This window comes from Ursus americanus, chromosome 17 (assembly GCF_024610735.1).
Source record: "Ursus americanus isolate L20-20 chromosome 17, mUrsAme1.1.p, whole genome shotgun sequence".
In the NCBI taxonomy this organism is placed as follows: Eukaryota; Metazoa; Chordata; class Mammalia; order Carnivora; family Ursidae; genus Ursus; species Ursus americanus.
The window spans coordinates 19,106,980-19,224,258 of record NC_142143.1 but is presented as its reverse complement, the minus strand read 5'-3'; the positions used below and the strand labels follow the sequence as shown (position 1 = coordinate 19,224,258).

General features: G+C 37.5%; 1 protein-coding gene and 1 long non-coding RNA gene across 6 annotated transcripts; both read right to left on the bottom strand.

Annotated features, from left to right (window-relative positions):
* Positions 1-16,877: 16,877 nt before the first annotated feature.
* LOC123780950 (uncharacterized) lies at positions 16,878-58,487 on the bottom strand. The gene is made up of 3 exons (XR_006776550.2): positions 30,181-58,487; positions 21,406-21,600; positions 16,878-20,211 (listed from the first exon to the last, which is right to left on the bottom strand). It is a non-coding gene; the product is annotated as an uncharacterized LOC123780950 (long non-coding RNA).
* A 2,147-nt stretch (positions 58,488-60,634) lies between these two features.
* On the bottom strand, positions 60,635-116,932 carry WASHC3 (WASH complex subunit 3). Of its 5 annotated transcripts, XM_045780193.2 has the most exons (8): positions 116,781-116,932; positions 116,039-116,137; positions 107,518-107,583; positions 105,701-105,808; positions 101,885-101,995; positions 85,424-85,488; positions 71,896-72,012; positions 60,635-70,127 (listed from the first exon to the last, which is right to left on the bottom strand). In XM_045780193.2, exons 1-7 carry the CDS (start codon positions 116,829-116,831, stop codon positions 71,928-71,930), a joined length of 585 nt encoding a protein of 194 aa, XP_045636149.1. In that variant the 5' UTR covers positions 116,832-116,932; the 3' UTR covers positions 60,635-70,127; positions 71,896-71,927. The 5 variants fall into 5 exon arrangements, with proteins under 5 accessions (XP_045636149.1, XP_045636148.1, XP_045636150.1 ...); XM_045780192.2 differs by lacking the exon at positions 60,635-70,127 and having other exon boundaries at positions 71,758-72,012; XM_045780194.2 differs by lacking the exon at positions 60,635-70,127 and having other exon boundaries at positions 71,758-72,012; positions 101,885-101,992.
* Positions 116,933-117,279: the final 347 nt, after the last annotated feature.

Sequence of the window (117,279 nt, the reverse complement as noted above, 5' to 3'; positions counted from 1 at the left end):
AGAATTCCACAGAAATTGCATTTCATAAACCAAATTAAGTACATCAGTGTTGTGCTGTGTTTGGGTTTCCTAACATCCCTTGCATGTGGCATTGTCCCATGTTCCCATTTTTTACTCAGTTGGAGACACACTGGTCTGCTGTTTGGGTCCTGGAATGAGGAAGGAGGAGTGGGAGGGAGATAAGTGGTATCCCATTCTCTCCCACTCCCTGACTCTGGCCAGCCGGTAAGCCCAGCCGTCTCCCCACACACATATTCTTGGTCTGGCTCTGAATGCCCCGCATTCTCAAGGCCAGAATGTCATGCATTTGCGTCCTGTCTGTTGCATAAGAGAGCAACCACAGCCTCAGGCCCTGGAGGAGAAGCTTCTGACTCTCCTTGGTCACCCCCAGGAGACTCATCTTCTAAAACGAAGGGCAGCGGCATGCCAGACTCATATCAGGGGTGGCGGTGACTTCCAAAACCAATGCTTAGAAAATGCTAAACGAGGTACCAACAATCTGTTTTGTGGTTTGAGCCAGGGTGCCACGATATGCCTAGTGAGCCCCAGCTTTGGCAGTCCCTCAGCAAAGCGCAGGGCTCTGTGCCCCACTGTCCCCAAAGCCGGCTCCACCTCTGGACTCCTTGGTTACATGAGTTGACGGTGTGTCTTTTTAACTTGGGTAAACTTGATGAGGCTGATGCGTATCCCTGTCTGAGCCCCGACCGATCTGATCACCCAAGAGTTCCTCTGATACGCAAATACAGTAACTGCTGTTACCCCTCTCAGCACGCTGGGGTGGAAAGATAATTTCTAGATAAGTGGGGATTCAGCTGCTCCTGCTTATAGCCCTTACTTTCTGAACCATTTGTTCTCATTTTAAAACTTTTGAATCAGTAATGGTATTCATGGGATTAAAAAATCAAAACAATATAAAAAGGAACTCTGTGAAAAGCCTTTGTACTCTTCCTTTATCCACATTTACTCAATACACACCTCTTTTTGCAGATATCCACTTTTTATGAAAATACAAGCAGAAACACATTTACAAATATTTCCCTTTTAACTTCTACGCCAAACGTCACATACCGCACTGACAGCTTTGAGCCTTCCTTTGACGAAGCGACATGTTTTGGAGATGCTTCCTTATCAATAGAGAGAGCGCTTCCTCATTTTTTTAGTTTGTTCTGTTAGGTATGTGTAGTGTCCATTGTGCGCCTGTGCCATGGTTTATTTAACAAGTCCCCTGTCTGAGGAACCATCGTGTGGTTCCCAAACTGCTGCACTGGCACATGAATGACCTTGTACGTACATCACTTCACACACGTGCGAGGAAATCTGTGGCAGAGATTCCCGTAAGCAGGGATGCTGGCGCGGATGGGGACTGCATCTCTAATTTGACAGATACTGTCATCTAGCCTTCGGAACCTTTTTACTTGATCATTTTTTGTTTGAAAACCTTTCCAACTATTTTACCCTTTTTTCTAAACTGAGGATGCTGACTATAAATTCACCTTTTCTGGGACACCTGGGTGCCTCAGTTGGTTAAGTGTCTGCCTTCGGCTCAGGTCATGATCCCAGGGTCCTGGGGCGGGGCGGCGGGGGGGTGGGGGGGTCCTTGCTCAGCAGGGAGCCTGCTTCTCCCTCTGCCTGCCCTCCTCCTGCTTGTGCTCTCTCTCTCTCTCTCCCTCTCTCTGACAAATAAATAAAATATTTTTTAAAAATTAAAAAAATAAATTCACCTTTTCTTGGTGAGTCAATAATATCGATGAATGGATATTCATCGATAGGCACAGATGTGCATTCTCTGGTAGATGGTGTGGGACAGAGGCAGGCTGACAGTGTCACTGTTCTATGAACACTTTCCCTCTTTGTCCCTCCACCTTTTAAAAAAGATTTTATTTATTTATTTGAGAGAGAGACAGAGAGTGACAGAGAGAGCGCAGGAGCAGGGGGGAAAGGTAGAGGGAGAAGCAGAATCCCCGCTGAGCGGGGAGCCTGATGTAAGACTCATCCCAGGACCCTGGGATCATGACCTGAGCTGAAGGCAGACACTCAACTGACTGAGCCACCCAGACACCCCTTTGTTTCCCCTTTTTATTTAAGCACCAAGGGCAGGGAGGGCAAGGCTCTTTGCTCCCCTCTCTGTGGATAGCAGAACTCCACTGTCTTCTCTCTCCTCCTCTCTGGTTCCTACTCTTCTCCTTTTAATGGTCAAAAGTGTCTCCATCTCACTTGGGTTTTTCATTGTGATCTTGCGCTTTTGTCACTGTCTTTTCTAATCTCGTTCCTTTCCTAGCCACTTTCTCTTTTTGGTGTCTCTTGGAAGGGCTAGTACTTCACTTACACTTTCTTCTGAGAACATTTTGCTTTTATAGACCTCAATTATCGGTCTCAATATCCCCTTGCCCCTTTCTGGCCAGCTGACCCATGACAGAACACCAGCGGGAATTCACAGATCCTTTGGCCCTCCCTGACCTTGTAGCTTGGTGGTCACTGTGGAATGACCCAGTGAGTGGGGGACACCAGCAATGCAGGAGCCAGAGAGAGAGAGAGAGAGAGAGAGAGAGGAAAGTCCAGATTTGAGAAACTTAAAAAAAACTTATTTAGAAATAATAGGCTTTAATTTTGCTTAAATGTACGTTTTATGGCATTTTTAAAATTTATAAACTTTACTTTCTAGAGCAGTTTAGGTTCACAGCAAAATTGAGCAGGAAGTGCAGAGCTCCCCTCAACGAGCACAGTGTCCCCCACTGCCCCCCCCCCAGAGTGATGCTTCTGTTACAATCGATGGACCCACACTGAGACATCATTATCACCCATAGTGCATGGATTATATTAGGGTTCACTCTTGGGGATGTGTATTAAATGAGTTTGGACAAATGTATAATGGCACGTGTCTACTATTGTAGTATCATACAGAATGGTTTCACTGTCCGAATGGTCCATTTGTCATTTTGAAAAAGAAAATCTTATTTGGAATTACCTACAGAGACGCAGCATGATTGTCTTCAGTACCAGGTACTAGGGACTTTGGCTTAACCACTAACCACCAAGGACATTTCTCTACCGCTTAAATTATCGCTCAGATTCTGTTAACATTGGTTGAGCATCTAACCATATCAAAGGCACTGAGAGAAGGGAATTTCACCACAGTTAGTCCCATTTTACCACTGACGAACTTATTGCAGTCAAGTTGTCACCAGGTGGCAAGTGATGGGCTTAGGACCCACCCCAGGGCTGTACCTCTTGCAGTCAACCTTTTCCATCAGGGACAATGGGATTATCAACCATTATGTGTGATTATGAATGAATTTGTCAGCTTTTCCAGTCATATAATACAATGCCCTAAGGAGTCAAGGCCCCAAACTGGCAAGTTTAGAAGAATGTGTGAAATGTCTGTGTTGCTTCGAAAGGGTGGATCCTAGTTGAACTCTGCATTAAAGACTTGGGATGGAAGGGGTAGGTCATGGGAATCAGAAGTAGAAACATAATAGAGGGGGAACTTGTATGCCACCCCTGATTTTTGGTGGGTGTATGAAATGAACTTTTCTGCACCCATCCACAATCCCTGAGGAGGAACACAGAAATGGCCAAGGATTCCTTTGGAAAGTGGGGCTTGGAGAAAGGTCTTTCAGTGTGATTAAGGCTCTGGTGGCTCTGAGGTGTGTTTTCTTAGGACTTTCAACTCTTATCTTTTGCTTCTGGTTGGTGCAGTAATGCAGACTTGGGGTTGTCTTCCGTTTGGAAATATCTGCTCTCTACTTCCCAAGGGGGAAGTCATGGTGGGGTCCAGAGGCTGTCCCCAGGCTGGGAAAACACCAGGGGGATTCATTGGGTTTGGTGTCAGACTCCAGCATGTGATAGGGTTCTCTGAGTCTCCAACAGTAGTAGGAAGCAGTAACGGTCTCAGGACTTGGGGTCCTGGGTTCCAGGTCTCTTGCCCATCAGGCTGACATTAGCACCAGTGATAGGGATGCCTGGAAGACAAATTTCACCTCCTGGAACAATCCTTTTGCTCAGGGTCAGCCCAGAGTAGCAAGTTCCAGGTACTACCCAAGACATCTGATTTAAAGTGAAGAGTGATGTATTTAGAGCTGGCCAGCGATGTGACAGCTGCTAACACAACCTTTAACACGTGTATTAAAATGAATACTGAGCTTAGTTCAGTCTGTCATTTCCTCTTAATACTTGAAAAGCCACAGTTTTGTTTGAAAATTCCCTCAAAAGGCTCTAGTGGGTGAATTTATTCTTCTGCTTGACTGCACTTGGAACCCTCAAATAAGAGCCACCTTGAAATTGAAACTGGGAAAATCCCAGGTTTCTCTGGCCAAAAGAAGTAGCAAAGGTATGTTCTGAGGTTTATTAAATAATTACCTAGTTGTTGACATGTTGGCGGGGGGGGAAGCTGAGGTGCTGGCGAGTGTGAACAGAGGTTAGTCAGGATGTTGGGTCATGCGGTTTGTAAGTGAGGTTGAACATTTTCGTGCTCACTGACCTTTGGCTCAGGCCTGACCAGGGAATGTGTTCTTCCTTCTTCCTCAGTTAGTTAGGGCTTCACATGGTATATCCTTGTTTTGACTGTCTAAATGACCACGGTCGAATGTGATCCAGCGAATCCTAAAAATTCATTGGCTGATGGGAACAGACACAGCAATGACTTGAAGGGAAGAAAATGGAGAAAAACAAAACCCAGAATTAATTGATCATTTTGACTTCCCATCTGCAGTTGGTTTGCAGGACAGATTGGGGAGCTTTCCTAATCTGAGACTAACAATTCAGAGCTTTGGGAAGGAAGGATGTTCTCAATTTAGTGATACCTTTGATCAGTATCCCCAAAATTTCAGCCATTTGTGGGTCTCCTTTGTAATTTTTGTCATGCTATTACTGCAATTTACTTAATAACACTTTTCAAAGACTTGTATATGACTTAATTATTTTTATTTTAAGGAGAAACTTCTCCCACTGCTTCTCCTCCCGGACTGCCTAGTGTGGTAAATGGTGTTAGCATCCACTGGCTCACCAAGGGCAGAAACTTGAGAACCATATCCTGGACTGCTCACTCTGCTCCCCACCCCACCTCATGTTCTATTAACTTTATCTCCTATGTACAGGGTGAACAGATAGTTCATCCAAACCAGGGTATTTTGGGAAAAGAAAGGGACATTATTGGTAATTGTACCTAGAATAAACTGGGTCTGTCTGAAGCGAATGGGAATGTGTGGTCAACCCATTTTTATGGTCTTGAATCCTCTTTGTCCTCTCCATTTCCACCATCACTACCTTAGTGCAGGCCTTCATAATCATTTGCTTGGACTAGTGCAGTCGCTCACTATTTCCTTGATTTCAGTCTTGGTCCTTTGTAACACATTGCACATACACATTTGATATATCACCCTCTTAAAATCCTTCAGTGGCTCCCCATAACTTCAGGATAAATTTCAAATTCCTTAGTATGGTCTATGAGGCTCTTTACAGATCTGGTTCCTTTTTATTTTTCCAGCCTGTAAACTCATTTATTTATTCATATGTCAACATTTATTGAGAGTTACTCTGGGTTGGCACAATGCTAGCCTCTGGAATATAACAATAAATAAAATGGGTTTCTGTCCTCAAGGTATTTACAGTGGAATGGTGAAACAGCCAAGGGAATACTACAGTAAAACATGCTATGGTAAAGCACTGCACTCTCTGATCTCATTACTCTAAGTGCGGTTTGGGGACCAGTAGCATGAGCATTACCCAAAAGCTTGACAGAAATGCAGAATCTTAGGGCCCTGTCCCAAACCCGCTAAATCCAAATCTGCATTTTAACAAAATGCCAAAGTGATTGGAATGCATGCCAGTTTGCAAAGTCTGGTCTGTGGGACCAGTTGAAGCACCTGATTCAGATTCCCAGGGACAGTCATGCCTGGAGGGGGACTTGGAGGAGGAGACAGCTTGCTAAGTGAAGGCAAGGTGTGAAAAGGCACACTGTGGAGGGATTCACCTGTGCTGTGGCACAGAGGCAAGAGAAAATATGCTGTTTGGTGGGATTTACAAGTTGTTCTAAATTTTGGGAACACAGGTTGCAGGTGGGAGCCTTAGCTAACCCAGAGATACCCTTATTCAAGGAAACAAAATGATCAATTTCGGCACCTCCATTTCTTTTTTCAGCCCATCTAGAAACAGTGCTTTAGAAGAAATACTTTGATTCATAGAGACAGCAGAATAGAGGTTACCAGGGGGCTGGAGGGGGGAGGAGAATGGGGAGTTACTCTTTAATAGGTATAGAGTTTCTATTTGAAATGACGAAAAAGTTCTGGAAATGGATAGTGGTGGTAAGTGGTACGACATTGTGAATATACTTAATGCCACTGAACTGTACACTTACAAATGGTTAAAGTGACAATTTTTATGTCATGTATATTTTACCACTATTTTAAAAGAAGTGAGTACTTTGGAGTCAAAGAAGACTTAATTTTCAAGTTCCAGCTTTACCATATTCTTGCCATGACACCCCAGGTAAATCAGGTAACTTCTTGGGAACTCAGTGTCTTCATTTATAAGATGGGACTAATGATGGTACCTGCATGAGGATTCACTACAGCAATGCCTGTGAAGCACTGGGGGCTTGTTGGATTACCTTTATGCCCATTCAAGCTTGAAAAGCACTTCTTAGTAAAATTCCTGGGATAGCCAGAGCTCTGCATTGCAGCTAGAATTACTCCTTCCCTTTCCTCTTTGATGATGGCAGTGGTTTCCAAATCTGGATGCACATTAGAATCACCTGGAGAGTGTTATCAAACCCCATTGCCTGGAAATGGGGCAGAAGCATCATTATTCCAGGTGATTCCAATGTGCAGCCAAGGCTGAGAAACTCTGCGATAGCAGTTACAAACTTGAGTGTGTATCAGGATCCCTTGGAGGGTTTGTTAAAATAATTCCTATATTGTCTGTATTGTTCTACCCACTCACTAACCTCTTTCAGGTCCATTACTCTACTGAAGTTTTTCTTGAAAACATTTGCCAATAACCTTTTTCATTCCAATGGTCTCAATATTCACCAACCCATTTTGGCTTTAGACATAATTCACCATGACTCAAAATTCTCCTCCTTTGAATTCAGAGCCATATTCTTTGTGTTTTCTTCTTTCCTTCTCCTTCCCCAACTTAGAAGTAGGGATTCCCATTTGAGACTCCCATCACCATATGTTTGGGTCCCTATACTTATCTCTTAAAAAGAACACAGTCTTTGAAATGAGACAGACATGGGTTCATACCTTGTACTTGGGCAAGTCACTTGAACTCTGAGCCTCATTTTTCTTTCTGGTGAGTCATGGGTAATGATAACAGTGTCTCTCTAATGATACATCCCTGGCACATAACACCCAACTATTAGTTATTACAGTGTTTCACCTTTAAGAACATGGTAAAATATTGAAGAGAACTCCAGGAGCGGTGGGACTAACCCATGGGATACAGAGGGCAGAGCCAGGGATTTACCAAATCAGGATTTACCAAAAGGTAAGGAATGGTCCCAACCAAGGACTTTTCAGGGGGCCTGGGAAGACAGGGAGGGGACAGATGGGATTTGACAAAAGGAATGACCAAGAGATTCCCTATGACAACGTTAAAATGTGAGCCTATGGTCTTGTCCATGCACAGGAAGGGTATTATTAATGGTGCTAGGATGGGTTATGGAATGGTCCCAGAGGAAATCCACAAGGGAATTTCAACCCCATCAATGTGGAATTCAGTCCCTTTGGCAAGAAACAAGATGATAAAGAACCTGTTACAATTTGCACCATTTATTATAATTGTGTGCAAAACAAGACCGCGGGGTGCTACACAGAGCTCTTGTTACAAGATGAGGTCTCTGAGTGCTGTTTCCCGTCGATGATGTTATTCAGCACGATGGCTCACATGTTGAAATCTGAAACTCCTTGGGTGAAGAATCCCTCTGCAGGCTCTACCAGATGTTGCTTGTGTAGCTCCCCAAGCACAGAGAGATGAGTTAATCCTTGAATTATTCTGAACTTGCATCAAACTCAGAGGCTTTGATCCAATGAGCCATGGCAATAAAAAACAAGACTATCAGAAGAGCTGTGGGTGGTAGTCCTGTCTCTGAGAGAGGAACAGGGCCACTGGCTGACGGCTGCATTCCAGAAGGCCTCCAGATGCAGAGAGCCATGAGCAGAGGGCCTCACTTAGTGTGATGTTGTGAAAATCCTGCACTTGAAACACATGTGGTCATAAACAAAAACTTCCTCACCCTTTAAAGACTCTGCCGAAGTATCACCCTCTCCAAGTTGTTTCCCCTGAATGTTCCAGGCCTCACTGACCCCACTTACCTTCTTTTAACTTCATCATCCATAGCACACAGCTTGACACTTGGTTATTCTCCAAACACACAGCCTTCTCTCCCCAGTTATATGGTAAATTCCTAGAGGTCCTAACCCAAGTATATTTTATGTTTCTTTGTATTTCTGAATGCTTCTGAATGCTAAGAGGCCTCATGGTTATCTTTTCATCTCTAAAATCTAGCACAGTATAGAGTATGTAGCAAACACTCAGTAAACGAGTAAATACGTGCTTATTCAATGAGTGGAATTGATAGCTAAGTGGAGTTGGCATGAAAAATAAGGGAAGATGTCACAGGCACTTCTTGTTTTGTTTGCCCAGCACCTCACCCCACCCTCTTTCTTCCAGAAGATTCCTTTCCTTATCCCCATCTGTGTGGTTCCTACAGGATCTGCCATATTGTTTCATGACTCTCTGGAGTTTACCTGACTCCAACTGCTTCAGTGAGTCCTTCCCTGAGATTTTTCAACTTGGAATCAGAAAGAATGTTAAGTTTTTGGTTTTTGTGTTTTGTTTTTTTTCCCCTAGTGACCAAAGCTATTAAATATACTGTTAAGTTAGGGAGCTATTGGCCCCCATGTTTTTCACCACTTGAAGAAAGCTGATCACTAGCTAGAACGAAGAATGAAACTAATGAAGAGAGTGAATGGAAGCACAGAGACAAAAAGAATAAAGAACAACCCTGATGTTTTTGAGCTTCTGGTTTCAGTTGTTCCCCTGCCCTGGGCACATTCCTGTCTTTGGGTTTCACAGACATCACATTATCCCTTATAACAACCCTCTCCTTAGCTTAAATGAGTTTGAGTTAGGTCTCTCTGTCACTTGTAACCACATAAGTCCTAACACAGAAGTCCCTGCTTAGTGGTAGACATTCCATAAAAAGGAATGAATGAATAAAATCACACTATGCCAAATTGTGAAGTTTTACAAACAGGAATTTTTCAAAACTTCCCATTCTTATTTGTGCTTTTGATAAATATCTCTTTGATACCTGCCTTCCCTCCACTGCCCCCGGGGTAGCGCAGTTCTGAGTATAGAGCGGGCACACGGTATACATGGCTGCTACAATTTCTGTTGATTCTTCACTTTTCATTTTTTTAAGGATTTTATTTATTTGACAGAGAGAGAGACAGTGAGAGAGGGAACACAAGTAGGGAGAGTCAGAGGGAGAGAAGCAGGCTTCCTTCCCACTGAACAGGGAGCCCGATGTGGGGCTTGATCCCAGGACCCTGGGATCATGACCTGAGCCGAAGGCAGCCGCTTAATAACTGAGCCCCCCAGGTGCCCTTTTTCATTTTCAATGACTTTTTAATCTGTGTGTGCATTGGTTGAGAATCTCAGATGCTTGGGGCCGCAATGCCAGCTGTGACTGATGGAAGACATTTGTAACAACTTTGTAAAATGCACAGAGACTGATGGGTTTTGAACAGAAGCCATGAACTGAACACAAAAGGATGGTCCTCATGAGCAAAGGGAAGGAGTCGTTGAATAGCTCTATGGTAGATGAGATGGTACGAGAGGCTTACTGGCGTCCACATTTTCTGAATTTCAAATTTAGGCACATGTGCCAGTGCATATGAGGGAAATTTCTGGGAACAATGGGACAGCTCAGAATCTCTGGTTACCATACTTGTAGCGCTAGCCTGTAGCATCAAACCTTTCTTTAGACAGGCTGGTCTACTTACTGCCACCCAAATGGCCATGTGCATTTTATCCTTAGCACATTTTCTCAGAAAACTCCTGGTGGGGGCACCTGGGTGGCTCAGTCGTTAAGCGTCTGCCTTCAGATCGGGTCATGATACCAGGGTCCCGGGTTCGAGCCCCGCATCAGGCTCCCTGCTTGGTGAGGAGCCTGCTTCTCCCTCTCCCACTCCCCCTGCTTGCGTTCTTTCTCTCACTGTCTCTCTCTCTCTCTCTGCCAAATAAATGAATAAAATCTTTAAAAAGAAAAATAAAGATTGAAAAAAAGAAAAAAAGAAAACTCCTGGTGCCAGATACCTCTTCCTTCCTTACGTCATTTCCTTTCATTCATATCAAACCCATCCCCCAAGTCCAGCTATCCTATCTCCTCCAGAAATGACTGTTCTATCTAACCTGCTACACATGACATTTTATCATTCATTCTAAGAATGGCAAGTATAACCTCCTATCCACACTCCCTTTCCAATGAAAAACATCACTAATTGATACTGGCGCTCCTTCTCCTCAAGGCTGGCAAGAACTTCAGAATTCTTCTCAACACAGAATCTGAGGCAGTCAATGAAGGCCCTGGGGTTGGCAAGTGGCGTGAAACCTAGTTGCTATCTCTGATCCATTCCCTTATATTTATTTGAAGCTTTTGGATGTGCTGTTTCCTTTCTCCAGCTGAGCTATTAAGTCCTTGGGGACAGGGATAACAACAACAACAACAACAATATCAATAATCATAATGGCAACAACAATAATAGCAAATATTCCTTGAAAACTTATATGTGCTGGCACTGTACTAGCCATTTTAATACTCATTTTAATACTCAACAATGTCCCATTGTTCCCAAAAATTTCCCTCATATGCACTGGCACATGTGCCTAAATTTGAAATTCAGAAAATGTGGACGCCAGTAAGCCTCTCGTACCATCTCATCTACCATAGAGCTATTCAACGAGTCCTTCCCTTTGCTCATGAGTAGATTATTAGTATAATCTACATTTTATAGATGGGGAGTCTAAGTCTTATATTTATTTATTAAATTGATTTTTAAATAAAAATTATATATATTTACAGTGTATAACATGATTATTTGATACATATATATAGTGAAATGATTACTGCCTTCAAGCTAATTAACATATCTTCTCCTCTCATAGTTACCATTTTTGTTATTGCTGTGATGAAAGCACCTAAAATCTACCTTCTTAGCAAATCTCTAGAGTATTCATTACAGTATTATGAAATAGAGTCACCATGCTGTACATTAGATCTTTTCTATTATTCATCTTATATAACTGCAAATTTGTGCCATTTGACCAACATCGCCCCATTTCTTTCACCTCCCGTCCCTGGTAACCACCATTCTACTCTTTATTTCTATGCATTCAATATTTTTATATTTTTAAAAGTGACATCATTCAGTTTTTTTCTTTCTGTGTGTTAGTAGAATTTCTTCTGGGTTCATCCATGTTGTTGTAAATGTCAACATCTTCTTTTGAAAGGCTGGAATATATATATACGTACGCATGTACACACACACACATGTACGCATGTACACACATGTACGCATGCACACACACATGTACGCATGTACACACACATGTACGCATGTACACACACACATAACAGTTTCTTAGTCCATTCATCTGTTGATGGACACTTAGATTGTTTCCATGTCTTGAGTCTTAAAGATAATAAGTAACTTGTTCAAATACACAGAGCCAGAATGTGGCAGAACCAGAACTTGATGTCCAAACCTTTGCTCGTAATCAGTGTGGTGTATTATGTTGCCCTTCTTTGTGCTGTCCAACTAGCACAAAGCTGTGTGCATAAGTATTTGTTGAATATAGGGTTTTTATAAAACAATGGAGTTCTTCACAAGAGACAGAGAGAAATTGAATTGAAAATACCAGAAGCAAATTCTCTACAAAGAGTTGGAGCTAACTTGATAGGAGCCTACTTCACTTTCCCAGTACCCTTGGCTAAAGGCAGTGCCATTCCCCATTCCACAAATAAACATGCTTTATGCAAACAGAAATGCTAAAGATCAACTCTGAGGAGAGGGCCACTCCGGTGAATTAGCAGCTCTGGGAGCTTGAGAGCCTCCAATAGATCCTCACGGTGGCTCTGCTACCACACAGTCACTAGCTCCTCTCTGGGACTGTTTCCAAATTCGTAGAATAATTCATTTAGACTCGTTTATATCTACCCAAGTGTGTTTCCTGAATATTGGCCCTACAAGAAATTCGTATAAAAAGTAGTTTTCTGTCAAGTGCTAATGGGAAATTGCATTTCCCCTTGGGTGACACATAATCCACGTTAAAGGATCTTAGTAGGCCAGCAGGAAAGAACCTGCTTATTTAATGTTTACTTAGTGTTTATTTAACTCAGCATTTCCTGGCCCTCTTTGGTTTCACACAATAGCTGCTAATATCTCAGAGCTAATATACTTAGGTAAAAAACAATTGGCTAAATATTTTCTAAAGATCCTTTCTAACATCCTATAAATCTCTAAAATAATAATGTTACTTGATTATAAATGAATATAAATGAATTAAAGATGGAACCACAGTTTCAAGTTTCTGAGATTTCTTTGTCAGGGAAGTTGAAAGGCTGTTAAGATGACCTATCCAGGTTTAGAAGTTCAGGCCGCCCTGTGATTTTCCTGAAGTGGACAATAGGGGGCACTAGTGGACTGCACTAACGGCCACCCCTCCACAAATGCTACAAGAAAGGGCCAACTGAAGTTGTAGCAACCAGCCCCAATTCCTTTTCCAGCTGAGTGGAAAGCTACTGAGAGCCAATTCCTCTCCCTTTTGGGTCTTTCTCTCTCTGTGTCTCTGTCTCTGTCTCCCCTTTGGAGGATATATTGGGATTGAATCAGGATAGATAACACTGTATGTGTGCCCTTTACCTTTAGAGACAAATCATATAAGGCAAATCTTTTCAACAGCTTGTCATTGATTGTGTTCATTTTGGGGCAGTTACACTTGACAGTGGAAGTTATTGGACAAACATAGGGCCTCTGAGTTGAAAAGGAATTCTTTATCAGCTCTCTCATTTTAAAATAAAAAATTATATAGGTGAAGAAAAGAATAAACTTTGTGAGGATGTAAATTCTTTTTAATTTATATTTTCTCTCTAAACTTTGGGTGTAAGACTTATGCAATAGGACTTTTTAATGATGTGGCAGACTATAAAAGGCTTGGGGGCAAAATGGAGATACTTAACTTTTTCCCACTCATTTTTGTCATTTTCCTGTGAAGTAGAACAAGGCAGGCAGGCCTCCCTAACCCAGGCAAACACAAGAGATTGGAGTGACCCGTTCTAAGATGATATTGTCACATTCCCACCTCCCCCCTAACTGTTAACTCCCCGCTTCTCCCCATGCTGCCCCTACCAGGAGCCCCGCCCCCCATAGACTTAAAAAATGTTTTCTTCAAGAGACACGATTCAAGAATATAGCCTACAGAAAGGAACAGAGGACCGAGATATCACTATTCACCTATAGAAATTCTCTACATCCCGGCTTGGAGGAATGGTGAGCTTAGAGAGAGTCTTCAGCATTCACCCCATCTCATCCTTACCTTGTATACTTGAGGGGCCCCGAGGCTCCAGGCCATACAGGGATGTGTACCAGCCAGCTGATGTCTGCTCTTCCCACGGCCTCTTGTTGGACCCCAGTCCCAACACTTTAGGAGATTTCAGGCCCTCATAGATGACTCTGCAGGCAGCAAGGTGCACAAGCAATGGCCACAGGCCACACTGATTCCATATGCTGCGTGGAGCGTCTTGTGGAGAGTCCCTTGTTTGTTACAATCCCATTCTTGCCCCATGAGAACAGGGGGAAAATGGCATGTGAGGGGGTGCTGCTGGGCCAGCAAGCAAAGCCCAGTTTGTCTGATTTCTGATCCATCTCTACCACTCACCTCTCTCAGAAAGATGCTGGAAGAGCTCAGAAGCTAATTAAGCAGTTTAAGCTCTCTGGAAAACTTCTAGTGCCTGAGAATTCCAGGAAGTACTGAATCATAAAGTCAAGAAGAGGAAAAGATTCATGAGAAAAGGATGAAATGAATATGTATTGAACAACTCCCATAATGTTGGACATACGTTTTTTCAACCTCACAGTCACTCTCAGAGGTAGAGATCCTCTTTTTATAGAGAGGGGAGGAAGAGGATCCAAGTGGTGGAGGAGGTGGACCCAGATCACTGAACGTATAAGCTAGGATTTGAACTTAGGTCTGTGTTCGCTGATCAGAACCATTATACCTTTACTGTTTGCGCTCACCTCCTGTTTTCTACTAGGGTGGGGCTCAGTCCCTATCCTCTATGTGTGAAAGATTTTTTTCCTATACCTTTTTAAAATCTGCACAAGTCACAATATTCTGCATCCACATTTGTGTCTGCCTTTCACAATCATTAGAGTGAACAAGTTCTCCTAGCATCTAACTTAAATACCCCCAAATGGAATGAGAGCTACTGGCCTTGCCCTCAGGGAACATGGAAAATGGCAGCAATGTTCCAGTTAGCAGCAGCTTCCAGTCCTGCTTCCAAATTGCTTCTGTTAAAAGAATCTCCAATTCAAAACACATGCACTGTCATGGAGCCTCATCCCTGCCCCAGATGCTCGACTCTTCTTTGGCCCCTTTTAGGGTGAGCCTGAAATATCAATCAGGCCCTGTTAACCGGATTGCAATCAAGGTGGATCAAGGCTTTCCTCTACTCCCATTGCTGAGCTGAGCTCTGGTCGGATCCCTTTTTTCAAAGTATGTTCTAGGGCTTTTTTTTTTTTTTTTTTTTTGTGATCACATAAAAGGGCCCATAGCTGTCAGGGACCAGAAAACAAAGTTTCTTACACAGGGAATTTGGGCATTTGTTTTGATTCTTTACAAATAGAAAAATTTAGCCTGGGAGTCCCTTCGCAAAAATTACACGTTCAGGGCATGTTAGGAATGCATAGCAGTACAACAACTTGCACTTAAGCTTTGTGGAAAATGAAGGGAATACGCAGGTTAGAGACCTGGGTGTGAATCCTATCACAGCCCCTTAGTAGCTATGTGGTCTTTGCATGTTAGTAAACTTCTCTAGCCTTCCATTTTCTTCTCTGTGGAATGCAAATAATAATATGTAACTCACAGAGATGTTGAAAAGATTCCTGCAAAGTGCTCTATAAACATTTTAAAGATATTATTATTACCACTATTCCCATTGCTGCAGCACTAAAAAAGCCTACACCTGATTCAAGAGACAAATAACCTTCAATCTTGCTACTTTGGGGCATACTTTTATTCTAGACATTTGCTATGTGCCAGGCCTTACATACGTCAAGCTTCATGTGTATTAGCTCCTTCTTACCTAGAAGGTAGATGCTATCTTAACATTCTCATTTTATAGCTGGGGCAAGGAAGTGAAGCAAATGACCTGTGTCTATGAGCTCATAAGGGCTAGAACCTAGGCAGTTTAATTCTAGAATCCAGCTCCTGAGCAGTTTATCAGTCAGGACGCATTTGGATGTGAGTAGCAGAAACCCAATATAACAGTGGCTTAAAACAGATAGAAGTTTGTTTTTCTCTTATGTAAGAGTCCAGAGGTTGATAATTCAAGACCAGATTAGAGGCTTGGCTCCACACAGTGCTCAGGGCTCCAGGCTCCTTCTCGATTCCAGTTCTCCTGATGGGTAGTCTTGTTCCCAACATCCAAAATAGATGCTAGAGCTTTAGCCATTACATATACATTCCAAGCAGCAGGATGGAGGACAGGATGGGATAGAAAAGGGATAAAATACATGCCAGTTATTTATGGAGGACTGTTCCCAGTTGCAGCCATTTGACATTTATGCTGACTTTCCATTAATCACAGTAGCAAGGGGGCTGGAAAATGTAGTCATTATTCTAGATGGCTTTGTGGCCAGTTCAAAACTGGAGGATTTTATTACTGAAAGAAGGGAAGAGGTAGTCAGAGGTTAGATGGATGTTTGGAGGAGGAGGAAATGAAGGAGGAAGAGGAGGAGATAAAGCTGGGGAGATGGACAGAGGCTGGATGAGGAGAACTTACTAAGACCCTACTGTTCACCACTCTAATCTTTGGGTTAATCTCCAATTTCAGCAGGTGACAAGGGAAGGCAGGGCTGTCCCCTGAAAACCACCAGTTACGGCCACTGAATGGCCCTCTGAAGCTTTATAATAGGCACTCCTAGAATGAATACAGGTGTCCACCTTGGTGGTAGACTTGAGGCTGGTTTCAGTCTGAGATCCATTAGCTCGTTAGGTTAAAATGGGGGTGGGTAGCTTCCGACACATGTCTCCAGAGAGCGCAGAGAGAGGAGGTGGGGTGAGAGGACACTGAGATAGAACAGGCTGAGTGGCCCTTGGCTGGCTTCTTTGAACCTCCAGAGACAGCCTGGATGCCACACACTGGAAAGTGACTTCATGGTTTCCAAAGCCCTTTCCCATATGCTCTTTCTCTTGGAATGCACAATGAGATTGTGGTAGGGGTTGCTTTGCTCCCTATTTTGCCAGTGAGGAAAAGGAAGTCAGAATCTTCCTAGGATATTCAGCAGGATGAGGCCTTAGAATCTGTGTTTTCACAAGAATGCCAGGTAATTCTTATGTTTAAATTACTTTGAGAAACACTATACTTAGGGTGCTGAGTGACATGGAAGGGTCACATCGAGGGTGGCAGATGAAGCAGGAAACCATAAACTCCACGATGGCATTGAGTTACATTTTTCATCATCACTGCTCTATTTCTACCAGCACATTTTAGGGACTCGGTAAATATTTGATGAAAGAATGAATGAAGACAAGTTTAGGTATCCAGGCTTCCTGGATTCTACTTCTTCTGGTGCCATGGAATAATCCTAGAATGAGATAACATTTTTCATGCTTAGTGCTGACAGGGTAGGAGATACATGCTATTAAAACCTCCATTTTGAGATAGAAACTGAAGTTAAACGACTTGCACAAGGTTACATAGATAGTAAACAATAGAACCAGGATTCAAACTCAGGCTCTCAAGTATCATACTCTCTTGTTTCTCTGGTAGAGGATAACTATTCCATGTCGGTAGATTGATCATAGCTCAAATGATTCCCCATGAAACAGAAAAGGTCTATTGCATAGATATTTAATGTAACAGTTAACCTAATACACAGACGTGAGTCCTGTGGCTTGACAGCAATGTTACAGAAAAGTTCCACTCCGCTTCATAGACTATTGCTCTTATCCAAGTGCCAAACTAGATTCACAGAGAGGAACATATATTGACCTTGAATGTTTACTTTGCTCATGAGCACACATCTGTTTTTGTTAATGGGAAAGAGGGCAATCAGAGCTAGCTCTCAGAAGCAGACATGGAATTCTCTCCCAGTCCGTAAAGTTTGATCATCCCTCAGGCTGCAGAGCAGGTTGTCAGTTTAGACAGTGGCTAGTTGAACCCAGAAGCTTCTGGACTCTTCAGTTCTTTCAAAGGAGGCATTGTTTCCTTAGGGCCTTTAGCTGAAGTTGAATCTTAGGGAGATATGAAATTTTATGGTGGAATAACTTCATCAAAAAACTCCCGGTAGACTTAGAGCAATAAAACAGCTCTGTGGGGGGCCCATCTAAAAGCTCTTCTGTTTTCTAGCAACAAATTCTAAGTAGGAGAGCTGACCCCTTTTCCAGTCTGCCTTCTCAGTCGCCCTCCAATTTGTATCCACTATCCCAGCTCTAACATATGTGAGCAAGGAGAGGTTGCCCACATTGGGGAATGGTTTCCATTTCCTTCCTTTGCTGACATTCTTTTATAGAAGACACAACACACAGATTGCACTGGCAAACGTTGCCTCATAACGTGTTTGGCATTAGCAGACTTTGTGTGTTTTCTTGTAAGTTCTTCGTTTGTCTTAGATGCAGGCAATGCCCTTGCACCGACTGACCACCATAATATAGGCACGCATAGCCCAATGGGTGGTCAGTTAGTGGGTCTCATGAGGACTTTGCTTTGTCACTCAGCTGCTTTACCTGAAAAGGTGTTGTAGATAGGACTATATGCTCCTTGGAGGCAAACGAATGTGACTGGGTTTGGGGATCCACCCCACTACCCCAAATGGTGAGAACAGTTGTCAATTCATTGACTGACGGAAGCTATGTCCCATGACATCTGGTGGGGGAATCAAGCTTTTTCAAAGAGCAGGGTATGAAAAAATAGTGGGAATGGGAGGCGTGGATATAGAGAGCCTTGATAGTAAGTCCATCCATGAAGTTCATAGTCTGTTCATAGTCTGACTTTGCATTTCTTTTCTAACTCACTAAAATTATTGTGATTTTTTTCTTAATTACAGAAGAAATATGATGACTTAAGGTTCAATACTTCTATATGTAATTTCTTAGACTTTTGACATTTATATTAGACTCCTAACAGTTACATCGTTTGTCTTCTGAGATACCTGCTCATTCCTTTGGGAAAAGCATTATGTAATATGTACATGTAACCTCTTGTCATCCCAGCCACCTTCATCACCTCCCCACCCCCACATGCCACACAAGTTTTCTCAAATTATAACTCTGCCAAATAAAGGGAACTGGAGTTCTGTATCCTGCCTTCCTATGGTGCTGACAGAATATGATATTGGGCAAGCAACAGGTGCTTAAATATTTGAGCAGGAGGGGACTTGCACCCACTCTAATGCCTCTGAGGTAGATGGACCTGAATAAGGTATGTCTAAATGTAAAAACTGAACATCACCTTCAAGGCTATGGGAACCCAGATGGTCTCACCCCTTCATGAAGTTTCCCCTGCAACTAGCTTGGAGGGAGATGGGGCACCAGCACAGAGCCCCACCACCTTTATAATGTCCATTCAGGGCTTCAGGTTCGTCACCTTCTGAGAGACAGAAAAGAAACTGGAAAAAAACCTGGTGTTGAGCTTTCTGCCAATTTTGTCCTGTGGGACACTGAAGCTGTATTTAATTTAAAGTATAGAAAAATAAGGAAATGTTATCATATACACTGAGTGTTATGTAAGAATTATTGACTGTAAGCAATATATGTAAGACAAAGTGATCCTCGGTTTGCAAAGAAATTAAAATTTAAATGAGACTTTTCTCTCGTTAGATTAGCAAATAGGCTTTTAAAAGCTCACACTTAGATGCTGAATGAGAGTGAAGAGAAATGGGTATGCTTATGTACTTTCATTGGATTTATAAATTAATATCATCCTTTTGGCTCATAATTTGGTCATTATTAAGAGGCTTAAATTTCTTCTTTTCTAAATATTTTTTAATTAACATATAATGCATCATTTGTTTCAGGGGTACAGGTCTGTGATTCATCAGTCTTACACAGTACACAGTGCTCACCAAGCACAAACCCTCCCCAATGTCCATCACCCAGTCACCCCATCCCTCCAATCCCCCTCCACTCCAGCAACCCTGTTTGTTTCCTGAGATTAAGAGTCTCCTATGGTTTGTCTCCCTCACTGGTTTCATCTTGTTTCATTTTTTCAATAGGCTTAAATTTTTTTAAAAAGATTTTATTTTATTTATTTGAGAAAGAGTGAGCGGGAGAGAGAGAGAGAGTGCGTGCACGAGCTGGGGGAGGGGCAGAGGGACAGAGAGAGAGAGAAGCATGCTCCCCGCTGAGCAGGGAGCCTGATGAGGGGCTTGATCCCAGCACCCTTAGAATCATGACCTGAGCTGAAGGCAGACGCCCAACTGACTGAGCCACCCAGGGGCCCCACAAGAGGCTTAAATTTTGACAGCAATCTTCTTCTACCAATCTGTTATGATGAAATAATCAGAAACTTTGGTAAAAACTTATACACAAAGATGTTCATGGTAGGCTTATTTATAGTTATAATGAATGTGATACAATGAATTAGGTAACAATGTGATTCTAATGATAGGAAAACGGTTAAATCAGATTTCATATTGAGGTGGTCAATAAGACTTTTTCAAAATATCATGGCTCTCTCCCAGATGAAATTAGATATAGATATGTATAAGTCAGCTCTTATGGCATAACACACCACCTCAAAATTTAGTGGCTTAAAAAGTTCTCAAAATCTGTGAATTGGCTGGATGGTTCTTCTGGTCTAGGCTGGCTAGAACTTGACGGTTGAGAATGACCTCACTTACCTATGTGGAATAGCTGGAACAGCTGGAACAGCATGGCCTCTCTCTCTAGGTGTTCTGTCATCCTCTATGTCAACCTTGGGTGGTTCTAAAAGCATTAAGAGAAACGAGCCTCAATGTTTTAAGCCTCTACTTACATTACATTTGCTACTGTCCCATTAGCCAAAGTAAGTCTGGCCAAATTTAGTCGGGGATAGAGAACTAGATTCAACCTCTTGATTGGAGGATCTGCAAAATATTGTGTCCATTAAAAAAAAAAAAGTCACACCACATGACTTGATTTGGCTAATAAAATGTGAAAACCGTGGGGGCAGAAGCTTTAACAGCCAATGCATGCTTTCCTATTTTCTCCTTTCCTTCTTACACAATAGCCAGATACATTTGAGATGGTAGCTGATCTATCCTGCTTGGTTCCAGAATGATCAAGATAAGCCAAATCACACTTGACATGTGGCTTGAACAAGAAATAAACCTTTGTGGTTGTGATGAGCACTGGGTGTTATACACAACTGATGAATCGCTGAACACTACATCAAAAACTAATGATGTACTATATGTTGGCTAATTGAAAATAAAAAAAGAAAGAAAAAATAAGCCTTTGTGGCTTGAAGCCATGCAACAAAGTTGAATTTTTTGTTTTTTGTTTTTTTTTGGTTATTGTTACAAAACCTGGTCTATCCAAACTAATACAAAAATTGTGCAGGAATTAAAGCGATATTTTAAAAGAATGATTTTTTTCAGGGTGCCTGGGTGGCTCAGTCTATTAAGCATCTGCCTTCAGCTCAGGTCATGATCTCAGGGTCCTGGGATCAAGTGCCATATAGAGCTCCCTGCTCAGTGGGAAGCCTGCCTCTCCCTCTCCCTCTGCCTGCTGCTTCCCCTGCTTATGCTCGCTCGCTCTCTCTGTCAAATAAACAAACAAAAATAAATAAATAAATAAATAAATAAATAAATAAATAAATAAATAAAATCTTTTAAAAAATGATTTATCATGTGGGAAAGTGTTCATTATATAATTCTATAGCAACCAGCAGCTTATAAAGCAGGTATATACTTGTATATGTTATATAATCCTAAATTTGTTGAAACAAGCAAATACACAGACACATAGCCTGGAAGGAAATACATCTGAGTGTTAACAATGGAATTACAGGTAATTTTAATTTTCTTCTTTCCCATGTTTTCCATTTTATTTATAATCAGTGTATATTATCATGCTAGATAATATTTTTTTCAGTCACTGGTCACTCCTTCCTGCTCATTGTCAGGTGATTTACTGTACCTGCGAAAATGGAAAGATTTTATGTCCTTCAGTCATTGGGTTTGGCTATGTGACGTGCTTTGGCCAATGAAATGTGAATAAATATGGCATTCATCATGTTGGAGCAGAAGGAATAAGACTCATCTTGAGGTTTGGCCGGTTCTCTGCTCTTTTCCAGGTATGTCCCATGTAGGGACTGCTCTTTCAGCCTGGGTCCTGAAATGAAAAGACAGAGCAGAGCTCAGGGTATGAGATAATTAAAAAAATGTATACTGATCTCTGCCCCTAGTTCCTGGCAAAGAACACCTAAAACTCTTATAATACCCTAAGTGATCAAAGCAGTAGCAGCATCTTTTGTTCCAACATTTATTCTTTGACCCCCATTCCTGACACGGAGCTCCTAAATCCCTTGGGATTTCCTGGGTGGCAGTAGTGTCTTTGTTCTATGAGGTGACTCTTAGTTGCAGGCTGGTCACCAGAAAGAGCAAGCCATGATTAGGAACTTGGAAGAAGGGAGAGGGACTAGAAATGGAGTTAATGATTGATAATGCCTAGATGATGAGGCTTCCATAAAAATCTCAAAAGTATGGGGTTTCAGAGAGCTTCTGGATTGGTGAACACTTGGAGGTACTGAGAGTAGCATGACCAGAGACAGCATGGAAGCTTCATGCTCCTTCCCTGTACCTTGCTCTATGTGTGTCTTCTGAGTGTTCACCTGTATCCTCTATCATATTTTTTTATAATAAACCAGTAAACAGTAAGGAAACTGTTTTCCTGAGTTCTGTGAGCCACTCTAGCAAATTAATCAAACCTGAGGAGGGTGTGGTGGGAATCTCTGACCTATAGCTAGTTGGTCAGGAGCACAGGTGACAACCTGGACTTGTGTTGGTGTCTACAGTGGTGGTGGTGGAGGTTGTCTTGTGGGACTGAGCCATTAACCTGTGGGATCTGATGCTGTCTCCAGGTAGATAGTGTCAGAATTGAGTTGAATTGTAGGACACCCAGCTGGTGTCACAGAATTTCTTGGTACAGGAAGACCCTCACACATCTGGTATCAGAAGTGTTGTGAGTGTGGTGGTGGTGGTATGAGGATAAAGGGAGACATGTAGCAGGAAGGGTAAGTTTCTATTCACAGTGCCTGGTAAAAACCAGAGCCCATCTCAGCCTCCAGACAGCATCAAGAAGAAATAAACCATATTGTTTTAAGTTGCTGAGATTTGTTTTGTAAACACAGCAAACCTAGGAAGATTCTTTTTTTACTTTAAAAAAACATACCTAAAAATATGGCCATCAGTGACTCATAAGCCACCAAATTCCAAGTTCTATCTACACACAATACTGCTTTCTTCTTTATCTTTCGCTTTCCCTTTCAGTTACAGGGTGGAATACTACAAATCAGGTTGTTATGAAAGAAAGCAGTTCACAGATCCAAAACTGCCCCAGTCCTCTTACAAAGTCCACATCCCCATTTCTGGGGATGTACCAGGATTGCCACGTTTTTGGAGGCAAGGACAAGTGAGAAAGTAGCTCATCTCTTCTTCAGTAAGAGAACATTTTAGTACTGGCAGAGAGTATGGCATGATTCAGAAGTCACCAACTAGCACAGAATCCTCATCATTCCACATTAAAATAGAATGGTTTCATCCACAACCCTACCTGGGGTATTCATAAACCATATATAGAGGGGTTGATCATTACACACAATATACTCATTCATTCAAAGAAAATGTGACTTTCTTATTTTTCTATAAACAACCTAATCTTCCTTAGGAGCCCCTTCCTGCTGAGTAATAAGGAAACTTACATTTACGTATCTCAGTATGCCTTCCCTGTCTTCTCCTCCAGAATGTCTGTAAATACACGCATTTGCTTATCATGTGACTGTGGAGGTGAGCAGGTAGGAACTCAGATCCCATGCTACTCCTTGAATTTCCACTGTCTTTGAGGAAATTATTTCCCTGTGTACCTGGTTACTCCTTGCTCTACTGGCACCTTCTGTGGACCTCTGTGGCTAGAATACTCCAGGTCAGCTGTTTCTCAGCTCAGTCAGGGCCTGGAGTCCTGGTTAACTTGCTTCATCTCAGCTTTCTGGGGTTGTCTATTTCTTTGGAGTATGGATGGGATTCCCCTTTGATTCCCAGCTCAGGTGGTCTGTCCTATAGACCACTTTGGTTACTCTCCACTGAGTTTGCCAGCAACATCATCAACTAACTTCTGTGTCCTTCACTGATCCCTTACAGGACTTCTGGATAAATTTCATGCCAGATGGGAGCTTAGGGTGCTTTGCCCCATGTGGTAGCCCAGATTGGTAGAGGGGAGGCACTCTGTTTTATTCCAATTGCCACTCTTGTGCAGAAGAGGAAAGATATGAGCTAGACTTCCTGCTCTTAACCTTGGGTGAAGGGCACAGAAGGAAGTGCGCCATAATCCAAAAATTGGAAATGAAGGCTCTGTGGGCTCCTCAAACCGGAACAAGACTCTCTCCTGCTTCCCTGAGAGCCATGCTTGGGCCATGTTTGGGAGCATATTTCCCATCTGTTTTTCATTTCCCCAGCATAGAATGTGGGAGGCCAGGATCACACAACATTCCCTTCTCATTCCCCAGATGCCTCTGAACTCTCTTCCTTGAATTTTTTGTTCCAATCCATGCTGAATTACTTGAATGGCTCCCAGCACACACCATGTTATTTCATACTTCTGAGCCTTTGCCTGTGCTGTTTTCTCTGCCCAGATTGCCCCATCCAACACCCATTTCTCTTGAAAAACTTCTACTCATCCCCTAAGGCACTGCCCAGGACTCTTCTTCCAACATGCTCACTTCCCTCTTGGCAGTCTGCACAATGAACTTCATTAAAGAGATATTTTGTGTCTGTCTTCATCATGAGAACTTAAAGGAACAGAAGCCCAGGGATCCCACTGGGCATCTTTGTTGTCCTGATGGCTGGCACAGAAAAAGTGTTCAACATATGTTGGTTTAAATAATTAAATCTTGGTAAAGTTGTAAATAGTATGTCTCTCTGTATTTTTTACAACTGCATGTGAATCTACAATTATCTCAGAAAGATTCAGTTTAAAAAAACCCAGCTTGATAAGCAGGACCAATTATTCTCTAAAGCTCCCTGGTTACCTACGGGGAGAAGACCAGAGTCCAAAAATCCAAGGTCTTTATGAAGTTGTCATTTCCTAATGGGGATGGATGGTTCAAGCTATTAGTAGTCAGGTGCCCTGTACCCCACTTGCCCTTAGAACTATCAAGTCCTGAAAGGCTTTGAGGAAAGGTGAGACACCTGCTAGCACATACAAATTATACCAATTATAAAAAGGAGCCCTTTTAAGTAGATGAATGAGGAAAAGTGGACTCCTTTAGGCTTTGTGGGTGGATAGTGTCTGTGTGTGGAAGAAAAGTATGGCACCCCTAACTCTGGGTGCTTACACCCACACAAGAGTGTATAAGAGGTGTATATGCCCCAGTTCAGCATGCCCTCCCCACTCCAGCCCTGCACTCATGTGTAGGGCCTAATCTGAACACATCAGTCCCAGCCTGAGTATTTACCTAGGTTTGCCATCTCACTTTAAATGGCCAATGGCCGTGTTTCCATGCACTTGAAATGGTTGCTCATGTTGAAACATTACTTGTGGGTATAAATATATTGTGGGTAATATAGATATATATTTTCTGTTAACTTTCTTAAATGAATCAATGTGAATAAAGAGTGGTGGTTTATTCTCCACAAAAATTAGTAAATTAGTTCCCCTTATTTGTGAATTTTACTATTTTTATTATATATTATTATTAGTGAATATCTCTTCATTTTGGGTTCGTTCCTAGAGCAAGTTCTTGTCAGATATAGTCATCTGTGGGGCTTCTTTTTTCCCTGAAGAGTGAAAGTGAGGGTCCAGGAACCAGTGTGGGCCCCCTTTATAAGTGGCCCTCCAGGACTTTGCTAATCTAGGCAGAAGTATGCATTTTAGTTAAGATTATAATCTGTTGCCTAGAGTGGGGGTTCAGTGACAGCCTATTAAAGTCCCTTCACCTCAAGTGTCTATAAATGTACTGCATTTATTATCGTCTTTGAGTTCTTTTCCACGAAACTGTTAACTACTTGTGTACAGAGACCTTGAGTTCTTCATACCTTCACGATGGCTAATTTCCTGGGTTCTGACGCTGTCATGCCAAGGCAGCAGAGAAACACGCCTTACTAGTGATATGCAGAAAGTGAAGTACAGTTTACTGGGGAAGCTTCCACATAAGAGGCCACAGAACCCATAGCTACCCTGGGCTGCCATCATCTGACAGATGTGTGCTTGACTGGCCACAGCTGGATGCCCCCGGGGAAATGGCTCCAGGGAAAGGACCCCGCCCTCTACGTGGATTTATAAGAAAAGGACGGCAGAGAACATATGATATACTATGTGATACAGGAAATTTCCTGGTTGAGGAAATAGTCTTGTTTGAAGACAGAGCCTCTAGAGATTAGCCTCTGGCATCAGCTTGTTCTTCCCTCAAGCTAGCACAGACCTGCTAAGCCAGCATCTTGCTAAACTACCAAGAGGGTGGCTGGGATTTGTCTCTCCTCTGGCACCATGTAGTTAATTGGGCACTCACTAAGTGTTGGATTAATAGCACTATTATTATTAGGAGGACGTTCATGTTTATTTCATTTAAATTTGTTCTCCTCTCACATATTAGCTATGGTAAGGCCCCTTAGAGGTAGATGAGCTGGGCAGGATCTGGGGAAATTTTCTGTGCCTGCCCTCTTCATGGGGAAGGGAGTGGGCACATTGGCTACAGTGGGTTCTTTTGGCACCTAGGTTCTTTTGGCACCTAGATTCCTAGGATGGACACCAAGCAAACTTCTCTCTCCTGCTGGGTAGAAGACATGGCTTCTGAAGAGGCATACAGCAGAGGAACAGGTGGACACAGCTTTCTTCCCTGCATTCCCATTGTGTCCAGGAGAACCTTGTGACTATTCTGGGAGAGACCTGGTTAGGTATGGTAACCACGTTGTCTCAGTCAAAACATCAGGGCACATGGCAGCCATACGATAACTGTTGAGTGCTCTTTTGGAGATAAGTGTTTGAAATCAGGGATGTCCCAAAGGGAAAGACAATCCAGGATCCATCAGAAAGATGGGTTTCTTGTGACTCCTGAAGGTCCCAGCAACGTTGGAAGTTCTAGATCTGCTGTTTTAAGCTCAATATGGAGCAAGATGGGGATCCTGCTGAAACAGAAGGGGCAGAGTGAGTGGGAAAAGTCTATACCATAGCATGGTGGGCTTCCACTGGCACAATCACCGGTGGCAGGTCTCAGGGATGATGAGGGGGTTGCCCCTTATGGGGTCTGAAATGTCAGGGCTCAGGTAGTGTGAAGAATCCTCACCACAGAGGAGCTGGCAACTACCCTCCTGGGGAGGAAGGAGCTGCATTTCCTTCCATGAGCAGTAGGAGGAACTGTAGATTTAGAAGCAAAGGATGTGGTTCTGAGCATTGGGCAACACTTTCTTTTTCTCTCCCTCAAATTGAAGAGACTCCACGGTGGGTTGGATCTGTGACTTGCCAGTGATGGTTGGTCCCATGAACTTGCTGCGTCAAGAATGAGGAAACTTACCCTTCTTTGCTGAAGGCCAGGGTGGCTCATCTACTACTACTACTACTTCTACTACTACTGGTTATTAACCAAGCACTTTGCTAAAAGCTGTACAAAGATTTTTTTCACTTAACCCTCAACAATAACCCTATGATGTAAGTTCTATTGGAATTTAGAATCTGAAGTGAGGTCACATAAATTGTTCAAGATAAAACAGCTTGGAGTGGTATAGCCTGGATCAGAACACAGTTCAGTAGGACTCAAGCTTCACTATTACTTTGTTATGCATGTGCCTCAAATGTCCTAACAGCAAGTAATCTATGAAGCCAAGATATCTTCCTTCAGAAAGTGCCATGTGGCAGGAATTGTGTTTACCCTGTTCACCACTGCAGTCCCAATGCCTTGGCCAGTGCTTGGCCCATAATCAGTACTAGGTATGTATTTGTGGAATGAAAACAGGGATGTGTATGTAGCAGCAAATCAGCACTTTGTGTGGAGCCTCAAACCTGAAGTACGCTATGAATCATATTCCTATACCAAGTCAAGGGAAGGAAGTCATGGACCATCAGGCTATTTGTGCCTTTAGTATTTCAACTCAAAACAAGCATTGTTTTATGATCAAAATGAATTATCCTGACATTCTTTCACATCTTATCAGACTCTTCTTTATTCAAAATGTTGTTGGTACTATTACCTAATACTGGAGCAAGCAATAAATTCCACTGCTCTACAGAGACTGTGGTTGGGTTCCCAGTACCAAAATGATTTTGATTATTGAGTTGGCATATACCCCTAAACATTCCTAAATCAGTGGTTGGCAGCAGCCAGATTCTGAGAGAAAAAGAAAAAAACAGTGTGCGTGTGCGCGCACACACACACACACATACACACACACATCTAGCAGCTTCAAAGCCTCTTACACATTAATGGATTCCTTATGGATTACATGGCTATAATTGTGAAACAGGACAAAGAACTAGAAACATTTCTTTAAACAAAAATAATTTTTAAAATATTCCTTTGAAAAGTCAATTTTTTCTGAAGAGAGTAGGAAAAAAACCCTAACATAATGGAACCCTTAAAAATGTGTGTCAGCAACACAATAGGAAACCAGAATAAATGTCAGAATAAATGTAGGCAAGGCAACCACATGAAGCCAAATGCAGAGTTCATCTGCACTCCCAACAGCAGGCGTAGATGGAGAAAACAACCAGCAGAGTAGAGTAGTAAGAGGGAGAATGCCAAGTCATAGTAAGAGGGGGTGGGAGTGGGGGCACAGTAGGGGGAGGAACATTCTAGAATTCAAAACAACAGACTATTCATATCATATTCCTAAAATCTGTATAATGAAACCTGTTTATATTATCCTCAAATTAATTGTTCAATGTTCAAATTTCAGTGTCCCAGCCAGTGACCCACCAACAATTTCCTTGTTCATAACATTTTCTTTTCTTGGTCCCTTGAAAAAATAACAAATGAGTTTCTCCGTTTATAAAGCTGCTCTGAAATGTCTTCTTACGTCATGGAGACTGGAGGTCATCTTGGGACATGGGATGGTAATGGGGGCCCCTGGGCCCGGGAACAGGAGGTTTTGTGATTGTGAAGCAACTTCTGATCCCATTAGCTGATGGTTGACTGACATTTTGGAACAAGATTTTGCAAGGAACTGGGGAAAGGAAAAGAAGCAGCATGGGAAGGAGGCACTTAAAAGATTGAGAAGGCAGAAATGAGCTGAACGCTCCCAGATTCGAGGAGGATTTTATTATTGGACCCAGATCTGTGGTGAGCTTTCAGCCAGAATCTCAGAGGCCCAGTTTGAGGGGCCTAGTATAGGTTTTCTTATCAGTATTGTGCTGATCTTACCAAGCAAACTGGCTCTGTGAGGAAAGATACCTTAACTTCTCATTTACAAATTAAGCACTAATGTATATAGACTTAATGGGGAAACACTTCTTAGAGGGCTAAAGGTGGTATTTTAGGAAAAAATAAAAGGCAGTACAGCTTTACATGTCTGAAGTTGTTTCTCTGAGAAGTGACATAAGCTAAAAATAACTAGTTTCATGAAAGATTTTACTAGATTCCCTGGTGCTAGATTTGTAATAATTTATTACTGGAAGTGAAGGACTTTGGAAGATATTCTTAAGTTTTCCTCAGTGTTCCTATAAGAGGCAGAATATTGATGGAGTTGATTAGAATCTGGCTGGATATGTAATTTCTCATTGAAAGCAGAAATTACACTTTGAAAGATCTCAGGAAGCCCCTCAGTCCAAAATGTGTGGGAAAAAAAAGTTACACAGCCCACTTTGAAGCCCACTTACATCTCTGTGCCTTCACTCTATGATAAGGATAATAACATACCCCTAACAAGTTTTCTGTCAAGAACAAGGGAGATCATATATGCGAACACCTAGCATGGGGCCTGGAACCTAGTAGGCTCCCAATAAATAGTAATTCATTTATTTCCTACACCTTCCTTTTCTCCCTTGCCCTCCCCCACTTCCTGCACTCTGATTCTTGAACTATTTTAACCAGCGACAGAGCCTTCCTTGCATGATTAAACATAATAATAATGATAACATCACTAAGCAGTTACCATACATTTAATCTCATTTGATCCTCAAAATAATACCATGAAATAGGTACCATTATTGACTCCATTTTACAGAGGAAGAAACCAAATCTAAGTAGGGTTAAATACTGTTTCAGTCATCTATTTCTATATAACAAACCACTTCAAAACTTAGTGTCTTGAAGTAACACCATCTTATTATGTCTGATGATTCAGAGTTGGCCAGGCTCAGCTGGGCAGTTCTGTTCCACATGAGGTCATCTGGGGCTACACTTATCTGGAGGCTCGACAGAGCTAGACCATCCAAGATGGCTTGCTCACATGGCTAGCAACTGGTGTTGGATATCAGCTGGGGCACAGTTGAGACTGCCCACCAGAGGACATCTATACTCCTCCATTATCTCTCCTGGGATGGAAGCTAGAGTCTTAAGAAGAACCCTCCAAGAGGGAAGAAATGGAAACTCCCAGTTCTCTTAAGGCCCAGTCTCTGAAATCTTAGAACATCACTTCTCCCACGATCTATTGGTCAAACCTGTAACCGGCCCAGCAAAATTTAAGAGAAGGGAAAACAAGTTCTACCTCTCAATGCAGGAGTGGCAGGGAGAAGGAGTTATGACAGCTATGACTGGAGATTACCTACCACAAATACTTTGCCCAAGGTCCCACAGCTAGTTAGTGTCAGAGTCAAGATTTCAACACATCAGTCTGACTTCAGAATCCACGTGGTCAGCCACCAGGTCATACACGTGACAATATACAGTTAAATGCCAATGTCTACGGAAAACACAATGAGCACAATGTAATTTCAGAGGAAAGATCAATATAAAATTAAGAACTCTAAAGACCCTAAACTGAAAAATGTAATCCTTTGTGCCCCTCCCTACATAATGAAGAACAAATGTTATTTCTTGAAATGTCACAAAGGTTACATATGCTAAAGTTAAAATAAAATCTTCTTAGATTCTCCCATTTGAAAATTCTGTATATGTTCATTAAAGCTGAGGTTTCTGTGTGTGTGTGTGTGTGTGTGTGTGTGTGTGTGTGTGTGTGTGGTGAGGTGTGGGTAGGGGTGGGATGGCTAAGACCCCTGACTTACAAGTGCCCTAAGCACATACTCAGCCTGCCTAGTGGGTAAATCACACCTGTGTGGAGGAGGTGCAGAGGCCTAGAGTTGGCAGGGGAAGCTCCAGGGAGAGGCAGAATTTAGCCCGCTCTGAACTCTGATTAGGATTTGAGAAAGAGAAAGAGAAAGGAAGAGAAAGAGAAAGAGAAAGGAAGAGAAAGAGAAAGAGAAAGAGAAAGAGAAAGAAAGAAAGAAAGAAAGAAAGAAAGAAAGAAAGAAAGAAAGAAAGAAAGAGAGAAAGAGAGAAAGAGAGAAAGAGAGAAAGTGAAGTTAGGGAAAATATGAGCAAGAAGACACCGAGTGGGGAATGAGCAGCGTGTAGTAGCTAGGGGGACAGAGGAAGGGACCAGGCTGAAGTAAAAAGGTCTGGATTTGGAAGTGGGAGGGCTGACTAGTAACTTACTTGATGATTGGAGCTAAACTGGCTTCCCATCTTCAGAGATATCCCTAAGTAGCACTGAGAATCAGACTGCAAAGAATGAAGATCCTCATGAAACTAAGGCCCAGCTGTGTAAACTCTGCTTTAGCCTTGGCTTTGCTAAAGGCAGATGCCTGGAGAGCCCTGTTGGGGGCTGGGTGGGAAGGATACTGCTTGAGGATCTCCCCAGTGGCTGATTGAGGAACATCCAGGCTCATACCACTGTCTCATTAGTTGCATCCGGTAAGGGACTGAGGAGTGTAAAGCAAACCTAGTCATCATAACCCATCTGACAGCACTCTCCAGAGAGTTTATCAACCTTTATCTCTCTTATATTACCTATCTACCAGGATGTCCTGGTGAAGGCAAGGACTTGGGGACTTCTTTGAGCCATTATGAGCAAACACCATCTTCAAATTATTTTCCTACTAAGGTGGTTTCTATCATTTTCATTTGCAAAGCCTCCTTTCTTCCTTCACATTTGAAAGAAACCCAGTATGACCGTTGTAATTTTTTTTCATGTAAATTATAAAGATTTAGAATCTCTGTCAAAAAAAAAAAAAAAAAGAAAGAAAAGCAGATGTTTTCCCTTATTCTGGTCCCAAGTAATACCACATTAAAAAACAGTATTTTCAAGTCTCATTAAAAAATATCTCAAGAAAATAAACATTTGTTGAATGCAAACAAGAACAGAATATGGCATTTTAAATATTAATATAGAATTCAGAGCAAAGGAGTCTGAAGCCCAGAGAGACGAGGTGACCTGTATAGAGTCACAGAGTGAATACGCAGCCAAGTCAGAATCTGAACTTAGTTCTCTCAAGTCCTAGCCTGATGTGCTTCCTATACCTGATGCAGTAAACTGACTGCAAAAGGAACCAATTCTAGCTGCATGCAGACTCAGTTTGCAAGCCTCAGAATTGGGATCCCAACCCTAACTGCAATAGAGTTCAGAGAAGCCTGGAGAGATTTTAAATCCAAATCCAGCAACCTCTGCTTACTTCTTATTCTATCTCCATAGAATTTGGTGCTTCTGACTGCTCCCTTCTTGAATGCTCTCCTGCTCTGGCTCCCATAATGCCTTGAGCTCATTCCTTTCATCTCTGGTCTATCAGCAGGAGCTCCCTATTCAGAGTTTTTCTTCCTGTTACATTTCATTTCTGAGCTACTTTTTCTTTCTGTTCTGTACCAGTGGGTCTTAGTCAGGGATATGTATCAGAATTTCTTGTACAACCTATTTAAAACTTGGAAGTAGGGTCACCTGGCTGGCTTAGATCACCATCTAAGCATGCAACTCTTGATCTCAGGGTTATGAGTTTGAGCCCCATGTTGGATGTAGAGATTCTTAAAAATAAAATAAAAAAACAAAAAATTAAAAAAACTTGGAAGCATAGTCGCCATAATTTGAAAAATCCCTGCACGTGACTTTGATGGACACCCCTGTAGCAAACAGTATTTTTGAAAGATGGCCCCAAAATATTTCCCATCCCACATACCCTTCTGCAATGTGACCATGCCATTTTCCCCATGCAGAGGTGGAATCTATCCTCAAGTTCTTGAATGTGGTTAGGCCCTGTGACCAATAAAATGTAACAGAAGAAACACTGTGCCAGTTCTAGGCATGGCCCTTTACTGATCTGGTAGCTTGAACTCCTGCCTCTTATAGGAAGTGTGATCAGATATCCTGAGACCACCATGGCATGAGAAACCCAAGCCATAGGGAGTACCTCAAATGATAAGACCTCATGTGTGGGACATGGAGGCACCATGTATGAATAAAGAACCATCCTAAAAGTGGATCCTCCAGGCCCAGCCACTATAGTTAAGACCACATAGAACAAAACTACCTAGCCTATCTAGTCTGTCCTCAAATACTGACACACAAAATCATGAGCAAGATAAGTGGCTGTGTTAAGCTTTCTGTGGTAGTTTATTTCATACTCAGTGATAGGTAAGCCAGACCAATCTCCCCCTCCCCATACACACACAACCTGTTAAGAACCATTGCTCTGTACTCTCTGCATGGCCGCCATGAGCTGATAGTTCAGAAATCATCTCCCCTCTTTCTGGGTATTTATATAGATATCCTGCTGACACCTCAAATGCAACACATACCAAATGCATCATTTTCCTTTTTAAAACTCCTGTTCTCTTTCTGCAATGAATTGTCCACACTATCTTCCACATCACCTTGGAGAATTTTTTCACTCCTCTCTGTCACCTGGGGCAGCCAAAAAGTCACAAAGTCCTTTTGTCTTCTTCTTCCTTTCCACTCTCCCATCGTCCTAGTTAGGTCTTTATCACTGCTCAGCTGCAGTGAGGTAGTGGTCTCCCACATGATCTCCTCACCTATCATTTCTTCATCTTCTACATGATAGAGTCATCTTCCTCAAACATGAGTGGGCACACATTATTTCTGTCCTCCAAAAACAACAACAACTCCAGAATGTTTACCAAAAAAACTTCACGCTTCTCAGTGTGTAATCAACACCCTTCACTATTGAGCAACAAAGTAACTTCACCTTTTATCCATTACTTTCCATCAGCATAACTCTCAGCTACCTGATCTATCAGCTGTCTTTCTAGAACTCTGGGCTTCTGGATGGGCTTCTTTCCTCAGTCTGGAGCACCTTTCCTCTCCTCTCCTTTTTTCATATGTAGAAATTCTTTGTATATCTCAAAGCCCAGTTCAATTTTAATGTTCTCCTGGATGCATTTTTGGGTTGCTCTTTTCCCCAGGGCTGTCACATATAGATGAGCAAATTGTATGCAATACAACTCTAAGGAGAGCCATTCACAATGACCACAAGGTGAATTGTACCTCCTAGAGTTGTATAGTGCAGAACTTACAACAACACATAATTATTTCATTCTCTGCACTCCTTCAACATAGTTCTTTGTTTTGTTCTCTTAAAAAACACTTCTAAAATACCTGCTATATGCTAGACACTGAATAAAGACCACAAAGATATGTTATGAGGTCTTGGTCTTGAGAGGCTTAAAGTTAGGGCAGACAGGCATATAATCAAATATATGCAAAAAACACTTTGACCTCTATTTAATTCTTATTCTTCTCCATTTTAGAGTTGGTTGAGAGCTCTATTTTAGTGCAAAATTCTTAGGGGCAAAGTCGTGTCTTATTTATCACAGCCCACAATTAACACTTGGCTGTGCACTACATAGTGTCTCAGATAATGGTTACTAGATTATATCAGATGTACCAATTGTAACAAGAGCAACCATTTATTGGCTCTGTACATGGAACACAGCTAAATCCTTAAGGCTGGATGGGAAGTATACATTTAGAGCTGGGACAGAAACTGCTGTGTGCTCCCTACACCTCATTTCCTTTTCCTATTGGGCATTCAGCTAGACTGCTTTTCCTAGCCTTCCTTGCAGTTAGGTGTGGCCATATGGTTGAATTCTGGCCAATGATATGTATGGAGGCCTGGCCTATAAGAACTTTCTGTTTAATCTTCCACATTCTTTTTTCATCTTGAAGCTTAATGGAGGGGACTCTGAAGATCTAGAGCAGGTGGCACTATAAGAAGGAAGGAGCTTGGACCCTTGAGATATTATTTGGGGGATCACTGGCTGACCAAGAATACTTACATTATATTATTGCATGAATAAGAATAAAACTTTATTGTGTAAAGCTTCAAGTTTGGGACTGCTTGTTACAGTTGTCAGTTTAACTTGCCTAATGTAAGAGCTAAGTTAATGTAACATTCTTAAATTGCTCATGACTACCTACTTTTCAAAAGAGTATCCAGTAAAGAAGATTCCAAAACTGCATTTATCACCACCACGTAAGTATGAACTCTCTCAACTCCATGATCAGAAATAATGGCCTCATTCAACCTCTGACTTTTCATCTTCAAAATATACACAAGTGTTAATAATACCAAAGACCTTCTCTTAAAATATACTTCCATAAGCCCAGAGAAAATTCTTTGGTGTAGAATTTGAAAGGGTCTAGAGATCCCTACCCCTGTTTAGGACAGTGCTTGTGCCCTCCACAGCATGCTGCTGTCTACTGAGGCTGTCATGAGATGGGAATCCTGACATTCAGGCTCACTGAGTGCTGGGAAAGAAATAGAGGGGACTAAGCTTTGACTTCCTTGATGCCTTAGAGCCAGTTTGGCACTTGTCATAACTCCAAGATTTGTATTCATGTGACAATCTTACCACTTCCTGTTTTGATCCATAAATAAATAAATAAATAAATAAATAAATAAATAAGAAGAGGAAGAAGAAGAAAGAGGAGACCTCTAAGAGAGAAATGAGGTCACAAAACTGAGGAAGGCCCAATGTGCCCCCCCTTTTTTTTCATTTACTCAACATACATTTTCTAGCACCTATTGTGTTCACAATGCTGTGTGTGTATGGGGGGGATAGTTCAAACAAATATAATAAGCAGATCTGCTCCCAGGAACATCTTTAGACTGTGGGTATTTGACAGGGTAAGCAGCTATGTGAAAGACAGTATAGAGTAGAAGCAGCATTGACTTTGATGAGACAGACCCAGTTTCAAATTCTGGCGCCATCAATGACTGTGGTTTGAACTTGGGACCACTTAAGTACTTACCAGTTTCCTTATCTCTAATTTTTGAGGATTGTTGAAAGAATTAGAGAATTCCCTAGCAGGGTGCCTGGCAAATAGTAGGTCATAGCTCTTCTTACATAGGGAGACAAAGCATATACACATGCCTAACCAGTTGAATATTTAAGAAATAGCAAATAATGGTACAAACAAAAGTTGAATGAGTGTGGAAGGAGGAAATCACATTGGGATGGAATGGATAAAATAAGTCATTAGTTTTTCTTAATCAAGCCTTTCTTTTAGAACATTTCTCACTTAGTAATCTAATGTGGCTAGATTTAAATGTAAAACTCTCATGCAGGAATTGCCAAAAATATAAATGGAGAGAGGAATTTTTTTTTTATTTCAGAAGAAAAGTGCCTGTATTGGATAAAGAAATTCACAACAAGTACTGCTGACTTACATACACGTGTGTGTGTGTGTGTGTGTGTGTGTGTGTGTATAATAGGCATGCTATATACATGAGGGATAAGCCATAAAAATTGTTCATATGTTCAGGAACAAAGAGTTATGACATAATTTGTAAAATTATAGAGAGCCAATGTTACAAGAGTATCTTTCAATCCAAACCATTCAAATTACAATAGAAGAAATAGACTCAAAGAGATAAAATGACTTGTCTAAGATCAAACAAGTAGGAAATTGTGAAGCTAGAACTTGAATCTTAATCTCCTAGATTTCCGGCACAATGCTCTTACCACTAATTCCCTTCTAGTCAAGGCCAAAGGATTAATTCCATAATGCTACTGGACAGAGCTTCTTGGAGTTCTTAGTACCAGGAAGTGAAGACTTCCCAGTAAAGACTTCCCAGTACTATGGACAGAGGTCAGGCTTGAACAAAAGCTCTATTATGGATTCCACAAAATAGTTAAAAATACTTAAACTAGCCCTCGTTTATTGAACACACTGTGCCAAATGCTTTATATACATAATTTATTTATTCATTCACTTAAATTGTTCTTAAATTTTTATTCATACTTATTATATGTCAGTAATCTATACTATGTGCTAGGATACAATAGTGAAAAGACATACATAGTTCTTGACCTCATAGAACCTCTAGCCTTCCCCATAACAGAAATTCCATAAGATTTGTTTGTTTATTGCATCCATTTTACAGGTGATGGAACAGGCCCAGAGAATAACAATGATGGCATCCATATATTGACCACTCTACTCCATACCAGGTACTTTTCTGAGGACTCTCTGAGTAAATCTGCTCAACAGCTCTATGAAATAAAAAATGGAGGCACAAGCAGCTACAGTGACTGGTTCAAGGCCACATAGGTAGTAAGCAATAGATCGAGGACCGGACTCAAGACTCTTTGATACCAGTTTCCATGATGTTAACCTCTACAATATACTGACCATTTGGATTCCTGATCTTACTTTTTTTTTGCTAAAAGAGAATACATATGATGTCAAAACTCTGCTAGTGAGGGCTAGGATCCAGGAAGCATAAATTACTTTGTCTACAGACAAATTCTGTATTCTTTGGTAGATGTACGCGGGTAACAATATTTGCTCAAGAGGTTATCATATGTCAGAGTACTGCACCTGTACACATGATTCCAGGTAAAGCAATAGCATAAGGCTGGCCCTTAGTAGGTCCTCAACAGAGTAGGCAAATGGTAAGCAGTAGAAATAAATAAGTAAGTCTAGAAAGAACCTAGAAATTATTAAGAAGTAGGAGCTGCTGGTACAATATTGCTGGACCTACATTTAGACAAAACTATGTTTGTATTTTTCTGAGGCTAGGCTTGCTTTATTTAAATATAGAGACAGCAAGTATCTACATAAACTTTCACACGCCTGTTAGAAAGAGGGCAATTTCTGCAGAATTAGATGCTAGCCATAAAGTTTACTGGGTAATATAATTTCTTAAATTAGATTTCTTTAAGCCATCCTGTCGCAAGGTATAGACATATACCTTGAGACAAAAAGCAGACTTGAACAATTTTCGGTTTTGTATAAATTCTATTAAAGAAGAATAAAACAGTGAAATTGCAAAGTTTCTCCATTCACTTCCACCATATGGATTTCTTTGAGGTTTAGTAATATTATAAATAAAGCAGCTTCAAGATGAAATACAAAACAGTGAACAACAATTTAAAAACATTTTGAAGAAGCAAGTATTATATCCCAGTGTTGCCAGGCTTTCAACATAAGTAAGATAGAAAACAGAGAATTCTCATTTGTTCTATCAAGAAAGCATAAATATTGGCTCTATATTAAGCCAACCTTTTGCAGCTGTACACCAGCTCTCAACTATTAAAAAGATTCTTAAATTCCCAGGGAAACAAAAATCAATTTCAGCCATATAAGTCTGTATATAAATCTATTGTGCTTTATTCCAAATATTTTCTCATCAAGGAGTTTGGAACAAAATTTTTTTGAAAGAGAAAGTCTCCAGTTCACCCATTACACCATTATAAATATTTGAATGACTTCCAGTAACTTTGCTTAGAAAATCTCAATGTTTGTGTAATGTGCCAATGACAGCTCAGCACCAATGTCAATACATTTCATTATTTGGCAAGACAACTACTCATAGCAATAGATTGGAATTCTGATTGCCATTTTCATATATTATATTTCACTTTTGTCACAGCACACAGGATGGTTACTCTTGCCCTCTTGGCAAGATATTCCTTTCTGAGCTTATATTAAAAATCTATTTTATCTGTTAAGGCTTAGAATGAGCTAAGTGATTACTGTTTTAATCCCAAATCAATATGTGTAGTCAGGTCTTGAAAGAATTCCAATCACTGTAGCCCTTGTTCATACTTTAGATGGATAATGCTATTGGGTTGTTTTCCTTGGGGCTCATTTTATATATTTTATTTGTAGGAATTACGGTCACTGGTATAGTGACTATTGTTCACATAGCTCAAAGAAAAGGATGTGATAATTTTCCGGGTTTTGTAAGAATTTGCACTGGCACAAATGAAATATACGTATTTGCTAAAGTTTGGAGAAACAGAGTAAGATGGAGATGTGCTTCTCAAGCTTTGGCATGCTTTAGAACCTCCTGGAGAGCTGGCTAATAACAGATTTCCTAGGTCCCACAATCAGTGAATCTGATTCAGTAAGTCTGGATGGGGTTTGAGATTTTGATTTCTAACAAATTCTGAGGTGATGCTGATGTTGTCATTTCAAGGGCTATCTTTTGGGGAGCAGTGGAATAGAATGGAATGGCCCATAGTGAAGGCAAAAATCTTGCTTTGCCCTTTATAGACTTGTTGATTTGGAGAAATTTACTTAACCTATTTTTAAGTCTTAGTTTCCTCATCTGCTCAATGGTGGGTTTATAAGGATTAGATAAGTCTGTATGGCACTTGACATAGTGCTGGACAGATACTTGGTATGTGCTCAATAAATGATAGCCATGGTTTTTAGCAATGAAGTAGTCTCCTTTTCTGGGACCCATCTGGTTGAATATCCAGTGCTTCTGCTTCATATCCTAGTATATTTGGCAAATTATTTGTTAAGTGTGTCTAGATTAGGAGTTAACTGATCAGTGAGTTAGCAACTATTCAGAACTTGAATTGCTCAGGTGGGCCCTAAAACACTTAAATATTTTGCCCCATGGCCTTCCAACTACTTAACATACTTAAACTTTGCTTCTTAGGCCTTTGGATTATTTTTTGTTTAAATTACTTTATAGTCCACAGCTCCACAATTATGTCTTCTTGTGAATGACTTTTTTAAGAACATCCGTTTATTTTCGAAATCAAATTCAAGTCTTTGGAGACTAATATCCTTTCTCTCCATATTTTGCTATTAAGAGGCCTGGTGTTCTGCCAAGACAACATATTAATAAATTTAAGCTTGAGATTTTCATTGTCATGTGAACGTTGAAATTGGCTCTCAATTACACAAAGCAGCCAATTCAACAGGATAAGTGTGTTGGATTTACAACAAACATGTCTGTGAAAAAATTACTTTAAAATCCCTGATTGTGTGGTTTGCTTTTAATTTGTTAAAAAGTCACGATCCACCAGTCACAAGAATCTCAGCCAGTTCAGCTAAGTTAATTTTGAGAAATACATGACTTTAACCTTGGTCAAATGTTAATAAATGTATCTGTCTTGCACTCAATCATTTATTCAGCTGTTAATTTAGCAGTAAGTCCCATTTCTGTGGTGGATGATGGTCTAGAATCTGGGGAACACACTTACCCCACCAGAGTTTACAGTCTAGTGAGAAAGGTAAAACCACAGTTATTAGAGCCTCATTTTAAGAGGCTGATAAACCTCCAGTCTTGACCAGATAACAAGCTGTACAAAGTAAGCTCATTGTTTGTATTCATCCTCAATTACTCGTAGGATCTGTTAACCATCACCTAAGGCTTTAGACATATCCACAGCACTAGATGATGTCTTCTAGAAGTAAGATCCTCTAGAGCTTCTAACCAAAGGAGAACCTACATTTCCTGTAATTTCATTTGTAAAATGAACTTAAAGAAAATCAAGACAGCTTTATAGTTTGCAACTAGCTGTTACATAAACTCTCTAGCAAAATGACACAATTGAAGAGAGTACCAATCTATACATCAAACTTGATTTTTTTTTTTTTTTGGCTTTTCAAAGAGGGATTTCCAGTCATATGACCTATTACAGACTGAATATTTTTGTCCTTACCCCCAGCTTCCCTACTCTTGTCAAATCATATGTTTAAGGGCTACCCCCCAATGTGATGGTACATGGAGATGGGGACTTTGGGAGGTAATTAGGGTTAGAGGAAGTCATGAGGGTGGGGCTTTCACAATGAGATTAGTGTCATATAAGAAGAGACACCAGAAACCTTGCTTTTTCCTACTCCTCTATGTGAGGACACAGAAAAAAGGTGGTTGTCTGCAAGCGAGGAACCTGGATCCTCACCAGAAACCAAGGTACTCAGCTATTACCCTGATCTTGGCTTCCCAGTCCTCAGAACTGTGAGAATAAATGTCTTTCATTTAAGCCATCCAGTCTATGGTATTTTGTTATGGCAGCCCAAGACGGGACTTTAGAAAGATGACAGGGTTTTGTACAAACCTGTGGAAATGCCTCAAACTTATTTCATTTTCCCCAAGCAGGGCCCTCGGTTCGTCTGTCAGGCCAGCTCTTTACCACTGCCTACACAGAGTTTGCTCTTCTTTTCCTAGAGTTGTTACTCCTCTTTGTGCTGTTTTCTTTACCAAAATGCCCTTCCCAAATCTTCCACTTTTCGTTCAGAGGCTCTAAAAATCTTCCCTGATTAGCCCTAATCCTTTCCCAGACAATCTTTCATTGCAAAGTTTGTTTCACTATTCACTTATTTACATCTCACTCTATTGTGTCCTGATGTGGGTTCAAGGATGTAGGTCTTATCTCCTAAACTAGACCCTGAGCATCTCTGAGACAAGACTAGGTTCTAGACTTTTCAAATCTTTTGTGTCCTCCATTGGCCCTTTTAGAGTGTTGTGCAAATAAAATGGGAATGAAACTTACTGAATGAAAATTGAACTAAATGCTGAGAGCCAACGAATGTTCTGAGGCAAATGAATCAAGAAATGCAAGTGAGTACCATAAAACCCTGGCTCCAGAGCCTGCGGGTGGGGGTGGGAGAGAGTCGTTCTGGATAAGTGAGTTTAATAGAGGGCTGAGGATTCATTCTTTTAAACACCAAGAGTTTTAATTATCTTGGATGGAAACATTTCCAATATATTACTCTTCCCTGCCTTCTAAAATAGTGCTATATAAACATAATCCAGCTTGATGACTTGTCATTAAAAGTAGTAGTATGCTATAACACTGAGAAGTCCTCAGGCCCTTCAGAAGTATGCAGAACTGTTTGTCCCTAGTTTAAATGGCTGCAGATTGCTTTTTTAAAAAATTATTATTATTGTTGTTTTGTTTTTTAGCTCTTCTGGGTCCTCCCTTGCTGTTGGACTGTCCATTTCACTGAAGCCCATGTGACTGATTGTACCATTTCTATTCCCTGCTCCCAATTTGCTGCTTCTCATCTGACATGAGTTTGGAAATCATATGTCCAAGCTCACTGTGGTTGTTGTCATGATTATTATTGTCGGAGATGTGTGTAACTGACAGCAAAGGGCTCTGTGTGAAAGCATGCTGGGGTCTCTATGGCTAAAGTGACAAGAGACTAACTTCAAGCTGATGTGAACTCCTAATTCAGCTGCTCTGAAGCCTTTTAAATTTACTTCTTATTCTTACTTTTCTAGTCTGTAAATATGTTTTTCAGATATGTATTCAAGTTATGTATTCAAGTAAGTGCTTACAAGATACCTGGTAGGTGCCCTAGGATGGCCCTCTAAAATAAATACTCTGTCTGGATTAATCACTATTTTCTGTATTGCACTAGCACCTAGTAGGCACTCAACACATATTTGTTGAATCAATGAAATGAATTTTATAATCTGAGCAGAGATAAGCTATTGATATAAGCACACACAAAATAAGCTTACAATATAAACTGTAGTAAGAATCGTAACAGATAAAGTATGCACAAGGACCAAAAGATTTCCTGCTGGAAAATCCAGAGGGACTTCATAGAAAAGGTAGTAGTTTTGACTAGGCCTTGAAAGATGGGGTCATATTTTGATCAGCAAGAAGTTAGGAAAGTAAGAAGAGAAGAGCAGCACAGACAAAGCTAAGATGCTAGAATGGGAAAGGTATATACGGGATATGAATAGTACATTTTGGCTGGAGTACATGTAAGGGAGTAGGAGGAAATCACATTATAATGTTATATTGGGGTAAGAGTGTGGGTGGGCCTTGAACATTAGGCTAAAGAATTTGGATTTTGTTTGTTAGGTGGTGGGGAGAAACGGGGGGTTTTTGAGCTGGGAGGTGACATCCTTAGAGCTGGGCTTTAGAAGTTTTGATAAGTGTTGGAATTTAGGAGTTGAAGGGAAACAGGGCTGGAGGTGATTTCAAGGGTATAGGTGGGAGGCAACATGTGCCTGAACTGGGAATAGCTGAAAAGGATTGACTGGCAGAGAGGCTGCAGAGGTAGAATAAGAGGACTTGGCAATTTATTTGTTGCCTGGAGTGACAGAGAAGGATATCTTGGGTACAACTTTAAGTGATGTCCTTTCCAGAACACAAAGCGTCCAGAACAGGTTTAAATAGATGGTGTGGGTTTGACTTGGGACATCCCAAGGCATGAGAGTGAATTGTTGATAGCTTTGCTATAAGAAAGCATGAATGGAAAACTGCCCTGAAAAGCACTAAAGGGATAAAAAATACTTACAAAATAAGCGCTTATGTGTACTCAGCCCCCCAAAAGGAGTTAAGAGGTCCACATCTTATTTTAAGTCCCTTATTGACAAGACTATATTAAAAATAGATCATTTTTACTTTCAAACAGCTTTCAAGAGCACCTTAAAAAAACAAACTTCTACTTATTTTTTCTGAGAGATTACTCTTTAAAAATTTATTTATTTATTTATTTATTTTAGATAGAGCACACAGTGAGGGGGGCAGAAGGAGAGGAGAGAGAGAGAATCTCAAACAGACTCCCCACTGAGTGCAGAGCACCACGTGGGGTTTGATCTCACGACCCTGAGATCCTGACCTGAGCCGAAACCAAGAGTCGGATGCTTAACCGACTGAGCCACCCAGATGCACCGAGAGAGATTACTCTTGATAAGACTAGGGCATTAATGCCCTATGATGTTTGAATATTAGTCACTCATGGATTAGTAGTAGCTCCTCTTTGAAACAAGACAGGTAGCAAGAAAACAAACTAAGAAAATTTCCCCCAAACAGAAAATAGATCTTGACTTCTACTATCAGAAACAAAGACGCTTTCAAATTAGCAGGCAGTTCCCCTAAGTAGGAAAGCTAGGACATTAACTTGGGTTTTCTAGAATGGATGACTACAATTTGACATCTAAGCAAGAGGGAAAAGTGCATTCCAGGCAAAGGAAACGATATACAAACACGGCATGAAAGAATGATAAGGCATGGTCAAGGGATGGCAAGAAGCCATTTGGCTGGAGCACATGTGGAGAGAGTATGGGGGAGAGGCCATACAATTAAGGAACTAGATGAAGATGTAGTTTGAGAGAGGGATTGGGGCCAGGTGGGATGGGCGTGATAGGCAACACCAAAGAGTTTGTAATCTATTAGCAGTTGGAGCCATCTCAGAGGTCCATTAGGGAAGCAAGACAACCAGATATGTTTAAGCAAACTCTCTGGTGGATCTGTGGAGGATGACTTGATAATTGGGGCAGAGAGGCAGAGATGAGGATGCTAGTGAAGTGATGCTGAAAGCAGATGAGGACCTGAGCAAATGAGCTTATGAACTAAGCCAGTACTCGCCTGTAACAGGCACTGATATGTGCTAGTTGATAAGCAGTTCAAGTAGGCAATAGCCTTTAGTCTATCATAACTGGATGAGTCTTCTCTTAGATTCAAATCAGCTTTAGCAGATTGCCGGGTCAGAGGCTCTGAAGTGTCTAGGGCTCGAAAAGATTAATACTACAGCCAGAGGCCAAGACTCATTTTGGTTTGGCACACAGCGTTAATACAGAAGACAAAGAACCAGAATCTGGTGGACCTGCTTCCGTAGGATGCAGTGTACCCTAAGGCATAATCATTCTGGACAGGAACATGTCAAGTCTTTAGAGGGCCAATGCAGTTTCTAACAAGTCCAAGGAAAAAAACTGCAAGAGCTCTCCATTGTAGAGACCATTTCTTTTTTAAATACAGAGAATATTTACTACTCTATAGGGCTGCTGTGTCCAACATGGTAGGCAACTAGCCATGTGTGGCTATTGACCATTTGAACTGTGAATGGTCTGGGATGCTTGGGTGGCTCAGTTGGTTAAATGCCCCATTCTTTTTTATTTTTTTTTAAGATTTATTTATTTTAGAGAGAGAAAGTGCAGGGGGTAGGGGCAAAGGGAGAGAGAGAAAGAGAGAATCTCAAGTACATTCCCCGCTAAGAGCAGACCCTGATGCAGGGCCCAATTCCATGACCCTGAGATCATGACCTGAGCTGAAATCAAGAGTTGGACACTTAGCCAACTTAAAAAAAAAAGAAAAAGTAAATAGTCCAAATTCAGATTTGCTGTGGGTATAAAATACATGCCAGATTTCAAGACTTAGTATGAGAAAAATAATGTAAAATATCTCATTAATAATTTTTGTATTGGTTATATGCTGAATGATAATATTTTATTTAGATTTATTGCATTAAATGAAATGTATTATTAAAATAAATTCATTTCTTAAATTGTGGCTACTAGAAAATTTAAAGTAATTTATGTAGCTTATTGGACAGAACTACTATAGAAAGTTCCATGTTATTTATTATTACAAAAATAAAATAGTTCCTCTCCTCTGATTTTTCTGACCTTTTCCCTTGTAGGGAAGTTGTCAACATGTACACTAGGAAGAAATTCAAAATGTAATATACAGGTTAATGCATCCTCATCTATAGTCCAGAATTGTTTATCTGCCTTTCAGTTTTTCCATGAAGATAGTGCAACTGCTGGCTTGTTTTAATGGCTAGGGTTTTCTGTACAATTTGCAAACTATAAAAATTATTTAGACAAAAAATTTGAAATAATTTTTTATTTGGGGCCATTAAAAGGCAGAAAGAAGGGAAGAGGGAAAAGGCCTCATATTAATAACTTTCCTATCAGGGCAAGTTGTACTCTGATGTGTTTAAATAGACTTAACCTTTCTAAAGAAGAGATTATTGCAAAATACTCCTCTCCCACAAAGAACTTGGAGCCAATATCTCTATTAGAACATCAAATAACAACTGCAAATTCCCCAAAACCAGAATATTTGATCACTTTGCTTTCATATTGGTGAACAGCAAGCAACTTCAGAAAAGGTATTCTTGGATTCAACTTCCAGGCTTCCAGTGCCTACTGCCACCACCCCACATCCCCCACCGCCGCCAGCTCCCGCCTCATTTTTTTTCTTGTGGGTTAGTGGAAATTGTAATGTTTTATCATAATACTGACCGTTAGCTTAATTTGCTTTAATTTTGCAGATCCTTCTTCTTCATACCAACAGCCCCCCCCCGATTCTACAAATTTGGTGTATATTAACATTTAACAGAATGTGAAATAGTCTCAAGGATTCTCCACCAAATAGAACTGATTATACAAGGAAAACAAACCTAACTGAGCATCTGAGACATCATGGAAAGTATGTTTTGCAAGGCTCTTTGCATTCAGGAAGTTTTCTTTAAAATAAAAGTGGTCCTTTTAAAGAAAGCAAAACCTTATTCACTGTTTTTGGAATGTGAGGAAAAAAAAATTCAAAAGTTAAATGCTGACTATGAAATCCAAAAGAAAGAATTACAACCTGAGGTGTGTCTGCCACAAAGAGGGTCTGCTCTGCTTCAAAGAAGTTGGGAGCAGTTTAACTACGTATATAGACAGTCTGATAGTACTTGGTAGACAGATACAACTTTTTGGACAGAACAGGCAGTTCTTAAATACCTGTCACCAGCGTTATATAGCAGACCAAGATGGAACTGAAAGATTCTCACGTCAAGCCTTTAACACAACAAAAATGACTTCATCTGTGCAATTAGTGAACAAACTGTTCCTGCTTGCCTAATAGCTCCAGGAGGAGAAACTTATTTTGACTTTGATTTGTCCCGGTTTTCTTGTGTACTAAGTGTTGCAACCTTATGTCAACTAAAATCTCTTGGCCTGATAATTACAGCCAACATTGAAAAACTACTTCAAATTATCAGAAAATAAAATGAGGGAAATGAAATTAAACTCAGCCCTTCCATCCCCATGTTACATCCCCTTCTGCACCTCAGAAGTTCTGTGGTCAAAATGTTCCAGCCCTTCATAAAATGAAACTAAATTTCTGATTAATAAATTAACTTTACAGAGTTATGCTTTGCTACTACTATCATTGCTTTATTGGCTTATTTGGACCAGTGTATTCCATGAAGTTTAAAATAATTATATTCTTTTACTTAAAGAAGCTCTAAGAAATCCCTTTCTTTCCCATTCAGTTTCAACTGTCTAAAGGAAGGTATGAGACCAATGTATATGAGAAATACATTGTGACCTGAATATCTCAGAAGAAAATTTTCAAATGGATTTTGCGATTTAACTTTGACTCATCAGTGAGCCTAAATAAGCAGACACATTGTTCTTTCTCATCAAAACCTGAAAAGAAATATCCAAAACCCTTCACAAACGTATCATTCTTCCAGGCCTAATCTATCTTGCTAATGATAAACTCTAGGAGTCTAGGGACTGTCAGCAAAGTGGTACCAACTTCTTCTGGTACTTAAGGATCCAGATTCATTATTCCAAAGTGAAAAATGGGTATAGAACAAGGGCAGCAAGTTGGGAAATGCTCCCATTAAAAGCAGCAATAAGAAGTCACTTATACTGTGGCTTGTCAGTGGGTGTTCTTACTCTACACTACACTGAATTTTAATCTGGGGAGAAAAATTATTTTCATTTAAAAAGATGTTTCCATTTAATTCCACATGTGATTTGTAAAAAAAAAAAATGGGAAAAAAGTTTTTTTTTCCTCTTAGTGTTGGAATAATATATGTAGTTCCACTCTTGTCACATGATTCTACTTTTCAAAAGGTCAAAAGTGCTAATAGGAATGAAAGAAGCCCAGGTATAGGGATAATGAAGGAAGCCCAAGTGCCTACTATGTGTTAATACAGTTATTAGCTTTGAACTGAATTTACTTTATTCTTCTAAAAGAGAATCTGACTTAGGAGATGATTTTATTCCAGACATTTTTAGCACTTAGCCTGGTATCTTGAAATGGACAGACTCAACACCAATACTAGCCATTTCTGAGCATTTTCTATTCTTCAGGTCATAAAATATAGAGCTAGACCAGGGCTAGGCTAAATTATTTTGGCAGAGGAGGCATATGAAGCACGTTCTCTAGGGAAAATTTAGGCCACAGGGTTGGATCACTAGCTGATGGTTACACAACTGATGAGAGATTCTGCTCAAGAGATTGTCAGTAGATTAAGTCAACCAGAGGCAACTACAGTCCTGTAGGTCCTCTCCTAGGGTCTTTTTTTTTTCCTTTCCCTCAACATTTTAGGAAAAATACAGACATATGTTAACCACAGCAAGATGGATATAGTCAATATTTCAGAGGAGAGAGTTAATAATGTTCTTGGTATTTTAGAGAAGTGGTTAAAATTTAAATTTTGGAAAGAATTTCATTGAGGACAATGTTGGGAGGAAACAGGGCTTCACATATTTAAAAATATATATTTATTAAGTGTGTACTATGTGCCAGGCTCTGTTCTTGCTGAATTTTAAGGAGCTCATGTTCTAATTAGATTTAAGGATCTAAAGGTGAAGCAATGAATTTCCACCTATACTCATGATGGAATATTGAAGACCACATTTATCCTTCCCCCTTAAACAACCAAAAAAACCTGGTCAAAATCTATGAAACTTGTTTTCAGGCATTGGAAAACAAAAAGTACAGGACAGAGATCTCTGAAAAAGGCAGGGCGGAGGGGAAGTGGGGGACTAAGATAAGCCTGATGAATGCCTCAGCTGGTGTTTCCTGCCTGGTGAGGTTCCAGGCCACCGCACAGAGAAGTTTGGACTCAGCAGAGTTTGCTGATTTCCTTGAGTTGAGGAGACAGAGTTCAGAGTACAGAGTTGCCAAAGCAGCTAGACTTCATGGGACAGAGGATACTACAGAGAAGAAAGCTGCAATGAGGGAGAGCTCCAGATATCTGCAAATGCCCCCTTGAATCTTTAGCTGAATAACATTTGCTACATGAATTTGAAGAAACTACTTGAGAAGAAATCACTGGAAAGGAGCCAGCGGAGCAAACTTTGGGGCACACACAAGGCTGGGAACAGTTTAAGTTCCCACTAGCCAGAGTAGAAAGACTTCCTAACACTTAAGGAACTGAGTAGAGTCTTCAGAAGGATTTTGCCTCAATGGAAGGGTCAAATTAGCCCTATCTAGGCTTAGAAGCTATTCTGTACCCACCAGAGCTCAAGAGCAAGCCTTGAAAACACCACAGTGTTTCTGAGTAAGTTAACTGCATCCTATTGCAAAGCCCAAAAATATTTAAAGAATTACAAACATATTCAGTATCCCCAAAATGTTAAACTTACAATGTCTGACATTACATTAAAAATTACCAGGCATGCAAAGAAGCAGGAACATAAGATCTAAAAGGAGGAAAAAATCAATACAAAGAAACTCAGTAATGACATAGATGATGGAATTAGTAGATAAAAGCATTAAAACAGCTATTATAAATACATTCCATATGTTCAAGGAGTTAGAAGAAAGCATGAGCATGACAAGGAGAGAAATGGAAGATATCTAAGAAGACCCACGCCAAATTTCTACAGTTGAAAAGTGAACTAGATGGGGCTAGAATTAATGGCAGATTAGACACGGCAAAAAGAAAAGATCAGTGAATTTGAAGACTCCAATGGAAACTAACCAAAACGAAACACGAAGACTGGAAAAAATGAACAGACCATCAGTGAGCTATGGGACAACATCCAGCAGCCTAACATATGTGTAAGTGGAGTTCCAGAAAGTGAGAGAGGCAAGCGGAGACAGAAAAAAAAAAAAAAATTTAAACAAATACACTTGATAAATTTCAAGCATGGCTTGAAAAAGATCCAGGGGCTCTTTTTAAATTATTACAAAGCACTGCCTCTGTAGTCCCTTCATAGAATGCCCTCCCCATGCTTCTCTATCTTTTCCACCTAACATACACTTTAAGCTCAGATCTCACAGTCTCCAAAAAACATTCCCAGTCTCATCCAAGTAATTTCATCCTTTCCTGAACACTGATCCCTTTGTGACCACCAGCTGTTTAACAATTAATCATGAAATGACTGAAGGGAGTTTTTGCATAGCTGTTTCTGTTCTTGGCTTTTTAGTTTAATTCAATTATTTACATATTTATGTCTTTCCTCCAAACAACCTCTGGATTCTGTCTCTTCCCTTATCAGAGTATCCTTTCTCTATCAATTCTCCTCTTTCCCTATTCAGGCATTTACCATCTTTAAAAAAACAAAAAGTTTAACAACTAAAACCCTTCCATGACCTTTCTACCCTACTTGATTCCTAGATGTTCTTTTATCTTTTCCTCTTAACAACCAAGTCTCTGAAAAGATTATTCTATTTTTCTCACATCCCATTTATACCTGAACCCACTGCTATATGACTTCACCATCATCATCCCTGAAATTGTTCTTGTCAAGGCCTACAGTTACCTATTGGCTACAAAATCCACTGGATTGTTTTAGTTTTAATCTTAATTTATTCAACAAAATACTTAAGTATCTGTTGCGTACCCAGAGCTGGGAATATGATGGTAAGAAGTACAAATGCCCTCTCAGAGTTCAAGTCTGGCAGGAAAGTCAAACAGTTAAGTAACAAGGTACAGTAAGTGCTACCTGGCATTTGTTGATGATGGCTGCTCCCTCCCACTTGAACCATTCTTTGATATTGGCTTCTGTGACACCATCTTTTCTGGGTCCTCCTCTAATTCTGACCATGTGTTTGTAGACTTTTTACTAGGCTGCTCTTTCTCTACCTGTCCCATGTTCTTTCTGTGGTTCCTTCCTTGGCCTTCTTCCCAATCTATATCTTGTTTCCTTCATGATCTCTTCCATGTCCATGATTTCATTTACCTACTATAGGTTGATACTGCTAAATCTATATTTTCAGCCAAGATTTTTCTCCAAAGTTCCAGACTTTCTCTACCAACTGAATAGCTTCATTTGGATGCCCACAACTGCTCCAGAGTAAACAGTCTAAATGGAATTATTATTTACCCTAAGCCTGTTCTCTGCATTCCTTAATTTAGTAAATGGCAACTAGTCATCATTCATAGACTTAAACCTTGGCATCATCTTTGATTTCCCTCTCCTTCGAACCTCACACCATATTGGTTGTCAAATCTTATCGATTTGTTTCTAGGCATTTCTCAAAGGGTTTTCTCTCTATCCCCATAGCCAGTGCCTTAATTCAATGTTACTTCTCTTTTGGATCCAATAGTCATACCTCCCTGCTTCTGGTCTTGGTTTCTTTCAATCAGATCCATACAGCAAAAAGTGATCTTTCTGAAGGAGAATCCAATTATGTCACTTCCATGTTTAATATCTTTTGATAGTTCTCCATAGACTTCCAGGTAAAAGTCAAGCTCTACATCATGGGTCACAATGCCTCAACCTGCCAGCGTCATCTCTCACCTCATACTGAATTAATCAGTTCTCTGGATGCCCCATAGTGTCTCATACATCCTGGTATTTGCACATGTTGCTCCTTCTGCTGGTTCTTGCCAACTTCTACTAATGTCTCTTCATGGCCTTCTCTAAAATTCAGTTCAGACACTGCTACATCTCTACAGCTTCTCTGACATTCTCCTTCTCCAAGCTGAGATTAGATGCCCTTCCTCAGTATATCCATAAAATATTCTACATATATTCTTTGTGGAGTATTCATTTGGATTTTTAAAAAAAGATTTTTTTTTATTTATTTGAGAGAGACAGAGAGAGAGAGAGCATGAGCAGGGTGGGGGCAGAAGGAGAGGGAGAAGCAGACTCCCCGTTGAGCAAGGAGCCCGACTGGGGCTTGATCCTAGGACCCTGGGATCATGACCTGAGCAGAAGGCAGATGCTTAACTGACTGAGCTACCCAGGCACCCCTTCATTTGGATTTTTAAAAAATATCTGTTTATGTCTTTCCCATTACTAGATTGTGAATCCCTCCCTGCCCTCTCTATCTTCCTAACCTGCTTAATTTTTCATTAAGCACTTATCATCTGGTACATAATACATCTTACTTCTTTGTCCTTCTCCCCCAACATGAATGCAAGCTACTGAAGGTGGGTACCTTTATCTGTTTTATTCACTGTAATATCCTTTACACCTAGAATACCTGGCACATAGTAACAACTCAGTAGTTATTTGTTATACAAACAAATAAATCTTTGTCCTGAGCATTTAGAACAATATCTACAACATGGTATTGGTTGTTACACTCTACTGCAACCTTATTTACTCATCTGGCACCCTACAATGGGTAGTGGATTCCTCACAAAGGTCTCAAAGAACAATATATTCTAGTTAGGTTCATATGTTCTTGCATGATTTTGACAGTTTTTTTTTTATTGTGGTGAAATATACATAACAAAATTTAACATTTAATAATTTTTAAAGTGTACAGTTTAGTGGCATTAGGTACATTCACATTGTTGTGCAAGCATCACCATTATCCATCTCTAGAACTTTTTCTTCTTCCTCAATTAAAATTCTGCATATTAAATAATAACTCCTCATTCTTCCCCACTACCTCCCATAGCCAGTGGTAACTACCATTCTATTTTCTGCTCTTTAAATTTAACTACTCTAGTTACTTTATACAAGTGGAACCATATCATATTTGTCCTTTTGTATCTGGCTTACTTAATTTATCATAATATCTTCAGCGCTCATCCATATTGTAGCATGTATCCCAATTTGCTTCCTTTTAAAGGCTGAATAATATTCTATTGTATGCATATGCTACATTTTGTTTATCTGTTCATCTGTGGGTGGGCATTTGAGTTGATTCTACCTTTGGACTATTGTGAATAATGCTGTTGAGTCTCTGCTTTCACTTCATTTGGGTATATACCCAGAAGTGGAACTGCTGGATCACATGGTAATTCTGTTTATTTTTTTTCCCACAGCAGCTGCACAATTTTACATTCCCACCAGGAATGTACAAGAGCTCTAATTTCCCCACATCCTCACTACACTTGTTATTTTCTCTTGTTCTATTATGTTTTATAATAGCCATCCTAATGGGTGTGAATCATATCTCATTGTGGTTTTGTTTTGTATTTCCCTAAAGATTAGTGATGTTGGGCATCTTTTCATGTGCTTATTGGCCATTTGTGTATCTTCTCTGGAGAAATACCTATTCAAGTCTTATGCCCACTTTTTAATGGGTTGCTGCTTGTTTTGTTGAGTTCTAGGATTAACAGTATGACTGTATGTCTATATTTGAAGTTCAGTTTGGCTGTATAAAATATTTAGCTCACATTTTCTTTCTTTGGGTATCTTAAATATGTTATCTCATTGTCTTTCAGGATAAACTATTACTATCAAAAATTTGTTGACATTCTAATGTTATTTCATTTAGAAGTAATTTGGTCTTTTTTTTTTTATCTAGAAAGGGTATTTTATTATTGTCCATTACATTTGGTAAAATATGTCTTGATGTTAGCCCTGCTCCTACATTCTCCTGTGGACCCACTACCACCAACATGCCCATCCAAAGTGGTGCCACAAGTGTGGCAGTGTGCAAGCAGTGCTAACAGGGGCAGCACCACTCCAAAGTGTTTCCTGCCCCATGGAGAGGAGAAGATAATCACACACACAAGTCTGACTGCAGCTACAGGAATGGGGGCAGGCATCTGGTGTGACTGCAGGCCCCACCCATCAATGAAAGCTTCTCAGGGGAGAACACAGGGACAGGGTCCTGTAGTTCTGTGCTATCACAGCTCTGATAAATGCCTGGTTTGACTCAACTCAAGCTCAAGGTGGCCCCAGACTGGCATACTAATAACACAGGTACCAAACTCCGCCCATAACAGTCAAAGAGAGTCATTGTAGATGACTGGGTTGAAGACAAACGTGGCTCAGCCACAACAGTAGGGTGCACATAACACACATAGAAGAAACTCCTGAAGCACCACGTTCTGGTGAATATGGGACATTGCACTGCAGGGCACTACAGGGCCTCTTCTTCATAAGGGCACTACTTTCAAGAGCAGGAGACACAGCCAACTTTTCTAATACATAGAAACAGACATAGAGAGTTAGACAAAATGAGGCGACAGAAGAATATGTCCCAAATGAAAGAACAGGATAAAATCACAGCAAAAGTAAATGAAATGGAGATAAGTACATGCCTGATAGAGAATTTAAAGTAATAGTAATAAAGATACTCACTGAACTGGAGAAAAAAGTGGAGGAAGTCAGTAAGACGCTCAGCAAAGAGAGAAAACATGAAAAAGAACCAATCAGAGATGAAGAACCTGATAACAACTTAAAAATACACTAGAGGGAATAAATAGTAGACTATAGGAAGCAGAAGAATGGATCAGTGACCTGGAGGACACAGTAATGGAAAGCAATCAAGCTGAACAGGAGAGAGAAAAATGTATAGAAAAATGAAAATGATTAAGGGATCTCAGTGACACCATCAAGCATAATAACAATTACATTACAGGGATCCAAGATGGAGAAGAGAGAGAAAAGAGGGGAGAAAATTTATTTGAAAAAATAGTAGCTGAAAACGTCCTGAATCTGAGGAAGGAAACAGAAATCCAAATCCAAGAAGCACAGAGAGCTCCCAAGAAAATCAACACCAAGTTTGTATTTAAAAGGGCAAAAAGTAATGATAAAGAGAGAATTTTAAAAAGAACAAGAGAAAAGACTACAGTTACACACAAGGGGAACCCATAAGGCTATCAGCTGATTTTTCAGCAGAAACTTAAAGGCCAGAAGCAAGTGGCATGATCTATTTAAAGTGCTGAAAGAAAAAAACCTGCAACCCAGAATACTCTATCCAGCAAGGCTATCAATCAGAATAGGAGAGATTAAAGAGCTTCCCACACAAGCAAAATTTTAAGGGAATTCATTACTGCTAAACCAGCCACATAAGAAATGTTAAAGGAGACTCTTTGAGTGGAAAGGAAAGACCATAAGCAGGAGTAAGAAAAGTAGGAAGCACAAAAGCAATAAAATTTGTATATCTAGAAAAATCAGTCAAGGGATTCACAAAATAAAAGGATGTGAAATATGATACCATATACATAAAATGTGAGGGGTGGGAGAGAGGAGTAAAACATTAGTGCTTTTAGAATGGGTTCACACTTAAGCGACCATCAACTTAATATAGATTGCTTGATGTATAATATGTTACATATAAACCACAAATCAAAAACTGGAAATAGATATGCAAAAAGTAAAGAGAAAGGAATCCAAGTATATCACCAAAGAAAGCCAGCAAACCATGAGAGAAGAAAGCGAGAAAGGAACAAAGAACTACAGAAACAACCATAAAACAAGTAACAAAATGGCAATAAGTACATACCTATTAATAATTACTTTGAATGTAAATGGACTAAATGCTCCAATTAAAAGACACAGGGTGGTGGAATAGATAAAAAAGCAACACCCATCTATATGCTGCCTACAAGAGACTCATTTCAGACCAAACATACATGCAGATTGAAAGTGAAGGGGAAAAACATTTATCATACAAATGGAAATGAAAAACATGCCAGGGTAGCAATACTTATATCAGACAAAATAGACTTTAAGACAAAGACTGTAATAAGAGACAAAGAAAGACACTACATAATCATAAAGGGATCAATCTAACAGAAGATATAATTCAATAACAGTAGGGGACTTTAACATCCCACTTACATCAATGGATAGATTATCCAAACAGAAAATCAACAAGAAAACAATGGTTTACAATGACACCTTGGACCAGAATGATTTAACAGAAATATTCAGAACATTCTATCCTAAGACAGCAGAATATATATTCAAGTGTATATGAATATTCTCCAGAATAGATCACATTTTAGGCCACAAAACAAGTCTCAACAAATTCAAAAAGACTGAAGTCACACCATGCACCTTTTCCAAACACAATGCTATGAAACTAGAAATTAACCACAAGAAAAAGTCTGGAAAGAACACAAATATATGGAGGTTAAATAACATGCTACTAAACAACATATGGGTCAACCAAGAAATCATGGAGGAAATTAAAAATACCTGGAAACAAATAAAAATGAAAACACGGTAGTCCAAAATCTTTGGGATGCAGCAAAACTGTTCTAAGAGGGAAGTTTATAGGAATAAGGCCTACTTTAGTAAGAAAGAAAAATCAAATAAACAACATAACCTTACACCTAAAGGAACTAGAAAAAGAACAAACAAAACTAAAAACCAGTTGAAGGGAGGAAATAATAAAGATTAGAGTAGGAGTAAACAAAAGAGAAAAAAACAAACAAACAAACCAACAGAACAGATCAATGAAACCAGGAGCTGGATCTTGGAAAAGATCAACAAAATTGATAAACCTTTAGCCAGATTCATCCAAAAAAATTTAAAGAGAGAGAGAGAGAGGGAGAGAGAGAGGGAGAATTCAAACAAAATCAGAAATGAAAGAAGAGAAAAAATAACTGACACCATAGAAATACAAAGGGTTATAAGAGAATATTATAAAAAATTATACACCAACAATTAGACAGCCTAGAAGAAATGGATACATTCCAAGAAACATGTAATCTCCCAAAACAATCAGGAAGAAAGAGAAATCATGAACAGATTACCAGCAATGCATTAAATCAGTAAGCAAAACCTCCCTACAAACAAAGGTCCAAGACCAGATGGCTTCACGGGTGAATTCTACCAAACATTTAAAGAAGAGTTAGTACATTTTCTTCTCAAACTATTCCAAAAAATAGAAGAGGAAGGAAAGCTTCCAAATTCATTCTATGAGGTCGGCATTACTCTAATATCAAAACTAGGGAAAGTACTACAAAAAAGAATTACAGGCAAGTATCTCTGATGAACATAATGCAAAAATCCTCAACAAAATATTAACAAACAGAATCAATAATACATTTAAAAAATCATTCACCACGATCATGGGATTTATTCCTGGGATGCAAGAGTGGGTCAATATTCACAAATCAATCAACATGATACATCATATCAACAAGAAAAAGGACAAAACCCACTTGATCACTTCAATAGATGCAGAAAAAGCATTTGACGAAGTATTAACACCCATTCATGACAAAAACCCTCAATAAAGTAGGTTTAGAGGGGACATACCTCAACATAATAAAGGTCATATATGACAAATTCACAGCTAACATCATACTCAATGGTGAAAACTGAGAGGTTTTCTCCTAATGCCAGGAACAAGATAAAGATGTCCACACTCACCACTTAAATTTAACATAATACTGGAATTCCTAGCCACAGGAACCAGAAAACAAAAAGAAATAAAAGGCATCCAAATTCGTAAGGAAGAAGTAAAACTTTCATTATTTGCAGATGACATGATACTCTACATAGAAAACCCTAAAAATTCCACCAAAAAACTACTAGACTGATAAATGAATTCAGTAAGGTCACAGGATACAAAGTCAATATGCAGAAATCTGTTTCATTTCTACATAGTAATAATGAAGTAGCAGAAAGAGAAATTATGAAAATGGTCTTATTTACAATTGCACCCACAATAATAAAATACGTAGGAATAAACTTAACCAAGGAAGTGAAAGACCTGTATTCTGAAAAATATAAAATACTGATGAAAGAAACTGAAGATGACGCAAACCAAAGGAAATACAGTCCATGCTCATGGATTGGGAGAACAAATGCTTTTAAAATGTCCATATTACCTAAAGCAATGTAAAGATTTAATGCAATCCCTATCAAAATACCAACAGCAAGAGTGCCTAGGTGGCTCAGTCGGTTGAGCATCTGCCTTCAGCTCAGGTCAAGATCCCAGGGTCCTGGGGTCGAGCCCCACATCAGGCTCCCTGCTCAGTGTGGAGCCTACTTCTCCCTCTCCCACTGGCTCTCCCCCTGCTTGTGCTCTCTCTCTTTCTGTCAAATAAATTATTTTTAAAAAATACCAACAGCATATTTTACAGAATTGGAACAAATAATCCTATAATTCGTAAGGGAATCATAAAAGACCCTGAATAGCCAAGGCAACCTTGAAAAAGAAGAACAAAACTAGAGGCATCACAGTCCCAGGTTTCAAGATATACTACAAAGCGGTAGTCATCAAAACAGCATGGTACTGGTATAAAACCAGACACAGAGATTAAGAGAATGGAAGAGAGAGCCCAGAAATAAACCCCTGATTATGTGGCCAATAATTTTTGACAAAGAAGGCAAGTATTTGTAACGGGAAAAAGGCTTTTTAACAAATAGTGTTGGGAAAATAGGACAGCTACATGCAAAAGAATGTGACTGGACCACTTTCTTATACTATATACAAAAATAAACTCAAAATGGACTAAAGACCTAAATGTGAAACCTGAAACCATAAAAATTATTTTTTTTACAGCACAGGCAGTAATTTCTCTGACAATGTTGCAGCAACATTTTTCTAGATATGTCTCCTAAGGGAATCAAAAGCAAAAATAAACTACTGTGAGTGTATGAAAATAAAAGTCTTCTGTACAGCAAAGGAAACAATCAACAAAACTAAAAGATGACCTACTGAAGGGAGAAGATATTTGCAAATGGCACATCTGATAAAGGGTTAGTATCCAGTATATATAAATAACTTATACAACTCAACATCAAAAAACAAATAATCTAATAAAAAATGGGCAGAGGACATGAATGGACATTTCTCCAAAGAAGATATACTGATGGCCAACAGACACATGAAAAGATGCTCAACATCACTCATCATTAGGGAAATGCAAATCAAAACCATAATGAGATATCATGTCACACGTCAGAATGGCTAAAATAAAAAACACAAGAAACAAGTGTTTGCAAGGATGTGGGAGAAAAAAAACACTCTTGCACTGCTGGTGGGAATACGAACTGGTGCAGCCACTGTGGAAAACAGTATGGAGGTTCCTCAAAACATAAAAAACAGGATTACCATATTATCCAGTAATTCCATTACTGGGTACTCACCCAAATAATATGAAAACCCTAATTCAAAGAACTATATGCACTGCTATGTTTATCACAGCATTATTTATAATAGCCCAGTTATGGAAGCAGTCCAAGTGTCAACTGATAAATGGATAAAGAAAATGGAATATTTATATTCCATTATATATATATATATATATATATAATGTATACAATATATATACATTATATAAAAATATATTTTAAAATCCATATATATAATATTTATATATAAATTTATATTTACATATTATATATAAAATATATATTATATATTTTACACCTATATTTTAATATATAAAATTTTAATAATTTTTATGTATTTATACATATTATATATAATCTATATATATTCCGTTATATATATAGATTATATTTATTCCATTAAAAATAAAATCTTTAAAAAGAAAAAAAAAAACAAGTATCATCATCTACACAAGGCCACTCCTTCACAAGGCTGCTGTTTTATCTAATATATAGTAACAAGCAGAGTCAAGCAAAATGAGAAAACAGAAATATGCTCCAAATGAAGGAACAAGACGAAGCTGAAAAAATATCTTAATAATATGGAGATAAAAAATATCTTAATAATATGGAGATAAGGAACAAGACGAAGCTGAAAAAATATCTTAATAATAATAGCACCTAGGTGGCTCAGTGGGTTAAGTGTCTGCCTTCGGCTCAGGTCATGATCCCAGGGTCCTGGGATTGAGCCCCACATCAGGCTCCCTGCTCAAAAGAAAGCCTGCTTCTCCCTCTCCCTCTGCTGCTCCTCCTGCTTGTGCTCTCTCTCTCTCTCTGTGTCTCTCCCTCTCTGTGTCTCTATCAAATAAATAGATAAAATTAAAAAAATAATATGGAGATAAGTAACCTACCTGATAAAGAATTCAAAATGATGGCTATAATAATGCTCACCAAACTTGGGAGAAAAATCTATCAACATAGCAAGAACTTCAAAAAAGAGACAGAAAATATAAAAAAGTACCAAATATTAGTCAGAGTTGAAGAATACAGTAACTGAACTGACAAATACACTAGAGGGGTTTAACAGCAGATTGGATGAAGTAGAACAGATCAGTGAGCTGAAAGAAAAAGCAATGGAACTTACTAACAGAGAGTAGCAAAAAGAAAATAATTTTAAAAAATTAAAATAACTTAAAGGACCTCTGGGACATCACCAAGCATAATAACTTTTGCATTATAGGGGTCCTGTGAAAGAAAAGAGAGAGATAAAAGGGCAGAAAATGTATTTGAAAAAATAATGGCTGAAAAATTCTCCAGCTTAGGTAAGGAAACAAATATCCAGGACCAGGAAGCCCCAGAGAGCTCAAAAATGAATGAATCTAAAGAAAACCACACACATTATAATTAAAATGTCAAAAGTTAAAGATAAAGAGAGAATATCTCTATCTTCTTTTATAGCTTCTCTTTAACTTCTCTTGTTGCTTAAAAGCAATTAGATAATAACAAACTGTTTCATACAAGGGAAACCCCATCAGGCTATCCGCAGACTTCTCAGCAGAATTTTGCAAGCCACAAGGGTGTGGCATGACATATTCAAATGGTAAAAGAAAAAAACTTCCAACCAAAAGTACCATACCTGGTAAGTTTATCATTCGTCCCAATAGTTTACTTTTGCTTTTATTTCCTTTGCTGCAGGAGCCAATATCTAGTAAGAAATTGCTACAGCTGACGTCAAAGAAGTTACTGCCTGTGTTCTCCTTTTTATGGTTTCAGGTCTCACATTTATGTTCATAATACATTTTGAATTTATTTTGGGGTATGGTGTAAGACAGTGGTCCAGTTTTCCTAATACCATTTCTTGAAGAGACTATCTTTTTCCCACTGGATATTCTTTCCTGTTTTGTTGAAGATTAATTGATCATATGATTGTGGGTTCATTTCTGAGTTTTCTGTTCTGTTCTATTGATCTCTGTGTCAAATATTTTTGTTCCAGTACCATACTATCTTGATCACTATAGCTTTGTAATATAATCTGAAGTCCAGAATTGTTTGCTTCAGCTTTGCTTTTCTTTTTCAAGGTTGCTTTGGCCATTTGGGGTCCATACAAATTTCAGGACTGTATGTTCTAGCTCTATGAAAAATGCTGTTGGAATTTTCATAGGGATTGCATTAAATGTGTAGATTGCTTTGGGTACTGTAGACATTTTAACAATATTTGTTCTTCCAATCCATGATGAATGGAGAAAGATGTGTGGTGTGTGTGTGTGTGTGTGTGGGTGTAGTATATGTATGTATATATGTACTGTGTGTGTGTGTGTGTGTGTGTGTGTGTAAAAATACACACACACAATGGGTATTTCTCAGCAAAATAAAAATGAATGAAATCTGCTATTTGCAATGACATGGATAGAGTTAGAGTATTATGCTAAGCAAAACATGTCAGTCAGAGAAAGACAAATACCATGGGATTTCACTGATGTGTGGAATTTAAGAAACAAAACAAATGAGCAAAGGGGAAAAAAGAGAGTGAGGCACACTAAGAAACAGACTTTTAACTACAGAGATGGAGGTGGGTGTGGGATGGGTTAAATAGGTGATGGGGATTAAGGAGTACACTTTTTGTGATGAGCACCAGGTGTTTTATGGAAGTACTGAATTACTATATTGTACATCTGAAACTAACAGTGTATTATAATGAACTATACGTTCACTAACTGGAATTTAAATAAAAACTTCAAAAAAACCATTATACGATTCTCATCTCTAAAAAAGAAAAATAATAGATGTTTTTAGTATAGTTTATATTTACAGAATAATTGAGCAAGTAGAAGTTCAATATATACACTCCACTCCCCTCATTTCAGTTTCCCCCATTATTAATAAATTGTATTAATGTGATGCATTTGTTATAATTAATGGACAATTGTTTTTTATAATTAAGGAACCAATATTGATAATTAATATTAACCAAAGTTTACATTAAGGTTCACTCTTTGTATTGTACAGTTCTATGGGTTTTGACAAATGAATAATGATATGTATCTATCATTTTACACTTTCATACAGAATAGTTTAATTACCCTAAGAATATCCTGTGCTTCACCTATTCATTCTACCTTCACTCCTCTCACATCCTGACAACTACTGATTTTTTTTTTTTACTATCTCTGTAGCTTTGCCTTTTCTAAAATGTCATGTAGTTGGAATCATACAATATGTAGACTTTTCACTTACCAATATGCTTTAAAGTTACTCTGTGTCTTTTCATGGCTTGATAACACATTTCCTTTCATTGCTGAATAATATTCCACTGTATGGATATATTGGAATTTGTTTATTCATTCACATATCGAAAGACATCTTGGTTGTTTCCAGTTTGGAGAATTATCAATAAAGCTGCTTAAACATTCATGGGTAGGTTTTTGTGTGGATATAAGTTTCCAATCCAACTGGATAAATACCTAGGAGTTTGGCTACTGTGTGGTAAAACTGTGTTTAAGCTTTAAGAAATTACCAAACTGTTTTCCAAGGTGGTCCCACTATTTTGCATTTCCATAAGCTATAAAGGGGCCTTAGTGTTCTTTGCAACCTTTCCAGCAACTAGTATTATCAGGATTTTGGATTTTAGTCATTCTAATACGTAAGTGGTATAATCTCATTGTTGTTTTAATTTGTATTTCCCTAATGATACATGAGGACCAACTTGTCATATTTCTAGTGAATACATGTGCATTCATCTGTGTATCTTCTATGGTATTAAATTCAATTTGCAAAGAAAAATTTAAGAACATTTACCTCTGTTTTCATAATGAATATCAGTCTATAGTTTTCTGATAATGTCTGTTTGATTTTGGTATCAGATTAATATTGGTCTGATAGAAAGACTTGGGAAGTAGTTCCCCCTTTTTATTTTTTAAAAAAATTTTTTTATGTTATGTTAGTCACCATACAGTACATCATTAGTTTTTGATGTAGTGTTCCATGACCCCTTTATAATTTTCTGGAAGAGTTTTTGTATAACTGGAATTATTTTTTCCTTAAATGTGTGGTACAATTCTGACATTATTTCTTCCTTAAAAGTTAGGTAGGATTCACCAATGAAGTCGCGTGGGTGTCCATTTTTCTTTATGGGAATGTTTTTAACTATACATTCAACTTCTTTTGTAGATGTAGGGCTGTTCAGATTATTTCTTTCAGATTGATTTTTGAGAGTTTGTTTCTTTTATGGAATTATATCATAGATCTTATCCTTGAGGCTTTTTGACTTTGCTGTCTAGGTATTCTGTGTTTATACTGGCCATTTAAAAACTATGCTGCCAGCTCATTAGAATTTTCTAAGGTTTGATTTGGAAAACTAGAATTACAGTATAGTAAAACATAAATCAGTATAGTTAAGATATCCCTAAGAAAATGTATAAGTGACTAGTTAATTGCCACATGGCCACATATAATACAAGTGAAAAAACTGAGACTGAAGTTAGAATATCCTTAAATATAAAAAAAAATTTCACAACTCCACTTTTCAGATTATAATGTGAATTTTTAATAAGATTACTAAAAATTTAAGTATTTTGCTTTTGTACAGATAACCAAAAGCATTAATATTTATATAAGGATATTACCAATAAAGTGTTTTTGTTTATGTAACTAAACTTCTTTTATGTATTTCCTGGGAGAATCATTCAACACCTCTGGGCTTCAATTTATTCATTTGTAAAAAAGAGGCAATTAGACTAGACATTTGCTAAGATTTCTTCTAGATTTAAAAATGTTACTATTCCAATACTTAGAATTTACTAGGAAAAAATATTTGCAAAGTTAACTATGAAGGGCTTAATTCTAAAGTTATTTTAATCTACTCAACATCAATTTGAACATAAGTATACACAGATGACTAACAAATGATCTGTAGATATTGTAAAATGAATTTTTCCCAAGTTTATTCACTTGTAAGATGCCAATCTAAAGTAATATTGTTTTGGGAAGAGAGAAAATGGAGTCACAAATAAAATCTTTACACTTCATGTTCCAAAGGAAGATAAATGTCTCTTGTTTAAGCTATCTATTCCAAACCCAAGTCAGAGTGACACTCACTTTAGTGTCAGTGCTTTTGTTATTAATCACCCTAAGGAGAAAGGTAAAAAATGTTTTTGAAAAAACACTTTGGCACCGTTGCAGCAGCTATTAAAGTAGAGGACTAAATTGTGAGAATTTAAGTTCTTCATGGATCCTGGAAATTCAGCTTGTTTTTGTGAAGAACTTGATCAGAAACAAAACAGTTTCGCTGAATGTTATGTTGTCTGGGCACTCTTCAAGAGCACATGGACACAATTTATTCTCTAACAGGAGCCATGCTCTGGTTCAGATATAAAAGTTTCACAGAAAAACTCTGCAGGGTATGTGTAAAAGGAAACATTTAAAAATTGTATTATAATTACAACAGACTATAAAGATACAGATTTAGTCATTGTTTATCCTTTGCTCATTCTTGGAAGACTTTAAAAACTAAAATTTGTAATGAAAAAGTTCTGGAAATCTTGAGTGTGGCTTACCATCCAATTTTCTTTATATCCAAGACAAAAATTATACATTTTAAATAAAGGTAAGTTCAGGCCAATTTGGTGTTTTAGAAGCAGCATCATCTGCAGTAGAAGCTTCTGGTAGTTCCCTGCAATGCATCCCCAGTCCCACCTTGGATGTTAGCCACAGCTGTAATAAACTTATACTCAATCTCAGACTCACCTTTTGGTGAAAGCAACCCATCTTCAATCAATGTCCCATTTCTCTACTTTCTGACAAAGTGTCCTTTCCAAGGCCATGGAGCCTGGGAACTATATCCCAGAAATGTAGAGGAGTAATGGCATCAATGGGTCCAGGGCTAGTGGAAAGATGATCCAGCATCTAGATCTTCTGGTGGACAATTCTGGGTAGCATCTGTTTGTTTCTCTTTGTTTTGTTTATACTTTATTTTTTAATTTGTTTTATAAGACAAAAAGTATTTTTGTTTAATACAAAATAATATACTTTGATTGTAGAAAGTATTTGATAATAGATTTTCCAAAATCCTTCTCAGACAAAAAAACTTCATCAAAGATACAGAAGATCTGAATTAAGTTTCTTTTTTAAATGCACCTGTTCATTTTTAAGGACGTGCTGGGTAATCAAGTCCCAAGCACCTACAGTAGAAACCTTGATAATATTTCCTTATATTGTATTTTCTTCCCCGTCTCATTCTTCCTGCTCTCTCACTCCTGTCTCCTGGGATTAATTCACAAATAAACTTCTTGTGCCTGAGTGTTTGTCTACAGATTTGTTTTAGGAGGAATACAACATAGGACTTTGATATGATAGCAGAAAGCAGATCCTTAGGTTGGGCTTCTAGAACTTGGTCCCTTATCCTATTGTAAGAATAAACAGGACGGGGATGCCTGGGTGGCTCAGTTGGTTAAAAGGCTGCCTTCAGCTCAGGTCATGATCCCAGGGTCCTGGGATTGAGTCTTACATCAGGCTCCTTGCTCAGCGGGGAGCCTGCCACTCCCCCTGCTTGTGCTCCCTCTCTCTCTCTCTCTCTCTCTGACAAACAAATAAATAAAGTCTTAAAAAAAAAAAAAGAATAAACAGGACGATGGTAATCTCTGGTGTGCATCACAATTCATAAGAAGCTCACCTGTGGTGGATTGGGACAAGAAGCCATGAGTTATCCAGTAGCTCTGTTCCTAGAATGGTTTGGGGACAAAGGATTGTGGAATTAACTAGCATTTGTTAATTGTCTTGGAAACCTTGAAAAAAGGAAGTAAAAGAGTCAAATCCACCAACTATCATCTTAGGGCACACTGAAAGCCAAAAGGCCACTTCTGCAGTATTTAAAGAGACCATTTTTCCCTCAGCCGTAGGACAGCTGTGGTGAAAATCAGGCCCAGAGTTTAAGGGTGGCAGACCTGAAAAGGAGATGATATGTGCAGCCTCTACAAGTCGGCTTTGCTGAAGTCACAGCCCTGATATCGAAGGAGAGGCACTGAGACTTGAGATGAAAAAATTTGGGGGGATGCGCTTGAGCAGCTTGAATATCATGTCAGCCAAAGCAGTCTTTTCTCCTTTACCAGATGACAGCAGCCTTGCCTTACCTGGAGGCCATACAGTGTTCACTTAAGTGGATGTCTTCCATGTACAATAACTCCTACCACCTCAGATTTAACTTATCTTCCCCCATTGCCTTGCGAATAATGTGAAGTTTCAGCTGAGAGAGAAAATACAGTCCTTGATCTGGGAAGAAAGAGCCTATTTACTGAAAGAATTTTAGGAACTGGCTAACAAGCACTGGCAGAAATCTGGAGAACATGTGTGGGAATAGATGTTGAGCATGTTGGACCACAGCAGGGAGAATACAAGGCTGGATAGAGGAGAGTTTATTGACATGAGAGCACTCTCTTATGACTCAAGATTTAACATCCTGGCAATGGAGCTGGCAAACAGACTGTTTGGGATGACTTCACGAAATTTGGTTGTGATGGCCTACACTAAGTGAGATGGAGATGCTAAAATCGCCTTGTCAAAGTACTGAGGAAGAGGTCAGTGGCTGAGAGGTGGGAATGTTAGAATGGATTTATTTCTTGTGTTGAGAGAGCCACCCTACTATTTTCCCAGGAAGGATCTAGAGAATTCTCTTTACTAAGGAAATAAAGAATGTAACTAATGAGGCTGGCACTGACATCTCTGAGAAAAGTCAGTGGCAGCTACATTCTGTAGGCCAGAATTCACAGGAAGAGATATGATGCCACAGAATTGGGCTCTCTGGTATTAACTGAGATGGTAGGATTCCATAATGGCAGGAGGCAGGTAGTGACAGTCAGTTATCAGTGGCAAAGTGGCAACAAGCTGAAGTGGCAATCAAGATTCCCTGGTAAGCAGCGATCTGTGATGGTGATTAATATATACCATGGTGTACCTCATGCTCAAGGTAGAAGGTAGTAGACTAGAGTGTAGCTTTAATTGTAAAACCCAAAATAAAGCATGAGCTGGTGAGAAGACTGATGCCAGCTGCTATAAAGAAGTGTTTTCCTGTAATTATTCTCTTATCATGTCCATCTATTGAAAATGAGGCCAAAGCCCTTTGAAAAATGCCACCTTGGGGTGCCTGGGAATGTTGTTGGATAAAGGGCCAAATTGACTTGATATCAAGTAATCTAAGATGTTATCATTTTTCCTCAATTAGAGTGGGGTGTTATGGACACCAGGTAACAAAGTCTGGGCTCCAGTCCATCTTACAGTACTTTCAATTCAACCAGATAGGTCCCTGTGGCTATTTCCCTGATCTCTGAGTACATACTTGGGACATTCTTAACAGCTCCACATTGATTCCCTGACATATGGAATAAAATCCATTACGGTAGGAAGGATCAAGTAGAAATCCCTAAAATTGTACCCTGCCACCCCAGCCAAGATAGTAAACCAGAAAAAATATTGCATTCTGAGTGGAACTGCAGAGATCAGCACCATCTTCAAACACTTAAAGGATGCAGAGGTGCTAGCCTCTGCATTCTCCCGTGTGACCCTGCTAAATCACAAGGACCACGGTAGACAACAAAGGACTATCAGAAACTTAACCAAGTGATCATGCCAGTCATGGCTTCAATGCCAAATATGATACCTTTCCTGGAACATATCAACACAGGCTCTGGCATGGTATATGACTGTTGACCTGGAAAACTTTTTTTCAGTCATTAAGAACATCAAAAGTGTTTATATATACATGGGAAGGATAGCAATGTATGCTAACCTACTGTCACAGGGTTATGTTAACTCTCTTACTCTCTCACTATGTAGTCTGCAGGAATCTTTTTCATCCTTATATTCCACAAAACCTCGTGCTGGTAACTTGTATTGGTAAATCAGGGTAATCAGATTTAGTGAAGAAGAAGTAGAAAGGACTCTTGGTGCCCTATAAGATAGAAGATAGAAGCTAGAAGATACAAGATTCAGATCTTGCAGATTTTAGGGGTCCAATGGTCTGGAGGATGCTAGGACATCCCCTCCAGGGTAAAGGACAAGTTACTCAGCCATCAGAAAGGATGAATACCTACCATTTGCATTGACATGGATGGAACTGGAGGGTATTACGCTAAGTGAAATAAGTCAAGCAGAGAAAGACAATTATCATATGATTTCACTCATATGTGGAATATAATAAATAGCACAGAGGATCATAGGGGAAGGAAGGGAAAACTGAATGGGGAGAAATCAGAAAGGCAGACAAACCATGAGACACTCTGGACTCCGGGAAACAAACAGGGTTACAGAAGGGAGGGGGGTGGGGGGATGGGGTTACCAGGTGATGGGTACTAAGGAGGGCATGTGTTGTGATGAGCACTGGGCGTTATATGCAACTAATGAATTGTTGAAAACTACATAAAAAACTAATGATGTACTATATGTTGGCTAACTGAACATTAAAAAAAAAAAAGGACAAGTTACTGAACTTGCACCCTCTACCATTAAGAAAAAGGTATAGCATGCTGGGGGCTTTGGCTTTTGAAAGTCAAATACTGCTCTCACCCATTTGTGGGGAGATTTGGAAGGCTGCTAGCTTCGAACAGAGTCCAGAGCAGAGAACCTGTGCTCCAGGTTCAGGCTGTGACATAAGCTGCCCTGCTCCTCAGCTGATTACATGACAGATTATCCATCGATACTACAGACACCCAAGTTAGGACACTGTGTAGCATCTCTAGCAAGTTCTAATAGCACAGATGTTAGGTTCTGGAGCAAAGTCATGCCTTCTCATTGTTTGAAAAGCAACTTCTGGCATGCCTCTGTATCCATCAGAAACTGAAAATCAGATGTCAAGTGATTAACTGGAGTTGCCCATCATGTGGTGGGTATTATCAGATTCACCAAATCATAAGGTCAGATAGTCACAGTAGTAATTCATCATTCAAGGGAAATGATGCATTTGGAATCAAGCCTGAGTAAGTCCAGAGGGCATGTGTAATTTACATGGACAGGTAGCCTAGATTCCCCTATCATTTACTTCTCTTGCACTAATGCATCTCCTTCAACCTATTCCTATGATCTCATGGGGAATTCCCTATGATCAGTTGTATCAGTTATTTATTGCTACAGTAATGCTATATAATAATCAAAAAAATCTTTATGAGAATCAACAATGAGTATTTATTATTCACACATCTAAGGCCAGCTGGGAATTGGCTAAGCATATGTTCTGGTCTTGGCTGGGCTTGCTTACATTTTGAGCTTGGCGGCTGGGTGACTGGAACAACTTTGCTGTGTTCCATATATCTTTTGTTTTTCATCAGACTCTCCCAGTTATGTTCTTATGTCAGTGGCAGAGGCACAGGAGAAGGCAAGACCGATCATCCAACTATTTTTCAAGCCTCTGCTTGGATCACATTTGCTAACATTCTATTGGTCCAAAACAAAATCACCTGGCTAAGTTCAGAGTCAAAAGGTGAGGCAGAATGCTCCACCCACAGTGGGAAGGCAATGCAAAATTATATGGCAAAATGTATGGAGACAGGAAGAGGTGAGGAACTGAAGCTCTTTTTTTGCAATGCTAACCTGCCAGGTGACAGATAAAGAAAAAGCAGGCCTTGTTCATGGATGGACCAGCTTGATACACTGGTGTGAGCCAACAATGGCTGGCTTCTATACTACAGCCTCTCTCAGAGGAGGCCATAGAGATTAGTGGTGAGGGAAAAATCTTCCCGATGGACAGAACTTCATACAGTACACTTGGTCATCCATGCTGATAGAGAAAGACATGGCTTGAGTTAAGAATGAAAAAAAGTCTATTTGTTTATGGCAAAATGTGCAGATTTTTGTATATGGAATGCCAATGAGAGAACACTCACATGAAGAAGCAAAGATCAGGCAGACAGGATGATTCCAACAGATTTCAGCCAGTCTTGTCTGTAACCACTCAAGGCTTGCACAACAAACCCATGAATAGAATAATCATGGTGACAGAGATGGAGGCCATGCATGGGATGGGACCAACAGCTTGGGTTTTTTCTCATTAAGGATGATCTAGTTACTACCACTATTGAATATGTGATCTGTCACAAGCAGAGACCAATGATTTGGTACTATCCCTTTATTGAAATCAACTAGCTACTTGGTAGCAAGTTGTGTGCATTAATTTCCTTCCACCCCAAAGGAGGAAGTAATTCATTCCTATCATTAATTTGTACTCTTAATATAGGCTTGCCTTCCAGCAGTACCTCTGCCACCATTACTATCTGATAGTCTACAGAATGCCTATTACCAACATAGTATCCTGCATTACATTGCCTCAGACCAATGGACTGTTTTATAGCAAATGAAGAACATGAATGATTAGATCAATGAACCTACATATACAGCATTATCTAGAAGCAGTTAATCTAGGAGAACAATGAAATGACCTATTATAGGGTCAGCTGAGGCATCAGCTCAGGTATAACATCCTGTAGGATTAAGATCCTATTTTCCAGGACATGATACACGTACTATACCAATGACCAGTATATGATACCATGTCCCCAAACGCGAGGTGCAGGAACCAAGAGGAAACAAATAGCATTGGCCTTTCTTACCACCATTCCCAGTGAGCTACTTGTAGAATGTGTTTCCCATTCCTACCACCTTAGGCTTTGCTGGATTGGAGGTCCTGTATCCTGACAGGGTAAAGGGGAGAAGCTGCCATACTTCCACCAGGAAGCACTGTAAGGATTCCACAAAACTGAAGCTACGTCTGCCAACTGGTCCTGTTGGGCTGTTCATGTCTGTGGGACAACAGGCAAGAAAGGGGAGTTAATAGGTTGGTTAACATGAGGAACTAGGAATGTGACTACAAAATGAAACAGTGAGGATGTGTCTGGAACTCAGGTCACTGGGGGCGTGTCTTGATGTTTCCAAGGCTGGTGAGAACAGCATACAACAATTGTGATAATCATAACCTAAAAAGGGCAAAGTAACCAAGACTCTAGATCCCTGAAGGGATGAAGGTCTGGTGCACTCTAGCAGACGACCAAACTAGACCAGCTGAATTTCTGGCAGAGAGCAAGAGCAAACCTCAAATGAGGGGTGGAGGAAGGAAGATAATGCATATATTTTGGCTTTGGGTTCAGTAATAACAGGAACTGTAGCTTGTCTAATGCTTCTGGGTATTTTACAGAATGTGGCTGACCACCACCTTGAAGACTTGGTGATGGAGTGGACTTAACATGGGACTCAAGCAGTTCTGGACAGGCAAGAACTATTCAGCAATAAACACCTCTTTTGCCCAACATCACATCCCCTTGTCAACTTCTGCTATCGGCCACAACTACACTTGACGGTGCTGAGCTCAGACTTGTCCTTTGTTGCTAGTGAAATCCCACCACAAGTGTGAGCCATGCATCTTTTTGTTTTCTGATCCAAGTCCTTTTTCAGTGTTGGGGGAGCCTCCCTTCCCACATGAAAAGTACAGCCCAGAAGTGCTGAGGTAGTCAATGCTCCTGGAGGTAACTTTCAACTAATGGCGGATGGAAACTGGTTAATAATTAACCTATCCGTATTAGGTGGGCATTTTTGGGAGGCATTTTGTAAGCTCCTCAGGTCTTAGAGCCCAAAATGCCAACCTTAATAATATACTTTTGTATGGGTTTTCTTCCTTTTGCTCTTCCTGTTCTCTCACTTCTGCATCCTGTGATTACCTCACAAATTACATACTTACACCCAAGTCCTTTTCTCAGGGTCTACTTTCAGGTGGGCTAAACTAAGATGAGCACCATTAATCAAATGCATTTATATATCTTTTCATGTAAGTATTTTAGAAATTTTCTACACTGTGTGCAAATAATTCATGAAGAATTATTTGCAAGGTGAGGAGATGACAGCATCTTATGTATTTTTTTTTCTGTTTAGGCAATAAAAGAATTGATCACATGATGCTTGTTCACTCTGAAACACATTGAAACTACCTTCAATTCAATTTCTATCTTATAATAAATATTCTAAGACTATCTGACACTTGAATAGTATAGGAACTAATGGACAAGCGGTGAAAAGCTCTATATGCTAATAAATATGACCAATAAATTCCAAATTCATACTTTCTATGACATATAGGCTTCAAGTTGTCACAGAAAATTTAAGTCTGGTATTAGTCTCTGCCAGAAACTTCCTTAACAAGTCTTATAATACAAATACACATAATACTTTTCATGCTTAAATAGTCACAAAAATTGAATAACTCACCTAGCCAAATTCCCTTTTTTTGCATTGAATCTATTTTTGATCACCAAACTCACATTGACTTCATTTTCAGTGCTCACCGCATCCCTGAAATATCCCATCTTAGTATTTGGAGCACTAACAGCACTACTCTATTTTTCAGTCGCAGCCCTATATTTTGGTAACAAGACATACTGCCAGGTTATAAAAGTTTTATTTTATTTATTTTTTTAACATAGAGGAAGTTTGGTGGTGGATATATGGCCATTTGATGTTTTTATGACTAAGAGTTCAAGTTCAGGTTCTCTTTCTTATAGAATGTAAATGTATACCTACACATGTATATGTAACTGTTATCAAAATTAAGCTTAGTCACTAAAAGAAGATTCACTGTCTGAACTTTCTTCTGTATTTTTTTCACCTTCACCATCAGGCACTGGAGCATCTGGTCTCCTGAAAGAGAAGGGAACAATATTTAAAGGTTTTTCCATTTGAAAAAAATAATTTACTAACTATAAATTAAGTTCACCCTAGAATGTTACTGCTAATAAATCTGCCAAGTCTGCGTTCTTAACTGAGAGAGTCTCCCACTCTCCACAGCATGCTTTTCTTCAGCTTCTCCAGCACCACAGGGACTAAATGCTGTTCTGTATGGGCCACAGCACTGTTTTCTCTTGCCAGTCCTTACAGAGGGCTACTTCAGCACTTTCTGCTTCTCATAACCATGGAGACCCAACTACAGACAGAGATGCGATGTGGAGAGGCTGGCATGCCCAGTGCTACATCTCTGCAGCCTCCAAGTGTACAGGAGGTACAGAGAGAGGAAAGCTAGCAATGGAAAGAAAAGGAAAATCTTCATGTTCCTGAAAGCTGCAGAAAGAAATTTAAAAATGGGAGAGAGTGAAAGAATGGCAATTAAGAAACACAAACAATACGGAAATTTTGCAGGGGAGAAAAAGGCCTGGTAAAAGAAGGTTCTTAATGTTTGTTGAGTGTTTTCACTTATATTTTATCTTCATAGAATGAATGTAAGAAGTATGAGCTGGCAAAAATAATGTCTCAAAGATTCCCTAGGCACAACAAGGAGATATGAGAATGCTTAAACTCCAACTTCGCAGGGATATATTATAATAAACCAAATGAAATTTTAATGGTGTCATCAAAACAGTCAACTAGATAAGCTTTACAGTGTTTGTTAGTAAATCATCTAATCAATATGGTAATACTACCATTCAGCCTCTACTCACTCTGGGGAAATTAAGAGGGAAAGAAGAATGATATAGCTGTTCTGTCTTAATAATTGAAACCTACCAGACTTATTTCTCCCTCAGGCTTCTTGACTCTTAGGACACCAACCAATAAAACTTTTTTGCCACAAATATAATTACTATTATTCAAATTTAAAAAGGTACAATCTACCATTTATATTTAGTTATTAAAAATTATGGCTTGAGTTTTGGCTTATTCTTTTTAATATTATATGTCATGTTACAAAACAAAGATGCTGGCATTGCTCCCAGCAATGGGTCAAACGTAAACCCGTTTGCTCTGCTGTACAATTTTAGATTATGCCTCTGAGGAAGTCACATGTACTCAATACAGTAAAACTTAAAGCTGGGTATAGAATGTCTAAGTTTTGACTGATATTCCATCTGCCTAAAATATTAACACAAGACCACAGTCTTCATTGTTCTCCATAGAAGCAAGAACTCTAGCAGTAGTGGGCATGAATACTGGACACATTTTCCAAGTAAATTTCCCTTTGCTATATAGGTGATTTCTTACTGTCTTTACTTTGCTAAAAAGGAAAAAATTACTAGAGGGAATTATTTTAATACTGTATCAAATTATATCAATGGCAACTCAAACAAATAAAACAATGTATACGACGCCTCTAAAATAAATGCTACTTAAGGGAAAGAGCAGCTTAAGCCTAGAAGGAGCCGAAATTATATACTTAATTTATGTGTGTAGCCATTTTTTAATATATGTGATCATCACAGCTGTATAGCATAGTGGTTAAGGACACAGATTCTGGAGTCAGACTGCTTGGATTTGAACCCCAGTCTTGCTACATATTTGAGCAACTTTGGGGAAGCTATGTAACCACTCTGGATCCAACTAATTGACTGGATTATTAAAATGAATTATTATAAGTAAAGTATATCAAATAATATTTGGCACATAGTAAATATATTAAATAAATGCTATCTTCTATCATCATCATCATCATCATCATCATCATCATCATCACATACCCACCATTTTGCCAGGAACTGTGTCTGGTGCTGGAGATACAGAAATGAATAACAAGTAGTTCCTGCCCTAAAGAAGCTGATATTTTAGGGGGATATTTCAGAGAGCGCCAGAAATGCAAATTATCATTATATAGTGTGATATATACGAATACAGTTGTAGTAACTATGCTTATGTGAAAAGAAAAAGTAATTCACTTTATGAGGTTTGGCCAGAGAAGATTCCGGAGAAGTGGAGACAGTTGTGAAGGGTGTTAGGATATAAGCAGGACTTTCCCAGAAACAAAAGAGATGGGAATAAGTGGGTATGAGAGGGTTCTGAGTAAAGAAAAATGGGATTTCATGCTGCATTTGGGAACTATAAGTCATTTGGGAGCTTGAGTATAAGGTAACTGCAGTTAAAATTTGATGACATTAGACCACTTGGCAGGAGCAACAGGTATGAGAATGAGGATTAATACTACTCCTTTGTATGCGCATACTACATTTTGTTTATCCATTCACCTGTGGTTGGGCATTTGGGCTGTTTCTACCTTTGGGTTACTGTCTATAATGCTACTATGAACATGGTATACAAATACATGTTTGAGTCCCTGCTTTCACTTCTTTTGGGTATATACCCAGAAGTGGAATATCTCAACCATCTAGTAATTCTTTGATTAATTTCTTGAGGAACTGCAATATTGTTTTCCATAGCAGCTATATTATTTTACATTCCTACCAACAGTGCACAAAGGTTCCATTTTCTTTGTATCTTTGCCAATACTTGTTATTGTTTGTCTTCATTCATTTAAAAATAAATTTTAGGCTAGTTTGACTTGGAATTGCGAGGAAGACAAAAGAAAAAGCATACACCAGTCTCCTTTGGATATAAAAAAGAAAAACTTCAAGATATTATGAGAATCAAAAGAGGCAATGTATATGAAAGTATTTTATAAGTTAAAAAGCTTTACAGAAAAGTTCATAATAAAGCTTAAAACAATACCATCATTTCCAGACTGAATATTCATATTCTTAAGGGGAACAAAATTTTGGCTTTTTATGTTACGATCAGAATTGCTCTTACCTGATCCTGTATACATATGAACCTTTTAAAAGTTGTTTTTCATGCAACGAAGTTTTTTAAAAAGATTTTTTTTTAAATTTACTCATTTGAGAGAGAGAGAGAGCATGAGCATGAGCAGGGGGGAGGGTCAGCAGGAGAGGGAGAAGCAGAGGCTCAATCCCAGGACCCCAGGATCATGACCTGAGACAAAGGCAGATGCTTAAACAACTGAGCCACTCAGGTGCCCTCATGCAAAGAAGTTTTAAAGATATGTTTGAAAACGTTGCTATCTATAAGCACTGGCCTAAAGTTTAGTTTCTCAAAATTCAAAGGATTCACTATTAAAGTGTGAAGATGAGGACTTTATAACAGTTTCTCAGTGTCCTAAATATATGAGTGAATCACTAAAAAAGAGCTTATCAGCAAAATGCAGAAACACATATAAAGTCAGAGTACATCATAATGTATCATGTATGTTTTTAAAAAATCTCAGTCTTTAGTGGTTATATAATAAAAAAGACTATTTTGGTAGCTACATTTTAATAAACATACTTATATAATTTGTGGTACCAAGATTATCTATAAAAGTCTTAATAAAAGCAAAATTTTTAAAAGTTTAACTTTAAACTCATTAGTCTAGTTATCTTTTAAAATAAGTATTTTAAGTCACTTATTAAAGTTGCTAAGGTTGACCTCAACAAAAAATGAGCCAAAATTTAGAAAGGAAAGGAGAAGGAAGAGCTAAACATACCAATCAGTACTTTTTAGCATACCAGATGCTGTGTGCATGTTCTTTTTGATACTCACCTTCTCCCATTTTTGTGAATCAAATAAGGATGCCAACCACAATTCCTCCTGCCCCCATTCTTTCCCTATACCCTTCCTTGTTTCCGTCACATAATCCAGGGTTGGCCAGTCATTAAGCATTTCTTCCCCTGGGAAGAGAGACTGATTCAAGGGAGGGCACATGACCCAAGCAGGGCTAATCAGAATGTTTCCCTAGAAATGAACTATGATATTCCATGTTAATTTCATTCAATTAATAAATTAACAATATTAAAGCCTTCATAACTGCCAATTCCTTGGCTTCAAGGAGCAAGAAGAACTACAGTAGGAGAGAAGAGAATTATTATGCCAAGGAGTAAAGCTGGAATATGGTGCTAGGAGTGAGAGGACACCAGTCAGCCAGACAACAAGCACAGATGACACTGAGCTCCTAGATCCTGTCCTACTTAGACTTCTTTGCTATGTGAATCAATAACTTCCCTTTTTGTTTAAGCTAGTTTGAGTTGGTTTCTGCGATTCTGAACATGAAAAGAGTCCTAAAATACAAGTATCATTGGTTTAATTTGTTTTCATTAAAGAGATATTTATATTTGTGTTTAAAACCACTGTCACTTTAAGGACAGAAAAACCATATAAACATACTTTGGAAAAACATTTATTTATGTAGATAAATAGTTTAAAAATATTTTTTATTTTCTTTAAATTTAAAACCATTAAACTTAGAGCAGATTAAGTGACAAAAACATTGTTAGTAAAAATATTGCTGAGTAGGTTATGGGGGGAGAGTACAGTAGTTATCATTCAAATCACTTTTCAATATTGACTATAGCACACATAAACTTAAATGTCACATGATCCTGTTGTCAGTTAGTAGTATTCTGTCATGCTCTATGCAAGGGCAACAGGTGGTCTTAAAGGAAAAAAGGAAAACACTAAATTCCTGAACCAAGATTGCACTGACTATATAAAAAAACCTCTGGGGTGGTTATAAAAATGACAATTTAGACTTTGACATTATAGTAGCTAGTCAGACTTATTTCAGCATTACATTTATTCAAACTACACATACTTTGGTCTTTTCCCTTTTGAATGCCCATCAACACAGGTATATCCTGTCCTCTGTTGTGGTACATAGGGAAACAATGTAATACCTAATGAAAGAAAGAAAGAAAGAAAGAAAGAAAGAAAGAAAGAAAGAAAGAAAGAGAAGAGAAAGAAAGAAAGAAAGAAAGAAAGAAAGAAAGAAAGAAAGAAAGAAAGGAAGGAAGGAGAGAGGGAGGGAAAGGAGGGAGTGAGGGAAAGGAGGGGAGCGGGGGAGAGGAGAGAAAAGGAATGGAAAGGAAGCCAGCCCTCACAGTAAAGACTGGCTTTTACTATTTATCTTGGGGTCCTTTACTTCCCAGCTGCTTCCTTATCTTTTGCTCAGTCATTGGCAGACCACAACACTTTTTAATACAACTCTTTAATATTTATTTAATATTTATTTAATATAAACACATCTTTAATATTTCTATTATTTTTCTCACTCTTGTGATCAAGGTCTCCCACTCTGACCAACAATAATATTTTGACATTGTTTTTTCCTGTCCCATACTTTCTAGCCAGTCTGCCAGCCAGTGGTTGAGAAGTGACAATCACATTGAATGACATTCCAGCTCAGCAAGAATTAAAAAATGGAAGCAGAAAAACTATCTTTGGAATTGTTCAGCTGGGAAATTGAAGTTTGTCCTATCCTCAACCAGCCCAAACTTTAATTCACTATGTTGTTGTGCAGCAGGAGGTAGACAAAGATCACTGTCAGATAAGGAATTCCCTTAGAGGGCCGGACATTCCTTCCATATAATTATTAGAAAGTTTTCTTGGTTTCCAGTATCCTTTTGGTTACTACTAATAAACCACCTCTTGTGAAAATGGTAAGTAGGCTGAGGTGGTTACTTTTATTTCTGGCAACCATAACTGTGGTCATTCCAGTCTGTGAGGAAGGTATCAATGTCTTTTGAATAAATATCCTCAGGACAAATGCCAACTGAGCTAGTTCAGTTCAAAGCCTGCACAATAGCTTGACTCAATTACATGCTTTCATTTGCCAAATCAATATACTATACCCACTCCCATCAATGGACAGATCATCCAAACAGAAAATTTATAAGGAACCATCAGCCTTATACGACACATTAGGCCAGATGGACTTAATAGATATATAGAACACTCCATCCAAAAGCAGCAGAATATCCATGCTTCTCAAGTGCACATGGATGGATCACATATCAGGCTACAAAACAAATCTCAATAAATTCAAGAAGACCGAAATCTTACCAAGCAACTTCTTCACTCACAATAGTATGAAAGTAGAATCAATTACAAAGATTACTGGAAAAACTACAAAAATGTGGAGATTAACAACATGCTACTGAACAACCAGTGGATCATGAAAGAAATCAAAGAAATAAAAAAATACCCAGAGACAAAAGAAAACAGAAATAGGACACACCAAAATCTATGGGATGCAGCAAAAGCAGTTCTAAGAGAGAAGATCATAGCAATACAGGCCTACTACAAGAAAAAAACAAACAAAAATCTCAAATAAACCATCTAACTTTACACCTAAAGAGCTAAAAAAGAAGAAAAATGAAACTCAAAGTCAGTAGAAGGAAGGAAATATTAAAGATCAGAGTGGAACTAACAAAATAAAACAATAATAGAAAAGATCATTGAATTTAAGGGCTGGTTCTCTGAAAAGATAAACAATTGACAAGACTTTAGCTAGACTAACAAAGAATAAGAGACTGGCCTCTAATAAAATCAGAAAGGAAAGATGAGAAGTTACAACTGACATCACAAAAATACAAAGCATCATGAGACTGCTGTGAAAAATTACCAAAAAATTAGACAACCTAGAAGTAATAAATTCTCAGAAATATACAATCTTCCAAGACTGAAGAAATAGAAAATCTAAATAAACCAATTACTAGTAAGATGATTGCATCAGTAATCAAAACTTCCCAACAAGCAAAAGTCCGGGAGTAGACAGCTTTACTCATGGTGAATTCTACCAAACATACAAAGATTTAATACCTATCCTTCTCAAACTCTTTACAAAAAAACTGAAGAGGAGGGAATGCTTCCAAACTTATTTTAGGAGGCCAGGATTACCCTAATACCAAAACCAGACAAAGACACACCACACATGCACACACATACATACATTACAGGCTAACATAGCCCTGATGAACAAAGATGCAAAAATCTTCAACAAAATACTAGCAAACTGAATTCAGTAATACATTAAAAGGATCATATACCACGATCAAGTGGAGTTTATTCTAGGGAAGCAAGAAGGGTTCAACATCCACAAATAAATCAATGTGATAGGCCACATTAACAAAATGAAAGACAAAAATCATATGATCATCTCAATAAATGCATAAAAACATGGGACAAAATACAACAACCACTTATGATAAAAACTATAAACAAAGGAGGTACAGAAGAAACACTTGTCAATATAATAAAGGCCATATATAACAAACCCACAGCTAACATCAATCAATACTGAAAAACTGAAAATTCTTCCTATAAAATTAGGAATAAGACAAGGATACCCACTAGCCCCACTTTTATTCAAGATAGTATTGGAAGTCCTAGGCACAACAATTAGGCCAGGAGAAGAAACAAAAGGCATCAAACTGGAAAAAAAGTAAAACTGTCACTATTTGCAGACGACATGATACTATGCACAGAAAACTCAAACAACGGCACCAAAAAACTGTTAGAACTAATAAATGAATTCAGCAAAATAGCAGGATACAAAATCAACATATGGCAATTCATGGTGTTTCTATAATCTAATTAACAAATTATCAGAAAGAGAAATTAGGAAAACAATCCCATTCACAATTTTATCAAAAAGAATAAAATCCCTAGAAATAACCTTGAGGTGGTAAAATTTTTAAGGAGGTGAAAGACCTGTATACTGAAAATTATAAGATACTAATAAAAGAAATTGAAGAAGACACAAATAAATGGAAAGATATCCCATGCTCATGGATTGGAAGAATTAGTATTGTTAAAATGTCCATACTACCCAAGCATTCTACAGATTTAATCCAATCCCTATCAAAATTCCAATGGCCTTTAAGAACAAATAATTCTAAAATTTGAGAAAGCAATCTTGAGAAAGATCAAAGCTGAAGGTATCATGCTCCAATTTCAAACCACAGTACAAAGCTATACTAATCAAAACAGTATGTTATTAGTATAAACACAGACACACAGATAAATGGAACAGAACTAACAGCCCAGAATTAAACCCACACATATATGGACAATCAATTTATGAGAAAGGAGTCAAGAATACACAAAGGAGAAAAGACAGTCTCTTCAACAAATATGTTGAAAAAACCGGACAACCACATGCAAAAGAATGAAACTAGACCACTATGTTATACCACACACAAAAAGTTAACTCAAAGTGGCTTAAAGACTTGAATGTAAGACCTGAAACCATAAAATTCTTAGAAGGAAACCTGCAATAAGCTGCTCAACATTGGTCTTAGTGATATTTTTGTGGATCTGACTCCAAAAACAAGGGAAATAAAAGTAAAAATAAACAAATGGGATTATATTAAACTAAAAAGCTCCTGCACAGCAAAAGAAACCATCATCAAATTGAAAAGGCAACCAACTGAATGGGAGAAGATTTTTGCAAATCATATATCTGACAAGGGATTAATATCTAAAATTCATAAAACTCAACAACAAAATAATAAACAACCTGATTAAAAAATAGGCAAAAGATCTGAATAGACATTTTGCCAAAGAAGACATACAAATGAACAACAGGCACATGAAAAGATCTTCAACATCATTAATTATTAGAGAAAAGCAAATCAAAACCACAATGAGATATCACCTCCCACTGGACAGAATGGGTATTATTGAAAAGACAAGAAATAACAAATGATGGGTAGGATGTGGAGAAAAGGTAACCCTCATATACTGTTGGTGGGAATGCAACTTGGTATAGCCACTGTGGAAAACAATATGAAGATTCCTTAAAAAATTAAGAATAGAACTATATAATCCAGCTATTTGACTTGTGGGTATTTATTTATTTTTAAGATTTTATTTATTTATTTGATAGAAAGCACAAGTAGGGAGGAGGGGTAGAGGGAGAAGCAGGCTCCCTACTAAGCAGGGAGCCCCATGCGGGGCTCGATCCCAGGACCCTGGGATCATAACCAGAGCCAAAGGCAGATGCTTAACCGACTGAACCACCCAGCCGCCTCTGACTTATGAGCATTTATCCAAAGAATACAAAAATGCTGATTTGCAAAGATATTTGCACCGCTATGTTTATGCAGTATTATTTACAATAATCAAGAAATGGAAATAACTTAAATGTCCATCATTGGATGGATGGTTAAAGAAGTTGTGGTATATATATATAAAATGAATACTATTCAGCCATAAGAAAGAATGAAATATTGCATTAAAATAACAAAGATGGACCTTGAAGGTATTATGCTAAGTGAAATAAGTCAGACGGTGGAAGACAAATATCAAATGATCTTACCCACATGTGGAATCTAAATAAAAGCAAACACATGAGTTAACAAAATAATACAAATATAAGGTCATAGATACAGAGAACAGATTGGTGGTTACCAGAGAGGAAGTTAGGTTGGGGTAGGCGAAATGAGTGAATGGAGTGAAGTATGGTGATGGATGATGGTAACGACTTGTAGTGGTGATCACTTTGTAGTGTATACAGATGTCAAATTACAACGCTGTATACCTGCAACATATAATGTTATATACTAATTTTACCTCAAAAAAATGCTACAAACTGTACCCCCACACACTAATATTAAAGAGTGTGACCAGCTGAATTTTAATTTCAGAAGTCTATTCTTTACTGCAAAGCTTAAAATATAGACTTTTCAGTTTGAGAAAACAGTATAATTCAAAAGAATAACTACTCTGTGTATGTCAGATGTCTTCGTTGAAAATACAATGATACACAGGCAACTAGAGGATTATAAATAAGTTGTGATCCAAAAGCCTGGTAAATCCAATTGTTTAGAACTTGCTACATTTTCCCTCATTAAAGCATGCATAAATCACAACTAACATTTATTGGACTTTTACTACTTGTCCAGAGCTGTGCTAAATGCTTACATCATTCTCTTGAGAAAGGTGAACTTTTCTATTTACGATTTTACTGATGAGTAAATTTATGCACAGAGCAATTAAACAATTAGTCCAGGGTCACACTGCTAGAAAATGGTAGGGCAGAATCTGAATAAGCAGATTCATCTCTTCCTGGGCAGGTCCAGAGGCTAGTCTACATATCCTAAAATAGTAAAAGTAGTAATTACTAGGTAATAGTAGTAACTATAGTTCTGGGACATAAAAGTATACCCAAAAAACAGGATAAGGGAGAAACTATTTTTTTTTCCCGGTAAGAAAATTAGGCATTGACTGAAAGAATTCACCTATTGTATAGTTCTGAATACAAAACTAGAACAGATTAATCTTTAAGATTTCCATTTTGTTTCCCCTTAAACTCTTCAGAGTATGATGATGACAAACGTATTCTTTCACATGTCTTTATTTCATTGGCATTGAAAACTAATTTTTACAAGCTAAACAGGAATCATTCTCAGTTATATAAGCACTACTGTTATTTTCAAAATCTTGGAACTTTTAAAAATAACTAATCATTTAGTAGCAAACAAATTTTATTTGGTAATTATCAGGCCTTTTCTTCAGTTTCATAGACTTTCTAAAATTCAATGACAGTCATTTTTCTAGGAAAATAGTCAGGTTTTCTTCTCTCTCATCAGGTAAACTGTTTTAGTTTAAAATTATGTCTCTTAGCTTCCAAATTTTTATACACACAAGTCAATCAAATAATAATGTATTTGTGATCAGTCTTTATTTTTATATTAACCTTAATTTTGCTCTTTGCTCAGTGCAGACAGATCTAGATGATTTCCTCTACAGTTGTATTTGTCTGTCTTACCACCTAAGACTAATTTAAGAAGAGAGTATGTTTATACTTTAAAGGAAAAACAAAACAATGTTTACTGAAAGTTCTTGGCTAAAATTCTAAATAAAAGTATACTCTTCCCTCAGATGGCACATTTTCTTCTCCTTCATCATCTCAGACGTTCCTCCCAAAGTGAGGCTCCTTAGTTTTCTATAAACATGATTCCCAAAATGCCAGAATTCCTCTTTAACAAGGTGATTGATTTCATTTATCATATCTAGCTAAGTGCTAAAACTGGTTTTCTAGCAGTAGTGGTGATAGGTTATAGTGAGTCACCCTACTCTAACCCTTGTGACCGATGGCATGTACTTATGAGGTCATGGATCAGAATTCAGGCTCCAGGCTGTGGTTGAGGAGCAGCTTTTCTGTAAGACAATGTTAACTGTTACTGGAATTCTACCCCAAAACTTGGCACCACCTTGCAACTGAATGTTTCTCAACATTTACAGACAATGACGGGCTCTCAAACTTGCTAAATGAGATACATCAAGGAAGTATTGGGGGTGCTGGGGGTTCTCCCCTTGGTAGTCATCCATGGACTTCCCCCCCCGCCCATGGTGATACCTAAATGGAGTCTTGATGAATATGAAATTAGCCAGGCCAATAAGAGGGGGGAAGGGAGTTCCAAGGAGAGAAAAAAATTCAAAGACACCAAAAGGGAATAGGAGAATGATACATTCAGAGAACTGCAAGTAGTCTGCTATAGCTGCAGGAGATAGGAATGTATGGAAGGGTGGCAAGAAATGAAGAAGACAGTCTGGGTCTTGATGATAAAAACATCTACATGCAATTCTGAGATGTTAGAATATGTGTCAAAGGCAGCTGAGAGTCACAGAAAGTTTTGAAACAAGAATGAATATGAACAGATCCACTAAGGCTTTAGTGACAGACTGAAAGAGAAGGAAACCAATTGGGAGCTATTATAATAATTCAGGTAAGAAATGATGAGGGCTTGAACTAAATAGCAATGGGCACGGAGTCCTGTGATCAGCTGTCAGAGATATTAAAAATGAAAAAAATCATAAGTGACTGACAGGGACAGGGAAGAAGATAGAATCAAGGATGACTTTCAAGTTTTTGGTGTGGGTAGCTGTTGAAGTAAAAGATTATGAAGTAGGTTTAGGCTGGGCAGAGGATGAAATGAAGCCAGTAGGGGGTAAAGAGATTGGATATCCAACATATGCTGATGCTTACTGGACTGTTAGTTTTCCATTACATTTTCTCTGGAGAGAAAAATCATCATTTTAAAGGTCATTTTAGCCTTCTGTTATTATAGAAGGTCTACTGTGTATTTCCAGAAGCAAAAAAGAGGTCATGGTCTATGTTAAATATATTTATAACATATATTCCAATGAATACCAAAATGGATTGGACCCATATGTTCAATTCACATTAAAATATATGTCACAATCCATCTGCTTTTAAAGTGTGTGTCAGAAACAATTTCCAGAACAAATGCCAAATATCCTGGAGACGTCTGAGTTCAAATTACCGATATATGCCATTGTACTTAAACTGTTTGCTACTTGGATATATACTAAATGAAGATACATGTTTGAAATCTGTTCTTACAGACTTTTAAAAAATTCTTAAATATTGTTTTTAAAAGATAAAATATGAGAAAAAGACTGTTTTATGGTGTTTCACCTCCAAAATGCACACATTTTCTTGAAGGGCCGAGAGCCAAGAAAAATTTCAAAGTATACTGCTAGTATAGTATGAATGTCTGGACAACATAACTAAATACATCAGGGTGAACTAAAACCCCAAACTGGACTCTTTACAAGCATCTAGATACTTGAAAAACAGACTAGCTCTGAATAATCCATTAAGATATATTTTATCCAGAATGAGCTATGTAGCCAGGTTTGCTTGGATGGAATAAATTATTGTCAAATTTCTAAGCCACGATTTGTCAGCATTTCTCAAAAAAATTTTTTGTACAAAATTCACAGAAACAGATATCTAGTTTCATAATAATCATTAATGTGGACCTAGAGTGGCTTTACCCTATTTATTTCTCAATTTGGTTCAACTTAGATCATGGTAGGGTAAATTTCCTATACACTAAGGTCTTAAAAAGTCAAGGAAGGAAGGAAGGAAGGAAGGAAGGAAGGGAGGGAGGGAGGGAGGGAGGAAGGAAGGAAGGAAGGAAGGAAGGAAGGAAGGAAAGAAAGAAAGAAAGAAAGAAAGAAAGAAAGAAAGAAAAAAAGAAAAAGAGGGGGGAGGGGAGGGAGGGAGGGATGGGAGGGAAGGAGGAAGGAAGGAAGAAAGGGAGAGAAAGAGAGAAAGGAAGGAAGGAAGGGAGAGAGAGAGGGAAGGAGGGAGGGAGGGAGGAAGGAAGGGAGGGAGGGAGGGGGGAGGAAGGAAAGGAGAAAAGAAAAGAATAGAATAAAAAAGAACAGAAAAACATGGCATGAAAGAAAAAAAACTTCTTGTTGACACTACTACTGTGCAGCAAAACTGTCATCAAATTCCATCTCTTTTGGATGTATAGATTCATCAACGACCTATTGAAACTGCTCCTATAATGTGTAATGGCTGGTTTTAGTAGCATAGGATAGATTTTTCATTTTTGTAACATTAGCAGAGACATTATTTATGAAGGTGGTTTCCTCAAGCATAAAACACTGTATAGTGGAAAAAAATAGAGCCTGAAATATTTTTATTGTAACTGATAGATTTAACATCTTGGCATTATATTACATTAGATGAATTACTTACTCAAGAAGATCTGGGTCTAGTCCTTCCGATATCATTTTGTTTCTTATTGCCATCACTGGAACACCCTAAGCAAAGGACATAAGATAATCAATTATTAAAAATGCCTCCTTCATAAAAACAGATAAATAGAACAATGAAGGAGAATTGAGAGCCCAGATATAAACCCAAATACAGATGGCCAACTAATATTTGACCAGGGAGCCAAAAATGGAGAAAAGAAAGTCTCTTTAATTGATGGTGCTGGGAAATTGGATAGTCAAATGTAATGGAAAGAAACCTAATCCCTAACACCACTTACAAAAATTAACTCAAAATGGATTAAAGACTTAAATGTAAAACCTGAAACCATGAAACTCCTAGAAGAAAACATTGGAAAAAAGCTTCTTGATATGGGTGGGAGTTGATAATGATTTTATGGAAATCACACCTAAAGCACGAGTAACAAAATACAAAATAAGTGAGACTGTATCAAACTAAAAAGCTTCTGCACAGCAAAAGAAACCATCAACAAAGTGAAAATAAAATACCTACATCAAAAACTAATGATGTACTGTATGGTGACTAACATATCATAATAAAAAAATAATAAAATAAAATACCTGTAGAATGGGAAAGAATATTTACGAACCATATAACTGATAAGAGGTTAGTATCCAAAATATATAAAGAACTCATTCAACTCAACAGCAAAATCTTAAATAATGCAATTTAAAAATGGGAAAAGGACCTGAGTGTGCATTTTCCAAAGATATATGAATGACCCAACACGTACACAAAAAGATGTTCAATATCCCTAGTTAATAGAGAAAATGCAAATCACAAACAATGAGATACCACCTCATGCCTGTTAGAATGGCCATCATTAAAAAGATAAGAGATAACAGATGCTGGCATGGATGTGAGCAAGGGAACCCTTGTATACTGTTAGTGGGACTGTAAATTGGTACAGCCACTATGGAAAACAATATGAAGATTACTCAAAAATTCAATATAGAACTACCATATCATCTAGCAATTCCAGGGCCGGGAATATATCCAAAGGAAATGAATCTACTAACTCAAAAAGAGATCTGTAGGTCCATTTTTGTAGCAGCATTGTTTATTATAGTCAAAACACAGAAACAACTTAAGTGTCCACCAATGGATGAATGGAGAAAGAAGCTATGGTATATAAACACACAATGGAATATTATTCAGCCATAAAAAATGAGAAAATCCTACCATTTATCACAGCATGGATGGACATTGAAAGCATTATGCTAAACACATAAGACAAATACTTTATGATCTCATTCTATGTGGAATCTAAAAGCAAAACAAAACTACCAAACTCAGAAAAAAAGAGACCAGATTTGTGGTTACTAGAGGCAAGGATGGGGAGGGGGGGTGGTATGAGGAAGGAAGGGGAATTGGAGAAAGGTGGTCAAAAGGAGAAACTTCCAGTTATAAGATAAAGAAGTAATAGGGATGTAATGTACAACATAATGAACTACAGCTAACACTGCTGTGTGATATATAGGAAACTTGTTCAGAGAATACATCCTAAGAATTCTCATCACAAGGAGAAATTTTTTTCTTTTCTTCTCACTGTATCTGTGTGAGATGATGGATGTTAACTAAACCTATTGTGGTAATCATTTCACAATATATGTAAATCAAACCATCATGCTGTATGCCTTAAACTTATACAGTGATGTATTTTAATTATTTCTCAATAAAACAAAAAAATTAAATGAATAGAAGCTAAAATAAAAAGCCTCCTTTAAAGGCCTCCACAAGGCCTAAAACAAGACCTTTTAGATGGCTCATATTTAAAATAGTTCTTATTTTGGTTTTATATTAGTATGGATGTAGCGCTTGAATAATCTAATAAGGTACACATTTCAACTGACTTAATGGAATCAGTGCTATCCAATATCACATAAGCCCAAATTAAATCATTTGAGCTTATCCATTACTAATTCTGCTGCAAACAAGTCAGATAATCACATTCTTACTCTTCTTATACCTCAAACAAACAAACAAACAAAAAAAAGGTTGATAACTTGAACGATTAAAACCTTGGCTGGGATGCACAATAAATACTTAACTAGAGTAAATGTCTTTTCAAATAAAGATTTCAGAGCTTTCTATTCTTAAGTATAGCTATGTTAATGTTCTTTTCATAAGCAAATGGTCCAATTCCATTTGGACACAAAGGTCAAATAAAATTCAAGAATTCTCCTGGGACTGTATTATACATCTTATCTACCCCAATATAAACACTAAATAATGATAATGCTAATAGTGTACAAGTCACAAAAACATTGAGAACATGTGAATCTCAAAATTCAGGATAAGAACAGAAAAACAATAAGAAAAGGATATGTCAGAAATAAATACATATTTACTTGAAAAGGCGACTGATTTGATGATAAACATTTACTAAAAAAGCTCACTTATAAAGCTCTAAGGGAAGAAGATGCAATCAAGTCTGCCAATTCCTGCTCTTCACATCATTCCAAAAGATGAGGAAACACTAATATGTGTTAAATTTGAGGACCTTCATTATATCACTTTCAAAAGTGGAATCACTGTGCTTTAAAAGGTTGTACACACAGTTGGGACCCTCTCTGTCATATCTCTTCATCCCATGTGGCAGAAAGGATAAGCTGAGCCAGAGTCCACGTGGGAAAAAGCTCAATCACTTTTCCATGGGTGCTGCACACTCTTCCCTTCAGGCCTTCCATGTCACTAGCCAGTTGTGTGACATTCAGTTTTGAACCCAAGGTATAGAAGAGGCCCCTTAGGAGCACTAATGCTCCAGGTCCAATTTCTCCCTAATAGGACTTTAATATTATCATCACCTTAATACAAATCTCATAAAGCTTGATACAAAAATAATTTGGCCTGTGTTCCAAAGGACGCATTCCAAAGGGATTTGCTGCTATGTTTCCAGTGATGTTGCTTAGAAAATTTGTTGTTTTGATATATTCTTCCTTAGGGGTTAAGGAACAGAGCTGGGTTTGTTAAACATCAAAAAGAAGTGTCCAATTTCTGATCTCCAAGAGACAAAGCTACTGGTGGTCTAAGTTGGACATGAGAGACCTCAAAACTGAAGTCTACTGAACTGTGGGATTATTTTTGGCAAGTGATAATGGCAGTTTGTCCAACATAAGTAATGAAGAAGAGAGAAGGCAGCCGTAAGTTTGATGTTCCAAAAAATCACGTCTGTATTTGCGTCACTGGAGAAAGTGTGTAAAGAAGCCACACTAATGAAATTATGATGGCAACACTAACAGTTACTAACTAGTTTCTTATATCACAAAAACTGAAGGTTGCCAATATTTACATTTATTATGTTAATGAAAGACAAGCTACTAAATTCTTTTATAAACCATGTTGAAGTTTTCCTAGTTTTAGATTAGAAGTGAAGAAAAAAAAAAAACCTTACTCAATCTAATAGAGATAAATGACTTTTCTTTTTTAAAGTAACAAAAAATGCTCCTTATACTTTAGTCTCTCCTCTCAGTTTATGACCTTGACTCACAACAATTCAGTTATGAAAGATGCAAAATATTATTATTTTTTCCTTACCTAGGTCAACAATTAAAAAAAAAGATCTGTTGAGTTGACAGTTGAATAGTACTTTTTTTACTTGCAGGGAGAGGGAATGAGTAGGACTTGAATAGATGCCAGGGGCTGGAAAAAAGGCAACTGGTCCTCTAATCAGGTTGTTTACTTAAATTTTAACTTAGTGAAATGGACTCAACCATTTCTTTGCTTTCTGATTTTCAATAGTGCTATCTTAAAAATATCTATCCTGCCTTTTATGAAATATATTAGAATAAAATCTTCAGGTGAAATATTCTATATAATAGATACTAAATGTTTACTGAACGAATCCTACCACAAAAGCAAGCACATGCTCAACGATCTTCTGGAAGTTTTCTGTGAAGGGATACAAAATTAATTTAAATAAATCTCTTAATCACTGTAAAATGAATATGGCTATCTAAAAAAAGGGAAGCTTTATTCCTAATGACTTGTACAGATTTAGAAAATGCTAGACTCTGATATTAACTCCAATACTGTTGCCATGAAGGGTCACTGATTTGAACCTAAATATTTGGGGGGGGGGGGGCAGCGGGGAGGGGAAACAGGTTCACATATCTTGACTAGTGCTATGTGGTTTATATGGAGCAAATAGTACATTCTTCCTTTTTCAATGATTATCTCAAGAGATAAGATAAGAATATATTTCTCACTGAGTGCCCATCAGATATCTTTAAAGATGAAGGAACAAATCACTGTAAAATGGACAAAATGACACTGGTCATGACTAGGATCCCAGGAAACTGGTAAAGTACATTTGTAAAAATAAATACATTAGCCAATAAATACTCCATGTGCCCTTTAGGAATGGGAACTAAAGTAAGCTTAAATGTCTATAAAGAAAAGCTTTTTATATAACATAAACCTTTTTATATAACATGATAAATATTAGGTGTAATGATCATGGTGCATTTTGTGTTTTCTTTGCATTTTGTAGCTACTCAAGTATTAGTTGATCTAAGAGTAATTTGGTGCTGTGGAAGAACCATTTTTTCCCTTCATTATAATGTAAAAATAATACCTAAAATGTAAAGACTTGCTTTGATAGGGTAATTAATTCTATGAATACTTCAGCTAAATTACAGCTTTGCTATACCACATTTAACTCAAATGATATTTGTTCTTTGAAATATGTATTCATTAAAATTTCCTAAATTTGATTATATTTCTACTTTCCAGGAATAAAACCTTAAAAAGAATTTCTATTACAAATTATTTTGGAATTCACTACCAAAATTAAAAGTGTAATAAGTTCAGATGGACTTCTGTTCAGTTTTTGAAAATGTATTACTATATGTACCTATTCAAGGAGAATTAAAGAAATATCTCAAAATATGGCAATAAAAGCTATAAAGAATAGAATTCTTAGTAATTAATTATAAAGATGATTCTACTGATTGAAACCAAAAAATAGTCACTTCTGAACTAATTTTCCAATAGTGGTAATGTGTTTGAACTGGTATGTCATGAGTCTCATTCAACGCCCTTAGCGATCCATAGGTACCCATCGAAAGAGAGATGATCAGTATTAGCCATTCTGCGTGGCCAAAGAACCACAATGAAGGGCCCTGAATCTGATATCAGTGTGTCATCAGCACATGTTCTAACCAACTAACTGAATAAAAGTCACTTGTAAACTTGGGCTAGGAAAACAACAAGAAAAGTTGGGATGGTGTCTTATATTATGAAAAACTATGGTAAGATATATCTGGAGATATTTTTAAAAATTACAGTATCTCTTCAAGTAGAGAAATAATTTTCATTGATTTTTCTCAATAAAATTTAATATTTTGAAATCTATTTCCTTTTAAAACATACAGTTAACATATTAGCATTTTTTCTAAACTGTAAAACAATCCTTATCAAAAAATTAACTTACAAATGAAATTTTGTGTCCTACATCGCTATGATCCATTCAAGACAAATTATCTTCCACACAAGATCTGTCTACCCCATTATGAATGTTTACACTCTAAAATCCTTGTCAAATACGGTACTAAAATGTCTTCCTTAAGTTGATGGTCTCTAAAACCACTAAGACACTTCTCTGCCACCTGAGATGAGCCCACTTCCTTATTATAGTTCATTTGCTCCTCTGGTCTTTTACTTTTTCTCCCACTGCTAAACCATAATCGTTGACAAATTTATAGTTATGGTAAGAATCACAATATTTCCGAAAAGAGTAAATCTGAATAAATAACTACTTAATTTACATCACTATTATTTCCTACTCACAACTTTGGAAAACCGTTTTGTGAGGTCCCTTATTTCTGGTAGAATGGTTAGTAGCAAAGAAGATAAAAGGGGACTGAGAAATCAAAGTTGGGCGACTAAAAAATTATAGTCAGATCAAAGTAAAAGAACTATACCACACATTTCAGCCAAGTAAAAAAACTGTCATTGTTAGTATGTATCTTCCAAAGCTTCCTTAAGAACCTTAATAGTAGAGTACTGTTCTTTTTGTTGCAACTTCTAAAGAGTTACAGAGTTGTTTAAATGAGTTGGAATGAAAGATATGAAGTCTAAAGTTAAAACCATTTTTCTGCAAAATGCCCGTCTTTGTTGATTCCCATTTTATGTATCATTTAAAGGAGATTCCTATGAAATTTAAAACTATCTTAAGCTTATCCTCCAAAAGCTCCCTTCTCTGTGTTTGCTTAACTCCTTTTCCTTTCTTTTATGGGGAGAGGCATATAGAGGTATGGTGTTACAGTGAATTTAAGGCAGATGAAGTAAATTTTATTGGTACTCCACAAAATAAACTGAAATAAAGTATTAAATGTTTTGGCTTGAAAGGATTGTTTCAGATAGGCCACCCTATGTAAATTATTTTAGTTATGATACCAATGACACAAAAATATGACATGGTGAATAAATTCCTAAATATATTCTTTTCATACATCCTTTTATACTTAGGAAAAACTGATTTGGCAAATTTAGCATCCTAAATTTATTACCTTATCAATTATTTTTAAAAGATTATTTTGTATTCTCAATTATCTTATGTTCCATTTACTCCTCCTTTTAAATTGTTTTTAATTTAATTTTTAATTATCTGATATATTATTAAAAAACAAAAAATTCAAGTCTACAGCAGCCAGATATCCTCATATAACTCTAAGGGAGACTGACTTCTTAGTACACCAGTTTTTGGTATATGACTATTCTTTAAATATGATTGAGGATTCTAAATGTTCCTGGAGTTCACAGTTCAAAATGTATTTCTCCAGAGACTATAAGTACCATAAATAGAAATTGTTATGTTTCTGGAAACAAACTCTTCAAATCAACATCTTCTTAGCAAATGATTGCCACAAAAGAAAACTAGACTCTGGAAACAAACTGAAGGGGGGGGGGGTGAGGGATGGGGTAACCGGGTGATGGGTATTAAGGAGGGCACGTGTGGGAATGAGCACTGGGTGTTACACACAACTAATGAATTGTTGAACACTACAACGAAAACTTATGATGTACTATATGCTGGCTAACTGAACATAATAAAAATAAATAAATAAAAAGAAAACTACCATGAAAAATATGTGCTTTCACTAGTAAAATATTCTAAGCTATATATTTATGGCAAAGTGGAATTAGAAAAAAATATATGGGGCATAGATAAGGTAGGTGCATAGACTATTACCAAATGGATACTGACAGCCATTTAACTTAGTAGTACCTGCCCACTACATGTTTTTCCTTCGGTATTCTAAGGAAAACGAGAAATCAGGTAAACAAATATATCAGGGAAAGCAAGAAATTTAAAACCTGAACTTAGCAATATTATTGTTTACTGTTCCCTAACAAACATATATAAGAAAAGGAAAACAGCAAAGAATAAACAAAAGGCCAACACATCATTTAAAATTAATACTTTTCAACATTAAATGTGTACATAGTATGACAGGCTCTGAACTCCCTAACTTTCCAGGCAACTTGGGGAGGGTTCAAAAGGCAGCCAAAATATTGAAAAATCCTAAGTGATTTTGAAATCATTGAAAAAATTGGGTATTTTAATGAAAATCTACAAACTTTTTGGGAAAGAGAAACACTTTTCAGTAAATTTGGCATGATAATTCTTCACACATGGTTTCCTTAGAGGCTAACCTCATTGACTTTAGCAGAGTAAGTAATTTTTTTTCCTTGGGCCAAAAATACAAAGGAGTTACCTATTTCTAGGTTTTCCAGATACTCAGGCTATGGAAGAGCACAGATAACACCTCAAGGGTTCCCAACTGATGGCTAACTGTCACAGTTTTCTGCTTTTGGGGAAATCCTTATCCAATCCTTTTTGCATTTGATATAACAAAGAATGTAAAGGAAGGAGGATAACTGTGGTTTCTTGAGTTCCATTTACCTCAATTCAAAGCTACCATTCTGCTAAGCTTTGCTTTTTTCTTTTAGTTGTAGTTAAATGGACCTGGCTGACCATTTAGTTGATGGGAAAGATAGAATATTTTCCCTTTTCAACTGGCAAAGTTGGCTAAATCGTGCAATTAATTAAATGGGCAAATGTTCACTTATATCTTTTCTTTATTCATCTTTATCCAAATTCATATGTGTAGGAAATCGATCATTATACATGCAGCTTTTATCTTCAATGCAGTGTGAGGCTAAAACACCACACTTTCGTTGTCCATGGCACCTCAATCATTATGCACTCAAAAAATACTGACTTTGATACTGAGCAGTAAACTTTAGGTATTATAAAGGAAACTAACCACCTGTTAGTATTTTAATACTTATAGAGTCAAAAAACAATGAAGAAAGAAATATCATATAGTTGTTAAACTAAATCTGTACCAGTGTTTTCCACAACTCTAACTATATATGAACCAGCAGCTCCTCCTTTTGACTACCCTGTTAATCAGTGATGAGGAACCTACCCTGGAACTCTCTAGACACGGGGAAGTCACACTGGGGTCATATTCCAAACAAGGTTTTAAAACCTTTAACTACTCTTAACTACTTTTACTATACCTTATCTAAAGAGTACTCTACTTGTACTCTTGATTATTTTTCCCAGATCTAAGGTGTGTAACTTCCTGATGAACATCTTTAATAATCAGTTGGAGATTCTTCATCCTTAGGTAATGGAAGTCACATTTCCCCAAGCCAACATCCACTGCTGGCAACAGATGCATCAGAACCACCAAAACCAAGATTATTCAATTCACATTTGAAGACAGCCAAAGAAAACAGAACTTTAAAAAAGTCCAAGTGTCTGAAGAGACTGTTTTGGCAAATATGGTTTCAAAAAATACAAGTCATTAGCTTAATGTGGAAGTCGGACTTTCCCAATGCACAATTTATTACTGGCAAAGGATTCACCAAGCTCTGCCAGTAAAAAGGGGAGAACTGTTGGAAAAGTGATCTATGTACACAATTCCAGTCAAGTTATAAAAGCAATATGTAATTTAGTAAAGGCTTGTGCTGCACTATTATGACAACAAACGTTAAATCAGAATCAAGTATCTGCCACATTTGGAACACAACACTATTACTCACTGAAAAATCTTGTGTAAAACTTGCTTAAAAAGGAAAAAAAAAATCAGAAAATGCCAGCAGGTGGTTCCAGGAACATTCATTAATAATGAGATCCAAATTTGGGGATCAATTAATAGATCATAAACCTAGAGGGAACTTCGAATCTCATTTTATGTATGAGGGAACTGAAGCCTTGAGAGGTGACAATGACCTGAACATGGTCACACAGGTCTGTATGACAAAGCTAAGAAACTATACCATGTTGCATCCCAGAAGTAGAATAAAGATCTAGGTGTAATTCTAGGCATTCAAATTGTGTCACAGAGAAACAACTCTTTTTTGGAAATGTAATCATTCTTCTACCTCACAGAGGGAAGTAATATAGGAGTGACAAAAAAAAGGTAATGGAGACCAAAAAGCAAGATACTGTTTATTTCTCTGTGAACTGGTACTTGTGACACTTGAAAGATTCTGTTGGCTTCTGTTCAAAGAAGTTTATAATAGTTAAGCAGTTTTAATTGCCTGTTTATTTTTTTTTGTTTTTTATTTTAAAATTTTATTTACATTTTGTTAGTTAACATACAGTGCAATATTGGAGTAGAATTCAGTGATTCATCACTTACATACAACACCCAGCGCTCATCACAACCAGTGCCTTACTTAATACCCATCCCCCATCCAGCCCATCCCCCACCCACCCCCCTCCACCAACCCTCAGTTTCTTCTCTATTGTTCACTTATAACTTGTTTCCCTCTCTCCTCTTTTTCTTTTTCCTCCTCCCATATGCTCAGCTGTTTTCTTTCTTAATTTCCACATATGAGTGAGATCATATGGTATTTGTCTTTCCTTGATGGACTTATCTCACTTGGCATAATATATTCTAGCTCCATCCACATCACTGCAAATGAATTGCCTAGTTTCTAAAACAGATTTGCACACATATTGCGTGGAGCACTGGGTGTTATATGCAAATAATGAATCATGGAACACTACATCAAAAACTAAGGATGTACTGTATGGTGACTAACATAACATTATAAAAAATTATTAAACAAACAAACAAACAAACAAACAAACAAACAAACAAACAGATTTGCAGGCATGTGGCAAGTGAAGCAGGGCAAATACCAAAGCAGTACCTTCCAGGAGAAAGCTAGGACTCGGGAAGAGGAAGTTTGCATGGCAGCTTAGAAAGAAAACCAAAAAAAAAAAAAAAAAAAAAAAAAAAAAAAGACTAGTTCATCCTGATATCTAGGAAGCCTGAAAATTTAAAAAAAAAAAAAAAAAAAAAAGTCTGTAGGGGGACCTGGGTGGCTCAGTAGGTTAAGTGTCTGCCTTCACTCATGTCCTGATCTCAGGGTCTTGGAATCCAGCTCCACCTTGAGCCCAGCTAGGGCTCTCTGCTTCTCCCTCTGTGCGCTCTTGCTCCTGCTCTCACTCAAATAAAAAAATAAAATCTTTTAAAGAAATCTGTATTTGTAATTTGTAGGACTTTTTATGTCTTTCTATCTGAAGTGAGTGATTGCTACATGGATAGTCAACAAATTCAAGCTTTTACACTAGTGAAGAAGCTTAAAGGGTTTGAGAAATACTTGTCTATTCCCCGTCTTAGGAAGAATGAAATGGTTCAAGACAATAATTCAGGAAGGAAGCAAGAGAATAGATTACAAGAGGGTTGAGGGCCTAGTAAGTATTAAGAAACGAAGTGGAAGACTACTACACTTTGGAAAAGATAAGAAACAACATTAGTGGAATTATAGGTGCAAGACTCTGCTTATGGAGCAGCAACTCATATTTTTAAATGACAAAAATATAAAGGCAATTAAAAATGAAAGCAATCCTATTATTGTCCTTAAGAGGTGAGAGAACTTACAGCACTGTTAATTTTCTTTTGAGAGTATAGAAATGGTTATTTGGAGGATTTTAGGAGATTTTTATACTGTGGCTATGTAGCGATTTTTTCAGAAAGGCAGGTATTTTTGAGACCATTCTACCCTTTCTTTTGTTAATACAAATAATTCCCTACCTTCTAGATTGTAGGCTTCTAAAATTCAGCTTTTATAACACAATGCTACACGTTACAACGATGGATGTTGTTATACAACAATGGATGACAAACTACTCAAGATCATACCAATAGCCTAAGCACAACTCATCTCATGGATTATGCGGATATTAGTCTTTCTCTACATTAGTAACTAAAACCAATTTTTTTAAGGGGGGGTAGCAGGAGAAGGAGAGAGACTCTTAAGCAGGCCCCACACCCAGTGAGGAGCCCAAGGTGGAGCTTGATCTCACAATCCTGGGATCATGACCGGAGCCAAAATCAAGAGTCAGATGCTTAACTGACTGAGCCACCCAAGCACCCCAAAACCAAATTTAGTAGTGGGCAAATAAGAGAAACCTTAGTCATCCTATAAGGTTGAGAAAAATTGGGCATTTTAATAAAAATCTATAATTTTATTGGGAAAGTGAAACTTTCCAATAGAGATAAGGCGATTTCTAATGAAGCTACCCTCTCAAATTAGCTGAGGTTATCCCCCTTCATATAGTATGTGGTCAAATTCAATTTCTATCTAATCTCTCTGAATCTTATTTGTTCTCAGTCACACTCAAAGAACTAAACCACTTCAGCAGAATGAACAATTGAGTAGAAGACTAAGAAAATAGGAAGGCAATTTACTCTCCTGAAGTATAGAGATAAAAAGCTATCTAGATTCTTCCCACAGCATTTATAGAAACTGAATGAATCAATGATAAAGATTACAATGGGCCTCAAAAGACTCTTTTTACTGCTGTGAGGCCTTTTCTAAAGCAAGGCGGTATTGTCATCTGTTCTTCCAGTTAAAGTTATAGTTTTGTACAGATATTGATATAGGAAACACAACTAGCTATGTGCTGCCAAAGAACCATGTTAGATAATGCCATATAACACTAAAATGATTATACTCCTGGAAAAGTATTAAGTAGTTCAGAAGAACCAAAAGATTATGTTTAACAAGGCCCACATAGGCAAGATCAAGGGGCTTTAAACTGAAATCAAAGAATAAAAATAATCTTCAGTTAAAACTGTAAGACTATGAGTAATAATAATATGATAGGAGAAAAAAGAGAGTGGAAGAACTAGCAGTTAATTATTAAAAGCAGAAATATAAACAAATAGAAAACAAATCCAAGCCTAAAAAAAAAAGTCTGTGTTTATATAGAGCAAACCTGCAATTATCAAAATAAGTAAATCTCAGGGACTGTTAACATTTAATGGAAAGGAATTCCTGAATGGGAGCTGGCATTTGAAAGGAGTGTCTTATAATGTTTTACAACAGAAGGTGGAAGATATCTATCTATCTATCTATCTATCTATCTATCTATCTATCTATTATCTATCCATCCATCCATCCATCCATCCAACCATCCATCCATACACACACACACACACACACACACACACAACACATATATGTAGATTCTTGAACATGGGATAAAGGAAGCCCCCCCAACTCCCTAACCAAGTGAGGCTAAAAGAAGGCAATAGTTGTATTATCAAATGGAGTTTGGTCACCTGACCAGATGGGAGGATTTAGATCAGACTTTCATAAAGCAAGTTGCAAACAAGTACAAGGATAAGATACAGCCATCATGGGGACATTAGCTATCCACATGTACTGGCAGCTTAATTTTGCTCAAATCAGAGCATCTGATAAATTCCTGTCACCTTGCTGAAAATTTCATCCTCCAACAGATGAAGGATGTAATGAAGGGAACTGGTTTAACTATTTCATATATAAATTTAAACAGAAGCTAAAACTGAATGATGATGCAGAAGTGACAGGAACTCTGGTACTGACCATGCCAAGGAAAGACAATCCTGCACATTGTCAAACACGTAACTACATTTGTGGTTGGATATTTTGACAGTCACTTATGATATTCTTAGGAAACAGGAAAAATAGTGAACTTATATGTCGCTTAATGACCATAATCCAATGAATAACGACTGGCAGATTCATATCAACCTTGAGGAAGACCTCTAGTTGGTCTATTCTTGATCTGGTCCTATAAAACATTTAAAATCAGTGACTTGAAGAAATAGTAATATATCTGTATGTTTCCAGGTGACATAAAGCTGGGAAGGAGAGTTAATATGCAGGATAAAATAATACAAACAACAAGTATTAATTGAGCACCTTTTATGAGTAAGATGTCAAAGTGAATGCAACAACGAGTCAAGATACAATACTTTCCCTCATGGTTCCTTTTCAACAGGGGCAATAAAAATATGTATAAATGATCAAAGAACAAGCTATGACGTGATAAGTTCCATAAAAAAACTTAAGTGGTTGGACAGATCACTGAAGGGAGATATTACTTCTAGCTTGAAGTGTTGGGGGGTTCAGAAGGAAGTATTCATAGGAACATGTCAGATGAGTAGAATTTGGACATGTAGTAATCAAGAGAAATCTAGATTCAGAGGTGGAAAAGTATGGAACTAATATTGAGAAGGGTTTGTGGTTTTGTCTGAAGAATGAAATGCAGGATAGGGAGAAGGAAACAAAAGTTGGGTAAGAAGAATCTGGGATTCAGGTTGGCACAATAAACTGAAAACAATAAAATTAAATTAAATTTAGATGAACTTGCAGTTTTAGGATGGCAGTGGAAAGATGTTGCTCCCCTTTTTCTTCTTGAAAATTATCCCCAAACAATTAGGCAAAAAGAAATAAAACACAAACACTAATTTTAATGTCTAAGAAGCATATATGAACCATACACATGGAAATTAAAAGCAGATAAAAGAGTGATTGATGACTTAGCATAGCAAAGGAAGGCCAAGACCATGTGCCAGAAGAGGGGATACCACAAAGAAGTAGCACTTCCAGAACCTTGGAAATGTTTAGGAATTAGAAACACACGTACCAAGGGCAAAAGAGAGGCAAAGGACTGAAATCAGGAAAATTGGGCTAAAAACAGGAAAAGTCGGAGGCAGAAGAAATTGAGTCCCTACTCATACTCAGTGACACCAAGCAAAAGGTTTAGACTGAAGCTAAGCACCCAGCAATGCCATAGAATTAGATAGTTAAAAACAAAAACAAGAGCTATTATTTCTTGAATGTTTTAAAATAAAAAATATTTTAACGTTATATACAGTGTAAAATAGGTCTTAATCAAATAGCTCTTAATCAAAAGAGTTATTTTTCAGAATACGTATGCTCTAGCTCCAAGTCCCAACTTCATAGATTCTTATTTAGTATGGTGGGAATCAGTAACATGTTTTGACAATGTTTCTTAGTCTGAAAACCACTGAGCTGGTGTAAAAAAGAAATCTATCACCAAAACCTATCAAAAGGTAAAATGGCATAGAGGAAAGTGTAGGCATTTTTTATAGGTAAATACTATTTGCCAGGTATTGTTCTAGGCATTGTACAGTACACAAAAAATTCCCTACTCTCATAGAGTTGGTAAATAGCAATATAAAAGACACAAAGTATGTAAAATAGGTAGTATTTTATATCTTATTGGCCAGTTATATGAAGAAAAAACAGCAGGGAAGGGGTAAAAGGAATGGGGTCAGAGAGAAGGTAATATTTGAGTAAAAATCTGAAAAAAGTAGGGGAGCAAACCATCAAGATACCTGGTACAAAGTGTTTCAGGCAGAATAGCTGAGGTAAAGGGCCAAGAGAGGAGACTGTCTATGTATTTATGCAAGGAACATCAAACCAGCCTGGACAGCTGGAACAGAGTGAATGAAGATATGAGATCAAAAGGGTAATAGGGGAACTAAATTGTATAGGATCTCATAGGCTTGTGAAGGACTTTGGCTTTTATTCCTGGTGAGATGGTAAGCCATAGGATTAGAAAAATGAATATATAAAGAGTCATTTACACACACACACACACACACACACACACACACAATATATTTATGATTCTGAAAAACAATGGAATTTGTCTAAGTAATTAATAACAAAAATAAATAAGTCAAGTGATAAATAAATATAGATAAATAAATGGCTAAATAAATCTAGACATTTCCTAATATAGTACCTTAAAGTAAGTGTATATTAATAAATATTTGTGTAATAAATGGACAGTAAATTTATACCGAAAAGGAAAATAAGAGTTTTTGAACTTCGTAGGAAGTCAGAAGCACTGTATTAAGAATATAATAATTATCCTAAGATGTAGTCTTTTATCAAAGATTTCAAGGCATTTTTGTAGATATCATGAAGTAGATGTTCCTATTTCATATTTTATATATGTTAGGCAAGAAAAGACTAAATAAAAAGTCTTCCAGAGTCATCCTGAAACTTTTCCTCTTCTGTTTGAAAGAGTAAGACAGTTTTAACGGTCCATATTTTAAGCTTAGCAGAGCTTTACTGGGTTCTAGCTTTAAAAATTTATTTATCATAATTGATACTCAAACTAACCCTACTTTAATTCTTATAAAAGAACATTATATATTTTCATCTCAAAGTCTGGTTTATTTTTTTCTAAAGCCTATAACCCAGGGTTTTGGCTGTCAATAAAGAATTTTGAAAGTGACAAATTAATTTCTTCTGATAGCCAAGAAAAGTGAATGTACTTTCTTCTCCCCAATGTCACTTCTGTTGCTTCTAAATGAACCATTCTACTCTTTCTGTCAGATAGTATTTGTTTTTAAATTACTTGGGTGACCAAAATGTCATGGACAGCAAAACAAAACTGTTCTTCTTTAATATTAGTACTTCTTTTGCTTGAATTTTAGAAATACATTATTTTTTTAATTAGCCAAAAAATAATGAAGAGTTAGCTCCTTCAACCACTGCAACAGGACTTTCTACCAAAATGAAAAGAAATTAACTTCTGCTATTATCAGCAATTGTAGGTATTTTTGGTATCATACCATGTAATGATTTCTCAGGGAAAAAAATGAATTCTGAAGTCATATAATATTAAAAGCTCTACCTTAAATGGCCAAGAGACTTAAGCTCTTTTCTATGATCAAACCATTGAGAGATCAAATTTAGAATAAACATACATAAAACCCATTATTTGTACTAGCATACAGGAATTAAGCTAAAGCCATATGACTTAAGAAATAGTCCACTTTCATTCCTCTGATACATCCAAGATTTGCTGATAACTTTATGTAAAGCAAAAAAATTTACATAAATTTATATTAAACTATGTTAATTTGAAGTGTGAGATCAATTTTAACTAGAAAGATTTGACCTCTGTTTACTTTTTATCAGGGCATTAATTAAACATAGGAAAGAAGTAAGAGAGTAGAAAACTTTGTCACTCAGTTTAGCAGTTTTCTCAGATAGAAAAAAATGACAATGAAACCTCTAGGGTTAAGAATTTCAAATGAGGCTGCTAGACAGAGAAGACAGACCAAATTAGCTTACCACTTGAACCATTTTGAGATATCTGGCATATCTTGGATCCTTGGCTACAGTTAAGATATTTTCTGGTGTTACTTCACTTTCCTGTGGTCCAGAGTCTTGTAAACTGTTCTGCTGTAGAGAGTATTGCGTGTAAATCTTTAGACAATTCATAGAAGGGGTCCATTATGTTACTTAAAAAGGGATGTATCTTTTTATAATTCTAAAGCAATCAATATCAGAAAAAAATCATTTCTAAATTTAAATAACAATAATTATGGGATATATGTTTCCAAATATTTACAAATACTTAAATATGATTTCAGAGGAAGTTCCACTTAATATCAACTTATATTGTTCCTTAAAAATGCAAATATATTCATGGCATTAAAAAATATTAGAATTCTGCTTTAGTTGTCCCCAGAGTGTCAATATAAAACATGAATTATAGATGGACATATTATTTTAATAAAATTTTTAATAAGGCTAATAAAACTATTTGATTTGCCAATTGTTCAACTCTAGCAGACAGTAAATTAATTTTCTAGGTATCTACCATTTAGACAATTGAATTCCTCATTTATTAAATAATTTTACTCTAAGTGTATATGGCTAATCTTAGCCATATCTTAGAAAGCAATACATGGAGAATCTGTGGAAGAGAAGCCCATTTTTCAGACAAAATTATCTAGTTTTGTATCTTTCAGCTCATACTGATGGAACTATTGATGTTAATCTACTTACAATAAAGAATATTGGGGAATGGTCTTTTTAGATAAAAGTGCTTTTATCATATAGGCAATTCTCACTTTGCATGGTACTGTGTTAAATGAAAATTGTCCATATTGGAATCCTGTCCTAACTAAAATGCAAAGTTAGAACTGTCAACCTGAACATTTAGAGTAAGCTTACTTTTGGGATTCTTACTCCTTATCTATAAATTAGCATTACAAGGAAGTTCCTTAACAGAATGAAATCAATTGTATGTCTACATGTCTATGCTGAAATGTAGATAAATCAAGAAATACCTTTAAATATTCGTAGGTTTTAGAATATGAATGTGAAGTATATATTAAGGTTTTCCTCAGATAATTCAAATATAAATTAAACCTGTTGAAAACTCTGAAGCAAATAAAACATCCAAAAATCCCTTAGGTTTCTCCCGTTATATGACACTAAGTATACAAAAGTGAATATACATATACATTATTCATGTTTAAAATACATAAATACAAAAAGTCTAAAACATTCAATTAAATAAAAAATTCGAACAAGACCCAAGTATGCTATTTAAAAAAATTATGGACAATAAACTCATACAATAGCACAATGGAACAAATGAGAATTAATTACACATAGGACCAGCGAATTTCAAAACTCAGCCTTAACTTTGCCTAATAACCAAGATATCAACAAGGTTTAATTATGTCAGCTCTTATACCTTTGCTATTTGAATGACCCGTTAAATTCTCTATCATATCTCTCAACTGTCCTTCATTTTATTCTCAATCTCAATCTGCACAATTGGATGTTCTATTGTGAATAATGATAAAATCTGAACCATGAAATTAAAGTTGCAGAAAAATCAGTATGCAAACCTTGGGTCTTTGATTCATATAGAAATTGAAATGAATGAGTGATTAAAAAAGTACATGAATATCCTTTATCAGGTTAAGTGAGTTGACTGTAATGCCGGTGGAAATTCTGTGTTAAGCACTACTTAAGTCCATTTCAAAATACATTACATAAAAAAATAACAAAAACAATGGAGAAGAAATAAGTTGATTTGAATATTAAGAACACGCTGAACAGGTATTTTATTAAGCTACTCAACATGCAACTTGATCACAATTTTTCAAACCCAGGAAGCCAACAGATCTTCATAAATTCTCCAAATGAATTAATATATAGTTTTTAAATAACACTGCCAAAATACACCAGATTATTCTGAATTTTAGAAAATTTAGCTGTGATTACTTGTAATCAATTTTTTGAGACAAACAGGCAGGACCAATACAACTGCATAAGTTTTAAAATACATATTATAGATGGCATTTTTAATAACACCTGAAAAAATTAATATTCAAAATTAGACAGATACCACTTAAACATAAGAGGGCTAATAACCACTGAAGAATAACAACTAGGTAGAGTGAAAACATTTTCCTAGTATTTTTTATACATGCCTTATTTTAGAAAAACATGGTCCATATTTAATTGAAAAGACCTTGTGAAGTTAAATTCCTCTAAAACAACTGGATTTTTTTCTTGTATATTATATATATTCCAGTGGCCATCATAATACAATTTGCAATATTAATTAAATGGATGTTAAATTTTCTAATATCTAATTGTTAAGTAAATGGTCATCTATTTCATTCCCCTAAAACATATAACTAAATGTATGGCTCCTCCCATATCCTCATACCATGTGTGTTCAATATATTTAATGAATTCAACACAGGTGCTGGAGTGTGTAGTATAGCAGATAAGAGCAAGGACTCTTGGCACTGGATTGCCTGGGTTAAAATTGCAGCTCTTACACTTGTTCTTTTGACGTTCAGCAATTAACTTAACCTTTGTGTATATCATCCACACATCTGTGAAGTAGCAGTGATAATACAGTATTTACTTCATAGGGCTGTTGTGATAATTAAATGAGTTAATTTCTGAAAAGCATTCAGAAGCATGCCTGGGAGGTACACAGTAAGCACCCTCTGCATGTTAGTCCTTTTCGTCACAGCCAATGTAATCATAACCTAAAAAATATCCTGTGAAAAGTATCTCCAGGTACAAATGCAGAATCTCATATAGCTAAGAAGTCTATTTGTTCAGTATTACTAGACAGACCACTATTTTAGTGATTACTTTTTTTGAATTTTAATACCTCACTGAGATACACTAGAGACTGTCTATTCTGCAACAATGAGAATTTTTATTTCTTGACATAGAAAGTAATATAAAATTTAAATGTATCCAGGGCATAAATGAACATTAAGACATAAGTACAAAATGTAAAGCGTGGCTCTTACTAGGATGCTGATTTAAACAAATCAACTCCAAAACTACACTTTTTAGATACTTGATATTTCTAGATCAGTATTTCTCAAATTTTAAGAGGCTACGAGTCACCTAGGGATCTTATTATAATATAGATTCTGATTCAGTAGGTCTGGGATGGGACCTGAGATTCTGTGTTTCTGAGAAGGCCCCTCAGGTGATGCCCACGTTGCTGGTGTCCAGAGCAATCTTTGAGTAACAAGGGGTTAGATCACACTTGGGAATTACTGTTAATTATATTGTGTATGATAAAGGCATTGTGGTTATACAAGAAAATGCCAGAACTTTTCAGAGATGCTTAAGGAATTACACAGCTGTGAAATGATATGATGCTTGGGATTCACTTTAGCAAGTGACAAAAAAGATAAGTGAAGCAAATCTTTATTGGAGAATCCGGGTAATGGGCATTTAGTTATTCATTGTACTATTCTATTTTTGTGTGTGTTTGAAGGTTTTTGTAATAAAACATTTTAAAAGTATCTTCTTATAATAATGTAGGAAAAATGTCCATAGTGAACTTAAAGAACATTATTACGTTCAAGATTTCTCTTAGTCCTGTGTACAGTTTCTCTTTTACAGGCAAAGAAAATATTAACTTTAGGGAGTTCTTCGAAATAACAGTTAACTTTTTTTCAAACTTCCTTTTCTATCGCAAGGTTTTAAAATGTTACTATTCAAAGTTTTACATCTTTATTTAACTTCTTCCTTCAAAACTGCTGCTAGGTTTGTCTGGTTTAACCAAGAAAATCTGCTCATGTTTCCTGGAACTTAAATATTTACCTGTAATTTCTCTGAAGTGGTTTCAGAATGTGATTCTTTTGTGATACCAGTGACGCTTACAGGAGATACTTCAAATGTGACTTCATCTAGGCCTGGGATAGATGACAACTGAGAAAAGAAAATTAATGTTGGCATATGAAGATAATATCAGCTGTTTAACTGCTGTAACTTCCTAAGTGTGTGTTTTAGATAGCTATCTTGAGTTTTTAAGCCTATAGAAATAGTGTTTATAAAATATCATCTTTGGTGTCTGAAATTCTCCATGCCAGAAACTATTTAAAAGTGAAAGGCATTCACAAATAAAATATTTTTGAATAATTTCTCATAAATCTAACTTCACTCATAACCATTCTTTTCCCAGGAATTATTTTAAAAAACATAAGGAATCCTAGTGTAAGAAATAAAAACATGGAGTCAAATTGCCTAGGTTTAAGTCACAAGCTATGTGACCGTCTATAAATCTCCCTAGATATCAATTTTCTCCCCTGTAAAGTGGGGATAAGAAAATTTACCTCACAAAGTTGTTGTAAAAATTTTTATTAAACATATTTTGTAGGAAAAAAAAAAAGTCCCTTGCAGCACATTTTAAGTTTGAATTATCTGGGAACTGACAAAACTCTTTTCATCAAATTTTAATGTCTGACATAGCTCATTATTTTTTTCTTTCTTTAAACATTTACCACCAAATGTTACTAAAATGTGTTATTTTTCATAGACAAAAGATGGGCATGCTGTCAGTGGTTATGTATTTCAGGTTGGATTTGCCAGATCCAGGCAAACCCTCTTTTCTGATTTTATTCTGATATCAGTGATAGACATCTGTCAATGTTTGGATAACTTTAGGGATTAATTTTATGGCTATGGAAATAATTAAGGCTAACTTGTCCATACAGTATCTTAACTTGTGACTATGGACTCTAACTCAAGAATTCCCCAAATATTAAAATAAGGCACATACTCACACTGAAGAATCATGAAAAAAAAAATGGTAATAAGATTTGAAGCAGCAATATTCATTGAGAACTGCTGAATATTTCAAGTAGGTATGGCTGCTAGGAGAATATGTTCAACATGGTCAAGGCCAGGTATGCCAAATTTTCCAAGCTACAGAAATGTTCTGAGAGAAATATAGTGGCTGAAGTCCACAAACTAGACATTCTGATCCTTATGCTAAAGCTTTAGCCATTTTACTTCCCCATAAATCTTCAAAAAGTATTTTTTCAGATTAATTTTTTTGATAAAAGGACAAAGTCATAAAAATATACTAGGGTCTCCATTATCTTATAATCAGGGAAAACACAAAACTGCAAGCTTTCAAATCAAAACTCCTTTCTATTTTTGCTAGTTATATTGTGTAATTTCTGACATCAAAATTGGTATTCTTCATTAGCATTCAATATATTTGCAAAAGAAAACAGCTGATATTTTCTGCAAATTTTGCTCTGGAGGCATCTGAAGTTTTACACAATTTTTACTGTATTATCAAATGATTACTATTAAGATAACTGTGAATTTTCCATCAAATGAAGTGAACTACATAACACCCCGATTTGTTAACATCTTACTCACATGATTTTGACTAGAATAATGAAAGAAATTTCAATTCACGTGTACATTTAAACAAACTCAGTTAACAGTTCATAAGGAGTATCATTTTCTTTGCAATTATAATGAATTAAAAATAAAAAAAACACACTGTACCACCTCATGGATGCAGGAGCTAAACTGAATTCATTCTCAAATGCAATTAAAGTATGACTGAGAAAGTAGTATATGTGGAGCAAAGTTTATACTATAAATTATTCAGAAATACAAACCTTTGCATCTAAAATATTGAGAGTTGTTTCAATTTGCTGGATACGAAGAGAAAGGTCTGCCAGTTTCTGGAAAAGAAAGATTAGAACAAGAGAATAAAGTCTGACTGAAATGAACTGTTAACAGGATAACAAAGGGCAGATTTGAAAATAATAATAAAAAAAAACCCTATGGTTTAAATATTAGTCATTTTCTATTACATGATTCTCTTATTTATATGAGTAGGAATGGGAGTGCAAGGATTCTGTTATCTTCATTAGCACGTTTCATGGCTACTTTATAAAACTGTATTCACGGATAAGCAAAAATTATCTTATAAGCCTTATCAAAGTCATTATGAGAGCCATAATCAGTCTGGGGCCAGAATGTAAACTTCTTCCAGAACAGAGATTTTTGTTCACTGTTATATCCCGCCTGCCCAGAACAGTACCTGAAACTTAACAGGAGTCTAATAATTATTTGTTGATGAATGAAGGAATTCTTCATAGAAAACAAGAATAAATATTAGCTCAACATAGCCTGGAACAAGATCTGTCTTTTTAAGTTATTTAAATGAGTATATACAATTAGTATATACAATTAGTTTCAACTTTAAATTTTTTAGGTTTGAAAATTAAAAGAAGATGAAATTAGAAGATGAGCCAGTTCATGTTGGAAAGAAATAAAAGAAAGAGAGAAAAAAACCCAGAGTACTAAAAAGCAAAAGGAATCAACCTACCATCAAAATCCAAGATAAAACAGAACCAAAAGCTTACCATGCTCTAGTTATTCTGTACAATTAAATTACCCGTATGTGTGTGTACTATTTACAGCCACACAAATAAAAGTAACATCATAAAATATGATCCATAAGAGCATTTACTTAAAACTCCCTAATCCTAAACATTATTATACTCAGTGATACAGCCCAAGAGCAGTTGGCCCATTTACTAGTGGCAGATGTGCAGCATTCTGACGGCTTTCTGGGATATTATCAAGATCCTGACTAACTCCTAAGCAGAATTTTAACACCCCAAGAAATGGTCATTTTGCCCACAGTTGGAGTTAGAGCTTCTTCACAAACACTTTTTTTTTTTTAAGATTTTATTTATTTATTTGACAGAGAGACAGCCAGCGAGAGAGGGAACATGAGCAGGGGGAGTGGGAGAGGAAGAAGCAGGCTCCCAGCAGAGGAGCCTGATGCGGGGCTCGATCCCAGAACACCAGGATCGCGCCCTGAGCCGAAGGCAGACGCTTAATGACTGTACTACCCAGGTGCCCCTTCACAGACACTTTTAAGATGAGCACCCTGGTATATACAAAGCTGTAGTTTAGAAATAAAATATTAGAATCTAGTTTTTAAAAAAAGCACACATTTTATTTATTTATTTTAGAGAGAGGAGAGAGAGAGAGAGCACAAGTGGGAGGGGCAGGGAAGGAGGGAGAGAGAATCTCAGGCAGACTACGTACCCAGTGCAGAGCCCAACTTGGGGCCTGATCTCATGACCCTGAGACCACAACCTGAGCCAAAACCAAAAGTCAGAGGTTCAAGAAACTGTGCCACCCAGGCCCTGTAGAATCCAGTTTTAAATGACACTCAAAGTTAAGTTTAACTTTGATTTCTAGCATTTATTTGTTCACATAAGGTTTTATGTAAACATAAATACAGGTTTATAAAACATATGAATGAATTCCTCTTCAAATTATAAGTGTTTTCCTGGAAATCATGGAAATTAAATTTTTGCAAATTTCATCAGTCTTTTAATTCATTAGAGAAGCTTAGTAACTGCAGAAATCCTAGAACAAATTAACTTGTAAAGTGAGATACTTTCTAGCTTATCGAAAAATATTATATTGGTTTGATTAAAATAAACACAGAAAAAGATGAATTAAAAAATAATTTTTGTTTAGGTATATTTATATAAATGTACTTTTATTTATTTATTTAGACAGCATGCCCCCTTGAAGGGGGTAAAGTGGGAGTGGCAAAAGGAGAGGGAGAGAGAAACTTAAGCAGGCTCCACGCCCAGTAAGGAGCCTAACACATGACCCTAAGATCATGACCTAAGCCAAAATCAAGTCAGATGCTTAACTGACTGAGCCACCCAGGCACTCCTATATAAATGTACTTTGAAGCAATAATCATCATCATTGTTAACATCTGAGCATTTACCTTACTATGCTACACTGTGTATGCAACATATCATTTGAAATCTCACACCAAATGTATAAAGAAGGAACTTTAAAGAAGAGAAAACTGAGTTTTCATACAAGTAAAATAATCTGAACTCAAACACTCCAACTCCAGACACTATTTTTGAAAGAATTTTACACTGTTTGAAAGAATTATACATTGTTAAAACATGATGCCATAGACTCTGGGTGATGACAATGTGTCAATGTAAATTGTAACAAATGTACCACACTGGTGGGGATGTTGATAATGGGGGAGGTTGTGCTCTGTGAACTCAAGAATGCAAGGATTATATGGGAACTCAACCCCTTCTGCTCAGTTTTGCTGTGAACCTAAAACTTTTCCAAAAAAGATAAAGCTTATTAACTAAAAAAAAAAAAAAAAAAAAAAAAAAAAAAAAAGACAAAAACAAAAAACAAAAACAAAATCCCAAAACATAATTAAAAAAACACCAAGATGGAAAATTCCCAGGCATTGCATAGATAGAATGTTATTCAAAGTTAATAAGTAATCAATCCACTTCTCACAAAGACTAAGATGCTACTGTGCTAAAAAAAGGAATCAAATTATCCTGATCTAATTTCCCAAAATAGATGCTGTTTATCTGGAATTATTTAAAAAACTTTTCAGGGTTAGATCATACAACTAAATTGTCCTTAAATGGGTACTTAAATATTCACACAGGATAGGTTAAGGATTTTAATACAAGATTTGGTAAATAAGAAAATGATAAAAATATTTATTTGGAAAAGTACTTATTGATAAGGAAGACTTAAAGAGGCTTAAAAAAAGATTGTACTTTCTAGAGCAGTAATTCTCATTTTTTTTTTTTGGATACAGGTTTTTCTAGTATTATCACCCTTTTGCTTTGGGACTCATTTTATCCATTCTCATCTATGATTATCAAAACCTCACGAAAATGAAATGACCTGTTTTTTTAAATAAAACAAGGTTATATGAATGATTTATTCGTGCAGGACATTAACACTGATCTAAACATCAATATATTTTAATTTATAATAATTTATTTCAATATCTTTGACATCTAATAACAACTATATAGTGATGTATAAGGAAGTAACTAATTTAATAATAAAAAAAGATCTATGATTTCTACTGGAAGGGTCACTACTGTGATTTTTGTTGACTGAATTTATCTAAAGATTTTATTTATTTATTTATTTATTTATTTACTTACTTACTTACTTACTTACTTACTTACTTATTTATTGCATGTGAGCGGGAGTAGGGATAGAGGGAGAGAGAGAATCTCAAGCGGACTCCATGCTGAGCATGGGGCCGGACATGGGGCTTGACCCTGAGATCATGACCTGAGCAAAAACCAAGAGTCAGACACTTAACTGAGCCACCCACATTCCCTTTGTTGACTAAATTTTTAAAAATGTGAAATTGAAGTTAGAGGTAAATAAAAATAAAAATATAGGGTTTTTTTCCCTATCCAAGTTCAGGTACCCCAAGCTTAGAAACAGGATAAAAATGATTTTCTCAAAATCAGATCAACAAAAGCCTTTTCCTCCTGGCTAGAGAAGATTTTTGCTGTGGATAAATTGTATTATTTTATTTTCCATAAAGGTATTATCCATCTTCTCTAAGGCTGGATTTTGAGTCTAAAATATATAAACATGTTAAATATGTTACCTGGATTATATAATTTAATGCTTTAATATAGGACATATTACTATATCACAATTTCAAGGTCTTTAAAGTATGTAATCAGTATCTTTTACAATCCTACACATTTTATTTTACACATTTAAAAACTTTACTGGACTGCTAAAGGGTCCATGGCAAAATTAAAAACCTCTGCTTTTCTTCTTTTTTCTCTTTTAAGATTTAATTTTTATATTATTTGAGAGAGAGAGAGAGAGTGCATGTGTGGGGGGAGGGGAGAAGAAGAGAAACTCAGACTCTGCTGAGCAAGGAGCCTGATGTGGGGCTCGACCCCAGGATCCGGAGATCACAACCCAAGCTGAAGGCAGACACTTAACTGACTGAGCCAACCAGGCGTCCCAAGAACCTCTGCGTTTCAAAGATAATTCAGCATAATGAATATTTTTGAGTCTGTTCCCATGTAATTATTGCTATAACATACATAAATATATATATTTTTAGAGAGCCATTGTCACTTGACAAAAGTATACCTGGCTTCATTTTTGGGCTGTTGAAGTTCATTTCTAAGATTTTTATGCCTCCTGCATTTTCCTTCTATAACTCCAAACCACTCAGCCTTGGCTCTATTGTCATATTGGTCTGGATAATTCTTTGTTGTAAGGGGCTTCCTATGCACTGTAGGATATTTAGTAGAATCTCTGACCTCTACCCCACTAAAAACACCTCACCTCTAGATACCACCAAATCTCCCTTGGTTGAGAACCACTGCTTAAAGTGTAGATTACTATGGATATAAGTAACATGATCAATGATAGTAACTGTTCCTACCTCTGAAAGTTCTAACAGAAAGAGGAAATTGAAAGATAACAGTCTTTCCCATTCACAATTCTCTTATCTTTGTAAGGATTTAAAGCAAACCTGAAATATCTTGGTTTGGGATAATAAGGGAATTTGCAAGGTACCTGAAGTTTGCTAGATAAGCTGGAAATTTCTTGATTTATCACCCACCTATTTCTAAGGCAGTGCATTTTATTAAAGTGATAAAGAAGATGAAAGGAAGAAATATGGAGTTAATAGTTGAACATGGAAACAAAAATAAAATACTGTGGCTTTTCAGTTTGTAAAATATCCAGTTTGCATATCCAAGTCTCTAAAAGAGAAACAACATTTTAAAATAATGAATCCCTTGGTATATCACACTGGGTTGAATATGTCTTATAAGCCAGAAAGGGAACCAATCAATGGTTTTATTAAGCTTCAACTGACACTGAAGCCCAGCAGTTGTAAAAGTTGTAAAAGCAGTTGTAAAAGTTGTAGCAGTACATATAGTTTTAAGCAAGATTATTTGGGTGAAGGTTAAGTCCAATGGTGGGCTTAAAAACTGGATGCAGAAGATAAGCACTATAAATTTTTTTAGGTTTTATGATAATTCTCAGTGTTTTTTCCTATTCTTAACGAATTTAGAAAAAAGAAGCAGTTTGGAATATTTAAAAAATGATTAAAAACTCTGTATTCTAGGCATGTTACAAGTCTGAGTTAAAATAACACACGTGATTGCCCTGTTTATAGAATACCTTTGACTTTAAAATTCATTGTAAGGTTAAATTTTTGTTCAATTTTATCTGTAATATGCATAAAACTTGCATTGCACTCCTCACCCCATACTGCTTTAAATTTGCAGACCCAATGAACCACCATAAGATTTTTCTGATCAGGGCCAGAATAGAAACGCTTACTGGGAATTTGTGAAGGAAAGATTTTTGTAACTTGGGTCTGATTCAACTACTTTCCTTTCTCTGTCTTCCAACCTTTCTTCTTACCCTGGTTCCAATCATTAGAAGAGTTACAAAGTACCCTGGTATCCAGAAAGTTTTTAAAAAGTTAAGTTCTTCACTTTTCTTTTTATTAGAGAACTCTAAAACTAGTGATGAAGAAAGAGCCCTAATCATTTGTTTCAAATTTACTTCCAGGTTGAGTTTAGTTGTGACTGAAGTTGTTACAGTTTGGGTTTGGTTCAAACCAGATTATGTGAAAAACAAAAAACAAAACAAAACAAAATCCAGGTTTTCTTTTTCCCCAGTTCACTTCCAATTTAAAAAATAACATCTGAGTTTCCTTTTTTGCTGATGGAGACACAGTCATTTTGGTTCTTGTTTCAGGCTTTAACTACAGGTCTAATAGGTGCTATTTACAAACAACAACCCATTTTGAAAAATCACATTGATCTTAAAGAGAAAAAATGGCACTTGATGTTTGAATACATATATTTTGTCCTTGGAATTTATCATATCAAAAAAAGACATTACATCAAATGGATATGGCATACTAAAGAAGAGAATACAAATCTAAAAAATAAATTTTGAAATAGCTCATTGCACTCTGTCACTTGAAAATGATGTAAACATGCTTCTCACATCAGAAGGTGCAATATAACAGAAGAGTGAAACCTTTCTGGTTTTTCCAGTTATTAGATCAGAGTTGGAACCCCAAATCTGTTACTTTCTGTGTGAGTGTGGGCAAGTTATAATAGTGACCGCAGCTATAAATACTATGCACACAAATATATGTTGATTGAATAAGGACTAGTTTAAATCTCTATACATCTCAATTTCTGTATTTCTAAAAAATAGAAAATTGGAGCTATCTCAAAGGGCTGGGCTGTGATGATTGAATACATGTAGAGCACTTAGCACAATGCCTAGCACAGAATAAGTACACAATAAGTATTACTGTCATCACACTAAGCAAACAGTCTACAACTGACATAAATATCCAAACTGCTAAAATATGAACTGTAAATAATGAGTTAGAGTCAACCCTAGACTACTATCCATTAAGGAGGAAAAGGCAATAAATTACCTTTAAACTTCATGAGTTTTTGGTCAACAAACTTTTCTCTAGCAAGGAAGAGCTAGGGAATAGTGATACACTCAAAACAGTTGAGGGAAAGTCGAGAGATAAACAGAAGGGGGATAAAGAATGAATCATGTGGCTTTGATAATGCATAAGCAATCAATAAAGAAGAGAGGATTATTGTTATATTTGATCTAGTCTTCAGTAAATAGCACTAATTTCCCAGGCAGTGAAAATTATTAAGCACCACAAAGGTGAGGGGCTACCCCTGTCTCAGGGAAGCTTAACGCAGTTGCTTTCATAGGTGTGTTTGCTGGTTATTGTTTTATTTTTTTAACCTGGTGATGAGGAGTATGGAGATGGAGTATTTGCTCCTCTCTGCTAACAATCTTTGAATTGACTCTCTCCACCCTGCCTACGCTGGTATAAAAAGTGAAGGACTAAATCCAGTAATCCTTGGTTTACTGCTCTTTAGTTAGTCAATTCTATATTCCATTTAGAGAGGCAGTGGTATGAGATAAAACTCATGGAAGCAAGCACCTAGCCTCTGGGCCTGTTAGATGAAATGTATTGAACTGAGTCCCTTACTTTATCAATTATCATATTTCACTTTCTTTTTTTTTTTTTAAGATTTTATTTATTTATGTGACAGAGAGACAGCCAGCGAGAGAGGGAACACAGCAGGGGAGTGGGAGAGGAAGAAGCAGGCTCATAGCAGAAGAGCCTGATGTGGGGCTCGATCCCAGATCGCCGGGATCACGCCCTGAGCCGAAGGCAGACGCTTAACGCCTGCACTACCCAGGCGCCCCTCTTTTTTTTTTTTTTTTTTTTTAGTGAGAAGGCAGAAGAGATTTGGCCTAGAGTTTGCTAATTAGACAAAAATAACAGATGTTATACAAATGAAAATAGTTTTCCTGTCTCCACGCAATTTTTGTTAATAACAATACATCTAACAAAAACCACTTGCTAAAGCTATATCTTATAAATATAACCAAATGAAGTAAATACTGTTTTTACTGACTCACATGTGAATGATCTCATTTTATTCCTCCTTCTCCTTTCTTAAACCCAATTTCAACCCATGATTCCATTTCTTCCCCATTCTTTTTTTTGGCTTTTTAAGAAAAAAACAGGGGTCCCTGAATCTGGTACCTAATCCTTAACTAGTCATTTGCTAAAAGTATTTTTATTATTTTCATAATGATATTTGATACTGTTATGTTTTGAGGCTACTTCCCCAGCCACCTTTTGGATCAAGGAATGTTAAATAATTTTTTTAAAAGATCTTTCTTTCTTTTTTTTTTTTCTTTCCTTCTTTCAGAGACAGAAAGAGAGAGCAAGAGAGAATGAGCAGGGGGAGGGGCAGAGGGAGAAATGAACTCCCCACTGAGCAGGGAGCTCAATGTGGGGCTCAATCCCAGAACCCCAGGACCATGACCTGAGCCAAAGGCAGACACTTAACCGAGTCACCTAGGCACCCCAATAATTTTAATATAAATTGAAAACAATGTATACTTAAAAATGTTAAGTCTTTGGGGTAAAAATGTAAATCTTTGGGGTAAAAGAAATTTCAAAGTAAAGAAATGTTTTCGACTGAAATCTTGGAATTCCTTTTGTTCTCTTTAGTCACATAAGCCTTAGTGAATTATCTCACAAAGGCCTCTAAAAACTAATTCAGTAGAGATGGGATGCAAGATTGATGGTATAGAATCAAGAAGAATATAAGGTATATTAACATAATAATTGGATGACAAGAGGTGATGGTCCATGAATACATAGATTATAATTCTTGTTTTACTCATTTGCCACCTTTAAAAGTGCAAGATGATTTCTAGGCTACTCATTAAGCCTGTATCCAGACCTACCTCCTCACAAACTGTAGAAAAGCGGTTGAGGAACTGTACAGTGTGCACTACAAACTGGTTTAGAAATGCCACCGTTCTCTTCTGTTGAATAGCTGGCACCTGTGTTATGTAAAAACAAACGTGATTTGTACAGGACAAAGTACACCGCGCAAACCCTTTGACATCAATTTATATACATATATATACATATATATACACCCACACATACACATATATCTTTATCTATCTATATATCCCTTTGACATATAATACCAGGGCATTTTGCTACGTTATAGGAGTTACTCGAAGTACTAGTAATAGTCACTAACTTGTTTTCCTAAACTGTGGGGGTGGGGTGTCCGATGATGACAGAAGTTGCGAAGTTTGAGAAAGGTCTTTGGATTCGCAAGTGTGAACTTTAGCAGGTAAGGCAACACACAAACACACAAAAAACTTGGGGACTAAAGAAAAGAGGTGGGGTTAGATGTCGCAACCTGCCCCTGTCGCCATCGCGTAACCCTGTGCGTAGAGCGACTTCTAACGTGGGAAGCGAAGGCTGGAAAGGCACACCACCCCCTTAGACGCATCAGGAGGGACCCCTTTTTAAGGTGAACTGTGGGACTCTCCCCCACGAGAGCGGGACCAGAGAGGCCCGGGGCAAGGGACAGAGTTGGATATGGAGAGACGGGTGTCCCTGGGAAGCGAGCGTCCCTTCCCCATCCTCCTCCCAGGTCGCCTAATTTCAACTCGGTCTTTTACAAACCTTGGTCAGGTCTATGCCTGACCCCATGAGAGGAAGCCCGTCCTCATCCATCTCCTCAGCGGGCGGGGGACCCAGGGCTCACCCACAAACCCCTCCCAGACCGGGCCCGCCCAACCCGGTAATAATGTCCAAACACCTCCCCATGTCCCCGCCTCCGACGCCCTTTCCACCGGAAGGAAACGCCTCCGCTCTCCAATCACTCGGCTCCTCCCTTAGAACCCGCCTCTTTGCACGGCATTCTGGGATTGGTAGTTCAAGTCTGGATTGTGACGTCAGACGCAGAGGCTCGGGGTGGGCCAAGGCTGCGTTTTTAGCTGTAAAGTCTTTAAAAGGGGGGCAAAAAAAGGAAATACTGAATCTGGTTGAGGTTATCCCTGCTTACGCCTCTCTGTTATATAAACAGCTAAGTCATTCATTAATTAAAAATATATATACATTTTTAAAATCCTAACTACTGGATACTCTCCTAGGTCCTGTGGGGAATACGAAGATCGAACCT

Excerpts from the sequence above, each read along its gene's own strand:
- WASHC3 (XM_045780193.2), bottom strand. The coding sequence starts at position 116,831 with ATGGATGAGGACGGGCTTCCTCTCATGGGGTCAGGCATAGACCTGACC. Across the intron at positions 107,584-116,038 it reads TTTCTACAGTTTGTGAGGAG|AAACTGGCAGACCTTTCTCT; the intron begins GTAGGTCTGGAT and ends TTTCTTTTCCAG. Across the intron at positions 85,489-101,884 it reads ATCTCAAAATGGTTCAAGTG|GGTGTTCCAGTGATGGCAAT; the intron begins GTAAGCTAATTT and ends TCCTTTGCTTAG.